The sequence below is a fragment of the Oncorhynchus clarkii genome, chromosome 2 (genome assembly GCF_045791955.1).
Source record: "Oncorhynchus clarkii lewisi isolate Uvic-CL-2024 chromosome 2, UVic_Ocla_1.0, whole genome shotgun sequence".
NCBI classification, from domain to species: Eukaryota; Metazoa; Chordata; class Actinopteri; order Salmoniformes; family Salmonidae; genus Oncorhynchus; species Oncorhynchus clarkii.
The window spans coordinates 44,417,024-44,544,014 of NC_092148.1; the positions used below are offsets into that span (position 1 = coordinate 44,417,024).

Genomic DNA, 126,991 nt, shown 5'->3' on the forward strand with positions numbered 1-126,991 from the left:
TATATACAGTGCCTTGCGAAAGTATTCGGCCCCCTTGAACTTTGCGACCTTTTGACACATTTCAGGCTTCAAACATAAAGATATAAAACTGTATTTTTTTGTGAAGAATCAACAACAAGTGGGACACAATCATGAAGTGGAACGACATTTATTGGATATTTCAAACTTTTTTAACAAATCAAAAACTGAAAAATTGGGCGTGCAAAATTATTCAGCCCCTTTACTTTCAGTGCAGCAAACTCTCTCCAGAAGTTCAGTGAGGATCTCTGAATGATCCAATGTTGACCTAAATGACTAATGATGATAAATACAATCCACCTGTGTGTAATCAAGTCTCCGTATAAATGCACCTGCACTGTGATAGTCTCAGAGGTCCGTTAAAAGCGCAGAGAGCATCATGAAGAACAAGGAACACACCAGGCAGGTCCGAGATACTGCTGTGAAGAAGTTTAAAGCCGGATTTGGATACAAAAAGATTTCCCAAGCTTTAAACATCCCAAGGAACACTGTGCAAGCGATAATATTGAAATGGAAGGAGTATCAGACCACTGCAAATCTACCAAGACCTGGCCGTCCCTCTAAACTTTCAACTCATACAAGGAGAAGACTGATCAGAGATGCAGCCAAGAGGCCCATGATCACTCTGGATGAACTGCAGAGATCTACAGCTGAGGTGGGAGACTCTGTCCATAGGACAACAATCAGTCGTATATTGCACAAATCTGGCCTTTATGGAAGAGTGGCAAGAAGAAAGCCATTTCTCAAAGATATCCATAAAAAGTGTCGTTTAAAGTTTGCCACAAGCCACCTGGGAGACACACCAAACATGTGGAAGAAGGTGCTCTGGTCAGATGAAACCAAAATTTAACTTTTTGGCAACAATGCAAAACGTTATGTTTGGCGTAAAAGCAACACAGCTCATCACTCTGAACACACCATCCCCACTGTCAAACATGGTGGTGGCAGCATCATGGTTTGGGCCTGCTTTTCTTCAGCAGGGACAGGGAAGATGGTTAAAATTGATGGGAAGATGGATGGAGCCAAATACAGGACCATTCTGGAAGAAAACCTGATGGAGTCTGCAAAAGACCTGAGACTGGGATGGAGATTTGTCTTCCAACAAGACAATGATCCAAAACATAAAGCAAAATCTACAATGGAATGGTTCAAAAATAAACATATCCAGGTGTTAGAATGGCCAAGTCAAAGTCCAGACCTGAATCCAATCGAGAATCTGTGGAAAGAACTGAATACTGCTGTTCACAAATGCTCTCCATCCAACCTCACTGAGCTCAAGCTGTTTTGCAAGGAGGAATGGGAAAAAATGTCAGTCTCTCGATGTGCAAAACTGATAGAGACATACCCCAAGCGACTTACAGCTGTAATCGCAGCAAAAGGTGGCGCTACAAAGTATTAACTTAAGGGGGCTGAATAATTTTGCACGCCCAATTTTTCAGTTTTTGATTTGTTAAAAAAGTTTGAAATATCCAATAAATGTCGTTCCACTTCATGATTGTGTCCCACTTGTTGTTGATTCTTCACAAAAAAATACAGTTTTATATCTTTATGTTTGAAGCCTGAAATGTGTCAAAAGGTCGCAAAGTTCAAGGGGGCCAAATACTTTCGCAAGGCACTGTACGTCACAGAACATAGGGTTATTTGATATATCCAGTCAAACAGCTATGGGGCTTGGTCAAGTACCCACCAGGTAGATTAAAACACCCGAGAAATCTATCAAGGGGTCTAGTCTACTAAGGCCACCAAGAGGGTCCATCCGGATAATGAAGACGCAAAGATTGTGTCATCGCCCAAGAAACCAATGCCTAATTTTACACAAATTCTTCAAATACATCCAGACATGTTGGGGCATGAGTGGAAATGTTCAGATGGTCGTATTGGTGGTGTTTTCATGCCTTCACAACCTATGCTTACATTTTACTCAATGAAATGAAGGCAAGGAATTTTGTAAGACATAAGGTAGATTTTACCTCAAGTGTGTTTTGTGTGTCTCAGTCAAAAGATATTCCTAATAGAATAGACATTTATTGAAGGGTTGAGGCTGTCAGATCAGAGTTAATCCCGTCGGATGTTGAAGATCAATTAGAGTGTGACTGTGGGTGGTAGCACTTACGCCCCTGCATCTATCTACCAGAACAACAGGTTAAAAAGAGGGAAGACAACCAATCGACATGAGTTGCTTCCAGCAATTGAGGAGTATGTCTCAAGATGATCCACAATGTGACCTCCAAGACCGTGGATCCAGTGACTGGTGTTGTGAGGCCTTGGATGACAACGCAGAGACCGGCTATCCTGACTCATACCTTTACCAAAAACATGCAACTCTGGATTATTTTCTGTGAATGAACTACCACTGGCTCGATCAGATTGCTTCAGAAATAGGACCTTTGAATCTAACATACCTACAAAACAATGCGGACAGTTGTCTCACCACCACCTTTGTAAAGATTATCAAGGCAACGTTGGCTCTTATTCTGGAACATAGCAATGCGATCAAGCTAAATAAATCAGGCATAGGGTGTAAGGTGGCCATCCTAGCCAACTAGAAGCTTATTATTTTGAGCGCTACAGTACTTTGAGGACATCGCACAATGACTTTTTACAACAAGACTGAAACACGTCTTGGCCAGGGTTCTGAAAGCTTTTGGTTTTACACCACTGTCCAAGGGGCAGCTGAAACAATTGTGTGTGATCTCAAGGAAGAACCATACATTGTACAAAGGTTAAGAGAAATCGGGGAAAACTCCTTGATCAAAAGAGTGAGCAAACTGTTTTACGCTGTGGATATTGGGTTGGTGAATCTGAATCAAAAGCCACTTATTCAACTTTGTTGGACATTTTTTAGCTTTGGAGATGAAGGCTATGTTTCACAAAGCTATTGGTTTTCGAGTTGGTGATACAGAATTTGTTTCTAATTACCACTATGTGTAACGATGACGCTCGGAGTCAGGAAGGAGGTAGTGAGTTTAATAATAACAAGAGAGCACCTGGACATGAACACACAAACAACACTGCCTGAAGAGTGATGCTAGGGAGTGCTAGATAAAGGGGGAATAATCAGAGTAGTGATGAAGTCCAGATGTGCCTCATGATGGGTTGCCAGGACCGGTGGTTAGTAAACCAGTGACATTGAGCGCCGGAGCGGGACAGTAGCCCCCCATCCCCCTAGCCCCTAACCGTGGCTCCAGCCGCAAGACGACACTGGCCAGGACGACGGCCCCGAGGGCGAGGACGGTCGAAGGTGGAAGGTGGAAGGCGAAGGTGGAAATCTCAGATGATTTTGGGATATACAGTAAATCACAAAAGTGAGTACACCCCTCAGATTTTTGTAAATATTTGAGTATATCTTTTCATGTGACAACACTAAAGAAATGACACTTTGCTCCAATGTAAAGTAGTGAGTACTCACTTTTGTGATATACTGTATGTAGTCCACCAGAACCCAACACCGCTGTTCTGGACCGTACCCCTCCAAGTCCACCAGTTACAGGAACCAGCCCCACAACATCGGGAGTCCAGGAGGGATCTGACAGCATAGACGGGGCATCGTGGGGGACGGCTTCAGCCAGTGGACCAGGAACCACCGGCCTGAGGATGGAAATGAACATGAAAAGTGGGTGAGATCCAGTAGTTGGTGGGGAGCTGTAATCTATGTTACCTGGCTGGGCCCCCACAAACTGGGGGCTTCTTACAGGGTAGGCAGAGTTGGACGTACCTGGAAGAGAGCCAGACGAGATCACCAGGGTGGAACACAGGGGCCTCATTGCGGTGGCGATCCACCTGCTCCTACTGGCAGCAGACAGCGTACTGGAGCCTCACCTGGGCATTGTTCCAATCCTCTTCTGCACGCCTGAACCACTCATCCACCGCAGGAGATTCAGTCTGGCTCAGGGTCCAGGGAGCAAGGGCTGGCTGAAAACCCAAAACACACTAGAAGGGAGTCAGCCCGGTGGAGGAGTGATGGAATTCATTTTGAGCGTACTCCGCCCAGGGAAGGAATCGGGCCCACTCCCCCTGCCGGTCCTGGCCCACTCCCCCTGCAGGAACCTCCGCAGATCCTGGACCATCCTCTCCACCTGCCCGTTAGACTGAGGCTGGTACCGAGAAGTGAGGCTGACCGTGACCCCCAGCTTCCCCATGAAGGCTTTCCATACCCGTGAGGGAATTTGCATGCCACAGTCGGAGACAATGTCTTCCGGGAAGGCCATAGTGCCAGAACACCTGTTGGTGTTACTAAAAAATGGGAAGAATATGGCACCACAACAAACCTGCCAAGAGAGGCCTGCCCACCAAAACGCACGGTCTAGGCAAGGAGGGCATTAGTCAGAGAGGCAAAAAAGACCAAAGATAACCCTGAATGAGCTGCAAAGTTCCACAGCGGAGATAAGATTACCTGTCCATAGTACCACTTTAAGCTGTACACCCCACATAGCTAGGCTTTATGGAAGAGTGGCCAGAAAAAAAGTCATTGATTAAAGAAAAAAATAAGCAAACACGTTTGGTGTTCACCAAAAGGCATGGGGAAGACTCCCCAAACATTGAGGGAAACCTGTTTCAGATTTAAGCCTATTGAGGGAAACCTGTTTCAGTCTTCCAGAGATTTGAGACTGGGACAGAGATTCACCTTCCAGCAGGACAATGACCCTAAGCACACTGTTAAAGCAACAATATAGTGCTTTAAAGGGGAAACATTTAAATGTCTTGGAATGGCCTAGTCAAAGTCAACTGAGAATCTGTGGTATGACTTAAAGATTGCTGTACACTAGCGGAACCCATCCAACTTGAAGGAGCTGGAGCAGTTTTGCCTTGAAGAATGGGCAAAAATCCAGTGGCTAGATGTGCCAAGCTTATAGAGACGTACCTCAAGAGACTTGCAGCTGTAATTGCTGCAAAAGGTGGCTCTACAAAGTATTGACTTTAGTGTGGTGAATAGTTATGCACACTCAAGTTCTGTTTATTTGTCTTATTTCTTGTGGTTGGCATGTTGTGTAAATCAAATGATACAAACTCCCCAAAAATCCATTTTAATTCCAGGTTGCAACAAAATAGGAAAAATGTCAAAGGGGTGAATACTTTCGCAAGCCACTGTATATCTCCTAGATATAGGAGAGACACTTCAAGACCTTATTCCTTATTATTCTTTTTTGACCGTCTTTTTTTCCCATTAGTGACTCGGTTCAGGCAACTAGTCACTAGTTCACATTTGAACCTAACTTTTATTTTTTTATTAAAATATTTTTGGGGGCAGAAATGCCTTCTGGAACATGTGAACTTTCATGTGCCTTAATAACTCATTGTATGCCATCTTTAAATGCGAATACAATTGTTAAATTAAATCAAATCAAATGTATTTATATAGCCCTTCTTACATCAGCTGATATCTCAAAGTGCTGTACAGAAACCCAGCCTAAAACCCCAAACAGCAAGCAATGCAGGTGTAGAAGCACGGTGGCTAGGAAAAACTCCCTAGAAAGGCCAAAACCTAGGAAGAAACCTAGAGAGGACCCAGGCTATGAGGGGTGGCCAGTCCTCTTCTGGCTGTGACGAGTGGAGATTATAACAGAACATGGCCAAGATGTTCAAATGTTCATAAATGACCAGCATGGTCAAATAATAATAATCACAGGCAGAACAGTTAAAACTGGAGCAGCAGCACGCCAGGTGGACTGGGGACAGCAAGGAGTCATCATGCCAGGTAGTCCTGAGGCATGGTCCTAGTGCTCAGGTCCTCCGAGAGAGAGAAAGAAAGAGATAATTAGAGAGAGCATACTTAAATGCACACAGGACACCGGATAAGACAGGAGAAGTACTCCAGATATAACAAACTGACCCTAGCCCCCCGACACATAAACCACTGCAGCATAAATACTAGAGGCTGAGACAGGAGGGGTCAGGAGACACTGTGGCCCCATCCGATGATACCCCCAGACAGGGCCAAACAGGAAGGATATTACCCCACCCACTTTGCCAAAGCACAGCCCCACACCAGGGATATCTTCAACCACCAATTTACCATCCTGAGACAAGGCCGAGTATAGCCCACAAAGATCTCCGCCACGGCACAACCCAAGGGGGGGGGCGCCAACCCAGATTACAAGCCTAGTTGGTTTAGCCACAGAAAAAGACGGCAACTTTCCCACTAGCCATGATTGGCTGAGATAATGAGTGGGCTGGACATGCCGAGAGATGAGTTTGGATTGGTCTGCCATGTAGCGCATTTCTGTCCATAACATGAGCTGGTCAGAGAACACACAGAAGGTTGTTGTATAAAACACCTGTCTCCGCATTAAATCTTAAAACCAAAGGCAACCATGGCATCCTTGACAGAGAGGGAGAAGCCTCCATCAATGTGTATGGGTAAGATAGTCTAGCTAGCTACATTTTCAGATATTACACGTTTCTAATTTCGTCAGAAAGTTGTATTCATTTCAAGGTAAACTGTACATTTAGCTAGCTAGCTAACATTAGCTGGCTGTCTAGATAACGTTACGTGTATGATCTGTGTAGTAATATTATTCGTATCTCAGAGACATTTGCATTGCTAGTTATAGCCTAATGTTAGCTAGCTAGCTAACATTGAACCTGGTTGGTTAGCTACCTACAGATTTATTGGGAACCCTAATCCCTAAATTGGGATTAGGGTTCATTGTTTAGCTAGCTACATGTCTAAACAAAAGACCCCAATATGCAAGTAACTATTTCAATACAATGTTTATGATGTCACTGCGACAACTGTCAATAGACGTAGCTGGTAAATTCGTTCTGGCTATCTACTTTGATTTCAGATCACTCTCATCTGAGTGTGCCAGAGCGCAGAATATCTGACGAATTTATGACCACTCGACACCCATTCAATATGGCCGGTGTCAGTAAACGTTGGCAAAAAAGTGTAATTAAATTGTTGCCAGCAGCACAGTTTCAGTCACCAATGCTCTGGATAACATAAAACAGCCTAATCAGCTCTGCTAGGGCGAGTAAAACTGTCAGAGTGAGATGTTCTCTTATTCGTGTCTTGAAGTAGCTAGCAAGCTAGCCAGTTAGCTTGGGTGCTTGACTGCTGTTGTTAGGTCAGAGCGCTCGGTTCAACCCTACTCCTCGGCCAGAGAGTCCAGTGTGTGCTCTGAGAGTCCAGTGTGTGCTCTGAACGTTCCGAATTTAGAAAAGGACAATCTGACAATGCTCTGAGTTTACGAACGGCCCAGAGAACATTCTGGCACTCTAGATTAAATTTACGAACACACCCGCAGTATAAACCTCACATGTGAATCATCTGTATCAACTGTATAGTTCCCCTAAGGAAAAGCACCTTTAGTAAATCTGCATTCTCTGTGAGAGCTTCCCATGTCTGGAATACACTGCCATCAGACACACATAACTGCACCACATATCACACTTTCACAAAATGCTTGAAGACATGGCTAAAGGTCAATCAGATTTGTGAACATGGTCCCTAGCTGTGTGTTGCCGCTTTCCATGTTGTCTGTTGTCTGTAGCTTGTGAGGTGTGGAAACACTTTGTTGCTTTTATGAATTTTGTCTTGCTGCTTTTTGTTTTATGTTGCTCTGTCTGTATGCTACGTCTTGCTTGTCCTATGTTGCTCTGTCTGTATGCTATGTCTTGCTTGTCCTATGTTGCTATGTCTTGCTTGTTCTATGCTGCTATTGTCTATATTGTACTTGTTTTTAATAACCTGCCCAGGGACTGCGGTTGAAAATTAGCCGGCTGGCTAAAACCGGCACTTTTACTGAAACGTTGATTAATGTGTACTGTCCCTGTAAAAAAAAAAAAAAAAAAAAAAAAAAAAAAAAAAAAAACTAGAATCCTTAAATAGATGAGTGGGGCTAAAGCTTAAGAGGGTGTGAACAATGCTGAATGGGTGTAGACAAAGAAGAGCTGTCCAGTAAGTACCAAAATATTCAAGGGACATTTTCTCAAAAGTGAGATTATATGTTTATCAACTTTCAAAGCATAAATACTTTCCAATTGTTCCTCAACTGTCGTGTATGATATAGCTCTAGCTCTGAGTCTCTACTTTTATCCAATGTAAAAAACCTAATTTCAAATTTTGCTATGTAAGACCGAATCGAGCCGGTCGGTCACATTTATTAATGTGTTATTCAATGCGTTTCTATGGGCTATAGTAGTAAAGGAAAAATTCAATATATTATCAAATCATTTTTAGATATATATATTTGTTTATACCAAAAGGTGTCCTAAAATTCTAAATCAGATAGCTATATGATCCATGGTATGACCATTTTAAAACAATTTCATATATTAGTATTGAGAATAAACCAGATTTTATGCATATATCAAAGTCGATCAACCCTTTTCTGAAACCGTGTGAGTGTGCAATAGTTCTAACCAAGATCAAGACATGTTATCTAACGTGTGGACAACATTTTGTATTCTTACTCTAACAAATGGCCCAAATGGCAGGTAGCCTAGCGATTAGAGAGGCGAGCCATAAACCGGATGGTTGTCAGTTTGAATCTCAGGTCTGACGAGAAACACCTGGCAGAAGTGAGCTGGCAACCGGGGGGTTGCCATTGCCTGCCACTGTGCCCTTGAGCAAGGCACTTACCCCCCCCCCCCCCCAACAATTTTGGTTGGACCTTTGTGCAAATACACCTGTATTTAGAGAGTTGAGTTGAGAGATATGTTTGATCGGGTTCAAGTATGGGCTCTGGCTGGGCCACTCAAGGACATTCAGAGACTTGTCCCGAAGCCACTCCTGAGTTGTCTTGACTGTGTGCTTAGGGTCGTTGTCCTGTTGGAAGGTGAACCTTCAAATCAAAACAAATTGTATTTGTTACATGCGCCGAATACAACAGGTATACTTACAGTGAAATCCTTACTCACAAACCCTAATCAACAATGCAGTTGAAAAAATATATCTATTATGTACAAATTAACTACAAATAATACGAAAAAAAATTATGAAAGAAAAAACAATAATAAAAGTTCAAATTTAAAATAATAAGTAATATAGGTAAACAATTATTAAAGAGCAGCAATAAAATAGCAATAGTGAGACTATATACAGGAGGTACCGGTACAGAGTCAATGTGTGGGAGGCACCAGTTAGTCAAGGTAATATGTACATGTAGTAACAAGATGGTGCCGATAGAGATGGCAGCTTCGCTTCTAGTAAACTATGTACTATTTCGTTTTTTACATTGTTAGCCCAGAAAATCTTAAGTGTTATTACATACAGCCGGGAAGAATGATTAAATATTAGAGTGACGTCAACTTACCAGCACAACCAGCACTATGACCAGGAATTTCCTTTGTCTGCACCTCCCAGGGCATTTGAACTGATTCCAGAGGCCGACCCAAAACAACGCCGCCGGAGGAGATGGTGCCAGAGCGGTCTTCTGGTGAGGCTTCGGATGCGCACACACCACCCACCGCTTCCGAGTACATTACTTGCTAATATCCAGTCCCTAGATAACAAAGTCAACGAAATCAGGGCAAGAGTTGCTTTCCAAAGAGATATCCGGGATTGTAACATACTCTGTTTCACGTAGACATGGCTTGCTGGGGACATACTGTCGGAGTACGTACAGCCAACAAGATTTTCAGTGTATCGGGCCGACAGGAATAAACATCTCTCCGGTTAGAAGAAGGGCGGGGGTTTATGTTTCATGATTAATGACTCCTGGTGTAATTGTAACAACATACAAGAAGTCCTTCTGTCCACCTGATCTAGAATTCCTCACAATCAAATGCAGATGTATTGTCTCCCAAGAGAACTCTTTCCGTTTATCTTCACAGCCGTGTATATCCCCCCGCAAGTGGATACCAAGACGGCCATCGAGGAACTTTACTGGACTTTATGCAAACTGGAAACCATATATCCTGAAGCTGGGAATTTTAACAAAGCAAATTTGAGAACAAGGCTACCTAAATTCTATCAGCATATCGATTGCAGTACACGAGCGAGTAACACACTCGACCATTGCTACTCTAACTTCCGCGATGCATATAAAGCCGCCCTCCTTTTGGCAAATCTGACTATGATTCCATCTTGTTGCTCTCCTCCTATAGGTAGAAACTAAAACAGGAAGCCCCTGTGCTTAGGTCTATCCAACTCTGGTTTGACCAATCGGATTCCACTCTTCAAGATTTCTTTGATCACGTGGACTGGGTCACATGAACTCGGATATGTTCCGGGTAGCCTCAGAGAATAACATATGACGTATACGCTGTATCGGTGAGTGAGTTGATAAGGAAGTGTACAGGAGCTGTTGTACCCACTGTGACTATTAAAACCTTCCCTAACCAGAAACTGTGGATTGATGAAATATTAGCAGAAAACTAAAAGCACCTACCACCGCATTTAACCATGGCAAGGCGACTGGATACATGGCCCAATACAAACAGTGTATTTATTCCCTCTGAATACCCCCCAGAAATGGACAAAAATGAATGGCAACATATTGGCATAGGACAAACCATACACGATGTCCAATACCATCCAATGTGGCGTTGATTCGTGCAAAGTTGATGGCAAATGCCATATGGCAATTGCCAGTTGTAACACTTCAAAAATCCAACAGGGGGCGAGTGCGCTCCACCGGGGATTTTCATAGTGGAAATGCAACCCAAGTCAACATCCAAAAGCAACATTTTGAAAAAATGATTTTTTTGTCAAAAACTTATCACCCTCGTAAAAAAAGTGCTTTCTGGACCGTTTTTCGAAATTGTTTCAATTTTAAGTCAATTAATCATGTGTAAGAACTGTATGAATATACTTTTGTAAAATGTTATTATCATATTTTTTTTTTTTTTACTTGTGCATAAGGAATATGATTTGTCCATTTTCAATATGATTTCATAGGAAGTCAAAAGTCAAAGTCAAAAGTCAATTTTTTTGGGGCCAAAATTGACTGAACTGATGAACTCGGGATGGCCGGGCAGTGATAGTTGTTCATTTCCATCACTCGTTGTGTTGATTTCATCATGTCCATTTGGTGATGTTTTTTTCACCATTGAATCATATTGCAAATGCACGTGCATTTGCAATATGTTTCAATGGGCATTTACCATCACGAATTTGGCATGCTATAAAAATCCTGCAGGAATGTGAAATTGACTGGCCCGATGAACTCGGGATGGCTGGGCAGTGATTCTGGTTCATCTCAATCGCTCGTTAGTGTTGATTTCAGAATGTCCATTTGGTGATGTTTTTTTCACTATAGAATCATATTGCAAATGCACGTGCATTGTTGTGCAACTGGTAACCCAAAAATAAAAATATGGTGATTTCATTATGTCCATTTGTTTATGTTTTCTTACTTTTGCAAAGTCACTGTGCATTTGCAATATGGTTCAATGGGCATGTACCATCACGAATTTGGCATGCTCAAAATTCAAACTATACTTTGCTCAAACTATACTTTTGTCAACTTGTATTATCATAATTTTTTTTGTTTTACTTGTGCATAAGGCATATGTTTTGTCCATTTGCAATATGATTTCATAGGAAGTCAAAAGTCAAAGTCAAAAGTCAATTTTTTGGGGGCCAAAATTGACTGACCTGATGAACACGGGATGGCCGGGCAGTGATAGTTGTTCCTTTCCATCACTTGTTGTGTTGATTTCATCATGTCCATTTGGTGATGTTTTTTCACTATAGAATCATATTGCAAGTGCACATGCATTTGCAATATGTTTCAATGGGCATGTACCATCACGAATTTGGCATGGTCAAAAATCCTGCAGAAATGCAAAATTGACAGTCCTGATGAACACAGGATGGCCGGGCAGTGATTCTGGTTCATCTCAATCGCTCGTTAGGGTTGATTTCAGAATGTCACTTTGGTGATGTTTTTTCACTATAGAATCATATTGCAAATGCACGTGCATTGTTGTGCAACTGGTAACCCAAAAATAAAAATATTGTGATTTCATTATGTCCATTTGTTTATGTTTCCTTACTTTTGCAAAGTCACTGTGCATTTGCAATATGGTTCAATGGGCAGGTACCATCACAAATTGGTCATGCTATAAAAATCCTGCAGGAATGTGAAATTGACTGGCCCGATGAACTCGGGATGGCTGGGCAGTGATTCTGGTTCATCTCAATCGCTCGTTAGGGTAGATTTCAGAATGTCACTTTGGTGATGGTACCTCACTGTTTAAACATATTGCAAATGGACAAGAGTCAAGTGGACAAGAGTCCATCAGTCAATTAGATATCATTCTGACACCAAACTGATACAAACTGACACCAAACCCACTTTTTCCAACTCGTTTAGTAGCCAACTATTACATACTTCAGAGCTGGCCCAAAATTCACAACGCCTTCGGTTCAAACCATTAAAAAAAACATAAAACGCGTAGTTACGTTCTAGCTGCGGGTCCATTTCTTATGTTATGTGTTGGCCTAGCTGAGGCGACCCCGAATCCCAAGTTTCGGCTCGATAGGTCCTTCGGTGCCCGAGCAAAACCCTAATTGGTGCTGAAAATCCACTTTTTTCCATGACTTGCTACGGGGTCCTTGAATGAGCTATCGGACAGAAACGTTGGGGTCCGTCTCTATGGGCCGAGCCGGTTTCAATGCACCTAGCCTTGCGTCTCTGAGACTTTTCTAAATGTCGTCATTTCCGTAATGGTCAAAATTAATTGAAGTCATTGCAAATGTACGAGGCTGTTTCTCAGTCCGAGAACCTTCTAGAGCCACGTAACTCACCACGCACCATCGACCGGAGGTCTAGAACAGGTTTCTAAAGTTTCGGAACTCTAGGTCTGACGGTTCTTTTTTAGCTCGAACAAAGCTAACTATTGCTGCCACTGTCTGTCTCTACGCACCACAATACGTCCCTCCTTCCAAGTTGTGTGTGAGTGATTTAGTTTTCCTTTGAAATTTTATGGGAAAAATGACTGATTTACAGTTCATGGGGGTTGCCTAATCACATATAAGAAGTTTTGGACAGATCTGACTTTTTTAACCCTTCGAAACAGCCCCTGAGACACCAATTATGGCACTTCCGGTTGGCACAGGAAGCTATAAGTCAACACATATCCTCATTGGGGTATGCTTTTACAGAATCCTGAGTTTTAAGTCTTTACGTTAAGAATTGACTGATTTACACAGGGTTGAATGCACTATGTCTATCAAACTGCAGGCAGGGTGTGGATATACACTTTTAGGGTGATTTTAACCACTTCCGGTTGGTCCAGGAAGCTTAGAATCAACACAGGTAGACCTCATAGTGGCCTGATGGACTGTTACCGAAGACAGGTTCATACGACATTCATAACCCATATAGGCTTCAGGTTGAATTTAGGGGTGCAGGCAATGTATTCCTATGGGGAGAGAAGTCAATGCAAACTGTTTGATGTAAACACCTTATTTTTACTGTTAAGGGTTAATGCCACACGGTCAAGGTTAGGCTTGCACACATCGGGAGGACCTTAGGAACATTCCTGTGGTGGAATTTTTCTTCTCACCCTAACGGTTCTCTCACTGTCACCCAAAAGCAAATGACGTTGTGGGGAAGGCTTCATTTTGGGCCTACTTTTCTAATGGTCGCTGCGCCTAGACCGAGCGAGCTACGGTCAAGCGGGATATCTCGTTGAACTCGGCACGGCCTAGGGATTATGGTAATGCCATTGCCTGCTCTCTGTGTCTTTAAGCACCGCACTTTGTCACTCCATCCTTGCTGTGTGTGTGTGTGTGAGAGCTTTTCTTTGACATCTGTTGGGAGAAATGACTGACTTACAGTTTATGGGGTTTGCCTAATCACACATATGAAGTTTTGAAAAGATCTGACCTTTTTAACCCTTGGAAACAGCCACTATGACACCATTTAAGGCACTTCCGGTTGGCACAGGAAGCTATAAATAAACTCATATCCTGATTGGGGTATGCCTTTACATAATCCTGAGTTTTAAGTCTTTATGTTAAGAACTGAGTTATTTACGGAGGGTTTAGTATGTGTGTGTTATTTCAGAAAATCATAGAAAATCACAGAAATCTCGCAGAGCTCCACAGCACACTTTAAAAAGATTCGTATGAACACCCTGCAACTGGATCTGTAACTGTTGGGAAAAAAAACGTCTATTTGTGAACATCACCAATTTGTCATTGTACCATTTCTCTTAAATGACGATAGATAAATGGCTGGCTCTTTTTTTATTGACACCGGAGGCTCCTTGACTTTGACCTGAAGTGGAAAAATAATTTCTCTATTTCCATTTTGGACCTTTAATCCCAGAAAAATGGCCATAACTCAAAAAACGTTGAGGCCAAGACGCCATCTTGTTCGGGGCCAACTGCCCATTATGCCAAACCTACGCTCACCAAGTTTCGGCTTCGAAATATTTTCCGTTTTCGAGATAAGGCCCCGTCGTGATTCGTGATGTTTAGTACAATTGCCATATGATTCCTTATGCCCTCTTGTGGGAATTTCCGGGATAGCGGAAAAATGGACCAAAACTTGTTTATTTTATAAAACGGAAACCGAATGTCCGACAAAGTTCATTTGATGACTACCGCACGGCCTGACGCCGACCGCAAATTTTACAAACGTTTTCGGACGTCTAGTAAGGGACCGTACATTTGCAATATGGACTTTCTCACTAACCATACACAAAATGTCAAAATGTTCCCTTAATTAAAACCTCTTAAGTCTACCCCTTCCTTTTTCGAACATTCTGTTAAAAATCACGCAACTTTTCAGCGTCCTGCTACTCATGCCAGGAATATAGTACATGCATATGATTAGTACGTGTGGATAGAAAACACTCTGAAGTTTCTAAAACTGGTTAAATCACGGCTGTGACTATAACAGATCGTGTGTTTCATTGAAAAACGCAAGAAAAACTGCTCTCTGAAAGCTAAAAATAATTTCCATAAGTCACTTTCATGGGTTGTTAAAAGAGCACAAAATTAATTATGGATCTGCATGCAATTCATACAGATTCCACACGATGTCGCCATTGTCGTCATTTGTAATGGACTTTTTTGTTGGAAAATCCAACTAACAGGATTCCGTTTCTTCTGGTCTCCACCAGGATGGTTTGAATGTGCACATTGGCAGCCATTGATTTGCAGACGAGGAGCTATTGAATATACATCGCCCTGTAATCATTTTGATAGATTATAAACGTTTACTAATACCTAAAGTTGGATTACAAAAGTATTTCGAAGTGTTTTGTGAAAGTTTATCGTCGACTTTTTTAATTTTAAAAAATGACGCAGCGTTTAAAAACGATGTTTTTTTCTGAATGACACAGCTTCCATAGAAAGCTATTTTGGGTATATATGGACCGATTTAAACTAAAAAAAGACCCAATAGTGATGTTTATGGGGCATATAGGAGTGCCAAGAAAGAAGCTTGTCAAAGGTAATGAATGTTTTATATTTTATTTCTGCGTTTTGTGTAGCGCCGGATAAGCAAAGTCTTTGTTTACGTCGCATTCAGGCATTTTGAGGTGTTGCATGCTATCAGATAATAGCTTCTCATGCTTTCGCCGAAAAGCATTTTAAAAATCTGACTTGTTGGCTAGGTTCACAACGAGTGTAGCTTTAATTCAATACCCTGTATGTGAATTTTGATTAAGGTTTGAGTTTTAACGAGTACATTTAGCATTTAGCGTAGCGCATTTGCATTTCCAGGTGCCTAGTTGAGACATCTGCGTCTCAAGTAGGATCAAGAAGTTTGGTATGTAAGGCAATCAAACAAGCAAAATGTCAGTATAGAGACAAAGTGTAGACGTATGTGGCAGGAGACGTATGTGTCAGGGTCTACAAACAACCACGGATTACAAAAAGAAAACCAGCCACACGGACACCGAAGTCTCGCTCCCAGACAAATTAAACAACTTCTTTGCGCGCTTTGAGGACAATACAGTGCCACTGATGTGACCCGCTGCAAAAGACTGTGGGCTCTCCTTCTCCATGGCCAACATGAGTAAAAAAAATAACGTGTTAACCCTCACAAGGCTGCCAGCCAAGATGGCATCCCTAGCCATGTCCTCAGAGCATGCACAGACCAGCTGGCTGGTGTGATTACAGACATAATCAATCAATCAATTCCGACTTCAGGAAACAGCAATGGGTGCACCCCCCTATCCACATCGATGGGACAGCAGTGGAGAAGGTGGAACGTTTTAAGTTCCTCTGTGTACATATCACCGACAAACTGCACACGGACAGTGTGGTGAAGAAGGCGCAATTCCGTAAAGTGAGTGTGGAAGAGGTGAATTTGTTTTTGTTGTCTATCAACAAAGACAAGCCACCGTGGTCTGATCATTTGAATTGAAAATGATTGAGGATAATAGAGGATGATATTGCCACTCCTATTTGCCATATCGCTAATTTAAGGCTACTAGAAAGTGTGCCCTCAGGTCTGGAGGGAAGCAAAAATAATTCCGCTACCTAAGAATAGTAACGCCCCCTTTACTGGCTCAAATAGCCGACCAATCAGCCTGTTACCAACCCATAGTAAACTTTTGGAAAAATTGTGTTTGACCAGATACAATGCTATTTTACAGTAAACAAATTGACAAACTTTCAGCATGCTCATAGAGAAGGACATTCAACAATTGGCTAGGAGAAATTGATAAAAAGATTGTTTGGGCTTTTTTGTTACACTTCAGTGAGGCTTTTGACATTATCGATCATAGTCTGCTGCTGGAAAAATGTGTTATGGCTTTACACCCCCTGCTATGTTGTGGATGAAGAGTTTCATGTCTAACAGAACACAGAGGGTGTTCTTTAATGGAAGTCTCTCCAACATAATCTAGGTAGAGTCACGAATTCCCAGGGCAGCTCTTTAGGCCCCTTACTTTTTAAAATCTTTACTAACGGCATGCCACTTTGAGTAAAGCCAGTGTGTCTATGTATGCGGATGACTTAACACTCTACACTTCAGTTACTAGAGCGACTTAACACTTAACAAAAAGCTGCTGTTAGTTTCAGAATGGGTGGCAAGAAATAAGTTTAGTCCTAAATATTTCAATAACTAAAACCATTGTATTTGGGACAAATCATTCACTAAATCCTAAACCTTAACTAAATCTTGTAATGAATGATGTGGATATTGATCAAGTTGAGGTGTCTAAACTGCTTGGAGTAACCCTGGATTGTAAACTGTCATGGTCAAAACATATTGATACAACAGTAGCTAAGATGGGGAGAAGTCTGTCCATAATAAACCACTGCTCTGCCTTCTTAACAACACTATCAACAAGCCAGGTCCTACAGGCCCTCGTTTTGTCACACCTGAACTACTTTTCAGTTGTCTGGTCAGGTGCCACCAAGAGGGACTTACAAAATTACAATTGGCTCAGAACAGGGCAGCACGCCTGGCCCTTAAATGTACACGGGGAGCTAACATTAGTGATAGGCATGTCAGTCTCTCATGGCTCAAAGTGGAGGAGAGATTGACTTCATCACGACTTGTTTTTTGTAAGAAGTGTTGGAAAGCTGAATGCATTGAGCTGTCTGCTTAAAGTACTGGCACACAGCTTGGACACCCATGCATACCCCACAAGACATGCCACCAGAGCTCTCTTCACAATCCCCATGTCCAGAACAGACTATGGGAGGCGCAAAGTACTACATAGAGCCATGACTCCATGGAACTGATGCAAGTAGTGGAATCCAATTAAGAAAACGGATAAAAATACACCTATTGAACAGCGAGGACTGTGAAGAGACACACACACAGGCACACAAACGCTAGCACACAAACTCTATACACACGTACAGTGTAATATTGTTGTATGGGGGAATTATACATTTTGTTTTGTAGTGGTGTAATAATGTTATATGATGTACTGTTTTACATTTTGTTTTATGTGTAATATATTATATAATATATAATATATATAAATATAATATATTACGTGACTTAATGGGGACAAACAAATACATACACACAAACACTGCCTGGAAATAATAGTTTTTTGCATGGACATAGCCATTGATGACTTCCACCATTTTAAAGTAGTCAACTGGGTGGGACTTCCTATTGGTTTAGGAAGGATCACACAATTACATCCAGGTCATCAGGAGGAATCTGCCAAGGAATTATACTTGTGAGCAAATATTCCATAACTGCAGGTGAAAGTAAATTGGCAGCCTTGGCTTCATACCAGTTCAAACAACACACTCCAAGTGGCAGTGTGTTTAAGTGTGTTTACCAACTCAAGTAAGATAATAAGAAAATTTACTTCTTCTAAATGGAGATGGCCTCAATGGCACTGCCCAATGGGATACAAAGATGTGATGTTTAACTAAGTCCATGTGAGGAACGTTCCATATGGGGTGGCAGGGTAGCCTAGTGGTTAGAGCGATGGATTAGTAACCGGAAGGTTGCAAGTTCAAATCCCCGAGCTGACAAGGTAAAAATCTGTCGTTCTGCCCCTGAACAGGCAGTTAACCCACTCTTCCTAGGCTGTCATTGAAAATAAGATTTTTTTCTTAACTGACTTGCCTAGTTAAATAAAGTTAAAATAAAAAAATAAAAAATAAATATACAGCACAGTCCTCCTACAAAACAACTAGCATGAAAGTGAAGCTGGATATCAACTCCTGCCTCCCACTCTTAGTACAGTATAGCCCTACCCCTCAGACAAGGCTTGATGGCCCCTTGTAGAGCTGAAAACAACTGAATGGGTGTAAGCAATATGGCAAGCAACTCTGTCCAACCCACGAAAGCCTGCCTGCCTAACCCATGACAGTTTCCACCATAGGGAGACAGTCAGAGACACTGACACTTATCATTACAGACACACTGAACTGATTGTCAACATGACATCCATGTTGAATCTATAATGCATTGAAACACTAATGAAATACGTGCAGTGGTTTCTTTCTGTCTGTCTCACGGTGTAACCTGACACCACTGCTCCAGAGAGAGACCCCCTTCACCCTGCGGACCAGTATGCAACCTGGCTATATTTAAACTGCCCTAGTCAATCTCGTAATGAACTTTCAGGACTGTAACGCATGCAAGGATGACCGACTGTCTGTATGACTGACTGTCTGACTGATGAGGTGACTGACTTGAATAGTTATTATAAAAGCTAATAGCTGGACCTCAGCCTCAGAGGAGAGAGAGACAAGAAGAAAGACTCTTCAGCATTCATACCCTGGTAAGACAACACTGTGTCAGATTAGTAAGTACACTGTTCTGAACTCCTGGTTCTGGAGGCTTGCAGTCAAGGTTGAGGTCAATTGCATTTCTATTCAGACAATTCAGGAATTAAACTGAAATTCCAATTCCATTTTTTTTCTCATATACAAGCACAGATGTTTTGAGGGGGGAGTTGGAATTTTTGTTTATTTCCTGAATTGACTGAATTAAATGGAATTGAGGTGGTGACACTACTAAGCGTCGCTCAGTTTGCCACACTGATTTAAGACAATGCTCTAACCCTGGTTGCAGTATGAGCAGGGTTCTGTCCTAGCCCAGCACTAACACATGATATTCAGCTAATCAAGGTCTTGAGGAATTAGTTGATTATTTAAATAAGGTGTGTTAGTGTTGGGTTGGGAAAAATACCTCCACAAGTCGCAGCTCTCTTGGACCACTAGATATACAGATATACTGTAAATTCTGGATTAGAGGTCAATTCTGGATTGGCTCCTAGCCACAGACAGACTAAATATAGACAATTTGTTGGGGCTCAATTCACACTTTTACTGGACCTTTCTGGTCATAGAGAGAATTACTTCTCAGCTACAATAGTCAAAAAACCTATTTGATTGTTGAAGTTATAGTCTAGTTGAAGTTATAGTCTAGTTGACGTTGTAGTCTAGTTGAAGTCATAGTATAGTTTAAGTCGTCGTCTAGTTGAAGTCATAGTATAGTTTAAGTCGTAGTCTAGTTTAAGTCGTAGTCTAGTTGAAGTCGTAGTCTAGTTGAAGTCATAGTCTAGTTGAAGTCGTAGTCTAGTTGAAGTCGTAGTCTAGTTCAAGTCGTAGTCTAGTTGAAGTCGTAGTCTAGTTGAAGTCGTAGTCTAGTTGAAGTCGTAGTCTAGTTGAAGTTGTAGTCTAGTTGAAGTTATAGTCTAGTTTACCTGCTGCTGTTTTCCTTTTCTTTCTCCTTTTTCTCCTGACAGTTCCCTTGTAGACACAATGATAGTTTGGATTGGCTAGTGCATGTTAAAATGAGTTGTTCCCCTCCTCTTTACCCCTCAATATTCCTGAACAACATCTGGGACCTCAGCTGAGAACTACATTATCTATTCTCTGTTTTCTTGGAAAAGGGGGTTTAGAAATATTAGTGTTATGCCATTGGCATTTTTTAAAATGCCCTCCAAAAAATTGCACAAAGTCGTCAACAGTTTCACTTGAATCACAGAGAAAAATGTATTATGATCTCTTCCTTCTGTTTAAATATTCAAGAAAGGTGTTGCTATCTTTTACAGTAAACAATAAAGGATTGTTGGGGGCTAACAGGCTAATATTACAATATTACATTTGTTTGTTGAAAAAGAAAAAGGTAGACAGAATTAGAATTACAGATCATACAGTCTCATTGAAAGTGAGAAATGCAGCATTCCCTCATTAGAGATCTATCTTTTATCCAGTGCATTTGGAAAGTATTCAGACCCCTTAACATTTTCCACATTTTGTTACATTACATTCTTATTCTAAAATTGATTAAATTAAACATTTTCATCATCAATCTACATACAATACCCCATAATGACAAAGCGAAAACAGGTTTGTATACATTTTTGCAAATGTATAAAAAATGTAAAACAGAAATACCTTATTTACATAAGTATTCAGACCCTTTGCTATGAGCCTCCATCATTCTTCAATGAGAGAAGTCTGGAATCACCCAGACTCTTCCTGGAGCTGTCTGCCCGTATTGACTCTCTCTGACAGAGCTCCAGGGCTATGTACTCCCCAAACTGCAGTTAGTTATCCTCTTCCACTTCCGTTTCCACATCTGCCCAATCACACCCTCTCACTCTCATCTGAACTAAAAACATACTCCACATCCTCGGTCTCGCGTCCTCTCTCTTTTCCCTCTGAGGAGACGCTTCAGACCTCTAGGTGCTCCTGTTTTATCTCACACCTTTCGGGCCTGTGGCCTCCCATTTCTTCTTGAGCGGGTGCCGAAAGTGTCCATGAGGCTCTGCTTTTTGGTAAGAGGGAAGTTGTGGTAGATAAAGAGGAGCCAACCCTTCAGGGTGTAGGTATTCAGGCCCTGAACATCTCCACCCAGTTTCCAACTGTTCCTTACTATCCCATTTTTTGCGCAACTGTACTCAGCCTGCATGCCATTGCAGGTCTGAGGGCATCATCTGAGTCAACATTAAAAGGGATACTGCGTTTCTGCTTGACCCCCCATCTCTCCCCCAGTGCTTGTCATTCACCGTTCCAACACTGTATGACTTACTTAAATGACTATACCCACATATTGTACTAGGTACTCCCCTCTCATAGTATAAGCTACATTTATAGTCTGATTGTGTCACTATTGTGGGTGTCTTGTCCATGACATCCTCTGGAACCACATACATGTCTGAATATTCACTTTCCAAGAGCCTCCAGCCATCTATCCATCCTAAGGGAGGTACTAATTATTTTCCCTAAGTTTCCCTCTCTTCTCCTAACGTTTTATAAAACAGGCCACCCAGTTTTCTAATGTGGCTTCTGCCACTGAGCCTGAACTAGGATCTCTGGTCAGTTACAGCCTATCCTGTGGTTTAACCGGGTTCCAGTTGAATTATCCTTCTTTCAATTCTACCATTAGATGAATCCATTTATCACAGTCAATTTTTTCACTCATTAACTTTCCTTTTACTGTTTCTGGTATTTTGTCCCATACTAAGATTGAGAGGCTTCTTGTCACAACAAATTACTTTAAGTTGCTTTTTCGACGATATTTTACTCTGGCTGTCTTTAGACCAGTTACCTCAGGTCAATAAACTCAAAACTTAACTGTTATAGCCTGGACGTCTCTAATTGGATTTAAGGAATTAAGACTCTGTTCCTAGAGTTTTAGTTCTTATACCTCTGGTTTTATTCTTTATTTCTCAGGGCCTTTTTAGTTCTTGTACCTTTTATTCTTTATTTCTCAGGGCCTTTTTAGTTATTGTACCTCTTATTCTTTATTTCTAAGGGCCTTTTCAGTTCTTGTACCTTTTATTCATTATTTCTCAGGGCCTTTTTAGTTCTTGTACCTTTTATTCTTTATTTCTCAGGACCTTTTTAGTTTGGCGCCTCACCTTTATTCTACTAACCAATTACTTTAGGTTACTTTGTAGATTAGATCCATAGATCCACGTTAGGCGCCAAGAATGTCGAGGTGACTAGTATGGATCGTCTCCCTGATGATCCTACTAAATTCACTCACGCATGGGTAGTCCTGTGGATCTTCACTTGACCTCACAGGTTGGGTCAACTCTCACCACACCTTGTAAGCCTGGATTATCCCATGGTATAAGCCTCTTTCCCAGTGAGGGGGCCTCCCTGTCGTGCTAGCCTAAATTGTGTTTAGAGCGTCAAACTAAATTTTAACAACCGGGTTACCCCTCTTGGTCTATCCCTGCTTGCCACAGGGGTTACCTCACTTCTTCCTACTGATTACACTTCACTGGTAGTTCGTGACAAGGTATACTATAAGTCAGTGGGGGCTATTCTAATATATAATGCTATTAAGCGATGCGATATTTAGTTATAGTACACTATGTACTATTTTAATATGTGGCACGGCTCTTACTACACTGCTGTCGCTGTACTCACAGGCTACGTTCCGCAATGGGGTTATACTACTTATTATAAGCGTGGCATAATCACAAACACTCCTACCAGCGGCTGGTCCTCCCTTCCTAACTGACCGGACAACACCCTCCCACGTGATTCACACTCGTTAAGTCCCGTTGTATAGGGTTTAAACTAAATCATCTTTAGCTGAAAGCAGGGGTTCAGGACTTCGTATGGGTAGAGGACTAAAGCTCTATAGGCTAGACTCCCAGTGCTCCTTTTGAGTGTGCCTTTAACACAGTTACCCTCAAGCTCCCCTTTGGTTGCCTGCTTGAGCTCACAATATGGTTTGGCAACGGGCCACCTTGAAGGTGAAGCCCCTTAGCCAACAGTCGTTATAATGTTCCTTTACTTCTTAGCGCGTTCTCAAACCAACACAATAACTGGTTAATGAAAAACAGTAAAACGTCTTATTTGATTCAGTGTTTAATAGTCACATGTACAGGGAGCAGATTCATTTGATATGGTTCACAACTAATGGATTTTATTAATTTTTAAAACATCTTCGGGATGGGTGTCCCATCCACCAGACGGTTGAGCTAACGTAGGCTAATGCGATTAGCATGAGGTTGTAAGTAACAAGAACATTTCCCAAGACATAAACATCAGATATTGGCAGAAAGCTTAAATTCTTGTTAATCTAACTGCACTGTCCAATTTACAGTAGCTATTACAGTGAAAGAACACCATGCTATTGTTTGAGGAAAGTGCACAATTTAAACTTCAACTAGACTAATAAACAAATTAGGCACATTTGGGCAGTCTTGACACAATTTTGAACAGAAATACAATGGTTCATTGGATCAGTCTAACACTTTTCACATACACTGCTGCCATATAGTGGCCAAAATCTAAATTGCACCTGGGCTGGAATAATACATTATGGCCTTTCTCTTGCATTTCAAAGATGATGGTACAAAAAAATACAAAACGGTTTCTTTTTTCTTTGTATTATCTTTTACCAGATCTATTGTGTTATATTCTCCTACATTCCTTTCACATTTCCACAAACGTCAAAGTGTTTCCTTTCAAATGGTACCACAAATATTAATATCCTTGCTTCAGGGCTTGAGCTACAGGCAGTTAGATTTGGGTATGTCATTTTAGATGAAAATTGAAAAAAAAGGGGCAGATCCTTAAGAGTTTTTAGCAAACTCACATAATATACTGTCCCCTTTACACATTATGTTTAAGCAAAGTTACACAACATGGCATCTCCATTACAGTTGATGTCTAGACAAAGTAACACATTGTCTGCTTCACACTTGACGATGTGGTGGCATCTGCTTCAACGCCCACGTGCCATCTGGCAGCTCCACCAGCTCTAACCCAGGGCTTGAGTTCAACGGGGATGTCGCCATATAGAATTTACTTCCGCCCTCAGGCAGAGGAACATCTGTATACATACCATCCACAGCCGCCACTTCCTCCCTGCCTTTAACTGGGCTGTTATGAACCCCTTTGGCCCTGCAGTCTAGGGGGGATGGAAACGAGACCCGTAATATATCTCATGCAAATCATAACAGTGAAAAGGAACAGTGAGAACTAATAACCACAGACAACTTAAATCTACCATTAAACACAATTGATTTATTTTTAAACACACGGTAAAGGGGAGGGGGGGGAGCTGAGCTGGACCCAAGGAAAGAAATAATAAATATCAAAAAACCCCTAAGCTAGTCTTACTTGCTTCAATAACCGCTAGCTACCTAACCAGTTCTAACTATGGCTCTTAGACAATGTTTTCCTAAGGGTAATATATGCCCATGGGCGACTTGGCTTGGTTTCCCCTTTTCCCACCAACAAACAAACACCCATACACCACAACAATACATACTCACAGGATAACAGACAAATGTGACACGTAGGAGCAAAAACAAAAGAGAGATAGCTCAATCCAAAGAGAGAGGGAGAGAGACAGAGAGAGAGAGAGTTTGGGAAAACAACTGAGTGGGTTTTTAAACCAAGGGAAAGGGGATGTGATTAGGTAAGGGGAAAGGAGCAGGTGTGTCTTCTGTCGAGACTGATTAGAGAATGATGATTGCCACCTGTGAGGAGGGGAGAAGGAGAGAGAAGAAATACACGCAGGACACCTGTATCCGTAACATGGGCCATGCTGTTCCTCAGCAGATCCAGGATGATCCTTTTCTTGTCCTTCTTATGCTTCCTGTTTCAGTGTTAACAAAGTCCGGTCGGGGGACTGAAGGAGTCATCAGGTCACAATGACCAGCCTTTTTCACAATACCAGGCAAAAAAACACTCCAAGACAAACCTTCATACCATAATGTCTACACACAACCTACATCATTGTCATCATATTAGATAATGTCAGAGTCAACATAGCTACTAGAACTAACGCATTAGTAAACCCACAATCTAATCCATGTGTAGAATCACGCAGTAGTGTACGGCAAGCAGTTTAGCAGTTAGCAGATTACCTTGAATTGGAAGTGTTAGATAGCCTTAGCCAGCTACCTAACATAAATGTACCTCCTCTCTATTTGAGTCAGGTTGTTGAGTAGGTTAATTAGCTGGATTAGCTAGCGTAAGTGAAACTGAACCTGAAAAAAATTATACAACGAGTTATCTCTCTCTCTGCTGCTTCTCCTTAATTTTTTAAAACTGTTCAACTATTGTTTTTTACTCTCTTTGAGTCAACTACCCGCCACATTGTATGCACTGCAGTGCTAGCTACAGTTCCTTGCGAAAGTATTCGGCCCCCTTGAACTTTGCGACCTTTTGCCACATTTCAGGCTTCAAACATAAAGATATAAAACTGTATTTTTTTGTGAAGAATCAACAACAAGTGGGACACAATCATGAAGTGGAACGACATTTATTGGATATTTCAAACTTTTTTAACAAATCAAAAACTGAAAAATTGGGCGTGCAAAATTATTCAGCCCCTTTACTTTCAGTGCAGCAAACTCTCTCCAGAGGTTCAGTGAGGATCTCTGAATGATCCAATGTTGACCTAAATGACTAATGATGATAAATACAATCCACCTGTGTGTAATCAAGTCTCCGTATGAATGCACCTGCACTGTGATAGTCTCAGAGGTCTGTTAAAAGCGCAGAGAGCATCATGAAGAACAAGGAACACACCAGGCAGGTCCGAGATACTGTCGTGAAGAAGTTTAAAGCCGGATTTGGATACAAAAAGATTTCCCAAGCTTTAAACATCCCAAGGAGCACTGTGCAAGCGATAATATTGAAATGGAAGGAGTATCAGACCACTGAAAATCTACCAAGACCTGGCCGTCCCTCTAAACTTTCAGCTCATACAAGGAGAAGACTGATCAGAGATGCAGCCAAGAGGCCCATGATCACTCTGGATGAACTGCAGAGATCTACAGCTGAGGTGGGAGACTCTGTCCATAGGACAACAATCCGTTGTATATTGCACAAATCTGGCCTTTATGGAAGAGTGGCAAGAAGAAAGCCATTTCTTAAAGATATCCATAAAAAGTGTCGTTTAAAGTTTGCCACAAGCCACCTGGGAGACACACCAAACATGTGGAAGAAGGTGCTCTGGTCAGATGAAACCAAAATTTAACTTTTTGGCAACAATGTAAAACGTTATGTTTGGCGTAAAAGCAACACAGCTGAACACACCATCCCCACTGTCAAACATGGTGGTGGCAGCATCATGGTTTGGGCCTGCTTTTCTTCAGCAGGGACAGGGAAGATGGTTAAAATTGATGGGAAGATGGATGGAGCCAAATACAGGACCATTCTGGAAGAAAACCTGATGGAGTCTGCAAAAGACCTGAGACTGGGATGGAGATTTGTCTTCCAACAAGACAATGATCCAAAACATAAAGCAAAATCTACAATGGAATGGTTCAAAAATAAACATATCCAGGTGTTAGAATGGCCAAGTCAAAGTCCAGACCTGAATCCAATCGAGAATCTGTGGAAAGAACTGAAAACTGCTGTTCACAAATGCTCTCCATCCAACCTCACTGAGCTCGAGCTGTTTTGCAAGGAGGAATGGGAAAAAATGTCAGTCTCTCGATGTGCAAAACTGATAGAGACATACCCCAAGCGACTTACAGCTGTAATCGCAGCAAAAGGTGGTGCTACAAAGTATTAACTTAAGGGGGCTGAATAATGTTGCACACCCAATTTTTCAGTTTTTGATTTGTTAAAAAAGTTTGAAATATCCAATAAATGTCGTTCCACTTCATGATTGTGTCCCACTTGTTGTTGATTCTTCACAAAAAAATACAGTTTTATATCTTTATGTTTGAAGCCTGAAATGTGGCAAAAGGTCGCAAAGTTCAAGGGGGCTGAATACTTTCGCAAGGCACTGTATCTGCAGCTTATGCTTTCAGTGCTAGATTCTTTATCTGATCCTTTGATTGGATGGACAACATGTCAGTTCATGCTGTGATAAGTTGGAGGACATCCTCCAGAAGTTGTCATAACTACTGTAAGTCTATGGAAGGGGGTGAGAACCATCAGCCTCCTAGGTTTTGTATTGAAGTTGATGTACCCAGAGGAGCGGAAAAAAAAGTTGTCCTCTGGCTACATCATGGTGCTACCCTGTTGAGTCCTGTTGAGCCTGCTGTAGACCTTCATTGCAAAACAATGTGTTTTAATAAGTTATTTGGTGACATTTAGTATAGTTTGATCTAAAAAAGGATAACTTTTAAAAGTTTCACTATTAGTATTTTTATGAAATTCACTGATAAGGATAGTCTTCCACTTCCTGTTCTCAGGAGCCTACACTGACTGAGACATCGAGGAGCTGAGGGGATGATACTTGTTATGTATGGTACAATGGGCTGTATGTCGTACTGTACGTTGTTATGGTTTCCGACAGTGTGCTGCTTTACATATGAATGGGTTTTCAGAATTAGTGGCACATGTCGTAAAACTTCAGAGTGATGTAGAATATTAAACTGTGCAGATGTGTGTTCTTCTACAACTAAGCTAGTTACACTGGTTCCTCAATTAAATGTTCCTCAATTAAATATTTGGAGCTTATGCCGCTGTCAAGGCTCAGGAGTAGACTCAGATGCAAACAGTTTCGAAGTAACAAAAGTTTATTACAAAAACAAGGGACAGGTCAAAGGCAGGCAGAGATCAGTAATCCAGAGCAGAGTCCAAAAGATACAGAACGGCAGGAAGCCTCAGGGTCAGGGCAGGCAGAGGTCAATAATCCAGGGTGGTGTGACAAGGTACAGAACAGTACGCAGGCTCAAGATCGGGGCAGGCAGAATGGTCAAAACTGGGAAAAATAGAAAACAGGAACTAGAGAAAGGCAGGAGCACGGGAAAAACGCTGGTAGGCTTGACAAAACAAAATTAACTGGCAAAAGACAAACAGAGAACACAGGTATAAATACACTGGGGATAATGAGGAAGATGGGCGACACCTGGAGGGGGTGGAGACAAGCACAAAGACAGGTAAAACAGATCAGGGTGCAACCGTTTGAGTTCGATGGTGGCACATTGTAGTAAATTGCATGATTCTGTCATTGCACCACACAATCAGAAGGGGAAGTTGCTGATCTATCGGTAGTCTAAACTGTGGCACAAATTGACTATATTTTCGTAAATTCATGGAGGGGTGAATGTTTCAGTCCGGTTTTATGAGTGTAATTTCCCATTGTAATACTTCTGACAGCCAAATGTCTAACTCCACCCATCATTTATTTTACTTTATAACATTCCCAGAAGGCATGGATTATTATAACCTAATGAAAAACAAACCTGGTAATATAATTTAATTTACTGCAGGCCTAAGACATATGGGTTTAACCTTCAGAATGAATGATTATATTGAAGATCGAAGCCGCCTCAATGACTTCCGAGAGCCAATCCGTTACCCAACAAAATAATATACCTAATTGTTTTTATGACCACAAATACTAGGCTATTATTCCTCTTTTCCTGCATTAATGTGTCTGCTTGTCTATTTAACATTTGGATAAAAATAATACATGCCATGAATTGAGAACAGATATATTTTTTTCACAATGCAATTTGTGCTACAGTTTGACAACTCAAATCACTTTAAAAAGCCTTCTAATATTAGACAACAAATAAATATACTAAAACAATAACTTTAAAAATAAGGTCCATTCGTCACTAGATTTCTTCAAATTACTGTGCAGGAAAAGGATGTCATTCAACGTGCCTGGTTGCAGGCTCGCAGCTGGCTTCTCCCTGAAACCACAGATCCATCTGAAGGTGACGCTTTATCCACCGTGCCTGGTCCCAGGCTGACAGCTGGCTTCTCTCTGAAACCACACATCCATCTGAAGGTGACTCTTTATCCACCGTGCCTGGTTGCAGGCTCGCAGCTGGCTTCTCCCTGAAACCACAGATCCATCTGAAGGTGACTCTTTATCCACCGTGCCTGGTCCCAGGCTGACAGCTGGCTTCTCCCTGAAACCACACATCCATCTGAAGGTGACTCTTTATCCACTGTGCCTGGTCCCAGGCTCGCAGCTGGCTTCTCCCTGAAACCACACATCCATCTGAAGGTGACTCTTTATCCACTGTGCCTGGTCCCAGACTCGCAGCTGGCTTCTCCCTGAAACCACAGATCCATCTGAAGGTGACTCTTTATCCACCGTGCCTGGTCCCAGGCTCGCAGCTGGCTTCTCCCTGAAACCACACATCCATCTGAAGGTGACTCTTTATCCACCGTGCCTGGTCCCAGGCTCGCAGCTGGCTTCTCCCTGAAACCACACATCCATCTGAAGGTGACTCTTTATCCACCGTTCCTGGTTCCAAGCTGACAGCTGGCTTCTCTCTGAAACCACACATCCATCTGAAGGTGACTCTTTATTGTTTGGAACCACACAATTACCAGGTGGACAGTAGGCCTCTTGAAGAGATCATGGAAATTCGCAATAGCTGGCCTTATGTTTTCTGCAGTTTTCAGCTGCAGTATCACCTTTTTTCGAAAATCGTCAGTCCACATGTCAAGTGTAATTGCGCCAATGTATTTACCCAAGTTCTCTCATCGTTGAATCACACCTGGACCTCATTACCTCCCCTTTATAAGTCCTTTCCTTCTGTTCATTCCTCAGTTGGTATTGCACCTGTGTTCATGTTGACTCGCTTCTGTTATGCTGTCTTGTTTGTTGTTTTCATTAAACGTTTTACCTGCACCTGCTTCTCGACTCACAGCGTCAACGTTACATGTGGTCAGTCAGAGTTGACTCCTATTGTAAAGAGTAGCCTAATGGCCCAAAATTTGCATCTGATGCTTAAGTACTCTAAAGTTGTACATTTCTAACTCAATATCACAGACCAGATTTGCCCTAAGGAAAAATGCATCCACCCGTAGAAATATATTTATTTATTATAATCCACAAAATAATTCAAATGAAATTAGCTGTAGTGAGAGGAGAGACTGCATGCTAAAGACAATCAGAAAGAATGTGTCTTTAACGGATATTATAATATAACTTATTTTGAACAAACGCCAGGAATTACTGAGCCCTATGCTGTTTCTGCTTCTGTTGCCTATTTGAGTTTTTGTTTAATATCCTACTGATTCTGTGATTACCAAGCCTCATGCAATCGCAAAATGTTGGATCAAGCAATTTCACAAATCCTTTGTTATGCTGTATTAAAGACTTTACAATTTGTTTTCATTAGAACAGACTCGGCGGTATTACTTATACTTTATTTAGTATTGTTTAAACATATCTCTTGTGCTTTTGACAATGATTTTAAATTAGGCCTAATTCACATGACATGCCTAAAATACTTATATCCACTAAGCTAATAAATAATCACATTTTTCCTTTTGATTATGTTATTTTAATTTATTACTTTGGAATACATGCAAAAGCGATTTGGAGTTGTTGAATAAGAGTGACAAAATGTATTATAATTCCATTTGAATTAACTGAATGATAAGGATGAAGAAGAAGAATTTAGAACAAAAACTTTTATTTTGTTTCTACTTTGTCAGAAAAAGCTGTAACTTGTACCTTATTACTTACTATTACTTACTAAACCTTACACTTACACTGTAAGGTTTTTATTCTAAGAGAAACTAAACTGGTCTGTTATATTCCATTATATTCTTAAAATATATGTGTTGACTGAATATAAGCAAATTATGTTTGCTAAATTAACAAGTTGATGTCGAAGCCATAAAGCCTCTGCTACTAAGCACATCTAATCATATCTACAGTATATACAGTATATGCAAATGAGGTAGGATATGAGAGGTAAGGCGATAAATAGGCCATGGTGGCAAAGTAATTACAATAAAGCAATTAAACACTGGAATAGTAGGATGTGCAAGTTGAAATACTTGGGTGCAAAGGAGCAAGATAAGTAAATAAATAAATACAGTATGGGGATGAGGTAGAATGGATGGGCTATTTACAGATGGGCAATGTACAGATGCAGTGATCTGTGAGTTGCTCTGACAGCTGGTGCTTAAAGCTAGTGAGGGAGGTAAGAGTCTCCAGCTTCAGAGACTTTTGCAGTTTGTTCCAGCCATTGGCAGCAGAGAACTGGAAGGAGAGGCGGCTAAAGGAAGAATTGGCTTGGGTGTGACCAGTGAGAAATACGGGTGGGTGCTGCTAAGGTGACGAGTGAGCTGAGATAAGGCGGGGCTTTACCTAGAGAGACTTTTTGATGACCTGGAGCCAGTGGGTTTGGCGACGAGTATGAAGCGAGGGCCAGCCAACAAGATCATACAGGTTGCAGTGGTGGGTAGTATATGGGGCTTTGGTGACAAACGGATGGCACTGTGATAGACTGCATCCAATTTGTTGGTGGCTCTTTTGTAAATGACATCGCCGAAGTCGAGGATCGGTAGTATGGTCAGTTTTACGAGGGTATGTTTGGCATGTTGAGTGAAGGATGCTTTGTGGCGAAAAAGGAAGCCGATTCTATATTTAATTTTGGGTTGGAGATGTTTGATGTGAGTCTGAAAGGAGAGTCTACAGTCTAACCAGACACCTAGGTATTTGTAGTTGTCCACCTATTCTAAGTCAGAACCGTCCAGAGTAGTGATGCTGGACGGGCGGGCAGGTGCGGGCAGCGATCGGTTGAAGAGCATGCATTTAGTTTTACTTGCATTTAAGAGCAGTTGGAGGCCACGGAAGGTACCTTGGCACCTTGGCCTCTGCTCTGGATTATCGACCCCTGCCTGCCTTGACATGTCGTTTGCCTGCCCCTGTGGTTACAATAAACATTTTTACATCACACAGTCTTCACTTGGGTCTTACCTTGATTCATGATAGTAGGTGTTTTATTTATGACATTTACTTGTGAAATGTTACCGACTAGATAACAATAGAAAGACTAATCTGGTGGTATTGGCAGAGAGTCAGGCGGAGAATGGAGTGAAAGTGCACTGTACAGTAAGTACGCAATAACAGTGTGGGATAGGTGTAAATGGTTTAGCAACCATTACAATAAATTGGAATACAAAAGAAGCCATCCACCCTTGATGGGCTATCAGCAGAACAATAGAATCTAATCGAGTTTAGAGATTTTAAATGTATTAATGGGTGTTTGCAAGGCATGTCACTTCACTCATCTCTTTGCACAGCCCACCACATAAACTTTTCTAACCACATCTGGATGGATCCATAAAGAGTTAATGTGGGAATAAATATCACTGAATGACAGAAAAATTGGAATAAAGTAGGCTAATGGCAACAAATTGTTGCTTACTGAAACACCCAAAGTCATCCAATCGTTATAATAGGATTTGAAGCAATCGCCTACCAGCGTGTGGTCAACTATTTCAGCACTGTTTCGCGCTGCTTTGAGACAAGCATGGGGACTGGTCTTGCTTTTTTTCTACCTTTATTTAACTAGGCAAGTCAGTTAAGAACTAATTATTGTTTACAATGATGGCCTACACGTACCAATCCATCAGATTTTTATTTTCACAGAATCTCGGTTTGGGTATGGGTTAGCCTACAATTAGAGTGTGGAAATGTTTGGATTATTTTGCTCTTCACTTGCAGTCGCTTAACAGCCTAGGCCTACTTCTGAATGGTCACGTTGTACAGTTCCTTGAGGGCCATCGTGGTATCGGTGTCACGTTCTGACCTTAGTTCCTTTATTATGTTTTTGTGTTAGTTTGGTCAGGGCGTGAGTTGGGGTGGGTAGTCTATGTTCTTTTTTATATGTTGTGTTTATGTGTTTGGCCTGGTATGGTTCTCAATCAGAGGCAGGTGTCGTTCGTTGTCTCTGATTGAGAATCATACTTAGGTAGCCTGTTTTCCCCATTTTAGTTGTGGGTGATTGTTTCTGTCTCTGTGTCTTTACCAGACAGAACTGTTTCGTTTTTGTTGGTTCTCCTTGTTATTTTGTTTTTGGTGTTAATTGTTAATAAATTATTCAACATGGACACGTACTACGCTGCATATTGGTCCAATCCTTCATACTCCTCATCAGAGGAAGACGAATGTCGTTACAATCGGCTTGAGGGGGATATACACGGCTGTGACAATAACCGACAAAAATTATCTTGGGAGATAATACGTTCGGCGATTGATTGTGAGGAATTCTAGGTCAGGTGAACAAAAGGACTTGAGTTCTTGTATGTTGTTACACTTACAACATGAGTGGTTAATCATGAAACATACACCCCGTCCTTCTTCTTCCCGGAGAGATGTTTATTTCTGTCTGTGAAAAGCACAAAGAATCCTGGTACCGACTCTGACAGCATATCCGGACAGAGCCATGTTTCTATGAAACAGAGTATGTTAAAATTCCTGATGTCTCTCTGGAAAGCAACCATTGCCCTAATTTCATCTACCTTGTTATCTAGAGACTAGACATTAGTGATTAATATACTTGGAAGCGGTGGGTGGTGTGCGCTTCTCCAATTTCTGATCAGAAGGCCGCTTTGTCTACCTCTGCTGCAGTTGTTTGGGGTCAACTTCTGGAATCAGTTCCAATGCCCTGGTTGGTTCGGACAAAGGATCCGCTTTGGGAAAGTCGTATTCCTGATAATAAGTAAGTAAGTTAAGTTGGTAAGTTGACGTCTCTCTGATATCCAATAGTTCTTCCCTTGCTGTATGTAATAACACTTAAGGTTTTCTGGGCTAACAATGTAAGCAATAATACATTTTTTAAAATACTGCAAAGCTTCCTAAAGACTAGAAGCGAGGTGGCCTTCTCTGTCGGCGCCATTTTAGTCAATACAACAATATTGAGAAAAGAGTACATGTAAAAAGTATATATATATATTCTGTACTTACATTGATTAGGGCTGTATTTTATAATGTGGATTACAGGTGGATATCCTTGATCTAGAAAATGATTAAAAAACACTGCCTGAAACAAAACTTTGTAATTGATAGACATTTAATCCTACAACTGGAAGGTTTCAAATACTAATGTTATTTAGATAGATAGCTAGTTATTCTACTCGTCAAGGCCCTTTAAAACAGAAAAGTAAACTCGGCTGTTTACAGCTAGCGCTAGACAACTGTCTCTTTGGTTGCTAACATTGACTAGCTAGGTCAAAGCAATGTAAAATACCAGTCAAAAGTTTGGAAACACCTACTCATTCAAGAGTTTTTCTTTATTTTTACTATTTTCTACATTGTAGAAAAAGAGTGAAACGTCAAAACTATGAAATAACACATAAAATCATGTAGTAACCAAAAAAGTGTTATTAAACAAATCAAAGTGTATTTCATATTTTAGATTATTCGAAGTAGCCACCCTTTGCCTTTGCCAGCTTTACACACTCTTGGCATTATCTCAACTAGGTTCACCTGGAAGGCTTTTCCAACAGTCTTGAAGGAGTTATATGCTGAACACTTGTTGGCTGCTTCTCCTTCACTCTGCGGTCCAACTCATCCCAAACCACCTCAAATGGGTTGAGGTTGGGTGATTGTGGAGGCCAGGTCATATGATGCAGCACTCCATCACTCTCCTTCTTTGTCAAATAGCCCTTATACAGCCTGGAGGTATGTTGGGTCATTGTCCTGTTGAAAAGCAAATGATAGTCCCACTAAACGCAAGCCAGATGTTTTGGCGTATCGCTAGAGAATGCTTTGGTAGCCATGCTGGTTAAGTGTGCCTTGAATTCTATATAAATCACAGACAGTGTCATCAGCAAAGCACCCCCACACCATCACACCTCCTCCTCCATGCTTCACGGTGGGAACTACACATGCAGAGATCATCCATTCACCTACTCTGCATCACAAAGACACGGCAGTTGTAACCAAAACTCTCAAATTTGGACTCATCAGACGAAAGGACAGATTTCCACTTCCACTTATTTTCAATGACTGCCTAGGAACAGTGGGTTAACTGCATTGTTCAGGGGCAGAACAACAGATTTTTACCTTGTCAGCTTGGGGATTTGATCTTGCAAGTCCAATGCTCTAACCACTAGGCTACCTGTCACCCCGTTCTGATGAATAAAGCTGGCCTTTTTCAGACTAGATGAGTATCTGGAGCATCATCATTTGTGGGTTCGATTACAGGCTCAAAATAGTCATTTACAACATTAACAATATCTACACTGTATTTCTGATCAATTTGATGTTATTTTAATGGACAAAAATGTTGCATCTCTTTCAAAAACAAGGACATTTTTAAGTGACCCCAAACTTTTGAACAGTAGTGTAAGTGTTCACACCCCTCTGTCAAAACTTTGTAGAAGCACCTTTGGCAGCGATTGAGTCTTTCTGGGTAAGTCTCTAAGAGCTTTCAACACCTGGATGTGCAACATTTGTCCATTATTAATTTTAGATTTTGAAGTAGATTGACGTCAAAACTGTAACACGGCCACTCAGGAACATTCACTGTCTTCTTGGTAAGCAACTCCAGTGTAGATTTGGCCTTGTGTTTTAGGTTGTTGTCCTGCTGAAAGGTGAATTAATCTCAGTGTCTTGTGGAAAGCAGACTGAACCAAGTCTTCCTCTAGGATATTGCCTGTGATTAGCTCCCTTCTGTTTTTTTTTTATTCTGAAAAACTCCCCAGTCCTTAACAATTACAAGGATACCCATAACATTTGTATTTGTATTTATTATGGATCCACAATATCTAGTGCAACAGCAGCAGCTACTCTACCTGGAGTCTAGCAAAATTAAAGCAGTTATACATTTTAAACACATTACAATACATTCATAACAGATTTCACAACGTAAGTGTGAGCCCTCAGACCCCTACTCTACTACCACATACAGTGGGGCAAAAAAGTATTTAGTCAGCCACCAATTGTGCAAGTTCTCCCACTTAAAAAGATGAGGCCTGTAATTTTCATCCTAGGTACACTTAAACTATGACAGACAAAATGAGGGAAAAAAAATCCAGAAATCACATTGTAGGATTTTTAATGAATTTATTTGCAAATTATTATGGAAAATAAGTATTTGGTCAATAACAAAAGTTTATCTCAATACTTTGTTGTATACCCTTTGTTGGCAATGACAGAGGTCAAACATTTTCTGTAAGTCTTCACAAGGTTTTCACAAACTGTTGCTGGTATTTTGGCCCATTACTCCATGCAGATCACCTCTAGAGCAGTGATGTTTTGGGGCTGTTGCTGGGCAACACGGACTTTCAACTCCCTCCAAAGATTTTCTATGGGGTTGAGATCTGGAGACTGGCTAGCCCACTCCAGGACCTTGAAATGCTTCTTACGAAGCCACTCCTTCATTGCCCGGGCGGTGTGTTTGGGATCATTGTCATGCTGAAAGACCCAGCCACGTTTCATCTTCAATGCCCTTGCTGATGGAAGGTTTTCACTCAAAATCTCACGATACATGGCCCCATTCATTCTTTCCTTTACACGGATCAGTCATTTCTGGTCCCTTTGCAGAAAAACAGCCCCAAAGCATGCTGTTTCCACCCACATGCTTCACAGTAGGTATGGTGTTCTTTGGATGCAACTCAGCATTCTTTGTCCTCCAAACACGACGAGTTGAGTTTTTACCAAAAAGTTATATTTTGGTTTCATCTGACCATACGACATTCTCCCAATCTTCTTCTGGATCATCCAAATGCTCTCTAGCAAACTTCAGACGGGCTTGGACATGTACTGGCTTAAGCAGGGGGACACGTCTGGCGGTGTAGTGTGTTACTGATGGTAGGCTTTGTTACTTTGGTCCCAGCTCTCTGCAGGTCATTCACTAGGTCCCCCCGTGTGGTTCTGGGATTTTTGCTCACCGTTCTTATGATCGTTTTGATCCCACGGGGTGAGACCTTGCGTGGAGCCCCAGATCGAGGGAGATTATCAGTGGTCTTGTATGTCTTCAATTTCCTAATAATTGCTCCCACAGTTGATTTATTCAAACCAAGCTGCTAACCTATTGCAGATTCAGTCTTCCCATTCTGGTGCCGGTCCACAATTTTGTTTCTGGTGTCCTTTGACAGCTCTTTGGTCTTGGCCATAGTGGAGTTTAGAGTGTGACTGTTTGAGGTTGTGGACAGGTGTCTTTTATACTGATAACAAGTTCAAACAGGTGCCATTAATACAGGTAACGAGTGGAGGACAGAGGAGCCTCTTAAAGAAGTAGTTACAGGTCTGTGAGAGCCAGAAATCTTGCTTGTTTGTAGGTGACCAAATGCTTATTTTCCACCATAATTTGCAAATAAGTTCATTAAAAATCCTACAATGTGATTTTCTGGATTTTTTTTTTCTCATTTTGTCTGTCATAGTTGAAGTGTCCCTATGATGAAAATTACAGGCCTCTCTCATCTTTTTAAGTGGGAGAACTTGCACAAATGGTGGCTGACTAAATACTTTTTTGCCCCACTGTATATGCAGTATATCTTGTGTGTGTGTATAGTGTGAACTGTATGTTATTGTGTGTTTGCATGCATGTGTCTATGTTTGTGTTGCTTCACAGTCCCTGCTGTTCCATAAGGTGTACTTTTATCTGTTTTTTAAATCAGATTTTACTGCTTGCATCAGTTACTTGATGTGGAATAGAGTTCCATGTAGTCACGGCTCTATGTAGTACTGTCCGCCTCCCATAGTCTGTTCTGGACTTGGGGACTATGAAGAGACCTCTGGTGGCATGTCTTGTGGGGCATGGATGGGTGTCCGAGCTGTGTGCCAGTAATTCAAACAGACAGCTTGGTGCATTCAACATGTCAATACCTCTCACAAGTACAAATTGTGATGAAGTCAATCTCTCCTCAACTTTGGGGCAGGAGAGATTGACATGCATATTATTAATGTTAGCCCTCTGTGTACAACCAAGGGCTGCGCTGCCCTGTTCTGAGCTAATTGCAATTCTCCTTATTCCCTCTTTGTGGCACCTGACTACATGACTGAACAGTAGTCCAGGTGTGACAAAACTAGGGCCTGTAGGACCTGCCTTGTTGATAGTGCTATTTATAATGCAGACTACTGTTCAGGCTACTGTTGTATCAATATGTTTTGACCATGACCGTTTACAATCCAGGGTTACTCCAAGCAGTTTAGTCTCCTCAACTTGCTCAATTTCCACATCATTCATTACAAGATTTAGTTGAGGTTTAGGGTTTAGTGAATGATTTGTCCCAAATACAAGTATTTTAGTTTTTGAAATATTTAAGATTAACTTATTCCTTGCCACCCATTCTGGAACTAACTGCATCTCTTTGTTAAGGGTTGCCTTCATTTCAGTCACGGTGGTAGCTGACGTGTATAGTGTGTTGAGTCATCTACATACACAGACACATTGGCTTTGCTTTACTTGAAAAAAGTAATGGTCCTAGACAGCTGTCCTGGGGCATTCCAGATTCTACCTGGATTTTGTTGGAGAGGCTTCCGTTATAGATAACACCCTCTGTGTTATTTTTAGACAGGTAACTCTTTTTCCACAATATATCAGGGGGTGTAAAACCATAACACATACGTTTTTTTCCAGCAACAGACTATGATCGATAATTTCTAAAGCCACACTAAAGGCTAACAAAACACCCCCCAGAATCATTTTATAATCAATTTCTCTCAGTCAATCATCAGTTACTTGTGTAAGTGCTGTGCTTGTTGAATGTCCTTCTCTAGAAGTGTGCTGTAAAAAAGCATTTTATCTAGTCAAACACAATTTATTTCCAGAAGTTTACTAAGGGTTGGTTACAGGCTGATTGTTCGGCCATTTGAGCCAGTAAAGGGGGCTTTACTATTCTTAGGTAGGGGAATAACTTTTGCTTCCATCCAGGCCTGAGGACACTCTAGAAAGTAGGCTTAGATTTAAGATAATGCATATAGAAGTGGTAATATCGTCTGATATTATCCTCAGTAATTTTCCATCCAAGTTGTCAGACCCTGGTGGCTTGTCATTGTTGATAGACAACAATAATTTTACTTACTTTACGGAATTCAAAATTACAATGCTTGTCTTTCATAATTTGGTCAGATATACTTGGATGAGTAGTGTCAGCGTTTGTTTCTGGCATGTCATGCCTAAGTTTGCTAATCTTGCTAATGAAAGATTCATTAAAATAGTTGGTAATATCAGTGGGTTTTGTGACGAATGAGCCAGCTGACTTATGATGGAGCTGAGTTTGCCTTTTTCATTTAAGGTGCTCCAAAGATTTGTACTATCATTCTCTATGTCATTTATATTTGTTTCACAGTGTAGTTTCTTCTTTTTATTCAGTTTTGTCACATGATTGCTCCATTTGTAGTACATTTTCCAATCGGTTGAAACCTCTTAAACTCTTAAAACTCTTAAAACCTCTCTAGGGTATGTGGGACGCTAGCGTCCCATCTGGCCAACATCCAGTGAGATTGCAGAGCGCCAAATTCAAATACAGAAATGCTCATTATAAAAATTCAGAAAACAAAACATATTTTACATAGGTTTAAAGATTAACTTCTTGTTAAACCAACCACAGTGTCATATTTATAAAATGCTTTCGGCGAAAGCAATACCTAGCCCAGAACATACCTAGCCCAGAACATAGCCCAGTTGACAAATTATTACAAACAGTAACCAGCCAAGCAGAAGCGTTACAAAACTCAGAAATAGAGATAAAATTAATCCCTTACCTTTAATGATCTTCATATGGTGGCAATCAGAAGACATTCATTTACTCAATAAATGTTCCTTTTGTTCGATGAAGTCTCTTTATATCCAAAAACCTCCGTTTTGTTAGCGCGTTTTCTTCAGTAATCCACAGGCTCAAACGCAGTCAAAACAATCAGACAAAAAAAAAATCAAAATTGTATCCGTAAAGTTTATAGAAACATGTCAAACGATGTTTATATTCAATCCTCAGGTTGTTTTTTAGCCTAAATGATCTATAATATTTCAACCGGACAATAACGTTGTCAATATAAAAGGTAAACAAGAAATGCACATGCGCATGAAAAAGCTCTGCGACACACTCGTTCAGACTGGTCTTACTCCCTCATTTATAAGAATACAAGCCTGAAACGATTTCTAAAGACTGTTGACATCTAGTGGAAGGCATAGGAACGGCAAATGGAGTCCTAAGTCAATGGATACTGTAATGGCATTGAATAGAAAACTACAAAACCAACAAAAAAAATACTTCCTGAATGGATTTTTCTCAGGTTTTCGCCTGCTTAATCAGTTCTGTTAAACTAACAGACACTATTTTAAAAAATTTGGAAACTTTAGAGTGTTTTCTATCCAAATCTACCAGTTATATGCATATCATATCTTCTGGGCCCGAGTAGCAGGCCGTTTTAATTTGGGCATGCTTTTCATCCAAAATTCCGAATGCTGCCCCCTACCCTAGAGAAGTTAAGTACTATACTAGGTTTCCTAGATATGGCTACTATATTGTAATCACTACATCCAATGGATTTTAATACTGCTTTCAAACTAATTTCTGCAGTATTAGTAAAGATATGATCAATACATGTTGATGATTTCATTTATGTGCTGTTTGTAAATACCCTGGTAGTTTGATTGATAACCTGAACCAGGTTGGAGGCACTAGTTACAGTTTGAAGCTTTTTCTTTTTTGAGTGGGCAGCTTGATGAAAGCCAGTCAATATTTAAATCACCCAGAAATTATACGTCTCTATTGATATCACATATATTATCAAGCATTTCACACATGTTATCCAGATACTGACTGTTAGCACCTGGTGATCTATAGCAGCTTCCCACCAGAATGGGCATTACGTGAGGCAGATGAACCTGTAGCCATATTACTTCAACAGCATTTAACATGAGATCCTCTCTAAGCTTTACAGGAATGTGGTTCTGAATATAGACCACAGCACCGCCCCCGTATGGCATTTATATCTTTTCTGTAGATCTTATAACCATGTATTGCTACCACTGTACCATCAAATATATTATCTAAGTGAGTTTCAGAACATGAATGTCATCTGTTACTAGAAATTATTGATTTCATGAACCTCGTTTCTTAAGCAACATATGTTAATGTGGGCTATTTCTAACACTTTTCTGGGATGCTTGATTGTTTTTCTTGCTTTACTGGGAAGATTATCAGAGGTAAACATGCTCAGGTTATTTTTATTTGTGCAGGGTGAGCTGCACACAGTGGACTTCCTGCTAGGACACACCACCTCAGTGTTAACAGTATAATTCTGGTTCATAGGCATATATTACTGCATACAATAGCTGTAGGTTCAGCAGAGACATTCAGGGCAGTAAGAGGGACATAAATTAGGTTACTTACATTGTGTCTATGGGCGGGTGATCAGAAGCGCAGTTTGGCGGGTCATGTTTCGGAGGATGCATGACTCGACCTTTGCCTCTCCCCTGCCCATTGGGGAGTTGCAGCAATGAGACAAGATCGAAATTGGAGAGAAAAGGGAGAAGAATAAACAATATTCTACAACTTGATTGGAGTCCAGCTGTGGTAAATTCAATTGATTGGACATGATTTGGAAAGGCACACACCTCTCTGTATAAGGTCCCATAGTTGACAATGCATGTCAGAGCAAAAACTAAGCCATGAGGTCAAAGGAATTTTCTGTTGAGCTCCAAGACAGGATTTGTGTTGAGGCACAGATCTAGGTAAGGGTACCAAAACATTTTGGTAGCATTGATGGTCCCCAAGAACACATTGGAACTATCAAGACTCTTCCTTGAGCTGGCCGTCCAGCCAAACTGAGCAATCGGGGGAGAAGGGCCTGGTCAGGGAGCTGACCAAGAATCCGATGGTTCTGTGACCAACTAATCCATAGATTAGGACCAAATGAATTTATTTCATTTGAATGATTTCCTCAACTATAAGTCAGTAAAATCTTTGAAATGGTTGCATGTTGCGTTTGTATTTCTGTTCATTGTATTTTAAACATGTTTTTACTTGGTACGTTGATAGAAAGTGAGGGAACAGGAAAGACAAGAGAAAACATGGACTACATTCCGATTCTCTACCTTACCCAGAATAGATAATAGATAAGGGTAGATAATAAGAACACAGACTTTGTGTCAAATAGGTAGTGGGACAGATTCGTCCCAACACCATGGCCAACACCATACACTACCACCCATGATCATGATTCCCATGATAGTCTGATCAGAGGATTGTCTGTGTTATATCTGTCCTGTTATTGTTTGTTGTTATTACCTCTACCTTTAGGGAGGTTGACACAAAACAACTTTATTGTCTAATCATATAAATTATTTGTTTTTCAGGACATTCACCAATTATTTGACACACTGAAGTTCTGTGAATATGGTAAGTTCAAAATTAATTTGAACACAAAATGAATCAAATTTCAATAGCTATTGAAACCAAATAACGACAATCATAAAATGGGAAATCATTAAAACAGAGTTTATGTTTTTCATTGAGAGTAGTTTTGACTCTTTGCCTATGTTCTTTGCCTATGACTATCTCTCTCTTGCTTTGTCCCTCGCTCCCTTCCTCCATCTTTCCCTCTCTCTGTTTTTCTCGCTCTCTCACTCACTCTCATTCCCTCTACCTCCCTCTCAACCTGTGTCTTGCCCTCCCCTAAGGTTCGTCCTTCCCGCCCCAGCGGTCACCGCCACTGTGACAGCTGTTTCAGCCAGTGCTGCAAGGCCCCTGTGGAGATCTCGGTGTCATGTGTGCTCATCCCCTGCCGCCTACAGTGTGGCGCCCTCTTTCACCTGTGCAAAGAGGAGGAGCATGCACTACTCTGCCCCAATGAGAGGGTGCCGTGCTTAAACGCGGGCTTCGGCTGTCCAATCAGCATGCCCCGTTCCTGGCTGGCGACCCATCTGCAGGTCTGTCCAGCCAGCGTGGTGTGCTGCTCCATGGAGTGGAACCGCTGGCCAGCCGAGGACGCCCAGTCACACACACATTCGGCCCTGCAGGATAACCTAGTGAAGGAAGAGGAGGAGGGGGGAGGACACGGTGAGGCGCTGGACCTGGCCATGGCTCTGAGAGATCAGCACCATTTGTTCCACTCCCTGAAGATGAAGAATCTCTTCCCTGAGCTGATTGAGAGGGTGGAAGTGGAGGAGAGGGAGGAGCAGAGGAGAAGGGAGGGGAGGAGGAGGGAGAAGGAAGAGAAGGAGAGGGAGGCCCTGGAGGCACAGGGAGTGGATGGAGGACTGTCTTTCCCTAACAGGGTTGGCTGTGTGTCTCCTGCTAATCGAGGATGGTATGGACCCCTACCTGAGGATATTCAGGAGGCGGTTATGGAGAGGGACAGAGAGAGGGAGGAGGAGAGAGAGCTGACCCAGGAGGAGAGGGAGGAGCTGGCCAGAGGAAGGGTGGTAGGATCAGAGGGCCCGGTGGCCTACGTCTGGGAGCGCATGTTTAACATGGAGAGGGGAGGCTGCATGATAGCTGAGGCTAACCAAGAGGCAGAGGCAAGGGGCAGAGGTCAGGGTCAAGCATCAGGAGTTAGAGGTCAAGAGATGGAATCACATCAATCACAGACCCTGACCACCACAGGGACGCACGCACTTAATGACACACACACACACACAGACAAACGCCCCAACCCCCAGTGTGTGGCCTGTCTGGCCGGCACTAAGAAGAAGCAGATGTATTACTACAGCCAGCTGGAGCCCATGAAAATCAACACAGTGAGGACCTTTAAGATTCCCACCAGCTTCACGGCCAAACACACACGCATCAGGAACCCCGGACACCGGAAGAGGGTGGATACGGCCGTGGACACCAGCGACCTGGGGGTGGAGCCACAGGACATGCCTATCTGGGAGGAGGTGCAGGTGAGAGTTCAAGGTGAACTCTTTGGATATCTCCAGTCAAAGTAGTTGCAGACCAATAGTCTCCCATTATAGTTCATTAGTCTCCTATTAGCATCAATTCATGCCTAACTGAAAATGTGGGCCCACCTCAGAGGAAGTTGCCGCACCTATTTAGAGTAATTCCTTTCCTAGAGCGGAAATTCTCATTTAAGCTAATACATATTCAGGAATTGGGGGTGTGAGCGTTGTGGTGATTTCCATGTGTAGCAGAGAAATAATGACAAATAACATACTGACTGACAGCTGTCAGAGTAACTAGCTAGTATGCTAACCTTAGCTGGCCAATGAAAGTTATGTGAGCACTATTTCATGTAAAGACGGTTGAAAATAATGATTTCTTAAAAAGACTACCAGCCTACCTGTCAAGAAATGAGTCTCAGCTAAACCATGCCTACACAAGCTGTTAACATGTTGACGTTTGTCTGACTCTTCCCATTTGATAATTCCAGTGAAACTGTGTCATATTCCAGATGTCATTAAGCTAGCTATATATCAGTGCATTATCTAAATTGCGGCTGTGATTATGCCATAGAAATAGAAAGAACATAAGCTCTGGTAATATGGATAGCCTAACTATTGAGACAATGGGCGAGTTTGTTTTGCATGTACCGGTGCCCCGGGTGGGTGGAGATTTCTCTTTTGGAATGGTTGAAAATAGGGAGGTGCAAAAACATTAGTTTACACCCCTTATTCTAATTTGCTCCATGGCTCAGGCAGCCAAGTGCAGGCTACAGCAAAAAGAAGGAAGTGGAAGCGAGAGCCCACTTGCTGTTTTTCTCTGGATCAATTAAAGTCAATGAACTAAGTAGACCAGACCCATCTGCTATTGCATTTGAGTCTATGGGAGACCCACCCCATTAACACTAGAACCACTGGGCCTTGAGGGACTGTAGAATTCTAACAGTGTAATTCATATATTTCATATATGCTATTGCTAAAATAACAATTTGGTTGTTTTCATGAAGGTTTTAGGTAGCATTAAAATAAGATTTATTTTCTAATTTCAAATAACAAAATAGCATTTTCAATAGTTTGTTACTGTAGAGTGAGTATACAGTGCCAATAAAAAGTTTGAACACCTACTCATTCAAGGGTTTTTCTTTCTATTTTACTATTTTCTACATTGTAGAATAATAGTGAAGACATCAAAACTATGACATAACAAATATGGAATCATGTAGTAACCAAAAAAAGTGTTCATATTTTATATTTGCGATTCTTCAAAGTACCATTCCTTTGCCTTGTTGACAGCTTTGCAAACTCTTGGCATTCTCTCAACCAGCTTCATGAGGTCATCACCTGGAATGCATTTCAATTAGCAGGTGTGGCTTCTTAAAAGTTCATTTGTGGAATTTCTTTCCTTCTTAATGCATTTGAGCCAATCAGTTGTGTTGAGACAAGATAGTGGTGGTATATAGAAGATAGTCCAATTTGGGAAAAGACAAAGTCCATATTATGGCAAGAACAGCTCAAAGAAGCAAAGAGAAACAACAGTCCATCATTACGTTAAGTCAATACGGAACATTTCAAGGATTTTGAAAGTGCAGTCGCAAAAACCATCATTCGCTATAATGAAACTGGATCTCATCAGGTCCGCCACAGGAAAGAAAGACCCAGAGTTACCTCTGCTGCAGAGGATAAGTTAATTAGAGTTACCAGCCTCAGAAATTGCAGCCCAAACAAATGCTTCACAGAGTTCAAGTAACAGACACATCAGTTTTTTATTTTTATTTTTTTAATTCACCTTTATTTAACCAGGTAGGCTAGTTGAGAACAAGTCTAATTTACAACTGCGACCTGGCCAAGATAAAGCAAAGCAGTGCGAGAAAAACAACAACACAGAGTTACACACGGGATAAACAAACAGTCAATAACACAATTGAAAATCTGTATACAGTGTGTGCAAATGAAGTAAGGAGGTAAGGCAATAAATAGGCTATAGTGGAGAAGTACAATTACAATTTAGCAATTAACACTGGAGTGATAGATGTGCAGATGAGGATGTGCAAGTAGAAATACTGGTGTGCAAAAGAGCAGAAAAAATGATGATGAGGGATGAGGTAGGTAGTTGGTTGGATGGGCTATCTACAGATGGGCTGTATACAGCTGCAGCGATCGGAAGCTGCTCTGACAGACAATGCTTGAAGTTAGTGAGAGAGATATGTCTCCAACTTCAGTGATTTTTAACAATTCGTTCCAGTCATTGCCAGCAGAGAACTGGAAGGAAAGGCGGCCAAAGGAAGTGTTGGTTTTGGGGATGACAAGTGCAATATACCTGCTGGAGCGCGTGCTACAGGTGGGTGTTGCTATGGTGACCAGTGAGCTGAGATAAGGCGGAGCTTTACCTAGCAAAGACCTATAGATGACCTGGAGCCAGTGGGTTTGGCGACGAATATGTAGCGAGGACCAGCCAACGAGAGCATAAAGGTCGCAATGGTGGGTAGTATATGGGGCTTTGGTGACAAAACAGATGACACTGTGATAGACTGCATCCAATTTTCTGAGTAGAGTGTTGGAGGCTATTTTGTAATCGACATCGCCGAAGCCAAGGATCAGCAGGATAGTCCGTTTTACGAGGGTATGTTTGGCAGCATGAGTGAAGGAGGCTTTGTTACAAAATAGGAAGCCGATTCGAGATTTAACTTTGGATTGGAGATGCTTAATGTGAGTCTGGAAGGAGAGTTTACAGTCTAACCAGACACCTAGGTATTTACAGCTGTCCACATATTCTAAGTCATAACCGTCCAGAGTAGTGATGTTATTCGGGCGGGTAGCGATCGGTTGAGGAGCATGCATTTAGTTTTACTTGCATTTACGAGCAGTTGGAAGCCACGGAAGGAGTGTTAAATGGCATTGTTAAATGGCATGGAAGCTCATTTGGAGGTTTGTTAACACATTGTCCAAAGAAGGGCCAGATGTATACAGAATGGTGTCGTCTGAGTAGAGGTAGATCAAATAATCACCAGCAGCAAGAGCAACATCATTGATATATACAGAGAAAAGAGTCTGCCTGAGAATTGAAACCTAGAGACTGCCAGAGGTCCGGACAGCAGGCCCTCCGATTTGATACACTGAACTCTATTTGATAAGTAGCTAATGAACCAGGCGAGGCAGTCATTTGAGAAACCAAGGCTGTTGAGTCCGCCGATTTAGAATGCAGTGATTGACAGAGTCGAAAAAACTTGGTCAGGTTGATGAAGGTGGCTGCACAGTACTGTTTTTATCGATGACATCGTTTAGGACCTTGAGCGTGGCTGAGGTGCACCCGTGACCAGCTCGGAAACTGGATTACATAGTGGAGAAGATACGGTGGGATTTGAGATGGTTGGCGATCTTTGTTCACTTGGCATTCGAAGACTTTAGCAAGGCAGGGCAGTATGGATATAGGTCTGTAACAGTTTGGGTTTAGAGTGTCTCCCCCTTTGAAGAGGTGGATGACCGCGGCCGCTTTTCAATATGACAATTTTAGGAAGAGAGGGGCCAGATTGTCTGGCCCAACTGATTTGTAGGGGTCCTGATTTTGCAGTTCTTTCAGAACATCAGCTGTCTGGATTTGGGTGAAGGAGAAGCGGGGGGGCTTGGGCCAGTTGCTGCGGGGTGTGCAATGCTGTCGATTTTGTGTATTTATATGTGGTGACAGTGTTTCCTAGCCTCAGTGCAATGGGCAGCTGACAGGAGTTGCTCTTATTCTCCATGGACTTTACAATGTCCCAGAACGTTTTGGAACTAGTACTGCAGGATGCAAATTTCTGTTTGAAAAAGCTAGCCTTTTCTTTCCTAACTGACTGTGTATTGGTTCCTGACTTCCCTGAAAAGTTGCATACTGCGGGGACTATTCAAAGCTAGTGCAGTGAGCCACAGGATGTTTTTGTGCTGGTCAAGGGCAGTCAAGTCTGGAGTGAACAAAGGGCTATCTATATATCTTCTTAGTTCAACATTTTTTGAAAGGGGCATGCTTATTTAAGATGGTGAGGAAGGCACTTCTGAAGAACAACCAGGCATCCTCTACTGACAGGATGAGGTCAATATCCTTCCAGGATACCCAGGCCAGGTCGATTAGAAAGGCCTGCTCGCAGAAGTGTTTTATGGAGCGTTGGACAGTGATGAGGGGTGGTCTTTTGACCGAGGACCCATAACGGATGCAGGCAATGAGGCAGTGTATTTAGAGGGCAAGTTGGTCAGGATGATATCTTTGAGGGTGCCCATGTTTACGGATTTGGGGTTGTTACTGGTAGGCTCCTTGATAATTTGTGTGAGATTGAGGGCATATAGCTTAAATTGAAGGATCTAAGCATATCCCAGTTTATGTCACCTAACAGTACGAATTCTGAAGATAGTTGGGGGGGGGGGGCGATCAATTCACATGTGGTGTCCAGGGCACAGCTGGGAGCTGAAGGGGGTCTATAACAAGCGTCAACAGTGAGAGACTAATTTCTGGATAAATTGATTTTTAAAAGTAACATAGACCTGGATAGTATGACAGAACTCTGATATCTTTGCAGTAGTTGCAACTCCACCCCCTTTAGCAGTTCTATCTTGATGGAAAATGTTGTAATTGGGGATGGAAATTTCAGAATTTTTGGTAGCCTTCCTAAGTCAGGATTCAGACACGGCTAGGACATCTGGGTTGGCGTAGTGTGCTAAAGCAGTGAATAAAGAAAATTTAGGGACGGGGCTTCTGATGTTAACATGCATGAACCCAAGGCTTTTGCGGATACAGAAGTCAACAAATGAGAGCGCCTGGGGACACACAGGACCTGGGTTAACCTCAACATCACCAGAGGGACAGAGGAGGAGTAGGATAAGGCTAAAGGCTATAAGAACTGGTTGTCTAGTGCGTTTGGAACAAAGAGTAAAAGGAGCAGACTTCTGGGTGTGGTAAGATAGATTCAGGGCATAATGCACAGACAAGGGCATGGTAGGGTGTGAGTACAGTGGAGGTAAAGTGACAATGAGAGAGGTTGCATCTCTGGAAATACCAGTTAAACTAGGTGCAGTCTCCGTATATGTGGGGTGTGGGGCAAGGGAGCTAACCGAGGCATGTAGAGCGGGACTAGGAGCTCTGCAGTAAAACAAAACAATGACAGCTACCCTAAACAACAGTATACAAGGCATATTGACATTAGAGGGAGGCATAAAGCAATCACAGGTGTTGATTGGGAGGGCTAAGACAACAATGGGTAAACAGCTAAGACAGCAACAACGGGTAAATGGCGATGAATAGGCAGAGAGGGGTCAGTTAGCTCCACACAGGGCCTGAGTTCGAGGCACTCAGAGGAGAGGAGGAGACTGTGTGAATCAGGGCTTAATGGTCGAATTGTTGCAGGAAACCACTACTAAAGGACACCAATAATAAGAAGAAACTTGCTTGGGCCAAGAAACACAAGCAATGGACATTAGACCAGTGGAAATCAGTCCTTTGGTCTGAGTCCAAATTTTAGATATTTGGTTCCAACCTCTGTGTCTGTGTGAGACATTATGTGAACGGATGACCTCCACATGTGTGATTCCCACCATGAAGCATGGAGGAGAAGGTGTGATGGTGTTGAGTTGCTTTGCTGTTGACACTGGCAGTGATTTATTTAGAATTCAAGGCACACTTAACCAGCATGGCTAAATCAAATGTTTTGGGGTCACATACACATGGTTAGCAGACGTTATTGTGTGGGTAGCAAAATGCTTGTGTATCTAGTTCCACAGTAATATCTGACAGAAATCTAACAATTCCACAACAACTACCTAATACACAAAAAGCTAAGCAAAGGGATGGAATAAGAAAATATACATATAAATATATGGATGAGCGATGATCGAGTGGCATAGGCAAGATGCAATAGATGGTATAAAATACAGTATATACATATGAGATGAGTAATGCAAGATATGTAAACATTATTAAAGTTGCATTATTGAAGTGACTAGTGATCCATTTATTAAACTGGACACTGATTTCAAGTCTGTATGTAGGCAGCAGCCTCTCTGTGTTAGTGATGGCTGTTTAACAGTCTGATGGCCTTGAGATAGAAGCTGTTTTTCAGTCTCTCTGTCCCAGCTTTGATGCACCTGGCCACGCAGTCATTTGTGAATAGGGCGTACAGGAGGGGGCTGAGCACGCACCCTTGTGAGGCCCCAGTGTTGAGGATCAGCAGGGGGGAGATTCCTACCTTCACCACCTATTTAATTTTTTAAAATTTCATTTCACCTTTATTTAACCAGGTAGGCTAGTTGAGAACAAGTTCCCATTTGCAACTGCGACCTGGCCAAGATAAAGCATAGCAGTGTGAACAGACAACACAGAGTTACACATGGAGTAAACAATTAACAAGTCAATAACACAGTAGAAAAAAGGGGAGTCTATATACATTGTGTGCAAAAGGCATGAGGAGGTAGGCGAATAATTACAATTTTGCAGATTAACACTGGAGTGATAAATGATCAGATGGTCATGTACAGGTAGAGGCCCGTCTGGAAGTCCAGGACCCAGTTGCACAGACCCAGGGCCCCAATCTTAATGATGAGCTTGGAGGGTACTATGGTGTTGAAGGCTGAGCTGTAGTCAATGAACAGCATTCTTACAAAGGTGTTCCTCTTGTCCAGATTGGATAGTGCAGTGTGATGGCAAATGCATCGTCTGTGGACCTATATGGGCGGTAAGCAAATTGAAGTGGGTCTAGGGTGGCAGGTAAGGTGGAGGTGATATGATCCTTGACTAGCCTCTCAAAGCACTTCATGGTGACAGAAGTGAGTGCTATGAGGCGATATTCATTTACTTCAGTTACCTTTGCTTTATTGGGTACAGGAACAATGGTGGACATCTTGAAACAAGTGGGGACAGTAGACTGGGATAGGGATAGATTGAATATGTCCGTAAACACTCCAGCCAGCTAGTCTGCCCATGCTCTGAGGACGAGGCTAGGGATGCCGTCTGGGCCAGCAGCCTTGCGAGGGTTAACACGTTTAAATGTTTTACTCAAGTCGGCCACGGAGAAGGAGATGGAGGGCCTGCAGTCCTTGGTAGCGGGCCGCATTCACCTGCCATATCAGTTCTGTTATACTCACAGACATTATTTTAACAGTTTTGGAAACTTTAGAGTGTTTTCTATCAAATACTACCATGCATATGCATATCCTAGCTTCTGGGCCTGAGTAACTGGCAGTTTACTTTGGGCATGCTTTTCATCCGGATGTCAAAATACTGCCCCCTGCCCTAGAAAGGTTAAACATCATTATAAGTGCAAAGTGTGCTCGATAAATAGTGAATATCGGCACAAAAGCAATAATGGCATTACAATTAATATAAGTGTCGATATGACAGCAGTCATAAAGAAAACATTATTATCAGCTCATGCTTACATGGCGTGCATTTTTACTCAATGACATCAGTTTGATTTAATTTAGAGCTTATTCCTTGTCCTAACAGTTGACACAAATCTTCCACTTTCATTTGCTTGACACACTTCCCACAAACACATCACTTGCAGGTTACACAAGTGTCTTGGGATCTGTCTTTGTGCATCTGGCCACCTGGCACCGACTCCTCCCCGGGAGCTGTGAGCAATTTTATCTCACGCAAAGGATCCCATGGAATCTGTGCTGCTGCCTTGGCCCTCATAGGTCTCAAACGTAGCCCATATGCCAGACTCATGATGAAGTCTCTCCAAAACATCCACACCAACCTATGGAACACAGTAGAGTAGAAAACATTAGGATTATTTTTCCCATAGGAAAAACATGTGTTCTGTCACTTCAAGCATTGTATAAGTTTATGTATGGCAATAGGTGTAATGTAATGTTGACATACCTTTGTTTGTAGCAGCGATAACGCAGCATGTGCATCCATTCGTCTTGGTCCTCTTGTAAATTCATTAAATCTCTCACTGTATACTCCTAGTAGGCCAGAGTACACTGATAAAACTGCTTGGGTTTGGTGGACTGATATAGGGTACATTCACATTTGGTGATGACATAAATATCCATAATCTGCTTCCCCTTGTTCATCAACTCACCCATTTCCCCCTTTCTCCCCATCATACATTAAGTAAAGTATCAAATATGTTGTTATATGTGTGAAATTAATTGCGGTATAGTTTAGGTTAAGTTTAGAAGCAATTATCGGGGTGATTATCAACTGGGCACTGAACATTCCAATGTTGGGAGAATGAGTGCAGCAGGCCCTACTGTCGGGAAGAGGGGCAACGGGGAAAACCATTCAAATACAACATTCCCTACTAAAGCTGGTTATAACTCCAGTTCTGTTTGTGATATTAAGATAATATCAACATCATGAGATATACGTACTTATGTAGGAAAAGCCAAGGATGGAGGAGGGCATGACTTAAAAAATAGCATAGTAATAAAATAAATTAATGAGCAGTCAAAATTACATAACTGACCATTTTTCCAAAATGGTAAATTATCTTAATTTGCAGTAGCCAAAGATGATCTATTATATTGCTCAGCTCAGATGTGACTCACAAACTTTGCAGGTGTTTCTGATTAATAAACAATTCAATGCTAGTGGGTAGTACCATTCAAATTAAAACAAGTATTGAAACTAAACGTAGGCAAAAAAAATGTTACACATCATTTCATAGGAAAAGACACGTCATTGGCACAAATATGCACGAAGCAGACAGTTCGGTTCTGTCACTTCAAGCACAAATGTATCATACTTTGACTAAAACAATGATTTATTGACTTTCATCATGGGTAAGCTCTGGCCAATGTCTTTCAGCTCAAAAAAGTGGATTTCTACTGGTGTGAGCGTTTAATCTTGTCCAGCAACAGTGTAAAAAGTTAGGATGTGCATATCACTCCCAAACCCTTCCTGCATGTATCCTCCAGGCCAGTCTTCTGTGTTCTCTGGAGAAGGAGCAGAGGGGTCACCTGATCGCTGAGTCACAGTCCAGCGATGCCCTCCTGAGCGACACAGGGACGCAGACCTACGCCTTCCTGTCAGCTCCGTTCGGTCGTGACACTTCATTGGCCAGTCTGACGGAGGACCGCCCCCTCCAGCTCCACCTCCAGCTGCAGGCGAAGGGTGTGACAGCCCGACACAACAAGTCTAGCTCCGCCTTCACCTTTCTCTGTGGACACACCTTCCAACGCAGAGAGTTCCCCAAACACTTCAGGTACTCCTAACACTTCAGGTAGCCCAAACCTTTCACGTACCTGACCCGCTGTCGTGTAGTATATGATATGGCTTGATATCCTTTAGTATGTTTTCTAGACAAATAAAATTAATGTTCCTCATCATTATTATTCAGGAACGTGCACACCGACATACAGATGTGTGCTAGTGGCTGGTTTGAGCAGAGGTGTCCCCTAGCCTACCTGGGCTGCACTTACAGCCAGAGGAGGTTCCAGCCCTCCACACACACTGCCACCGTCACCTACAAGTAAGAAAGCTCCCTCATAGAAACATACAGACAGCCCTTACCATTACCTTGACCCTGACAATAACTTTATCTAACCTGTACCTCCAGCAAAGAGCTTAGTAGCTTCAGCCTGAGACCCACGGTCCCTGCCTCTCTAAATGAGGAACCCCAATACTCCAAGTCCCAGCCTGCTCCAGAACCAGTCTCAAACCTCAGGAGGCGAAGGTCGAGGGGTGGAGGTGGAGGTGCAGGGGACCAGGACTCTCTGAGCACTCTGCCCTACGAGGTGCTGTACCACATGGCCAGCTTCTTGGACAGCCTTTCTCTGTCCCAACTGGCCCTGGTGTCCCACCTCATGAGGGAGGTGTGTTCCTCTCTACTGCACGACAGGGGGATGGTCTCCCTCCTCTGGGAGAAGAAGACCTATAAGACTGGCATGGCCAAGTGGAAGGCCAAGAAGGTGGTGAGTTAGCCGAGATAGAAGTTCCTAAATTTAATTTTTTATGGTGCTTTTCCTTTGTTGATTTCCTCTCCTCTCTTCTCCTTCCTCCTCTCTGCTCTCCTCTTCATTTTGCTTTTTCCTCTTTGTTCTCCTCTTCTCTCTATTCCTTCCTCCTCTCATCTTCTCCTCCCCTCCCCTGTACTCTCCCTCCACTCCTCCCCTCCGCCCAGGTGTGGCAGTTCAGTACTCTGTTCTCTCCAGTAGAAGCATGGTGTTTTGACAACAATGTACCCTCCATGTCAGACCACCTGAAGGTGTGCCCTTACTACGAGATGGAGCCCAGGACCGAGCGTGTGCTCCTGCCTCACATTGTCAACAACAAAATGAACACAGACACACAAAGCAACAGCAAAAGTCTGGTCACCCTGTTCCAGAAGAATATTTGAATAGTGTTTCATAAGATTTAATAGTGGTTCATAAGCTTTCAATAGTAGTTCATAAGGTTTGAATAGTGGTTCATTTGTGCTGCACTTACAGTCCTCTACCCTGAGTGCCAGTCTGTTTGTGCCATCATCCTTGTCACTCATTGTCATGCCAAACATGTATGGCTTGACAATAACAGCAATAGAGTTGGCAAGAGCTTAAACATATCTGGGACCAAGTTAGCGATCTACTTAAAGAGCCACTGAACATGCTGATTGGCATGTGTGTTTTTCTGTTGCTCATTAGAAAAATTTGATTTCAGTCTTGGAAGTGCATTTCCTGACCGATTCTACACTTGGTTAAGGATGTTTGTCCCCCATGACACACTGCGGAAGCCTAATTCAATTCCTCAAAATCCCCAGAATAAATCTGAGATAACTCAAGAAATCTGTAATACATTTTTACATTTTTGCTAAGGATGATTGGCAGAAGCACATCAGTTGGACGCAACAGCGTCACAACACTCCAGCCAAAGGCAAAAGCGAATAGAGCACAAATAATGAACAACAATACAATAACACAGGTTCAAAACAATACCCGGAAAAACCCAGCCTGCCGCGTCACACAATAAATGTAACGAACAATTACACACACAGACATGGGGGGGAACAGAGGATAATATACACGTAGAGTGATGAGGGGATGTAAACCAGGTGTGCGGAAAAACAAGACAAAACAAATGGAAAATGAAAGGTAGAGCGGCGATGGCTAGAAGACCGGTGACGTCGACAGCCGAGCGCCGCCTGAACAAGAAAAGGAGCCGACTTCGGCGGGAGTCGTGACACAAACTCCGTTTTAGAGTACAGCACACATTTTGTTGTAACCCCGGACAAAGACAGTTTTCTGCCCTGCTAGAGCTGCCCCGGTCAACTGTAATTGCTGTTATTGTATTTTACTTAATTTTATATTTTTTTAACTAGGCAAGTGGAAAGTGGAAACGTCTAGGAGCAACAATGGCTCAGCCGCGAAGTGATAGACCACACAAGCTCACAGAAATGGACCACCAAGTGCTGTTCTCTGGATGAATGAATCATCTGGCACCATCTCCAACTGACAAATCTGGGTTTGGTGGATGCCAGAAGAATACTACCTGCCCGAATGCATCGTGCCAACTGTAAAGTTTGGTGGAGGGGTAATAATGGTCTGGGGCTTTTTTTCATGGTTCGGGCTAGGCCCCTTTGTTCCAGTGAAGGGAAATCTTAATGCTACAACATACAATGAAATTCTAGATGATTCTGTGCTTCCAACTTGACTGGCCTGCACAGAACCCTAGCCTCAACCCCATCAAACACCGTTGGAATGAATTGGAAAGCCAACTGCGAGCCAGGCATAATCGCCCAACACCAGTGCCCGACCTCACTAATGCTCTTGTGGCTGAACGGAAGCAAATCTCTGCAGCAATGTTCCAACATCTAGTGGAATGCCTTCCAAGAAGAGTGGAGGCTGTTATAGTAGCAAAGGAGGGACCAACTCCATATTAATGCCCATGATTTTGGATTGACATATTTGACGAGCAGGTGTCCACATACTTTTGGTTGTGTAATGTACGTATACACAATTTCCAGCCTTTCACAATAAAATAATTAGACTGCCCACAATTCATCATCATTACACTATTGTTCTAAATTCAATCATCCTCTTTGCCCTCATCATTCAGATAAATCAAATTCAATCACCTTCTTCACCCTCCTCATTATTCAGTTCATAGAAGTCACATGCACCATTATCAGTTTCTATCTGGTTTCTATCGCCCATTCATCCGTTGATGACAGAATAGCATATTTAAATGGTATATTTATTATGTTACTAGTTTTTGCTTAGTAGCCAGAGCAATGCAGCCTCGTGAGTGTTCATGTGTTTATGCAAGGACAGCATGGATATAGAGCTGCACCTCTTGAATTTAGTTACTTGACAAAGGTTAGTGTCATACAAACTGCAGAATATGCTCTTTTTTTTACTATATAAATTAGAATAGAATAAAACTTTAGTGTCCATCCAGAATGGACATTTTGCTTTGGCATCACATTACTTTCAAAGGATTGCATACGCATATGTTCTCACATCATACACATTTAAACCAGTCAGTCCTTCATATTGCATATACTAAAAATATAGAAGACATTCATACATTTACTCACAACTGACCACTGTCCCAACTGCACTGGATAGATAAGTACACATACCGATACAATTTACATTGCATTTAGTAGTCCAACAGCACAAGGAACGAATGAATGTTTGAACACATTCTTCTTGGCCATAGGTATTCTGAAGTGCAGCCAGAGGGAAGCCTCTCGAACTGAGGGTGTAGAGAGCCGGAAGGGTCGCCAATGACAGACGGTGCCTTCTTTTTGGTTGCCTTCTGGAACAGACCGCTCAACTGAGCCTGTGGTCGACCAATTACTGTGCTGGCTGTGTTTTCTCTTCTTGTTAGTTTGCTTTTGCTCCTCACGCTCAGATTACCGTACCAGACTGTCAATTTTTATTTAATTTTTTTATTTCACCTTTATTTAACCAGGTAGGCAAGTTGAGAACAAGTTCTCATTTACAACTGCGACCTGGCCAAGATAAAGCAAAGCAGTTCGACACATACAAAAACACAGAGTTACACATGGAGTAAACAAACATACAGTCAATAATACAGTAGAAAAACAAGTCTATATACAATGTGTGCAAATGAGGTGAGATAGGGGAGGTAAGGCAACAAATAGGCCATGGTGGCGAAGTAAATACAATATAGCAATTAAACACTGGAATGGTAGATGTGCAGAAGATTAATGTGCAAAGTAGAAATACTAGGGTGCAAAGGAGCAAGATAGGCTATGGGTTATGTACAGGTGCAGTGATCTGTGAGCTGCTCTGACAGTTTGTGCTTAAAGTTAGTGAGGGAGATATGAGTCTCCAGTTTCAGTGATTTTTGTAGTTCGTTCCAGTCATTGGCAGCAGAGAACTGGAAGGAGAGGTGGCCAAAGGAGGAGTTGGCTTTGGGAGTGATCAGTGAGATATACCTGCTGGAGCGCGTACTACTATGGTGACCAGTGAGCTGAGATAAGGCGGGGCTTTACCTAGCAGGGTCTAGTAGATGACCTGAAGCCAGTGTGTTTGGCGACGAGTATGAAGCGAAGGCCTGCCAATGAGAGAGGACAGGTCGAAGTGGTGGGTAGTACATGGGGCTTTGGTGACAAAATGGATGGCGCTGTGATAGACTGCATCCAATTTTTTGAGTAGAGTGTTGGAGGCTATTTTGTAAATGACATCGCTGAAGTCGAGGATCGGTAGGATGGTCAGTGTTACGAGGGTACCTTTTGGCAGCATGAGTAAAGGATGCTTTGTTGCGAAATAGGAAGCCAATTCTAGATTTCATTTTGAATTGGAGATGTTTGATGTGAGTCTGGACGGAGAGTTTACAGTCTAACCAGACACCTAGGTATTTGTAGTTGTTCAGATATTCTAAGTCAGAACAGTCCAGAGTAGTGATGCTGGACGGGGGGGCAGGTGCGGGCAGCGATTGGTTGAAGTGCATGCATGTAGTTTTAATTGTATTTAAGAGCAGTTGGAGGCCACGGACGGAGAGTTGTATGGCATTGAAGCTGGTCTGGAGGGTAGTTAACACAGTGTCCAAAGAAGAGCCAGAAGTATACAGAATGGTGTCATCTGTGTAGAGGTGGATCAGAGACTTACCAGCAGCAAGAGCGACATCATTGTTGTAAACAGAGAAAAGAGTCGGCCCAAGAATTGAACCCTGTGGCACCCTCATAGAGACTGCCAGAGGCCCGGACAACAGGCCCTCCGATATGAACACTGGTGTCGTCTGAACACTGAACTCTATCGGAGAAGTAGGTGGTGAACCAGGCGAGGCAATCATTTGAGAAACCAATGCTGTTGAGTCTGCCGATAAGAATGTGGTGATTGACAGAGTCTAAAGCCTTAGCTAGGTAGATGAAAACGGCTGCACAGTATTGTTTCTTATCAATGGCGGTTATGAAATTGTTTAGGACCTTGAGCGTGGCTGGGGTGCACCCATGACCAACTCTGAAACCAGATTGCATAGCGGAGAAGGTACGGTGGGATTCAAAATGGTCAGTAATCTGTTTGTAAAACTTGGCTTTCGAAGACCTTAGAAAGGCAGGGTAGGATAGATATAGGTCTGTAGCAGTTTGGGTCAAGAGTGCCACCCCCTTTGAAGAGGGGGATGACCGCAGCTGCTCCCAATCTTTGGGAATGTCAGAAGACACGAAAGAGAGGTTGAACAGGCTGGTAAAAGGGGTTGCAACAATTTTGGCAGATCATTTTAGAAGGAAAGGTTCCAGATTGTCTAGCCCGGCTGATTTGTAGTGGTCCAGATTTTGCAGCTCTTTCAGATCATCAGCTATCTGGATTTGGGAGTAGGAGAATGGGGGAGGCTTGGGCGAGTTGCTGTGGGGGGTGCAGGGCTGTTGACCGGAGTAGGGGTAGCCAGGTGGAAAGCATGGCCAGCCGTAGAAAAATGCTTATTGAAATTATCAATTATAGTGGATTTATCGGTGGTGACAGTGTTTCCTAGCCTCAGTACAGTGGGCAGTTGGGAGGAGGTGCTCTTATTCTCCATGGACTTTACAGTGTCCCAGATATTCTTTGTATTTGTGTTTCAGGAAGCAAATTTCTGCTTGAAAAAGCTAGCCTTGGCTTTCCTAACTGCCTGTGTATATTGGTTCCTGACTGAAAAATGCCATATCACGGGGGCTGTTTGATGCTAATGCAGAACGCCACATTATGTTTTGTGCTGGTCAAGGGCAGTCAGGTCTGGAGAGATCCAAGGGCAATATCTGTTCCTGGTTCTAAATCTCTTGAGTGGGGTATGCTTTTTTAACCAGGTGTCCTCTACTGATGGGATGAGGTCAATATCCAGGATACCCGGGCCAAGCTGATTAGAAAGGCCGGCTTGCTGAAGTGTTTCAGGGAGCGTTTGACAGTGATGAGGAGAGGTCGTTTGACCGCGGATCCATTACGGATGCTGGCAATGAGGCAGTGATCGCTGAGATCTTGGTTGAAAACAGCAGAGGTGTATTTAGAGGGCAAGTTGAGGGTGCCCGTGAGGGTGCCCATGTTTACAGCTTTGGGGTTGTACCTGGTAGGTTCATTGATAATTTGTGTGAGATTGAGGGCATCAAGCTTTGATTGTAGGATGGCCGGGGTGTTAAGTATGTCCCCGTTTAGGTCACCTAGCAGCACGAGCTCTGAAGATAGATGGGGGGCAATCAGTTCACATATGTTGTCCAGAGCACAGCTGGGGGCAGAGGGAGGTCTATAGCAAGCGGCAACGGTGAGAGACTTGTTTCTAGAAAAGTGGATTTTTAAAAGTAGAAGTTCAAATTGTTTGGGTACAGACCTGGATAGTAGGACATAACTCTGCAGGCTATCTCTGCAGTAGATTGCAACACTGCCCCCTTAGGCCGTTCTATCTTGTCTGATAATGTTGTAGTTAGGGATAGAGATTTCAGGGTTTTTGGTAATCTTCCTAAGCCAGGATTCAGACATGGCTAGGACATCCAGGTTGGCAGAGTGTGCTAAAGCAGTGAATAAAACAAACTTAGGGAGGAGGCTTCTAATGTTAACATGCATAAAACCAAGGCTTGTACGGTTACAGAAGTCATCAAAAGAGAGTGCCTGGGGAATAGGAGTTGAGCTAGGCACTCCAGGGCCTGGATTCACCTCTACATCGCCAGAGGAACAGAGGAGGAGTAGGATAAGGGTACGGCTAAAAGCTATAAGGGCTGGACGACCTAGGACGTCCGGAACAGAGAGTAAATGGAGCATGTTTCTGGGGGCGATTAAATAGATTCAAGGCATAAAGTACAGACAAAGGTATGGTAGGATGTGAATAGAGTGGAGGTAAACCTAAGCAATGAGTGATGATGAGAGAGATATTGTCTCTAGAAACATCATTGAAACCTGGTGATGTCATCGCATGCGTGGGTGGTGGAACTGAAGGGTTGGATAAGGTATATTGAGCAGGGTTAGAGGCTCTACAGTAAAATAAGACAATAAACACTAACCAATATTGAATTTGAGGATACTCTCCACCAAGCTGCTGTACACCATCTCCAGAACATCCTGGCTGACCCCAAACCGCTTTCATTTCCTAATTAAAAACAGGTGCTGGTTTGCCTAACAATATATTTGATTAGTAATAGAGTTATAGTAAATAAAACAGTCACATAACATCTTATTTTTAGAAAGTAAAACATAAAAGTGCTGCTAAAGGGTGAAGATCCCTCAAATGTTAATAACTATCATCCTATCGCCAAACTCCCTATCCTGGCCAAAGTCTATGAATCCATAGTGAACTCACAGTTTAAAAAAAAGAACATACTGACTGGGGTTCAGTCTGGCTTTATAAATCGGGGCACAGCACCACAACTGCAGCTATAGCCATGGAAAATTACATCATTAATGCACTTGATAAAAAGCAACATTGTGCTGCTTTGTTTGTGGATTTATTATTTGATTCAGTTGACCATGAATTGTTGCTAGCTAGACTCAGAAACATTGGTCTCAGTGAAGGGGCAGTAAATTGGTTAAGGAATTATTTTTCTGACAGAACACAATGTGTATATACTGACAATCACAAATGTAGCTTTCTTGAGATTAATATAGGCGTGCCCCAGGGTTCCATTTTAGCCCCAGTGTTGTTCTAAATTTGTATTAATGATTTGGGAAATGGGATGCAACCGGCAAAATTACATCTATATGCAGATGATACAGTCATATATACATGTGCTCCTTCTCTGGTTCAGGCTTTTGAAAAGCTCCAGACTGCTTTTCAGTCACTGCAGGCCTCCCTTTATGGTCTCAAACTGGTCTTGAATGTACAAAAAACTAAATGTATGACCTTTAACAGTTAGAACTCAAAGAAGGTTAGCATTGTCATATCTGTTGGCTTATCCATTGAAAAAGTGTCCTCCTACAAATATCTAGGTATTTGGTTGGATGACAAGTTATCCTTTAAAGTTCATGTGGATAATCTTGTGACAAAGCTTAAATTGAAATTGAGTTTTTATTTTCGTAATAAGGCTTGCTTCCCGCTTATGGCTAGAAAGAAGCTTGTTCAGGCCACTTTTTCACTCTGTCATTGATTATGGTGATTTGTTGTATATGCATGCAGCCTCCTCTGTCTTACAGAGACTGGACTCTGTTTATCACTCATCAATCATATCACTCAAGTTACTCACCCACCATTACACCTTGTACCAAATGGTACATTGGACCTCACTTTATATGCGTAGAAAGATGCATTTGTATGTGTTCATCTATAAAGCCCTTTTTGGTAAACTCCCTCTTTACCTCTGTAGTCTGCTCTCCTTCACCACCAGCATTTACCATACCCAGTCTGCTAGGTGGTTGCTACTTAAAGTCCCCAGGACATTCACAGTATTAGACAAGACTGCCTCCTCTTCTTGTGCACCAGACACATGGAATAGTCTACAATCCATGCTTCATCGAGATATGTTAGTGCCACTGAATCAATTTAAAATATTGATGGGACACTCTGTTACAGAGGAGTGTAAATGCTTGTTGTAGGCTGGATCATGTTGTATTGTATTGTTGTATGTTTTAATAATGTAATGTATTGATTGTTGCTGCCTTCTTGGCCAGGTCTCCCTTGAAAAAGAGACTCTGTGTCTCAGTGGGCTTTCCTGGTTAAATAAAGGTTAAATAAAGAAAAGAGAATGGTACAAACCCGCAAGGTGTGCAGTGATTAATTTTTTTGCTGCATAACAAACTCATAATTACACTATTGTCTTTCTAAATTATTAATCAACCTCTTCACCCTTCTTATCATTCAGTTAAGCGTAATTTAAATTCAATTGTGAAGTAAGTTGCACAATTATCCCAAATCATTAAATTTGCCAATCATTCAGTGAGGAGAGAGAGAACCATTACAGCCTGGCTGGGTACCAACGGAACGCTGTCTTGGCATGTTAAGTCGGCAATAGGTATGAAAAAAACCTGCGTAACAAGGCTCTAAATACTTTCTGTTTGTGATTTCAAAATTCTGACAAATGAGCAGTGTAAAATACAAACATTCAGGAAAATCAGGGAAGTCGCAGGACATAGCAATCTTTGGGGGAAGATTTGTTGAAATTTACAAAATCAAACATCAGTGGCATTTGGCCTATGGTGGTTCTAGTGTTAAAGGTAGAGTTTGCACAAATTACAAAATTACATATTGGTTTCCTTACCTTGTAAACAGTCTATGAGCGAGATAAGACCGCAATCTATGCTTGGGTTTTGTTTACCTGGTCACTGTCTCCAACTTTTTAGCATGTATAGCACAAAACCATTGGAAGTGAATATCCCTGATATTAGCATTTTTCGCATTTCATTTCCAAATCATCTTAAAGTAACTTTATTGAGCTATACAATAATTGTTTTATACTTTGGGATGATTAGGAAACGGAACATGGAAATGCTTATATTGTGGATTTCCACTTGCATTGGTTTAGTGCTAAAAATGCTAAACAAAATCAAAGCATGGATTGCTATCTTACCTTGTCCATCTACTTGCTAGCATGCTAGCAAATAACCATAGACTTCCAGTCAACACTAGTTATCAATTGCGCTAGCGCTATTTAGCAACTTCCATCAAACCGCCCAAGTTCATCTGACTTTGGGGAAGTAGATAATCCTGGTGTATCCCTTTAACAAGTAATACATTGTTTTTTAAAAAGGTAGGGGTCGAAATGATTAACACAGCTAAATATTCTTATAAATAAAGTAGTAAAATGTTTAGTATCAAACATTGAAAAGACCAAACAGTACCAGTCAAAAGTTTGGACACACCTACTCATTCCAGAGTTTTTCTTTATTTTTACTATTTTCTGCCTTACACCACCTCGCCACTTTGGAGGCCCCCGCTTGTTGTCTTGTGTGACTTAGTTATAAGTCGTGGCGTACAGACAAGAGCCGGGTGCGACTGCAGTATGTGACATCCCGTTTGTACAATCTGTAGGTACTCTTCTGGAAACATGCAGGAAGGAACAGACAACGGTGGCAACGTCAGCTATTCAAGCTAAACACCTTTTATACATTTTTATTCCTCTCCCGTTTGCACACATCTGCTAACTGCCACATAGACAAGGAGGTTGGACTTTTCTATAAAAGTTCAGCGAACTCTGTTCGTTGAGCTTTCTAGTCTGACATACATGAAGGGTAACCTTTTGTCATTTGCTGTATGGTTGATGAGAAACTCCATATTGCAAATGTACGGTCCCTTACTAGACGTCAGCGAATGTTTCTAAAATTCGCCGACGGCGGCGTGTTGTGCACCGGGGACAGATCTTCCGGGAAGTCATCGAACGAAGTCTCTCGGACATTCGATTTCCGTTTTATAAAATGTTCAAATTTTTGTCATTTTTCCGCTGTCCCGGTAAATACCACCAGAGGGCGAATGGAATCATATTGCAAATGTACAAAACATCACCAATCACAACATGGCCAGTGAGAATAGGTTTGGCATAATGGGCAGTTAGCCCCGAACAAGATGGTGTCGAGGCCTCAACGCTTTTTTGGGGATTAAAGGCCATTTTTCTGGGATTAAAGGTCAAAAATTAAAATAGAGAGCTAATTTGACCGCTTCACATCAAAGTACATGAACCTACGGTGTCAGGAAAAAAAGAACCAGACATTTATCTATCGTAATTTAAGAGAAAGTCAAATGTACAATTGGTGATGCTCAAATTAGTCAGAAATGGCATTATAAATATTCACTTATCTTTGATGATCTTCATCAGAATGCACTCCCAAGAATCCCAGTTCCACAATAAATGTTTGATTTGTTTGATAAAGTTCATAATTTATGTCCAAACACCTACTGTTTGTGCGTTTGGTAAACAAATCCAAACTCACGACACGCGTGTAAGTCCAGCGGAAAGGTCGGACGAAAAGTCCAAAAAGTTCTGTTACAGTCCGTAGAAACATGTCAAACTAAGTATTGAATCAATCTTTAGAATGTTTTTATCATAAATCTTCAATAACGTTCCAACCGGAGAATTCCTATGTCTGTAGAAAAGCAATGGAACGCAGGTCGCTCTCATGTGAAATGCGCATGACCAGCGCGTGGCTCTCTGCCAGACACCTGACTCATTCAGCACTCATTCGGCCTCACTTAACAGTAGAAGCCTCAAACCAGTTTCTAAAGACGGTTGACATCTTGTGGAAGCCTTAGGACGTGCAACTTGACCCATATCCCACTGTGTATTTGATAGGGGCTGAGTTGAAAATCGACCAACCTCAGATTTCCCACTTCCTGTTTGGATTTTTTCTCAGGTTGTTGCCTGCCATATGAGTTCTGTTATACTCACAGACATCATTCAAACAGTTTTAGAAACTTCAGAGTGTTTTCTATCCAAATGTGAATAATATGCATATATTAGCAACTGGGACTGAGGAGCAGGCCGTTTACTCTGGGCAATTTATTCATCCAAGCTACTCAATACTGCCCCCAGCCATAAGAAGTTAACTTCTTATGGATCAAATCCCGTTAGCGGGATCGATTTGACAACATCCGGTGAAATGGCACAGCGCCAAATTCAAATGAAATTATTATAAATATTTATACAATTTCATAAAATCACAAGTGCAATACACCAAAATGAAGCTTCACTTCTTGTTAATCCAGCCACCGTGTCAGATTTTTAAAAGGCTTTACGGCTAAAGCAAACCATGCGATTATCAAAACTCAGAAATAACAATATAATTCATGCCTTACCTTTGAATGTCTTCTTATGTTGGCACTCCAATATGTTCCATAAACATCACAAATGGTCCTTTTGTTCGATTAACTCCTTCATTATATCCCCGAAATGTCCATTTATTTTGCACGTTTTATCCAGAAAAACACCAGAAAAACACTGGTTTCAACTCGCCCAACATGACTACAAATGATCTAATAAGTTACCTGTAAACTTGGTCCAAACATTTCAAACAACTTTCCTAATCCAATCTTAGATATCCTAAAACGTAAATAATCGATCAAATTTAAGACAGTCCACTTGGCTCGACACCCAGAAAGGAAAGGGCTACTTCTTCATTTCTCAAAGGAAAAACATCAACCAATTTCTAAAGACTGTTGACATCTAGTGGAAGCCATAGGAACTGCAACCAGGTGCCTCATAAATCTAGTATCCAATAGAAAACATTTGAAAACACAGTCATCTCAATTTTTTTTCCCCCTGGATGGTTTGCCAAATAAATTATGTTATACTCACAGACATGATTTTAACAGTTTTAGAAACTTGAGTGTTTTCTATCTAAACCTACCTATATATAACTATATGCATATCCTAGCTTCCGGGCCTGAGAAACAGGCAGTTTATTTTGGGCACGCTTTTCATCCGGACATGAAAATACCGCCGCCCCCCCTAATTTGTGGAGAAGTTGAAAAACTAGTTTTAATGACTCCAACCTAAGTGTATGTAGAATTCCGACTTCAACTGTATGTCAATTATGTGATGATCCGACCTCATTCTGTCCCCTCTACCATGTATATCTCACTAGGTCGGGGTATTTAAGCCTCCTTATATCCACTAATTCCAATATATCCATGACTTTCATGATTTCCTTAAGTGCCTGAGGGTGAAAGTTTGTAGTGTTATTTCCTTTATGGTCCATAGAGGTGTTTAAATCCGTATTATTATTATTATCTCCCACCATAATAACAGTCTAGTGTTGCTTGTAGAGTTGATCAATTCTTATATATATTTTCAAAGAAGCTTGGACCGTATAGGTTAATAAGCCAAATCTGTTTATGGTCCAATAACATATTTCAAATAATTAATCTAACTTGATGATCTGTTTGGACAATTTGCACATTTGGATCAAAATTACTGTTAATTAATATCAATCACCCCTTTCGAATTTCTTTGCCCATGGGAGAAATTTACACTACTGTTCAAAATTTTGGGGTCACTTAGAAATGTCCTTGTTTTTGAAAGAAAAGCAACAAAAAAAATCCATTAAAACACCAGTCTCAATGTCAACAGTGAAGAGGCGACTCAGCAGAGTTGCAAAGAAAAAGCCAAATCATAGACTGAAAAGATTAAGCTTGGCAAAAGAACACAGACACTGGACAGAGGAACTGACTAGAAGGCCAGCATCCCAGAGTTGCCTCTTCACTTTAGACATTGAAATTTGTGTTTTGCGGGTACTATTTAATGACGATGCCAGTTGAGGACTTGTGAGGTGTCTGTTTCTCAGAGTAGACACAAATGTGCTTGTCCTCTTGCTCAGTTGTGCACCGGGGCCTCCCACTCCTTTTTCTATTCTGGTTAGAGCCAGTTTGCGCTGTTCTGTGAAGGGAGTAGTACACAGCGTTGTACGAGATCTTCAGTTTCTTGGCGATTTCTCGCATGGAATGGGCTTCATTTCTCAGAACAAGAATAGACTGACAAATTTGAGAAGAAATGTATTTGTTTCTGGCCATTTTGAGCCTGTAATCGAACCCACAAATGCTGATGCTCCAGATACTCAACTAGTCTAAAGGCCAGTTTTATTCATTCTTTAACCAGAACAACAGTTTTCAGCTGTACTAACATAATTGCAAAAGGGTTTTCTAATGATCAAATGGCTAATCCAAGTTTATCATTTTAAAAGGCTAACACAATGTGCCATTGAAACACAGGAGTGATGGTTGCTGATAATGGGCCTCTGTACACCTATGTAGATATTCCATTCAAAATCAGCTGTTTGTAATGCGATGCTACTGGCGGCAGAGAAGTCAGGAGCAGGAGTGCGGAAACTGATTTACAACGGTTGTGTTTAATAACCATAAACCACCGTCAACAGAATAATACAATAAATGGGTCAAACAAAACCCGGTAAATACCAGCATACCGTGAACAAGCACTAGAACAAACAATTACGGACAAGGACATGGGGGGGACAGAGGGCTAAATACACAACATGTAACTGATGGAATTGGAACCAGGTGTGATGGAAGACAAAACCAATGGAAAATGAAAAGTGGATCAGCGATGGCTAGAAGGTCGGTGACGTCGACCGCCGAACGAACAAGAAGAGGGACCAACTTCGGCGGAAGTTGTGGCACCGTTTCCTGCTACAATAGACATTTACAACATTAACAATGTCTACACTGTATTGAAGTTATTTTAAATGAACAATTTGTATTTATTTATTTATTAAAAACAAGGACCTTTCTAAGTGACCCCAAACCTTTGAACGGTAGTGTACATATTTGCAATTCCTAAATGCAATTTCTTTCTGTAGAAAAACACAATTTCTACCATATCAACCTCACAGAAACATTGTAATGGTGTTATGGGGTATCCAGTGTACATTCAAGTGTCCGAATGTGGTAATTGTTACGGTAGTTGTTAAATGTGCCTAAAAGTTAGTGTTCACTATAAAAACTGAATATCTACAACACCAACCTATCTCTGACATTGTGGTGGTGTCTGGGGACATACAGGTGTTTTTTCAACCTCTCCAAAGTGCCTGTTTAGCCTAGGCATATCCAATGTATTGGTCCCACATACTTTTATATTGTTTTTGTAAACAGTTATTTTGTAACAGATATACAGTACAGTACCAGTCAAAGGTTTGGACACACCTACTCATTCCAGGGTTTGTCTTTATTTGTACTATTTTCTACATTATAAAATAGTGAAGACATCAAAACTATGAAATAACACATGGAATCATGTAGTAACCAAAAAAAGTGTTCAACAAATCAAAATATATTTTCTATATATAGCAACCCTTTGCCTTTATCACAGCTTTGCACACTCTTGGCACCCTCCACCAGCTTCATGAGGTAACCAGGAATGCAATTCAATTAACAGGTGCGCCTTGTTAAAAGTTACATTTGTGGAATTTCTTTCCTTTTTAATGCGTTTGAGCCAATCAGTTGGGTTGTGACAAGGTAGGGATGGTATACAGATGATAGCCCAATTTGGTAAAAGACCAAGTCCATATTATGGCAAGAACAGCTCAAATAAACAAAGAGAAATGACAGTCTATCATTACTTTAAGACATGAAGATCAGTCAAGAACTTTGAAAGTTTCTTCAAGTGCAGTCGAAGAAAACATCAATCGCTATGATAAAACTGGCTCTCAGGAGGACCGCCACAGGAAAGGAAGACCTAGATTTACCTCTGCTGTAGAGGAAAAGTTACCATCCCAAATAAATGCTTCACAGATTTCAAATAGACACATCTCAACATCAACTGTTCAGAGGCATGAATCAGGTCTTCATGGTCAAATTGCTGCAAATAAACCATTACTAAAGGACACCAATAAGAAGAAGAGATTTACTTGGGCAGGGAAACATGAGCAATGGACATTAGACTGGTGGAAATCTGTCCTTTGGTCTGAGTCCAAATTTGCAATTTTTGGTTCCAACCCTGTGTCTGTGTGAGACACAGAGTAGGTGAACGGATGATCTCTGCATGTGTGGTTCCCACCGTGAAGCATGGAGGAGGAGGAGGTGTGATGGTGCTTTTCTGGTGACACTGTCAGTGATTTATTTAGAATTCAAGGCACACTTAACCAGCATGGCTACCACAGCATTCTGCAGTGATACCACAGCATTCGTCATCTCACACATACTCTAAAATCAGAAATATATTTTGATTTGTTTCAAACTTGTTGGGTTACTACATGACTCCATATGTGTTATTTCATAGTTTTGATGTCTCCAATGTAGAAAATCTGCAATGTAGAAAATCATAATAATAAAGAAAAACCCTTGAATGACTAGGTGTGTCCAAACTTCTGACTGGTAGAGTAAATTAAAAACATATAAAAATGTCTTATCAAACACAAACTTGGTTACACAAGTGTCCATCACTAAAAAGGAACTATTTACAAATGCTGAACTATTTACAAATGGCATTCTTGTGTTCTTGTGTAGCTTGTGCATGTCATGATAGTCTTTGAAGTAGTTCCCTCTTTGTCAGAAACAAAAAGTGATCTGGCATTTCGGACAGAAGATCTGTCATTTCACCCTTTTTTCCCCACTGTGTCTTGTGCAACACTTGCAGTTCTTCCTTTTGTCTTTTGGCATGTGTGTTGGATAGTGGTGCTCACCTTGAGTGGGGGTCTTGTGATGGTTGTGAGGTTGCTTTGGGGCCCCAATTCAGCCATTTACAACACCAGCTGCTCTCGGAAGGCCAACTGGGAGAGAGGGGTTTGACCTTTTGCTTTGGCCATCTACTTGTTGAGAATGAAAGCATTTACTTTAAGTCTTATACCACTTCCTGGTCTTATGGAGGACCTGGTAGTAGCCTATCAGAGCATCAGATAAGTCAACACCCCCCATGCTGGGATTGTAGTCCTTCACAGAAACGGGGACATTCTTCCAATTTTCAGACTCCTTTTTGAGATGATCGTTATTGAATGCCTTATGCTGTGTGGTGAGTATGATTACTTCCCTAGTGTCCTTCCCTTTCACAAAAAGCAGCTTGCTAGTCCTGATCCAAAGTATGGTCCCCCTCTCATCTGTCTTTGTCATGTCGTTTACCTTGGTTTTGGGGAAACTGATTATGTCAGGACGAATGGTGCCACAAGCCCCTATTTTCTTTTCCACGAGGTCTATGAAAAGTGGATGAAGAAGCATCAGACAAGGTTATTGACATAGTGGAGGTTGAAGACCTTGACCGGCGGGGGTGCTTGCTGGGCGGCTCCCAAATGTTATCATCCAAATCCTCTGCATCCTCCACTCTGTAGTGAATAATATAAAGGTATGCTGTTAAGACATTTATAAAACAACATTACTGTAAAGTAAAAACACCATGCCTAAACGGTATCTGTACAGTGACTCACATAGAAGGTGTGAACCACACACACAATACAAACAGTAACAAATTGAAGTCAAAGGCAGAGGTGAGAACCACAAATGTGATTCACCACCTGGATTCGGTCTTATGTAGCAAAATGTGAAATTGTGTTTTTTACATTGGATAAAAGTAGAGACTCAGAGCTACAAAATGGTATATTATACATTGCATTTGAGGAACAATGGGAAAGTAATTCTGCTTTGAAAGTTGACCAACTTGAAACTCACTTTTGAGAAAATCTCCTTTGACTGTTTTGGTATCTAGTGAAGAGCCCCTCTTTGTCCACACCCATTCAGCATTGTTCACACCCTCTTAAGTTTAGTCCTACCCATCTCGTCTCAATTTCATTACGCTTTTTTGCAGATGTTTACCGACACAGGCCATATTCAACGGGTGTTGTACACACATCACGTAACGTCAGCTAACGAGCCAGCCAGCTAACGTTAGCTAGTTAAACAACAAATGAACAAAGTGCCAACACTGTCTAACATTAGAGTCTATCTAGAAAAGCAAACAGCTCTGGGAAACAAATAATAATGTCCGCTAGGGAGACGGCCAGCTAACGTTAGCTAGCTAGCTAACAGTACACTTAGGCTTAAGACATATAGCTAGCTTGCTAGGTAAACAATGAACCTAGCTAGGTAAACAATGTTTAAGACCACACACGTCACGTAACGTTAACTAACGAGCCAGCCAGCTAATGGTAGCTAGTTTAACAACAATGAACAAAGTGGCAACAATGCCACAGTGCTGGGAGCTAACCAACCACGTCCAATGTCAGCTAGCTAACATTAGGCTCTAACTAGAAATGCAAACGGCTCTGGGAAACAAATAATAACGTCAGGTACGGAGCCAGCCAGCTAACGTCAGCTAGCTAGCTAACAGTACACCTTAACTATAAATGAAACCATAAATGTGTAATATGTGAAAATGTAGCTAGCAAACGCTAGACTATCAACAAGTGCCTCTCTGTCCGGAATGCCATAACACGATTGCCCTTAATTTGAAGATGTAATCCGGAGATAGATAGGTCTCTCTGTTTAGCTATCATACTCTAATTCCACTGATTTCAAAACTTGATCCTCCAGAAAATGGAGAGCAACATTTATGCAGCTCCACTAGACAATACATATTTTAAAAAGCCGTGTTCAACAGGATTACTAACACAGATTGACAAACTCAAATAGATAGCAGCCTTCAATATGGCAGACCAACCCCGACTCCTCTCTTGGTATTTCCAGCCCAGTCATTATCCCATCCAATCATGGCTAGTGGGAAGGTTGCTAACTTTTTCCGTGGCTTAACCAACAAGGTTCGTAATTTAACAATTTTATTTGTATTTACAGATGGCATACAAGTTTGCTATTAAGGCACATGAAAGTTCACATGTTCCAGAAGACATTCCTGACAAAAACCACATATTGTTTTAAAAAGCTTATGCTCAAGTGTCTCTCTTGTGAAGTTGTGACGCTTGACATATGCTTAGTTTCCTGAACCAAGTCACATTTGGCATAGCCAGATCAGGATCGAACATAGAGTGTGAAGGATCTGCACCAGAAGGAGCAGAGGTCCTGGCTGGTATTCCCAGTGTTACACAGTCAAAATCAAATCAAATTTATTTGTCACATACACATGGTTAGCAAATGTTAATGCGAGTGTAGCGAAATGCTTGTGCTTCTTGTTCCGACAATGCAGTAATAACCAACGAGTAATCTAACCTAACAATTTCAAAACTACTACCTTATACACACACAAGTGTAAAGGGATAAAGAATATGTACATAAAGATATATGGATGAGTGATGGTACAGAACGGTATAGGCAAGATGCAGTAGATGGTATCGAGTACAGTATATACATATGAGATAAGTAATGTAGGGTATGTAAACAAAGTGGCATAGTTTAAAGTGGCTAGTGATACATGTATTACATAAAGATACAGTAGATGATATAGAGTACAGTATATACATATGAGATGAGTAATGTAGGGTGTGTAAACATTGTATTAAGTAGCATTGTTTGAAGTAGCTAGTGATATATTTTACATCAATTTCCATCAATTCCCATTATAAAGTGTCTGGAGTTGAGTCAGTGTGTTGGCAGCAGCCACTCAATGTTAGTGGTGGCTGTTTAACAGTCTGATGGCCTTGAGATATAAGCTGTTTTTCAGTCTCTCGGTCCCTGCTTTGATGCACCTGTACTGACCTCGCCTTCTGGATGATATCGGGGTGAACAGGCAGTGGCTCGGGTGGTTGTTGTCCTTGATGATCGTTATGGCCTTCCTGTGACATCGGGTGTTGTAGGTGTCCTGGAGGCAGGTAGTTTGCCCCCGGTGATGCGTTGTGCACACCTCACTACCCTCTGGAGAGCCTTATGGTTGTGGGCGGAGCAGTTGCCGTACCAGGCGGTGATACAGCTCGACAGGATGCTCTCGATTGTGCATCTGTAGAAGTTTGTGAGTGCTTGCTTTTTGTGAGCCAAATTTCTTCAGCCTCCTTTCCCGTCGATGTGGATAGGGGGGTGCTCCCTCTGCTGTTTCCTGAAGTCCACAATCATCTCCTTTGTTTTGTTGACGTTGAGTGTGAGGTTATTTTCCTGACACCACACTCGGAGGGCCCTCGCCTCCTCCCTGTAGGCCGTCTCGTCGTTGTTGGTAATCAAGCCTACCACTGTAGTGTCGTCCGCAAACTTGATGATTGAGTTGGAGGCATGCATGGCCACGCAGTCGTGGGTGAACAGGGAGTACAGGAGAGGGCTCAAAACGCACCCTTGTGGGGCCCCAGTGTTGAGGATCAGCGGGGTGGAGATGCTGTTACCTACCCTCACCACCTGGGGGCAGCCCTTGCTGTACCTTGCTTAATAAAAGTTAAGGGTCTCATCTATGGCTTAAATCTAAAGTACCCTAAAGAACTGAAATATACCTTTGCGGTATTCCAAAAAGTATTTTTGGAACTTGATGATCTCAGGACCTCTCCACGGGTCCAAGCTCTAAAGATGAAGTTACTTGTTTTCAGAGATACACTCAGAAGCTGTGGTCTAAACCCTACTCAGTAAGCTGAAAAGCTAGTTGCTAGGTGGTATAGGAGCTAAAGTTTACATGATGCTCTTTGTCAGATGAAGTCATAAGAGACATTGTCAATTCCCGTTTAAAAATCAGCTTTGTTTTAAAACTTACTCCATATGCACTAGTGGATATCTTTCAGGATTATTTGGCAGGTGCAAGCTATCTGAATGTAACTTTACCTAAGGAGGCAAGGTGTAGTTATACCCAGAATGCTTACAGATTACAAAATAATAAGCTCTCCACAAATGCCCAAAGCGTAGGGTTTAAGGGGCAATTTGAGATTGAAGTTTGAAGAAATGTTAACATTTTATTCAAAATAAAGGTGTTGAAGTTTGAAATTGAACACTGTTTCTTTTTGCATATTCCCTTGTAGAGAAATAATAATTTTTGTTATTTATCCCAATAATAATGAGGAAACTATTTGCATCGGCTTTTTAAGTATAGTTGTGATTATATATTTGAGAAGTAGGAACCCAATTTAAATACATTTTACTAACCTGAGTAACATAAGTAACTAAGTAAAAAACATTTGTTGCTAAAACACAGAATATTAATTATGATACTGAGTAAATTCAGCAAATTATACTTACAATATTAGTTCTGTAACTGATTACATTAAGTACAGTTGAAGTCAAAGTTTACAAACAGTTAGGTTGGAGTCATTAAAACTCAAAACTCATACCTGTGAATGTATTTCAAGGACTACCTTCCAACGCAATGCCTCTTTGCTTGACATCATGGGAAAATCAAAAGAAATCAGCCAAAACCTCAGAAAAAATGTATTGAAGACCTCCACTAGTCTGGTTCATCCAACGCCCGAAGGTTCCACGTTCATCTGTACAAACAATAGTAAGCAAGTATAAACATCATGGGACCACGCAGCCGTCATACCCTCAGGAAGGAGACACATTCTGTCTCCTAGAGATGAACGTAATTTGGTGCGAAAAGTGCAAATCAATCCCAGAACAACAGCAAAGGACCTTGTGAGGCAAAAAAGTATTTAGTCCGCCACCAATTGTACAAGTTCTCCTACGTAAAAAGATGAGAGAGGCCTGTCATTTTCATCATAGGTACACTTCAACTATGATAGACAAAATGAGGGGGAAAAATCCAGAAAATCACATTGTAGGATTTTTTATGAATTTATTTGCAAATTATGGTGGAAAATAAGTATTTGGTCACCTACAAACAAGCAAGATTTCTGGCTCTCACGGACCTGTAACTTCTTCTTTAAGAGGCTCCTCTGTCCTCCACTCGTTACCTGTATTAATGGCACCTGTTTGAACTTGTTATCAGTATAAAAGGCACCTGTCCACAATCTCAAACAGTCACACTCTAAACTCCACTATGGCCAAAACCAAAGAGCTGTCAAAGGACACCAGAATCAAAATTGTAGACCTGCACCAGGCTGGGAAGACTGAATCTGCAATAGGTAAGCGCTTGGTTTGAAGATATCAACTGTGGGAGCAATTATTAGGAAATTGAAGACATACAAGACCACTGATAATCTCCCTCGATCTGGGGCTCCACGCAAGATCTCACCCCGTGGGGTCAAAATTATCACAAGAACGGTGAGCAAAAATCCCAGAACCACACAGGGGGACCTAGTGAATGACCTGCAGAGAGCTGGGACCAAAGTAACAAAGCCTACCATCAGTAACACACTACGCCGCCAGGGACTCAAATCCTGCAGTGCCAGACGTGTCCCCTTGCTTAAGCCAGTACATGTCCAGGCCCGTCTGAAGTTTGCTAGAGAGCATTTGGATGATCCAGAAGAAGATTGGGAGAATGTCATATGGTCAGATGAAACCAAAATATAACTTTTTGGTAAAAACTCAACTCGTCATGTTTGGAGGACAAAGAATGCTGAGTTGTATCCAAAGAACACCATACCCACTGTGAAGCATGGGGGTGGAAACATCATGCTTTGGGTCTGTTTTTCTGCAAAGGGACCAAGACGACTGATCCGTGTAAAGGAAAGAATGAATGGGGCCATGTATCGTGAGATTGAGTGAAAACCTCCTTCCATCAGCAAGGGCATTGAAGATGAAACGTGGCTGGGTCTTTCAGCATGACAATGATCCTAAACACACCGCCTGGGGAACGAAGGAGTGGCTTCGTAAGAAGCATTTCAAGGTCCTGGAGTGGCCTAGCCAGTCTCCAGATCTCAACCCCATAGAAAGTATTTGGAGGGAGTTGAAAGTCCGTGTTGCCCAGCATCAGCCCCAAAACATCACTGCTCTAGAGGAGATCTGCATGGAGGAATGGGCCAAAATACCAGCAACAGTGTGTGAAACCCTTGTGAAGACTTACAGAAAACGTTTGACCTCTGTCATTGCCAATAAAGGGTATATAACAAAGTATTGAGATAAACTTTTGTTATTGACCAAATACTTATTTTCCCATCATAATTTGCAAATAAATTCATTAAAAATCCCACAATGTGATTTTCTGGATTTTTTTTCTCATTTTGTCTGTCATAGTTGAATTGTACCTATGATGAAAATTACAGGCCTCTCATCTTTTTAAGTGGGAGAACTTGCACAATTGGTGGCTGACTAAATACTTTTTTGCCCCACTGTATATCCACAGTAAAACGAGTCCTATATTGACATAAACTGAAAGGCCACTTAGCAAGGAAGAAGCCACAGCTCCAAATCTGCCATTGAAAAAGCCAGACTACAGTTTTGCAACTGCACATGGGGACAAAGATTGTACTTTTTGGAGAAATATCCTCTGGTCTGATGAAACAAAAATAGAACCGTTTGGCCATAATGACCATCGTTATGTTTGGAGGAAAAAGGGGGAGGCTTGCAAGTCGAAGAACACATCCCAACCATGATGCACGGAGGTGGCAGCATCATGTTGTGGGGGTGCTTTGCTGCAGAAGGGACTGGTGCACTTCACAAAATAGATGGCATAATGAGGATGGACAATTATGTGGATATATTGAAGCAATATCTCAAGACATCAGTCAGGAAGTTAAAGCTTGGTCGCAAATGGGTCTTCCAAATGGACAATGACCCCGAGCATACTTCCAAAGTTGTGGCAAAATGGCTTAAGGACAACAAAGTCAAGGTATTGGAGTGGCCATCACAAAGCCCTGACCTCAATCCTATAGAACATTTGTGGGCAGAACTGAAAAAGCGTGTGCGAGCAAGGAGGCCTACAAACCTGACTCAGTTACACCAGCTCTGTCAGGAGGAACGGGCCAAAATTCACCCAACTTATTGTGGAAGGCTACCCTAAATGTTTAACACAAGTTAAACAATTTAAAGGCAATGCTACCAAATACTAATTGAGTGTATGTAAACTTATGACCCACTGGGAATGTGATGAAAGAAATAAAATCTGAAATAAATCACTCTACTATTATTCTGACATTTCAAATTCTTAAAATAAAGTGGTGATCCGAACTGACCTAAAATCAGAGATGTTTAACTCTGATTAAATGTCAGGAATTGTGAAACACTGAGTTTAAATGTATTTGGCTAAGGTATATGTACATTTCCGACTTCAACTGTAAGTATGTATGTATGTATGTATGTATGTATGTATGTATGTATGTATGTATGTATGTATATATATATATATATATATATATATATATATATATATATATATATATATATATATATATATAGTGGATTGGAAGTGATGCAGACAATTACATTGATGGAAGCTACAATCTATCTGCAATATTAAAGGTGATCTACCCACTAATTTGTAATATTTTTTTTAAAAATAAAACAAAAACACCATCTCACAGTAAATCCTCAGCCGCCATAAACGATCACATGCAACACATTTTGCCATCCTACTGTGCATTTTGTGTATAGGCATATGGTCTTAAAAGGGATGTTGGGAAACTGCACAGTTTCCCAGACCAATGCATAAGTCACCCCAGCATGAGAGCTCATTCTTCACATGCAAGTCCAGTTCGGGTGTCATATGGGCTGGACAGCCATGGGAGGTAGCAAAATATGTACATAAGAAGGCAATGCACATCAGCACTTTCCAGATGGCTTTTATTTTGGCTGTTGGATGGACACATGACATGTGACAGTCCAGTTCTATGGTGTCTCTGCCTGTTGTAACTGCAAGTGGGGCTTATGGTGGAGTGGACCTATTGAGGACAGTTCTGGGAGATTCAGGATGTTTTTTTGTTTTTTTATTTAACCTTTATTTAACTAGGCAAGTCAGTTAATAACAAATTCGTATTTACAATGATGGCCTACCCCTGCCAAACCCTAACCCGGACGACACTGGGCCAATTGTGCGCCGCCCTATGGGACTCCCAATCACTGCCGGTTGTGATACAGCCTGGAATTGAACCAGGGTCTGTAGTGACGCCTCTAGCACTGAGATACAGTGCCTTAGAGCACTGCACCACTCGGAAGCCCATTGCCATTGGAGAAGTGCAATTCCTATTACATGTGAAGGCCCACTAAGTTTATGGCATTTCTCTTCAATGAGTGTCAGGTTGTGTTGGTTCACATGCCTTATGTGCTAGTCATGTGTGTTTGCATCCTCCCCATACACCATGATGTCACAAAGTCAATATACATGACCAAAAATATGTGGACACCAGCCCTTCGAACATCTGATTCCAAAATCATAGGCATTGACATGGAGTTAGTGAGGTCGGACACTGATGTTGGGCGATTAGACCTGGATGGCAGTCAGCGTTTCAATTCATCCCAAAAGGTGTTCGACAGGGTTGAGCTCAGGACTCTGTGCGGGCCAATCAAGTTCTTCTACACCGATCTCGACAAATAATTTCTGTATGGCCCTCTGTGGGCATGAGGGCATTGTTATCCTGAAACAGGAAAGGGCCTTCCCCATACTGTTGCCACAAAGTTGGAAGCACAGAACCGTCTAGAATGTAATTGTATGCTGTAGCGTAAAGATTTCCCTTCACTGGAACTAAGGAGACAAAAAAAAAAAAAACAGCCCCAGACCATTATTCCTCCTCCACCAAACTTTATAGTTGGCACTATTTGGGCAGGTAGCGAACTTTATAGTTGGCACTATTTGGCTGTTTCCACTGCTCCAGAGTTCAATGGCAGTGAGCTTTACACCAATCCAGCCAACGCTTAGCATTACGCATGGTGATCTTAGGCTTGTGTGCGGCTGCTCGGCCATGGAAACCCATTTCATGGAGCTCCCAATGAACAGTTCTTGAGCTGAGGTTGCTTCCAGAGGCCGTTTGGAACTCGGGAGTGAGCGTTGAAACCGAGGACAGACAAATTTTACAAGCTTCAGCACCTGGTGGTCCGGTTCTGTGAGCTTGTGTGGCCTACCACTTTACGGCTGAGATGTTGTTGCTCCTAGACGTTTCCACTTCACAATAACAGCACTCACAGTTGACCAGTTGACCTCTATCAAGGCAGAAATTTGATGAACTGACTTGTTGGAAAGGTGGCATCCTATGACGATGCCATTTAAAAGTCACTGAGCTCTTCAGTAAGGCCATTCTACTGCCAATGTTTGTCTATGGAGATTTCATGGCTGTGTGCTCGATTGTATACACCTGTCAGCAACGGGTCTGGCTGAAATAGCAGAATCCACTAATTTGAAGGGGTGTTCACATATTTTTGTGTATATAGTGTATAAGGCAACTCCAGGGCAGAGAGCCAGGATGGTGGACATGATTGTCTGGAAGAAGCAATGTGCCAGCTCAACCCAAACAGGACAAAAATGCACAGGAACATCCCAATGTGCATCACAATAGAGTGAACCAGCAGAAGGTCATGTTGGATTCAGGCAGATGTATTGGACTAGCAATGAATCAAAGCTCACTTCTAAATGATAAGGAGGTGACTTAACATACCAATCCTGGAGGCGCAAGTTATACCACAGTGGGGGCAAGTTGTTGAGCAAGGGAGAGGGTGTCAGAGTCCAGGATTCTCTTTTCTTTAATTGGAGCATCCCTGTTGTCTTAAAGATCCTCAAAGAGGCTGGTGACTTGGAATGCTTGGTGTTGCCATGGCAAGCAGTCTGTTGCCTTTTTATACATCCAGACAAAGGTATTTGAGTGTATATGATGGGCATATTAGATTTGTTGAAGTACACAAAAATAGTGTTGAGTACAGGTCATAAGTGCGGTACACAAATCTGGAAAAAGTATCTAATTTAAAACGTGTACTTCTACAGGTGATTAAAACACCATTTAATGGTATTGTGGAAGCCATTTGGATTTTGGACACCAAATTGGATTTGGAGTCAAGTCTAGGAGTAATTGCAAGTGTAGGGGCTGAACATATAGAATCCACAGAGGAACAGTTAACTGGAAAACATGACAGTTTTCAGAGTCTGAGATCACTTGCCTTAGAGCCGATTCCGGTAGCCACAACATCATAAAACGTGTAACTTTATGCATTTTGTCAGGCAGGCCATACAGCACTGAATTAGAGCACATTTGACTTGGAAAGTTGTCTATTGAACAGTTACCAAAGAGTTAACTTCATCATACATATTCAAAGTTGATATAAATATGCCTATTGTATCTGTGTGTTTACAGGTTTATATTTCCAAAATGCTTTAAGATATTCTAATGCTGTTTTTTTTCATGTATGTGGGGCAGACAATTTACTATTTGTATTTCACATTTTTGCAATATCAAAGCTTGCAATATTGGGTTACATGAGTTTACGTGGCCCCCTCTCACAACAAATTATTTCCCATTTGTAATTGGCAATGAAACAAATTTTCACAACAAAAACATATTTTCATTATGGCCATTGGCCGCAACCAACATGATGATAAAACATTGATTTTGTAACGATGATTTGAATGAATGAGCAACCCAAAGGTTTACGCAAGTTGTGCATTCTCACTCATTCATTGTGAACGTTAGTGCCTCGTCAGCCTTTCTCTATGCTGCTGTTGTGTCACACAGAAAGGCTTGCTCTTCTCTTCAACAATAACGACTAACGACAAAACTCTAAGCAAAATCAAACATTACCGGATCTACATCCAGTTATTCACTTTAGATTGTTAAAATACAGTTATTTTTTAGTGCAATATTTTCAGTGCTCCTCAACTTTTCCTGCACTTTTACCGACCTGTCAAATCATCGAGGGGCCGAGGGATGAGGGTTGGAGCAGCTTTGGTTGCGGAGGAAACGGACTATTGTCCCATCGCGATAGGTGCTTTCAGCTAATGCAAAGACTGCCTCCGGACACTTTTATAAAACAAACTTGAATTCTTATCACATGTTCGTTGAGGACTATTGAGGAACGTCTGTAATTACTGTAGAATCAACGGGATGTCTGGAAGGCCACGTGAGTACCGTTTTTTTGTGTTAAAAAAAGGATTTAGTAATGGTTGAATGAGTAGGCTAGACTGGTGCGTAAAAGTCCGCACACGACTCACCTGTCAAATCATCCAGCACATTGTAAAGGCTCTCTCTCATGCGTTGCGTAATTCTCCTGTGATGTTGCAGACAGGTGGATTGTCCATTCTGCTCTACTGTAAATTGTAATCTCGCTGTGTTATACACCATGTTCATGTGTTTTAGAAACTATGAGAGAATTACATACTTACTCACACACCTACAACATCCTTGGGTACATTTTTAAATAAGTTAACCACTTTTTTATAGAAAATAAGATGTTTGTACAAGCACACCTGATACGTTTTCTTCTTGAATATTCTTTCATGAGCAGTTTATGGAGAGGACAGTGTTGACAATAAACCCAGATGTCTTTTGTCCTCTTATGTGAGTCACCCTTCACACACACACAGAGAATGGGTCAACAACTTCTAACACTCCTGTGTGTGTGTGTGTGTGTGTGTAATCACAGATTGTAGCGAGTTGCTGGACGTCGACCCAGACGAAGAGCTGACAGAGGTGGTGTGTCTGGAGTCAGAACTAAAGGACGGACAGTAAGAAAGAGAGGGGAGAGAGAGGGGGGGGGGGAGAGGAGATATATAATTGCTCCTGTAAGTCGCTCTGGAAAAAGAGCTTCTGATAAAATGACACAAAACAAATGTCACACACAATGCATGTGCACGGGTTCTGTTCACAGGTTCTGTTCACAGGTTCTGTTCACAGCGTGGTAGCCAGGCTGTGAGTTGTTGCGGAAATTGACCTACTATGCTGTTTACCATCTACATCATATCGATGAATTACCTTTACACAACTTTCCCCAGGCCTTTATAGCCTATCGCCTAGTTAGGCTATAACACAAAAAAATTATATGTTTTGTGATTCAAATGTTTGGGTATTTTCTTAAATTTAAGGATCCAAGTTTCATCACACCCTATTCAGTTAGAGAGAGGGAAGAGAGGATGGAGATAGAGAAAACATGGGTCAGAAAGCACAGAGAGACAGATCAGTACACGTTGTACACACATTCGTTTGTGTGTGTGTAGGATGATGGAGGTGGAGGTGGGACATCACAATGTTCTGTTGGTACGGAGTGAAGGCATATACAGCGCCATCGGCAACCAGTGTACACACTACGGAGCTCCCTTGAGCAAAGGTGAGGAAGTACAGTCAGTGTGTGTGTGTGTCCCCCTGTGAGTGCATGTTCTCCAAGTCATGTACTGTACACAATGTATTGGCTGTTATAATAGTGTATTGTGTGTGCATGTGTGTGTGCGCGTGTGCAGGGGTTCTATCAGGGCACAGGGTGCGATGCCCGTGGCACGGTGCCTGCTTCAACATCCAGACAGGAGACCTGGAGGAATACCCTGGCATGGACTGTCTACCCTGTCACACGGTAGGGAGGGAGAAGTGGCAGGGAGGGAGAGGGAGGTAGGAGAGGGGAAGGGAGAAATATAGAAACAGAAACCTTGAGGAATACCCTGGCATGGACTGTCTACCCTGTCACACGGTAGGGAGGGAGAGGGGAAGGGAGAAATATAGAAAGAGAAACCTTGAGGAATACCCTGGCATGGACTGTCTGCCACAAGGTGGGTCTAACGGACAGACAGACAGGCAGGCAAGAAGACAGGCTTTGATGGACTTTGTTTGATATATTTTTCAGGTGAAAGTCGAAAACAACAAAGTGTATGTGTCCGTAAACAAAAAGGTAAGCATCACTTTTAAATATCGCATTGCTTTTATTAAATGGCAGAATATTACAACATGCTGCATTTGCTGTCAAGCTGAAGCTCTCAATTTGGTTTTGATTTACTGTTACTATTGCCTTAACCATGTTATACAGAAACAGTAAGAGCCGAAAAACTATTTGAGTTAGTTATAGATGGATCATAAAGCAGTTATGAATTCTTTATGTCACTCTATGTCATGTGTTTGTGTGTAGGCAGCGAGACAGACCAAACGAATAAAGAGTATGGGATCCAGAGTAGAAGGTGTCATCCACACCATCCTACTGCTCGGGGGAGGTGAGGACGGGATACTGGGGCTCAGGGTGCATGTGTGCACAAGTGCCTTGTGTGTATGTGGTTGCTTACGTGAGTGTGCGTGATGGTGTGCTCTCTCTCTGTAAGCGCAGGGTCTGCGTCGTTAGTGTGTGCGGAAACTCTGAGACAGGAGAACTTCGGAGGCAGAATCATCATGGTAACCAGGGACAACCTTCTGCCCTATGACAAAACACGACTCAGCAAGGTAAATTACCCAAATTCTGTATTTCCAAATTCTGTATCTTCTGCAAAATTCCCAGGTTTTTCCAGAAATCCTGTTTGTAGGATTCCAGATTTCCTGCTCATTCCCTTCTTATTCTGGGCTCCCGAGTAGCACTGCGGTCTAAGGCACTGCATCTCAGTGCAAGAGGCGTCACTGTAGTCTCTGGTTTGAATCCAGGCTGCCTCACATCTGGCTGTGATTGGGAGTCCCATAGGGCGGTGCACAATTGGCCCAGCATCGTCTGGGGTAGGCAGTCATTGTAAATAAGAATTTGTTCTTAACTGACATGCCTAGTTAAATAAAACCTTCTGGGCATCAACCCACCAGGATTTCTGAATAACCTGGGAGCATAACCAGAACTCTACAACCCTAGAGCTTACCCTCCCAAATCCTTACCTTATGTTTCTATTCTGGTAGGGGCAAAGGTCATGGGGTCAGAGGGGAGGTCAAGCCCTATAGATCTATAAAAAAAAATAGAATAGATGGGTAACTCATTCTGGAGTTTTAAAATGTAAAAAAAATAGTCCTAAAATATGTTATTCTTTCTAACCGTCACCTAGTTCGAGTAACACATCATTGTACCCCCCCCCCCAGGTAATGAATGTGGAGGATGACAGCATTTTGCTGAGGAGGATGGAGTTCTTCCATAAACACGACATCGAGGTGTGGCTCCGCAAAGAGGTGGATACAATATAGCTTTATTTATATATTATTACATTAAACATATTATATACATTATACAATATTATACATAGTCCTCATTCTCCTGGCCTTTACTTTCTGTTGCGTTAATTTAGGAAGGATGAGTTTCTTGAACAAATTATTCTCAAGATTCTATTGGAATTCTACTGTTCGAACATATGACCTCAAATGGTTAATTTAGATAACATGGCTCTCTCTCACTATGTTTTCTCTTTTGTGCTCATTAACCTGTAGTATATCTGCCTGTATTTACAGCATATGAGTGCACTATATTTATGGCCATTGCTTGGTTGTTTGCAAGCTCTCAGAAGCCTTCTCAAGCTCTGTGTTATTGTCATGGCAGGCCATGTCGTTGGACACAGAGAAGAAGAAAGTAACATTTGATGACGGTTCAGTCCAGAGCTACGACCAGCTCCTCATATCCACAGGCTGCAGGTGTGTACATACTCACACACACACACACACACTAACACGCATGCATGCAGAGAACAGTAACCCCAAAATGGTCACCATTCCACCCACCCCAGAACACAGCAGTAGTTAGAGAATGGGAATAGGAATGTCCATTCTACTTATTCTAATTCTGTGTTCTGATCCATTCTTATTCTGTTGTGTAGAGCGAAGGGTCTGGAGTGTCCAGGTAAAGACCTGGAGAATGTAAAGATGCTGGAGACACCAGAGGATGCAAGGCAGATACATGTTGCCTGTATAGGCTGTCATATCGTGATCGTGGGGACATCCTTCGTTGGTACATTGTCTCATTCAGTCTCAAAATTGACACTTTATGCCCCAACAATAGTAGTGCACTACTTTTGTCCAGACCTCTGTCTTTGTGTGACTCTGGCCAAAAGTAGTGCACTACACTACGAATAGCCCTGATCTGTGTATTTCCCTGGCTGTGTGTTGTGTTTAGGCATGGAGGTGGCATCCTATATGACAGACAAGGCCTCCAGCATCACAGTGATTGGCAGCAGTGAGCTACCCTACCAGAAGACCTTGGGCCGTGAGATTGGCAAGGTCACCATGATGGTGAGAGACAGGAGAGGGCGCTCCGAACCCTCCTTTTATTTAAGCTTCCAATGTATAACTAAGCTGCATTTAAAACTGCTTAGAAGTCATCTTCCTTTCTGCCTCCTCACCCCTCTCACCTCTCATCCCCTCCTTATGTTGTGTTGACAGATGCTTGCAGAGAAGGATGTGGCGTTTTATATGAATGACAATGTGTCAGAGGTCCGCGGAGAGAACGGAAAGGTACAGTGGAGAGACCTAGCTGTGTCCGTGTCCTGGCAACATGAAGACAATCCCATTATAGTTGTATAGCTGTGTTGGGTTATTCAATGAGAATATAATGTGTTTGTCTCTGTGCAGGTAAAAGAGGTTGTGCTGAAGAGTGGGACAGTCATTCCTGCTGATGTTTTAATAGTTGGCATAGGTATGTACAACACAGAACAATTATTACACTTTAAATTCAGTATACTACACAACCTCATAAAGACCTACTGCTGTATGGCAAATCTGAACTATAAAGACTTTATTTTCTTTGTACATCTCATACTTTCCTCTCTCCATCTCCTTTCTCTCTCTTTCCTGTATCTCCCTCCCTCCAGGTGTGATCCCTAACTCAGAGTTCCTGCAGGGTACTCCCATAGCGATGGACTCTAAGAACTCAGTCATAGTGGACAAGGTGAGCTCCAATTGGATGGCTGAATAAAGCATGTTGTTGTCCTACTGAATCAAACCAAGGGTTGCTTTGTTTGTTAATAGTAAGAATGTTGACATCTAATTTGTGGCATTTGTTGTAGCTTTATTTGTGGGGGGTTAGGAGTAAATAAAGCTTTACTCTTTTGATGGTATGTAGGTTCTATGTTAGCCTAAAGGCCTGGCTGATAGCAATATTGAGGGAAGGTATGTAGCCGGCTATACACTCGTATCTCCCGTGAACCAGTTCGTACAAAAAAAAAAATTCTCCATTCAGGCTGTAAAGGCGTCTGTTTCCTCCTGAACTACATTTAATGGCGAGGGAAAATATGCATACTTTCTTTATGAAGCACCATTTTCCACCACCATTCTAGAGTGGCTAATACTAGTCCCAAATGTTTGTCACGGCTGTTGATTGAAGAGGACCAAGGTGCAGTGTGGTGAGCGTACATATTGTCTTTATTAGAACAGACACCCAACAAAACAATAAACACTACCAAACAAACTGTGAAGCTAAAGGCTATGTGCCATAAACAAAGTCAACTTCCCACAAAGAAAGGAGGGAAAAAGGGCTACCTAAGTATGGTTCCCAATTAGAGACAAGATAAACAGCTGTCCCCGATTGAGAACCATACCTGGCCAAAACATAGAAATACAAAACCATAGATAAACAAAACATAGAATGCCCACCCCAAATCACACCCTGACCAAACCAAAGACATTAAAAGGCTCTCTAAGGTCAGGGCGTGACAATGTTGCATAGCGTGTTCAGCCAATCAGGTTGCAGCAGTCTATTTTTTTCCTCCTCTGGTCTGATAGTCCGTGACTAGCATTAGCCTGGTGCTTCATAAAGAAAGTATGCATATTTTCCCCGTTTTTAAAATGAATTAAATTGAGTTAAGGAGGAAACCGACGCCTTTGCAGCCTTAATATAGAAACCGGTCCACAGGAATACGAGTGTATAGCCAGCTTAACACATTCCCTAAGAAAGGTAAGATGAAACAACTCAACATCACCATCTGCCGACCTTTGGGCTAGCTCTATGTAGGCTATATGACAGTGTTTATAGGGAGAATCTCAATTTCATACTCCTCGCGTCCTCTTTCCTTGCCTCCTTCTCAAAACCAGTTGGGGGGGACCTCTGGCTTTGAGGTGGTGTGGAGAGAGATTGTGAGGAATATGCAATTGAGATTCTCCCCCAGAGTTTCTTTATAGAGTGCAACTATCAGTGATGTAGTGGAGAAAAACGCTGATCACCATTCACCAGTGTTGGGGAAGCTACTCTGAAAATATAGTTTACTAAACTACACACTGGAACAAGGTAAGCTACACTAAAGCTACCCTCAAGAAGAATATAGTTTACTAAACTACCAATTACTTCACACTGGAACAAGGTAGGCTACACTAAAGCTACCCTCAAAAAGAATATAGGTTTACTTAACTAAGGTTAGTTAGAAAAAGTAGTTCACTACATCCGAACTACTAAATTATCATATCTAAATCTAATGTCATAGACTACAAATTGCAAGAACAGATCACTTTGGAATCAGATGTTAACAGAATGTGTACTTTCGCCTATGAAACATAAAAGTTTCAAATGAGATTAGGGCAGGTCTGATGCTGAAAAATAAATAAATACTTCACCCATATGTCAAAAAGTTATGAATTACTGAGATTTGAATTTAGTTCAGCTACCACCAAGCTACTACAAAATGTAATTAAATTACTAGTTGAACTATAAGTAGTTCACGACTCCCCAACATGGCCATTCGGGGTTAGTAAAGTAACGCTCTAGAAGAAAAAGAAACACACACCTATTAAGACGAGGTGCTGGCTAGCGGAGTAGAAAACGTTAAAATAAAAGATAGCCGCGATTACAGACACCTGTGTCTTTTGACACTATATAAACGAGTCCTCCCGCAGTGTTTGTGATTATAGCCTGATGAAGACAGCTTGGCTGTCGAAACGTTAGTAATTACATTTTTGCATCTGAGCTCCTAGAGTGTGCGGCTCTCTTTTATTTTCTAGTAAAGTAACACTCCCTATACTTTCAATGCATTGTTCTGCAAAAGGTGTTGACATGCGCTTACCCTCCACTACACAACTTGTTACTATACTAAGTGTGTGTGGTTCCTCTCCTCTCCTGCAGTGCATGAGGACCAATGTTCTTGAAGTGTTCTGTGCAGGAGACCTGGCTACCTTCCCCCTGAAAATGGCCAAAGACCAGAGGGTCAATATAGGACACTGGCAGATGGCACAGGCACACGGTAACTCACCCAGGCCAATTTAAACACATGCATAAGGCTTTTACCTTTATTTGTTATTTCTTTATTTAACTAGGCAAGTCAGTTAGGAACAAATTCTTATTTACAATGACGGCCTACCCCGGCCAAACCCAGACGACGCTGGGACAATTGTGCGCCGCCCTATAGGACTCCCAATCACGGCCGGATGTGATTCAGTCTGGACCTTTGCTGTTATATGGCCTCAATAATCTTTCAGATCAAAACATCTAAAAAGCAAACCTTGTTTGTGCAAAGGTCTCTAGGGTTTGACTAATGTGGGTTTTACTGGGCTTTTACTTAAAGTACCAGTCAAAAAAGTTTGGACACACCTACTCATTTAAGGGTTTTTCTTTATTTGTACTATTTTCTACATTGTAGAATAATAGTGGAGACTTCAAAACTATGAAATAACACATATGGAATCATGTAGTAACAAATTTACTACATGATTCCATATTTAAACAAATGTTATATTTGAGATTCTTCAAAGTAGCCACCTGTTGCCTTGATCACAGCTTTGCACAATCTTGGCATTCTCTCAACCAGCTTCATGAGGTAGTCATCTGGAATGCATTTCAATGATTAGGTGTGCCTCTTTAAAAGTACATTTGTGCGTTTGAGCCAATCAGTTGTGTTGTGACAAGGTAAGGTTGGTTTACACAAGATAGCCCAATTTGATAAAATACCAAGTCCATATTATGGCAAGAACAGCTCAAATAAGCAAAGTCAAACGACAGTCCATCATTACTTTAAGACGTGAAGGTCAGTCAATCTGGAAAATTTCCAGAACTTTGAAAGTTTCTTCAAGTGCAGTCACAAAAACCATTAAGCGCTATGATGAAACTGGCTCTCATGAGGACCACTACAGGAAAGGAAGTCCCAGAGTTACCTCTGCTGCAGAAGATAAGATCATTAGAGTTGCCAGCCTCAGATATTGCATCCCAAATAAATGCTTCACAGAGTTCAAGTAACAGACACATCTCAACGTCAACTGGTCAGGGGAGACTGCGTGATGATCGAATTGCTGCAAAGAAACCACTACTAAAGGACACAATAAGAAGAAGAGACTTGCTTGGGCCAAGAAACACGAGAAATGGACATTAGACCGGTGGAAATCTGTCCTTTGGTCTGATGAGTCCAAATTAGAAATGTTTGGTTCCAACCGCCGTGTATTTGTGATCTCCACGTTTGATTCCTACCGTGAAGCATGGAGGAGGAGGTGTGATGGTGCGGCGGTGCTTTGCTGGTGACACTGTCAGTGATTTCTTTTTAATTCAAGGCACACTTAACCAGCATGGCTACCACATCATTCTGCCTGGATGCACCATCCCATCTGTTTCGCATTTAGTCAGACTATCACTTGTTTTTCAATAGGTCAATGACCAAACACACCTTCAGGCTGTGTGAGGGCAATTTGACCAAAATGAAGAGCTTTATCAGATGACCTGGCCTCTACAATCAACCAACCTCAACCCAACTGAGATGGTTTCGGACAAGTTGGACCGCGGAGTGAATGAAAAGCGGCAAACAAGTGCTCAGTATATGTGGGAACTCCTTCAAGACTTTTGGAAAAGCATTCCAGGTGAAGCTGGTTGAGAGAATACCAAGAATGTGCAAAGCTGTCATCAAGACAAAGGGAATCTAAAATATATATTTTGATTTGTTTAGCACTTTTTTTTGGTTACTACATGATTCCATATGTGTTATTTCATAGTTTTGATTTCTTCACTATTATTCTACAATGTAGAAAATAGTAAAAATAAAGAAAAATCCTTGAATGAGTAGGTGTGTCCAAACTTTTGACTGGTACTGTATATAGTTGCTATTGATTTTGATGTTGTTGCTGTGTGTGTGGTGTTGTTGTAGGGAGAGTAGCAGCCCTGAACATGCTGAATATACCCACTGAACTCAACTCTGTCCCTTACTACTGGACCGTCCTACTGGGGAAGAACATCAGATACACAGGTAAGCCCATCTACTACACACACCTGAACACACCTGAACACACACTAATCATTTGTGTATATGTGTCCTTTGCAGGCTATGGGGAAGGATACACTGACATCGTGGTAAAAGGGAAAGTGGAGGAACAAAAGTTCCTGGCCTTTTATATCAAGTGAGTCAACAAAAAACGGCATTGTTCAAATGGACGTGTGTGTGAGAATGTGATGTCTGTATGCGTGTCTGTGGCTGTGTGTGTTTGTATGGGTGTGTATACTTTAGCACAAGATGTGTGTGTGTGTGCATGAATGCATGGCAGGGTTTCCATTAGCCTGTAATTGGTGGCCTTTGGCCTATGCTACTGTTGATTGCAAAGACGGAGGCTGTTTAGATTGAAGTAGAACAACAGTTAGAGAGCCTATAGTGGAAAGCCTACAAGGCAGAGCTCCAGACTGCAACCATTTAGTCACATTTTGCGACCTTTTGACTTGGCTGTGCGAGTAAAAGAATTGGTCGCATCGGTGCGAGCTGCACATTCCTTCACATCACTCAAAACATACTATTTTTTAGGATGCTAAAACCATGATTTGGTCAAACAGTAAAGTACATTATCCTCACTATTCCTGTAATGAAAGTGTCTGCCTGCCGGTAAGATTAATACATGGCTCATAGCTGTGGGTATTATCTGTAGAGATAGTGATCTAGTAGTTGGGTTTTGTTTCTACATTAAATGTCATGTTAGATTAATACATGGCTCCTAGCTGTGGGTATTATCTGTAGTGTTACTGAGCTAATGTGTTTTGAGTTTCCACTTACTCAGGTGCTGAATTATTAGTTTAAATTAGCCTATGATATTAGAGCATGTAAAGATGCAGGCAAATTCATCTCTGTTGAACAAGAAAATGCAGGCCACTGTGCAACTCACTATTCAGGTAGGATGCCATTTCAGAACTTCAATGTATTATTATTTTCGTATTTAGAATAATTTGTTTAATCATTATTATTATTATTATTATTATTATTATTATTATTATTATTATTATTATTATTATATATAATTGTTATTATTGTAGGCCTATTTATTAATCTAAACCAGTTAATCTAAACCAGTTATTTAAAAATGTTAAACGTATTTTGTTTCAGTCTGAATTAAATTAAGTTTGATCTGTCTTTTTAATTGTGTACTCTTTCATTTAAGATAGGTTATAAGTAGGCATGTTGTGAAATAAATATCATTAGCCTATTGCTGTTATTTTTAGGGTGCGGTAGGCACAAGTGTTTCTTGGTAATTGCTGCAAATTAGCCTGTTAAACTTTTGTTAAGGTTTAAACCAGTTCGGTTGAGCTATTTTCCTTGGCCAAATTAATGTTTGTGTTTGCCGCAATATAATATCCTTCTCGTATTTGTCCTATAAACAACGGCTTGACTTACTTTTGATATTAATACATTTTAGAAACTTTTGCAAAGTTTTGGTGTGGTGCGGCATTTAGCCTAGAGTCGTGGCCAAAAGTTTTGAGAATGACAAATATAAATTTTCACAGTCTGCTGCCTCAGTTTGTATGATGGCAATTTGCATATACTCCAGAATGTTGTGAAGAGTGATCAGATGAATTGCAAAGTCCCTCTTTGCCATGCAAATGAACTGAATCCCCCAAAAACATTTCCACTGCATTTCAGCCCTTCCACAAAAGGACCAGCTGACATCAGGTTAGTGATTCTCTCGTTAACACAGGTGTGAGTGTTGACGAGGACAATGCTGGAGATCACTCTGTCATGCTGATTGAGTTCGAATAACAGACTGGAAGCTTCAGAAGGAGGGTGGTGCTTGGAATCATTGTTCTTCCTCTGTCAACCATGGTTACCTGCAAGGAAACACATGCCGTCATCATTGCTTTGCACAAAAAAAGGCTTTACAGGCAAGGATATTGCTGCCAGTAAGATTGCACCTAAATCAACAATTTATCTGATCATCAAGAACTTCAAGGAGAGCGGTTCAATTGTTGTGAAGAAGGCTTCAGGGCGCCCAAGAAAGTCCTGCAAGCGCCAGGACCGTCTCCTAAAGTTGATTCAGCTGCGGGATTGGGGCGCCACCAGTACAGAGCTTGCTCAGGAATGGTAGCAGGCAGGTGTGAGTGCATCTACACGCATAGTGAGGCAAAGACTTTTGGAGGATGGCCTGGTGTCAAGAAGGGCAGCAAAGAAGCCACTACAGAGATTGGACTGCTGAAGACATTTTCTCTGTTGAATCCCCTTTCCGATTGTTCTGAGAGCAACTCTTCCAACCATCCAGGAACAGTTTGGTGACGAACAATGCCTTTTCCAGCATGATGGAGCACCTTGCTATAAGGCAAAACATCAATATTTTTTCTCAATTCCCATTGAGAACTTGTAGTCAATCCTCAAGAGGCAAACAAAACCCCACAAATTCTGACAAACTCCAAGCATTGATTATGCAAGAATGGGCTGCCATCAGTCAGGATGTGGCCCAGAAGTTAATTGACAGCATGCCAGGGCAGATTACAGAGGTCTTGAAAAAGAAGGGTCAACACTGCAAATATTGCCTCTTTGCATCAACTTCATGTAATTGTCAATAAAAGCCTTTGACACTTATGAAATGCTTGTAATTATACTTTAGTATTCCATAGTAACATCTGACAAAAATATCTAAAGACACTGAGGCAGAAGACTTTGTGAAATTTAATATTTGTGTCATTCTCAAAACGTTTGGCCATGACTGTACTATACTGCAGGCCTATGACATGAAGGTAGTGCGCTCTGACACAGCAACTGGCTCCGCTCCGTCAATTGAACTTGAGGTGAGGAAGAATGTTTTAGGCCTACCAGAGTTACTCAAACAAACTAACAATATAATGCTTATCTTTATAAAAAAATATTCTGATTACAATTTTGGGAATTAGCTTCCTTCTGTATACTTATATCTGTATAGTAAACGCAGTAGCCTGACAAGTATAAATAAATTAACTTCTTGCTCCTACTTGAGACGCAGATGTCTCAAGTAGAGACCTGGAAATGCAAATGCGCTACGCTAAATGCTAAATGTACTCGTTAAAACTCAAACCTTAATCAAAATTCACATGCAGGGTATTGAATTAAAGCTACACTCGTTGTGAACCTAGCCAACAAGTCAGATTTTTAAAATGCTTTTCGGCGAAAGCATGAGAAGCTATTATCTGATAGCATGCAACACCTCAAAATGCCTGAATGCGACGTAAACAAAGACTTTGCTTATCCGGCGCTACACAAAACGCAGAAATAAAATATAAAACATTCATTACCTTTGACGAGCTTCTTTCTTGGCACTCCTATATGCCCCATAAACATCACTATTGGGTCTTTTTTTCGATTAAATCGGTCCATATATACCCAAAATAGCTTTCTATGGAAGCTGTGTCATTCAGAAAAAAACATCGTTTTTAAACGCTGCGTCATTTTTTAAAATTAAAAAAGTCGACGATAAACTTTCACAAAACACTTCGAAATACTTTTGTAATCCAACTTTAGGTATTAGTAAACGTTTATAATCTATCAAAATGATCACGGGGCGATGTGTATTCAATAGCTCCTCGTCTTCAAATCAATGGCCGAAAATGTGCACTTCAAAACATCCTGGCGGAGACCGGAAGAAATGGAATCCAGTTAGTTGGATTTACCAACAAAAAACTCCCCGGATAATGACGACAATGGGGACATCGTGTGGAATCTGTAGGAATTGCATGCAGGTCCATAATTAATTTTGTGCCCTTTTAACAATCCATGAAAGTGACGCATGGATATTATTTTTAGCTTTCAGTGAGCAGTTTTTCTTGCGCTTTTCGATGAAACACACGATCTGTTATAGTCACAGCCGTGATTTAACCAGTTTTAGAAACTTCAGAGTGTTTTCTATCCACACATACTAATCATATGCATATACTATATTCCTGGCATGAGTAGCAGGACGCTGAAAAGTTGCGCGATTTTTAACAGAATGTTCGAAAAAGGAGGGGGTAGGCTTAAGATTAATTAAGAACAAATTCTTATTTATAATGACAGCCTACCCCAGCCAAACCCAGATATTGCTGGGCCAATTGTGCACTGCCCTATGGGACTACCAAGGACTGCCAGGTGTGATACACCCTGGAGTCGAACCAGGGACGCCTCTTGCACTGAGATGCAGTGCCTTAGACCGCTACGCCACTCGGGAGCCCCAAATGCATATGCTACACATCGAAACACAAGGAATAGTGTTTTTGTAATATATTATATAGTCTGTGAGGACATGTAAATGTGGCTCATTTATCCATTAATGGCACTGGCTGCGTGGCCTAATATGTTAAGCACCCACTGCATATGGATGATCTGGTACATTTCTCTATTGTCCGATAAATTAAAATCTTCCCCTGGTCACTTGTCTGGCGCAAAATTTTCCAGAAAACCTGGTGCATGTATGTATTGTGGCAAACCTCTTCAAGGTTATGAGCGTTTGTCACAAATTAAGTGGGAATCTGTCACAAAATCACCCCAGAATGAGAGTTCTTTCGAACAGGACAGTACCTGTGTGTTTGTTTCTCCGTCCTGGTCCAAGCCGTAGGCAAGGTCAAGGATAGCAGGGTTCGGTACACGAATCGGGTTCTCGGTAGGTCCAGGACCAAACGTCAACAGGTAAGTCCAAAACAGTCCAGCTCATACACGGTAAATCCAGCCAATCTCTATTGTCTCTTTCTCTATGGTTCATAGATCCTTCCAGCCCTCTCTCTCTATTCCTGGTTTTTCTTGACCGTTTATCTGTAGGTCGGCTCCACCTTCTGAGGGTTCCCCTTGCTTCTGGGACTTGTAGTTTTGGCAGTCAGCCATTTTGTGATATGTAGTTCTGATCGGGATGGCCATTTTAGTGATCGGACAGAGCCCGTTTATTAGTTCTGCTCTCAAATATCTGCCATTTATCACTCGACCCCCTTCTTTGCCACAGTATGAATACTATTCTTCTCCCCACTATTTTTCTCCCCGCAGGGATGATGAGGTAATAGCAGCAGCCAGTCTGAACTATGACCCAGCTGTTTCTGCTGTGGCCGAGAGGTTCGCTACAGGAAACACCATCACTAAGAAAGAGGCTGAGTACGTGGCTACCCACATCCCTCTCTCTCACTGTAAACTCATTATTTTATTTTCTCCAGGCAGACAGACAGACACAAGCACACACGGACACACACTGTAATACAGTGCCTTCAGAAAGTATTCACACCCCTTGACTTTTTCCACGTTTTGTTGTGTTACAGCCTGAATTTTAAATGGTTTACATTGACAGTTTGTATCACACAATACCCCATAATGTCATAGTGGAATTATGTTTTTAGAAATCAAATAAAAAATGTGTTTAAAAAGTCACATAAATTGCATGGACTCACTCTGTGTGCAATATTAGTGTTTAACATGATTCTTGAATGACTACCTCATCTCTGTACCCCACACATACAATTATCTGTAAGGTCCCTCAGTCAAGCAGTGAATTTCAAACACAGATTCAACCACAAAGGCCAGGGAGGTTTTCCAATGTTGAATATCCTTTTGAACATGTGAAGTTATTCATTACACTTTGGATGGTGTATCAATACACCCAGTCACTACAAAGACACAGGCGTCCTTCCTAACCCAGTTGCCGGAGAGGAATGGCTGTGAAAGGAGCAAACTCAGGAAGGACCAACAACATTGGAGTTACTCCACAATACTAACCTAATTGACAGAGTGAAAAGAAGGAGGCCTGTACAGAATACAAATCTCCCAAAAAATGCATCCTGTTTGCAAAAAGGCACAAAAGTAAAGTAAAACTGCAAAAAATGAAATTAACTTTATGTCCTGAATACAAAGCATTATGTTATGGGCAAATCCAACACAACCCATCATTGAGTACCACTCTTCATATTTTCAAGCATAGTAATGGCTGCATCATGTTATAGTTATGCTTGTCATCCACAAGGACTAGAGAGTTTATTTCTATTTTTTATAAATAACTCAGGCAAAATCCTATTGGAAAACCTGTTTCAGTCTGCTTTCCAAGAGACATTGGGAAACATCTTTCAGCAGGACACTAACCTAAAACACAAGGCCAAATATACACTGGACTTGCTTACCAAGATGAAAAGGAATGTTCCTGAGGGGCTTAGTTACAGTTTTGACTTAAATCAGCTAGAAAATCTATGGCAAGACTTGAAAATGGCTGTCTAGCAATGATCAACAACCAACGTGACAGAGCTTGAATATTTATTTTTATAATAAATGTGCAAAAATTGTACAATCCAGATGTACAACGCTTTTTGAGACTCACCCAGAAAGACTCACAGCTGTAATCACTGGCAAAGGTTATTCTAGCATGTCTCAGGGGGTTGAATACGTACTGTATCTAAGTAAGAGTTTTTTTAAATAAATGTTTTACAAATGTTTTTTTTTTAATCCACTTTGACATTACAGAGTATTTTGTATAGATTATTGAGAAAAAATTGACAATTATATACATTTTAATCCCAACTTGTAACACAAAATGTGGAAAAAGTCAAGGGATGTGAATACTTTTTGAAGGCAATGTATCTCTTTCCCTTCTCTTCCTCACAGATCAGATGACCTGAGGTGGCTGAAGCTGAAACTGTCCTGATCATCCCTCCTTCCACTCATCCGTCTCAACATCACTTCATCTCCGACACACAAACACAGAATGTCCCCCCTCTGTCCATCTCTCCCTCCCTCCTCCTCCTCAGGCATCCCTCCTCATCCCCTCTCTCTTCCCCTTCTTCTGAAGAACAAGTCGTCTGCCTGGAGGCTCAACAGACACAGAAGAGACCTATCAGAAGAGGACGACGTGACATTTCTGAGTTATAACCAGTAGTGTAGTGGAGGGTAATCGCATGTCAACGCCATATTTGCACTTTTTTTCATTTTGTGCGAGCGTTTTCTCACCTTTTGCAGAAAAATGCATAGAAAGTGCACGGGGCGTTACTTTACCCACTGATAACGGCGATCAGCACCCATTTTACCACGACATCACTTGTTATGACATCAGCCACATAGCAGGACAACACTCAACAGTTTGTCTGTTCTGTTCTTAGCCAGTTTGTTTAGAGGTGGGGGGAGACAGAAAAAACAGTGATACCTCAGATAAACAGATTTTGTGGGTTTCATTTTTCATTTACAAGGATGAGTTTTATATGTTCTCCGTTTTGGGGAAACTACATGGTCATGGTGTCGCCAATGCCCACCTGTTGATGTAGACATTTCTTACTTCACATTCTGAAAATGGAGAAGAAGAGATGACAGAAAGGTAGCCGTGTGTGTTCTACTGTAGATATGGTAGTCATGGTAGCTACCCACTGGGCACACACTAGTTGAATCAATGCTGGTCAAAATGAGATGAAAGTAGTCCTGGTTGATGATTTTTTTCAAATCCAATGTATTTTCCACGTTGATTCCACGTCACAATACGTTGACCAATTACGTTGAAACAATGTTGATTCAACCAGTGTGTGCTCAGTGGGTAGTGTTCTACTGTTGACACGATAGCAACATGATGACATGCCAGGTTGGAAGTCATGGTAGCTGGTGTTCTACTGTCAACATGTCAACCAGTGGTGGTGGCATAGTCTGAGTTTACGCTTACTTTGGGTTCCATGGAAGGGGTTGCTAGGTAGGACGTTGCCGGTGTCACGGGCAGTGGAAAAACACAGGTGACCTTAATGGCCGCTGTGGCTATGTGGATGGACCAATCAGAACGCTGTTTGGGGGATTAGAGGGACAGAAGGCCAGGGCCGAGGTCTTTGAGGCAGGGATGCTGAATTAGGCAACCTGAACAAAACAGGCTGCAGAGAGAATAATAGACATGGACAAACACAACACAAAAAGATAACACCAAAATGCTTTCAAAAGAACTGCTGTGCTTCTCTCTCACCCATCTCTCTTTCTATCTCTTACAAACTCCCTCTCACCCCACTGAGCACACTAGGTCGTTTCAACGTTGATAATTGGGTAATATTTGGTTGAGATGTTGATCAATGAGTTTACAATCTATATTTGTTGAATTTCCAATGTGTTATCACTATGCTTTCAACCATCTAAAAGCACAACCTAATTCCAAGTTTTTGTTTATTTATAAAACAGATGAATGAATGTGTTATCATTGTTCTTCATCTAATATCTGAACCACATGACATGGGCCTGGTTTCCCGATAGCAATGGAATTTAGGCGTATGAGTGTTTTAATGATGCATTGTTCCAACAACGTCCCGAACATGCGTTTCCCAAAATACCACGCAGAGGGAGCATTCGCTAAGTGCGTTGTTGAAGCACAGGCCTACAGTCGAAACTAATAGGATCGAAAGAAAGTTAGCTCTTGGATCAGCTTTCTCCATTCAAATCTTACTTTAACATTCAAATTTTTGATGGGTCAGCTCCTAGAAAGATATTATCACCTATGACTGCAACTATTAGCCTACCCCAGTGGTCGCCAACCGGTCAATTCAAATCAAATCCAATCAAATTTATTGGTCACATACACATGGTTAGCAGATGGTATTGCGGGTGTAGCGAAATGCTTGTGCTTCTAGTTCTGACAGTGCAGCAATGTCTAACATGTAATCTAACAACTCCTCAACAACTACCTAATACACAAAAATCTAAGTAAAGGAAGGAATAAGACTATATAAATATATGGATGAGCGATGACAGAGCGGCATAGGCAAAATGCAATAGATGGTATAAAATACAGTATATACATATGAGATGAGTAATATAAGATATGTAAACATTATTAAAGTGGCATTATTAAAGTGACTTGTGATCCATTTATTAAAGTGGCCAATAATTTCAAGTCTGTATGTAGGCAGCAGCCTCTCTGTGTTAGTGATGGCTGTTTAACAGTCTGATGGCCTTGAGATAGAAGCTGTTTTTCAGTCTCTCGGGCCCAGCTTTGATGCCCCTGTACTGACATAGCCTTCTGAATGGTAGCGGGGTGGACAGGCAGTGGCTCAGTTTTCCTCCGGTGACGTATTGGGCAGACCGCACCACCCTCTGGAGAGACCTGCGGTTGTAGGCAGTGCAGTTGCCGAACAAAGCAGTGATACAGCCCAACAGGATGCTCTTGATTCTAAAAACTGTAAAAGTTTGTGAGGGTTTTAGGTGACAAGACAAATTTCTTCAGCCTCCTGAGGTTGAAGAGGCGCTGTTGCACCTTCTTCACCACACTGTCTGTGTGGGTGGACCATTTCACTTTGTCTTATACTACATAAGAAAAAATGGATAGTTACAGTAACCTCAAAACATTTAATGGATATGTATCTAGTGCTTGGATAGTTTCATCTGACCACTGGCTTAATCCCATTCTTTAACTATTATATTTGGTTGAGTTGGAGACATGACTCCAACATATCATTTGTTAACTTGTCAACAAGTTAATATGCTATTTATTGTATTTCGAAAGTGATTTTGAATTGTGTTTGGTTGTCAATGCAACCAAATATCAACATTTAAAGGAAATGTATCTTCCACTTGGATAGGTCCATCAATGGCACTGATTAGTCTGGCTTTAATTCTAGTTTGTCTTCAAATTAATAATTGATATGTTGGATTCACGTCAATTGCTGTTAATGACTTTTGCAAATGCTATAGGCCAAAATAGCATCATTGATGATATACAGTGCATTCGGAAAGTATTCAGACCCCTTCACTTTTTCCACATTTGTTATGCTACAGCTTTATTCTAAAATGTATTAAATAGTTTTTTTCCCTCATCAGTCTGAACACAATACTCTATAATGATAAAGCAAAAACAGTTTTTTAGAAATGTTTCCAAATGTATAAAAAATAAATAACTGAAATATTCCATTGACATAAGTATTCAGACCCTTTACTCAGTACTTTGTTGAAGCACCTTTGGCAGCGATTACAGCCTAGAGTCTTCTTGGGTATGACGCTACAAGCTTAGCACACCTGTATTTGGGGAGTTTCTCCCATTCTTCTCTGAAGAATCTCTCAAGCTCTGTCTGGTTGGAGGGGGAGCGTTGCTGCACAACTATTTTCAGGTCTCTCCAGAGATGTTTAATGGGGTTTAATTCCGGGCTCTGGCTGGGCCACTCAAGGACATTCAGAGACGTGTCCTGAAGCCACTCCTGCATTGTCTTGGCTGTACGCTTAGGGATGTTGTCCTGTTGGAAGGTGAACCTTCGCCCCAGTCTGAGGTCCTGAGCGCTCTGGAGCAGGTTTTCATCAAGGATCTCTCTGCACTTTGCTCTGTTCAGCTTTTCCTCGATCCTGACTAGTCTACGAGTCCCTGCACGTTGAAAAACATCCCACAGTACTGTACTTTGCTCTGTTCATCTTTCCCTCACATGTTGTGTTACCCGATCAGGAATGCTGTTAAATATAATAGATTTTAAGTTTTATTTGAAGCACATTTGTATTATTTAATTTATGCATAAGTCTTCATTTTACACATTCTGTCCTTGAGGTGAGGACCATATTGTGTTGGTTCTACTTGAGGATTCATTCAAACGCTGCATAGAATTTATTCACTACAGTACATAAATATTTAGCAGGACTCCTTCAGCTGTCAAAAAAATGCATAACAAAGCATAACCATAATTGTGTCTTGGGAAAAAGACACTGAAATAATAGACAAACACCTCTTGTAAGAACCAACTCTTTTCAATGCAAATGGACTAGGGGCTCTATTTTCAGCTGGTATTAAGCCAGAACAATTGCCAAACACACATTTGTTTGAAATTTCTGTCTGTTAAAGCCTGCGTTCTTCTGTTTTCAAACCTTAGTGCCTGGATTGGTAATTTACTTATTTACTATTTTGCTCTTTTGCACCAGTATTTCTATTTGCACATCTTTCACGCCAGTGTTACTTTGCTAAATTGTAATTACTTTACTACTATGGCCGATTTATTGCCTTACTACCTCACGCTATTTGCACACACTGTATATAGACTTTTCTATTATGTTGACTGTACATTTGTTTATCCCATGTGTAACTTTGTCACACTGCTTTGCTTTATCTTGGCCAGGTCGCAGTGGTAAATGAGAACTTATTCTCAACTGGCCTACCTGATTAAATAAAATAGGCCTACTGATGGTCAATATTGATATTTAACATATAAATAGGAGACAGAAAGTCGGAAGACCAATTTCAAGTAGCTAGGCATACAGTACCAGTCGCAAGTTTGGACACTTACTCATTCAAGGGTTGATCTTTTTTCACAATTTTCTACACTGTAGAATAAACGTGACAATATCCACTATGAAGTAACACATTTTAAATCATGTAGTAACCAACAAAAGGTTAAACAAATCTAAATATACACTGCTCAAAAAAATAAAGGGAACACTTAAAAAACACAATGTAACTCCAAGTCAATCACACTTCTGTGAAATCAAACTGTCCACTTAGGAAGCAACACTGATTGACAATACATTTCACATGCTGTTGTGCAAATGGGATAGACATCAGTTGGAAATTATAGGCAATTAGCAAGACACCCCCAATAAAGGAGTGGTTCTGAAGGTGATAACCACATACCACTTCTCAGTTCCTATGCTTCCTGGCTGATGTTTTGGTCACTTTTGAATGCTGGCGGAGATTTCACTCTAGTGGTAGCACGAGACGGAGTGTACAACCCACACAAGTGGCTCAGGTAGTGCAGCTCATCCAGGATGGCACATCAATACGAGCTGTGGCAAGAAGGTTTGTTGTGTCTGTCAGCGTAGTGTCCAGAGCATGGAGGCGCTACCAGGAGACATGCCAGTACATCAGGAGACGTGGAGGAGGCAGTAGGAGGGCAACAACCCAGCAGCAGGACCGCTACCTCCACCTTTGTGCAAGGAGGAGCAGGAGGAGCACTGCCAGAGCCCTGGTAAATGACCTCCAGCAGGCCACAAATGTGCATGTGTCTGCTCAAACGGTCAGAAACAGACTCCATGAGGGTGGTATGAGGGCCCAACGTCCACAGGTGGGGGTTGTGCTTACAGCCCAACACCGTGCAGGACGTTTGGCATTTGCCAGAGAACACCAAGATTGGCAAATTCGCCACTGGCGCCCTGTGCTCTTCACAGATCAAAGCAGGTTCACAATGAGCACATGTGACAGTCTGAGACGCCGTGGAGAACGTTCTGCTGCCTGCAACATCCTCCAGCATGACCGGTTTGGCGGTGGGTCAGTCATGGTGTGGGGTGACATTTCTTTGGGGGGCCGCACAGCCCTCCATGTGCTCGACAGAGGTAGCCTGACTGCCATTAGGCACCGAGATGAGATCCTCAGACCCCTTGTGAAACCATATGCTGGTGCGGTTGGCCCTGGGTTCCTCCTAATGCAAGACAATGCTAGACCTCATGTGGCTGGAGTGTGTCAGCAGTTCCTGCAAGAGGAAGGCATTGATGTTATGGACTGGCCCGCCCGTTCCCCAGACCTGAATCCAATTGAGCACATCTGGGATATCATGTCTCGCTCCATCCACCAACGCCACGATGCACCACAGACTGTCCAGGAGTTGGCGGATGCTTTAGTCCAGGTCTGGGAGGAGATCCCTCAGGAGACCATCCGCCACCTCATCAGGAGCATGCCCAGAAGTTGTAGGGAGGTCATACAGGCACGTGGAGGCCACACACACTACTGAGCCTCATTTTGACTTGTTTTAAGGACATTACATCAGTTGGATCAGCCTGTAGTGTGGTTTTCCACTTTAATTTTGAGTGTGACTCCAAATCCAGACTTCCATGGGTTGATAAATTTGATTTCCATTGATATTTTTTGTGTGATTTTGTTGTCAGCACATTCAACTATGTAAAGAAAGTATTTAATATGAATATTTCCTTCATTCAGATCTAGGATGTGTTATTTTAGTGTTCCCTTTTTTTTTGAGCAGTGTATTTCAGATTCTTCAAAATAGGCATCCTTTGCCTTGACAGCTTTGCGCAATCAAACCCAGATTAGTCCGTCAGACTGCATGATGGTGAAACGTGATTCATCACTCCAGAAAATGCATTTCCACTGAGTCCAATGGCTGTGAGCTTTACACTACTCCAGCTGACGCTTGGTATTGCGCTTGGTGATCTTAGGCTTGTGTGCGGCTGCTCGACCATGGAAACCCATTTCATGAAGCTCCCAATGAACAGTTCTTGTGTTGACATTTCTTCCAGGGACAGTTTAGAATTCGGTAGTTAGTGTCACAAACGAGGACAGATTTTTATACCTTTCAGCACTCTGTGGTCCCGTTTGGTGAGCTTGTGTGGCCTACCACTTTGTGGCTGAGCCGTTGTTGCTCCTAGACGTTTCCAGTTCACAATAACAGCCCTTAGTTGATCCGGGCAGTTCTAGCAGGGCAGAAATTTGATGAACTGACTTGTTGGAAAGGTTGCATCCTATGACGGTGCCATGTTGAAAGTCACTGAGCTCTTCAGTAAGGCCATTCTACTGCCAATGTTTGTCTATGGAGATTGCTTGGCTGTGCTCAATTTTATACACCGTCAGCAACGGGTGTGGCTGAAATAGCCGAATCAACTAATTTGAAGGGGTGTCCCCATACTTTGGCAACGTAGTGTTTAATATGGTGGTGGTCAGAATACAGCGTATCTGTGGCAACGGCTTCATTTAGTCCAGCTCCACCCAAAATGAATAGCATGCTGAATGTGCATAAAGGGAAGTACATTCCATTTACATGTGCATAACTCAGGTCGGAATCACAGCCATGGTGCAGACAAACTGTCCAAATCCTCTGTTAAACATTTAAACAAACCATCAATGCTAGGCAGGGTAACTGTAGCAGGCATGTTGGTCTGAAATCAATTTGTGGGGGATTTAGAGGCCTCATGTGAGTGTATTGAGTTGACAGACTGGTCAACCATTTCCTGCCCAGGGTGAGTTAAAGGAAATTAGACAGGCAGGAAGCCAGTGCTATGGTAACGCTGTTGTATGCCAACAGTGCTGTAGTCCTATTGCATCCTCTGAAGGATATTTTAGGGACTTCAGTGAACCATGTAGTCTTCTACATTGACCAACTCAAAATTACTTTTTTAAACAAATGTTTAAACTAATTTCGTAACCAGAAGTTGATATTAAACACTTTTTAAAATCCTGTTTAAGGCACACTGAGATGAAAAGCATAAATGTACTTCAAATTCACATTTATGTAATTCATGAGTAAAAATCTTATGGCTATAAATTAGTGGTTCCTCATTCTCTAGCACTGAAGTTCAGCCATCACACTGCTAATTGATGATTCCCTGAGTATTAACTCTGTCCAAAGTATGCAAAACCAATCACAATGTTGATCACAAAATAAAAGCCTGCAGACGAGCGACGCTATTGGTGTTGCTGGGGTAAAGCAAGACCACTAGCATCGGCCCACAGCCTCTCTATCCTCTATACAGTATTCCCACTGCTCTCAGGATGGTGGCCTGAGCCCCTGCTGCCATCACCACCTGTCTGTGGAACAGGTAGCGCTCGCGTCCATTAGCCTGGTACACCTCCAGCCTCTCCTCTGCCTGGTGGTCCTACAGAACACCATCCCACCTCAGGCTCTCCTTGGCCTGAGCACTGAGCTCTGACAACCCCCTCAGAGGATGGAGCTTGAACTCCTCTGGTGCCAATGGAGGCACTCTTCTCTGACACAGACATTTTTGTCATGTCTGTGCATTCCGCTCCTCCTGCTGTCCCTCTGCCCTTGGTCAGCTGGTCTTCTGACTCCTGAGGGGGCAGCGTTGGTGTGATGGTGGTGCAGTCTGGGGTTTCTCTGTGGGACAATGGTAAAGCGGATAAGATGATTACTGGCCCCAACTCAATAGGCTATTGCAGTGTGACAAAGCACACTGCATCCAGCCATCAATTGCTTCCCAAATGGCACTACGTTTGACCAGAGCCCTATGGGAATGTGGCCAGTTGGGATAGACTTGTATGTGGTAGGAGGGGAAAGAGGCTTGCGCTAATGGATTAGGTGACACTAATGGGGCCTAATGACACTGGGGCTTTCATCTCTACAGGGACACCTGATCCCAAAATACTTATGTTCAGCTCATCAGCAGAGTTAAAATCAGGACTAGGGTAGGGAGACCTGTACCTAATGATAGATCGGGAGATAAATAGTCCTGTGTGGATCATTTGGTAAAAGCAACGTCAAGGTTGAGTGTTTACTCCACGCAGGGATCACATACTAAACACTTATTCACTCAATGAATACAATGTAGACTTATCTTTTAATATGCAATAAGGTGTCAAAATGAACCCAAATCATTGTACAGTGTTAAAATAATCACAAACCTGTCTTCTGAATTCAGGGGAGTGTCAGGACATTCCAGCACATCTGTTTTTCTTTGCTGGTGTCCTTCTCTTTGGTCTCCATGTTTGCGGGCAGCTGTGGAGTTCACACTTTATTCCCCCGCATCCCCCCCGATACAAAATGGACTCAGGTGGACGTAACATTTATCATACTATTTGGAGTGTTAGGTTTCATATGCTATATATTGTGTGGATGTCCATCCATTTTGTGTGTATACAGTCAAGTCGGACATTTACATTCACTTAGGTTGGCGTGAATAAAACTTGTTTTTCAACCACTTCTCAAATTTCTTGTTCACAAATTATAGTTTTGTCATGTCGGTTAGGACAACTACTTTGTGCATGAGAAGTAATTTTTCCAACAATTGTTTACAGATTATTTCACTTATAATTCACTATCACAATTCCAGTGGGTCAGAAGTTTACGTACACTAAGTTGACTGTGCCTTTTAAACAGTTGGAAAATTCCAGAAAATTGTCATGGCTTTAGAAGCTTCTGATAGGCTAATTGACATTTGAGTCAATAGGAGGTGTGGCTGTATTTCAAAGCCTACCTTCAAACTCAATGCTTCTTTGCTTGACATCATGGGAACATCAAAAGACATCAGCAAAGACCTCAGGGGAAAAAAAATTGTAGACCTCCACAAGTCTGGTTCATCCTTGGGCGCAATTTACAAATGCCTGAAGGTACCACGTTCATCTGTGCAAACAATAGTATGCAAGTATAAACACCATGGGACCACGCAGCCATCATACCGCTCAGGAAGGAGATGTGTTCGGTCTCCTAGAGATTAACATATTTTGGTGCGAAAAGTGCAAATCAATCTCAGAACAACAGCAAAGGAACTTGTGAAGATGCTGGAGGAAACAGGTACAAAAGTATCTACATCCACAGTTAAACAAGTCCTATATCGACAGGCTGCTCGGGATGAAGAAGCCACTGCTCCAAAACCACCATTAAAAAAAGCCAGACGCTGGTTTGCAACTGTACATGGGTACAAAGATTGTACTTTTTGGAGAAATGTCCTCTGGTCTGAAACAAAAATAGAACTGTTTGCCCATAATGACAATTGTTATGTTTGGAGGAAAAAGCAGGAGGCTTGCAAACTGAAGAACATCCCAACTGTGAAGCACGAGTGGTGGCAGGATAATGTTGTGGGGGTGCTTTGCTGCAGGAGGGACTGGTGCACTTCACAAAATGGATGGCATCATGAGGTAGTCAAATTATGTGGATATGTAGACGCAAGACCTCAGTCAGGAAGTTAAAGCTTGGTCTGCCAAATGGACAATGACCCCAAGATGGCTTAAAGACAAAGTCAAGGTATTGGAGTAGCCATCAAAGCCCTGACCTCAATCCCATAAATTTGTGGGCAGAACTGAAAAAGCATGTGTGACACAAGGAGGCCTACAAACCTGACTCAGTTACACCAGCTCTGTCAGGAGGAATGGCCCAAAATTCATCCAACTTATTGTGGAATGCTACCCTAAATGTTTGACCCAAGTTAAACAATTTAAAGGCAATGCTACTGAATACTAATCGAGTGTATGTAAACTTCTAACCCACTGGGAATGTGAAAGAAATGAAAGCTGAAATAAATAATTATGTATTCTGACCTTTTCACATTCTTAAAATAAAGTGATGATCCTAACTGACCTTTTAGATTGGGAATTTTTACTAGGCTTAAATGTCAGGAACTGTGACACAAAGTTTAAATGTATTTGGCTAAGGTGTATGTACACTATACAGTTGACGTTTGTGAACACCCCTTCAAATTAGTGGATTTGGCTATTTCAGCCACCTGTTGCTGACGGGTGTATAAAATCGACCACAAAGCCATGCAATCGCCATAGACAAACATTGGCAGTAGTTGGCCTTACTGAAGAGCTCAGTGACTGACCGGGACACTGTCATAGGATGTGAAATTTCCAACAGGTCAGTTCAGCAAATTTCTTCCCTGCTAGAGCTACCCCGGTCAACTGTACAGTTGATCCTTAAAGTTGCGGTACACCCTGCGTGCTGCTACATTTTGTGGCACATCATTTAATTCTCAGCCACTTCTGTTATTGCTAGTTTAACCACCAGAGGGCAACTTTGAGAAGTATTTTGTAGTCGCAGGTAATTACTAACTTTTTTTCTAATAACTAGTATATTGGATTGATTTTATTTAATATTGTTTCCATTCAGACCATTTCGCTCTCGGTGCGTACACTGGACGTTCTAGTCTTTAAAAACCACAGTTACAACCCCAGTCAATCACCCAAGCTAATGTTGGCTAGCTACTTCCAGCCACAAATGAAACCACTCTGGTTCATTGGGCTCAGTGCTAGTAAATTATGCTCAACCTAAGGGAGGTTTATGAGTCAAAGGTGAAGGTGATTAGCTCACTAAAGAACTCTGAAGCCAAAGGTGTTTGGGCTGGACTCTACCTTTCTTAACTACAAAGAGTCACTCATTGGCCCCATTACTAAGGTCACCAACACATCTATTGGTCTCGGGGTGTTTCCAAGGGTATGGAAGTCGGCCATAATAACGGCCATCTTTAAATCGGTCGACCCTGCTGACGTGAGTAACTACAGGCCCATTAGTATACTACTACCTGTGGTGTCAAAGGTTGTTGAAAAGTGTGTAGCAGAACAACTGATTGCCCACCTCAACAACAGCCCCTTCACATTACACTCCATGCAGTTTGGCTTCAGAGTGAAACACTCCACAGAAAAGGCCAACTGCTTTCTTCTGGAAAATGAAGTCCAATATGGACAAAGGGGGCGTTGTTGGGGCTGTGTTTCTGGACCTAAGGAAGGCTTTTGATACTGTTAACCATGAGATTCTCATCACAATTGTCCAAGTTCAACTTTTCCCCTGATGCCTTGAAATGGATGAAATTATACCTTGACGGCAGAACTGTGTCAGAGTGAGCAATGAGCTGTCGCCCACTCTTAGCTACGATGTGGGCGTGCCCCAAGGGTCAATACTGGGGCCCCTCCTGTTCAGCCTGTACATTAATGATCTGCCTTCTGTCTGTACTGGGTTTGAAGTTCAAATGTATGCAGATGATACAGTGATTATATATGTGCATGCAAACAACAAGTTGCACAAGAACTCACTACTGTAATGGTCCAGGTTACAAAGTGACTCGTGTTTGCATCTCAATATGAAACTGTTTGCATGTTCTTCAGAGGGAAACAGATGCCTATGTGTCAGGGGAGAAGCTCCAGATGGTATCTGATTTTAAGTACCTTGGCTATATACTTGATTCCAACCTCTCTTTTAAAAAGCATGTGAAAAAGGTAATTCAAATAACAATTCAACCTAGCTTATTTCCGATTTACACAAAGTTGTTTGACTACAGAGGAAGCAAAACTGTACTTCAAATCTGATTCTCCCTCACTTAACATACTACTTGACTAGTTGGGCCCAAGCTTGCTGTACAACATTAAGACCTATTCAGTCTGTCTACAAACAGGCTTTCAAAGTGCTTGATAGGAAGCCCAATAGCCATAATCAGTGTTACATCCTCAGAAAGCATGAGCTTCCTGAGTTAGGATAATCTTTTGCAATACACTGACGCATGTCTTGTATTCAAGATCCTAAATGGCCTGGCTCCCCTTCCACTCAGTATTTTTGTTAAATAGAAAACCAAAACATATGGCAGCGGATCCACAAGGTCTGCCATGAGAGGTGACTGTATAGTTCCCTTAAGGAAAAGCACCTTCAGTAAATTTGTCTTCTCTGTGAGAGCTTCCCATGTCTGGAATACACTGCCATCAGACACACAACTGCACCACATATCACACTTTCACAAAATGCTTGAAGACATGGCTAAAGGTAAATCAGATTTGTGAACATGGTCCCTAGCTGTGTGTTGCCACTTTCCATGGCTGTCTGTAGATTGTGAGGTGTGGAAACACTTTGTTGCTTTTATGAATTTTGTCTTGCTGCTTTTTGTTCTATGTTGCTAGTCCTATGTTGCCATTGTCTATATTGTAATTGTTTTTAATAACCTGCCCAGGGACTGCGGTTAAAATAGCTGGCTGGCTAAAACCGGCACTTTTACTGAAACGTTGATTAATGTGCACTGTCTCTGATAAAATAAACAACTCAGCTCTGACCATTTTACTCGCCCTAGCAGAGCTGGTAAGGCAGTTTTAGTGTTAACCAGCGCATTGGTGACTAATGGGTCAAAATACATTTTGAAATCTGTTATTCAATTAGTTTACCCACACTGCTCGTGCGCGCCAACGAGCTTCTGCGTTGCCAAGGGCTAGAATAGAACTCCTATTTCTGATGCAGATCGCGCTGCAAGAAGCTAAAACAAGAAGCTCAAGTCTGTTCAACACTGGTCCGACCAATCTGATTCCACGCTTCAAGACTGCTTCGATCACGTGGATTGGGATATGTTCCACATCGCGTCCAACAACATTGACGAATACGCTGATTCGGTGAGCGAGTTCATTAGAAAGTGCATTGACGATGTCGTACCCATAGCAACGATTAAAACATTCCCAAACCAGAACCATGGATTGATGGTAGCATTCGCGTGAAACTGAAAGCACGAACCACTGCTTTTAACCAGGGCAAGGTGACCAGAAACATGACCGAATACAAACAGTGTAGCTATTCCCTCCAAGGCAATCAAACAAGCTAAGCGTCCGTGTAGAGTCACAATTCAACGGCTCCGATGAGGTATGTGGCGGGGTCTACAGTCAATCATGGATTACAAAAAGAAAACCAGCCCCGTCGCGGACCAGGATGTCTTGTTGCCAGACAGACTAAATAACTTTTTTTCCCACTTTGAGGACAATACAGTGCCACTGACACGGCCCGCAACCAAAACCTGTGGACTCTCCTTCACTGCAGCAGATGTGAGTAAAACATTTTAAAAGTGTTAACTCTCGCAAGGCTGCAGGCCCGGACGGCATCCCAGGCCGTGTCCTCAGAGCATGCGCAGACCAGCTGGCTGGTGTGTTTACGGATATGTTCAATCAATCCTTATCCCAGTCTGCTGTTCCCACATGCATCAAGAGGGCCACCATTGTTCCTGTTCCCAAGAAAGCTAACTGAGCTAAATGACTACCGCCTCATAGCACTCACTTCCATCATCATGAAGTGCTTTGAGAGACTAGTCAAGGACCACATCACCTCCACCCTACCTGACACCCTAGACCCACTCCAATTTGCTTACCGCCCAAATAGGTCCACAGACTACGCAACCACACTGCACACTACCCTAACCCATCTGGACAAGAGGAATACCTATGTGAGAATGCTGTTCATTGAATACAGCTCAGCATTTAACACCATAGTACCCTCCAAACTCGTCATCAAGCTCGAGACCCTGGGTCTCGACCCCGCCCTGTACAACTAGGTAGTGGACTTCCTGACGGGCTGCTCTCAGGTGGTGAGGGTAGGTAACATCTCCACCCCGCTGATCCTCAACACTAGGGCCCCACAAGGGTGCGTTCTGAGCCCTCTCCTGTACTCCCTGTTCACCCACGACTGCGTGGCCATGCACACCTCCAACTCAATCATCAAGTTTGCGGACGACACTACAGTGGTAGGCTTGATTACCAACAACGACGAGACGACCTACAGGGAGGAGGTGAGGGCCCTCCGAGTGTGGTGTCAGGAAAATAACCTCACACTCAACGTCAACAAAACAAAGGAGATGATTGTGGACTTCAGGAAACAGCAGAGGGAGCACCCCCCTATCCACATCGACGGGACAGTAGTGGAGAGGGTAGTAAGTTAAGTTCCTCGGCGTACACATCACGGACAAACTGAATTGGTCCACCCACAGAGAAAGAGTCGTGAAGAAGGCGCAGCAGCGCCTCTTCAACCTCAGGAGGCTGAAGAAATTCAGCTTGTCACCAAAAGCATTCACAAACTTCTACAGATGCACAATCGAGAGCATCCTGACGGGCTGTATCACCGCCTGGTACGGCAACTGCTCCGCCCACAATCGTAAGGCTCTCCAGAGGGTAGTGAGGTCTGCACAACGCATCACCGGGGGCAAACTACCTGCCCTCCAGGACACCTACACCACCCGATGTCACAGGAAGGCCATAAAGATCATCAAGGACAACAACCATCCAAGCCACTGCCTGTTCACCCCGCTATCATCCAGAAGGCGAGGTCGGTACAGGTGCATCAAAGCAGGGACCGAGAGACTGAAAAACAGCTTCTATCTCAAGGCCATCAGACTGTTAAACAGCCACCAATAACATTGAGTGGCTGCTGCCAACACACTGACTCAACTCAAATCAAATTTTATTTGTCACATACACATGGTAAGCAGATGTTAATGCGAGTGTAGCGAAATGCTTGTGCTTCTAGTTCCGACAATGCAGTAATAACAAGTAATCTAACTAACAATTCCAAAACTACTGTATTGTACACAGTGTAAGGGGATAAAGAATATGTACATAAGGATACATGAATGAGTGATGGTACAGAGCAGCATAGGCAAGATACAGTAGATGGTATCGAGTACAGTATGTACAAATGAGATGAGTATGTAAACAAAGTGGCATAGTTTAAAGTGGCTAGTGATACATGTATTACATAAGGATACAGTCGATGATATAGAGTACAGTATATACGTATGCATATGAGATGAATAATGTAGGGTAAGTAACATTATATAAGGTAGCATTGTTTAAAGTGGCTAGTGATATATTTACATCATTTCCCATCAATTCCTATTATTAAAGTGGCTGGAGTTGAGTCAGTGTCAGTGTGTTGGCAGCAGCCACTCAGTGTTAGTGGTGGCTGTTTAACAGTCTGATGGCCTTGAGATAGAAGCTGTTTTTCAGTCTCTCGGTCCCAGCTTTGATGCACCTGTACTGACCTCGCCTTCTGGATGATAGCGGGGTGAACAGGCAGTGGCTCGGGTGGTTGATGTCCTTGATGATCTTTATGGCCTTCCTGTGACATCGGGTGGTGTAGGTGTCCTGGAGGGCAGGTAGTTTGCCCCCGGTGATGCGTTGTGCAGACCTCACTACCCTCTGGAGAGCCTTACGGTTGAGGGCGGTGCAGTTGCCATACCAGGCGGTGATACAGCCTGCCAGGATGCTCTCGATTGTGCATCTGTAGAAGTTTGTGAGTGCTTTTGGTGACAAGCCAAATTTCTTCAGCCTCCTGAGGTTGAAGAGGCGCTGCTGCGCCTTCTTCACGATGCTGTCTGTGTGAGTGGACCAATTCAGTTTGCCTGTGATGTGTATGCCGAGGAACTTAAAACTTTCTACCCTCTCCACTACTGTTCCATCGATGTGGATAGGGGGGTGTTCCCTCTGCTGTTTCCTGAAGTCCACAATCATCTCCTTAGTTTTGTTGACGTTGAGTGTGAGGTTATTTTCCTGACACCACACTCGGAGGGCCCTCACCTCCTCCCTGTAGGCCGTCTCGTCGTTGTTGGTAATCAAGCCTACCACTGTTGTGTCGTCCGCAAACTTGATGATTGAGTTGGAGGCGTGCGTGGCCACGCAGTCGTGGGTGAACAGGGAGTACAGGAGAGGGCTCAGAACGCACCCTTGTGGGGCCCCAGTGTTGAGGATCAGCGGGGAGGAGATGTTGTTGCCTACCCTCACCACCTGGGGGCGGCCCGTCAGGAAGTCCAGTACCCAGTTGCACAGGGCGGGGTCGAGACCCAGGGTCTCGAGCTTGATGACGAGCTTGGATGGTACTATGGTGTTGAATGCCGAGCTGTAGTCGATGAACAGCATTCTCACATAGGTATTCCTCTTGTCCAGATGGGTTAGGGCAGTGTGCAGTGTGGTTGAGATTGCATCGTCTGTGGACCTATTTGGGCGGTGAGCAAATTGGAGTGGGTCTAGGGTGTCAGGTAGGGTGGAGGTGATATGGTCCTTGACTAGTCTCTCAAAGCACTTCATGATGACGGATGTGAGTGCTACGGGGCGGTAGTCGTTTAGCTCAGTTACCTTAGCTTTCTTGGGAACAGGAACAATGGTGGCCCTCTTGAAGCATGTGGGAACAGCAGACTGGTATAGGGATTGATTGAATATGTCCGTAAACACACCGGCCAGCTGGTCTGCGCATGCTCTGAGGGCGCGGCTGGGGATGCCGTCTGGGCCTGCAGCCTTGCGAGGGTTAACACGTTTAAATGTCTTACTCACCTCGGCTGCAGTGAAGGAGAGACCGCATGTTTTCGTTGCAGGCCGTGTCAGTGACACTGTATTGTCCTCAAAGCGGGCAAAAAAGTTATTTAGTCTGCCTGGGAGCAAGACATCCTGGTCCGTGACTGGGCTGGATTTCTTCCTGTAGTCCGTGATTGACTGTAGACCCTGCCACATGCCTCTTGTGTCTGAGCCGTTGAATTGAGATTCTACTTTGTCTCTGTACTGGCGCTTAGCTTGTTTAATAGCCTTGCGGACGGAATAGCTGCACTGTTTGTATTCGGTCATGTTACCAGACACCTTGCCCTGATTAAAAGCAGTGGTTCGCGCTTTCAGTTTCACACGAATGCTGCCATCAATCCACGGTTTCTGGTTAGGGAATGTTTTAATCGTTGCTATGGGAACGACATCTTCAACGCACGTTCTAATGAACTCGCACACCGAATCAGCGTATTCGTCAATGTTGTTATCTGACGCAATACGAAACATCTCCCAGTCCACGTGATGGAAGCAGTCTTGGAGTGTGGAGTCAGCTTGTTCGGACCAGCGTTGGACAGACCTCAGCGTGGGAGCCTCTTGTTTTAGTTTCTGTCTGTAGGCAGGGATCAACAAAATGGAGTCGTGGTCAGCTTTTCCGAAAGGGGGGCGGGGCAGGGCCTTATATGCGTCGCGGAAGTTAGAGTAACAATTATCCAAGGTCTTTCCACCCCTGGTTGCGCAATCGATATGCTGATAAAATTTAGGGAGTCTTGTTTTCAGATTAGCCTTGTTAAAATCCCCAGCTACAATGAATGCAGCCTCCGGATAAATCGTTTCCAGTTTGCAGAGAGTTAAATAAAGTTTGTTCAGAGCCATCGATGTGTCTGCTTGGGGGGGGGATATATACGGCTGTGATTATAATCGAAGAGAATTCTCTTGGTAGATAATGCGGCCTACATTTGATTGTGAGGAATTCTAAATCAGGTGAACAGAAGGATTTGAGTTCCTGTATGTTTCTTTCATCACACCATGTCACGTTGGCCATGAGGCATACGCCCCCGCCCCTCTTCTTACCAGAAAGATGTTTGTTTCTGTCAGCGCGATGCGTGGAGAAACCCGTTGGCTGCACCGCTTCGGATAGAGTCTCTCCAGTGAGCCATGTTTCAGTGAAGCAAAGGACGTTACAGTCTCTGATGTCCCTCTGGAATGCTACCCTTGCTCAGATTTCATCAACCTTGTTGTCAAGAGACTGGACATTGGCAAGAAGAATGCTAGGGAGTGGTGCACGGTGTGCCCGTCTCCGGAGTCTGACCAGAAGACCGCCTCGTTTCCCTCTCTTTCGGAGTCGTTTTTTTGGGTCGCTGCATAGGATCCACTCCGTTGTCCTGTTTGTAAGGCAGAACACAGGATCCGCGTCGCGAAAAACATATTCTTGGTCGTACTGATGGTGAGTTGACGCTGATCTTATATTCAGTAGTTCTTCTCGACTGTATGTAATGAAACCTAAGATGACCTGGGGTACTAATGTAAGAAATAACACGTAAAAAAACAAAAAACTGCATAGTTTCCTAGGAACGCGAAGCCACTTTATAATGGGAATTGATGGAAAAATACCTCACAGAGCTCGAGCTGTTTTGCAAGGAGGAATGGGAAAAGAATTCAGTCTCTCGATGTGCAAAACTGATAGAGACATACCCCAAGCGACTTACAGCTGTAATCGCAGCAAAAGGTGGCGCTACAAAGTATTAACTTAAGGGGGCTGAATAATTTTGCACGCCCAGTTTTTCAGTTTTTGATTTGTTAAAAAAGTTTGAAATATCCAATAAATGTCGTTCCACTTCATGATTGTGTCCCACTTGTTGTTGATTCTTCACAAAAAAATACAGTTTTATATCTTTATGTTTGAAGCCTGAAATGTGGCAAAAGGTCGCAAAGTTCAAGGGGGCCGAATACTTTCGCAAGGCAATGTACATACAAACACCCCCACCCACAATGTATAGCCGGCATTAGCATGAGAAGAACTTACCACTCCAAACGATGTCCTCTCTGTAATACCTACATGGTTCAAGCAGACCACCATAGCCCCTGTGCCCAAATATTCCTCCATTTTGTAATCAAAGCTTAGCTAGCTAAATGAATCGTCCAACAATTTCTGTCTCACTTTCCCGATCAATTTATTCTAAAATTGTGTGTACATCTGTATATCTAGACTTAGATTTAGCTTTCCCTGACTTAGTCGCCATAGTGATTGACATATAAACAGCTGAAGATGCGCTTTACCAAATAGTGCTGTGCGTAACATGCGCTCCTTCCAGTATGAATCTTCAATGGCGAATGACCCTCTTTACGCCGGAGTTTACTTCTTGGGTTGGTCTTCCAACACAACCATTACATATTGCCGTTTACCTCAGCTCATTGGCTATCTACCCAGCTAGATTTCAAGATGATCAGTGGTCATTGGGTTAAAATACTGTCAATCAATGAAACAGCGGGCAAATCATTGGTGCACAATGTCATTACTTGTTGTCTTTCTTTCAGTCAATACGTCCCGCGAAATGACCCATCCTTTTTGGTTGTGTTACAAACAAACCAGTTGATTGCAATAAAACCAAACATGACTGGAAAAGTCACGTTTAGTGTGTTTTTACATCGAATGTGTCGTCAAATTGAATGAGACGGAATTCACGACAAGCGGTTCACAAAATGTTTTGTGTTAGGCTATAAAAATGTATTTTATCAAACAAAAGACCATTCATTGTGTAACAATGAGCATTGGGATTGCAAACAGTGGAAGATCGTCAAAGGTAAACGCTTTATTTTATTGCAGTTTGATTTTGTTACACCTGTGCTGGTTGAAATAGTTTTTTATGGGGCTCTATCCTAAAATAATCGCATCGTATTTCGCAGTAAATCCTTTTTTAAATCTGACAACGCAGTTGGATTAGCAAGATTCTAGGCTTTCGAATCATGTGAGACACTTGTATTTTCATGAATGTTTAATATGACTATGTAGCGATCACCGTATGTAGTCAAATGTAATCCCGCTAACGGGTTCAGTGCGCAGAGGTTAATGTAATTCTAAGCGTCACTCCAGTCAAAACAGGCTCTGCGAACGTTCAATTCCATTAATTTGCTATGGGCTCACGCTATTGTTCCAGTGCAGCCAATGTTAAGCTGTTTTTCAGCCTTGGGTGACTCGTTCTATTTTCCAGCCTGTTGATAGCCAGAGCGAGTTTACGAAACCACCCAAATGTTCATTGAGAAAGCACAACGACTATACCATTTAGCTAACCTAAGAATGACGAGAATAATCAAGTCAATAAACGTTGGGTAGTTTGATAGCCTATAGTTAATATACTGGCAAGTTTGATGTATAACTACTAACGTTACCGGTACATACTGCTGTAATGATATGCTATGTGGTTCGTAAGGACAGAGTAGCTAACATTGTCAGCCAAATAAGGTAACTTATTTGAAAAGTCATTACTTTATTACATAGAGTAGCAAGCTAACCCTTGGTCGTTAGGGCAAATCTGGTCTAATAGGTGTGAGAAAAAAAACTAATGTTAGCACGGCTATTAGACTATTCTTTAGTAAAGGTTGAATAGTCTATTGTTCAGCTGTTCCCATCTCATTATTTTCCCTTTTCCACACATCATTCTGCTCCTGAGTGGCTCACTTGTGGGCGTGCTGGCAGGATATGGCAGCATCTTCAGTTGTCAAGAATTCTGCATACAGTAGCACATTTGTATGAAGGTGTGGTTATTTACAAGTAAATTGTTATATGCTATGGAGATACATTTGTGTATTTGTCACAAGCAACTTTTTTTTATTTCCAATCAAAAATGATTGTTCTGAAACCAACTTTTTTCCAACCCAAAGGAATTCAAATCGGACACATACGAAGATGGCATCTCAGGTAAGCAGCACTGGGCTGTATTGATGTATCCTGAAAATGACTTCTGCTGCTTCACATTTACTTTTGCGTACGGGCATATCTTGGTTATCTTCATATCTATAAAAAAAAGCTGTTCTCTTTCAGAGAGCGAGCTGATCAAGGGGTCAAATGTAGATATTGCCAGATGTTCACTGTCCAAGGAACAGGCCGTGGAAGCTTTATTACTGGCAAGTGTCCATAACAGGAGTAATTAAACTGTTCTGTTTTTCTCCATCTCCATCATTCATTAAAAAAAACTTAATGTCAGCTGCTAATTTTCAGACTTGCACCACACAAACACAGTCCAGTCCAGTGAAAATGGCTATAAGTTATGACTTCCCTGCGGGTTAGCCTTGCAATAACTGTTAGATCCTGTGTTTTACATTATAGCCATTACCATATATATGATTGTATATTATCTGCTGTTGGCTTGTGTGGATGTATGTATGTGTTATGCAACATAGCTGACGTGAAACATTGTTAAAAGTGTCAGGGCCATGGGCCTTTCTCATGATGGAAAAATACAGAGTAGCATGAAGACTAACTGTTCAATGAGTTGGAGGGGGCACATTCAGAGCGTGGGGTTGCAGAACAAGCGGTCTTTTGTTAGATAACAGGAGCCAGGTGCGAGATAACGGTATGGAGCATGAGCGCATGGATGTTCTTCACAGTGTATGTACTATATACATATACTATCAACAGAAGCACCAAGAGGCGGGGACCTGCCTGAGCGCCTGCAATAGGCTGAGCAAGTTTAAACCACGCCCAGCCTCTACTGTGATAGGCCAACATACGGGTTGGAACTGTCTATCACAGTATAAAGAATACTATTTACATACATCTTGTCAGTTCCCTGTTCTGCCCTGCGTGGTATTACAGTGAGCCTGTATATACGAAAGTTGCATTTGCCATTTATTACTTAGCTAATAAAAAATACATAGTATAAAATCTGTGACTCATTGTTATATTTATCCTGATACCAGATTCGAATTGACGTAACCCTAACAATTGGTGGCCCCGACGTGATCTGGTGAAGGACTTCGCTGGACATTGGTGTGCCAGCTGATTGGCCAGTACTTTCGTCGGACGGTGTGTCTCACAAATCCTGATTGGTCAACTAAAAAAGGTAAGTAGACACCTGTTGTGAAAAACTAAAGTTCTGCACATTGGAGTTATCCAAATTTAGTTTTGTGAGACACCTGTTTGATGTAAGTTACTAAATTTAAACTATTATGATGTGTGAGATTGGAAAATAGTTGAGAAAGTAATATCTCCATTGGCAACTGCAATTTTATTATTGATCAACAATACTTAATGGTGCATTGTGTATGGGATGTACTAGTATGCCTGGCTGGTAGGTGGTAACAGAGAACACTTACTACATGTATGAATGGTGGATAACGGGTGACCACCAAAGTGTGAATGGATAGTCTGGGACTACATGTATGATTCATTCTAGTTGATTATAAAAGTGTGACTGGATAGTCTGGGACTACATGTACGAGTGGTGGGTAACGAGTGACCACCAAAGTGCGAATGGAAAGCCATATGATGCGAATGTGATGTACTAGGCAGGGCCAAGTGTGAATGACGGATAATTAAATTGACTAATTGGACTTGAGACCGATTTAGCCCTATGGAGAGGGTCTCTCTAAGGTCCTAACAAAGCATAGGTGTGTGTGAAGTACATCGGGTAGTAAAGTCGGCGCACTGACTACCAAGTTTGAGTGAGGCATTAAGTTGTTCTAGAAACGTGATCCGGTCGACATGTTAGTCATGTGGAGTGATTGTATTTTTTATTTTGTACATTTGGTACAGAAGTAAATGTGATAATCAGGGGGACACTAGACTACTTAATACCCCAGGGGACCCACAGTGCATAATTGAGTTCTTACTTTAGACCTAATTGGGGGCCGATTTAGCCGTATGGAAAGGGTACCACTTGGGTTTGAGTAAAGGCATAGGTTGTTGACAGTATTGTTGTGTACATAAAATGTCGTTGGAAATAGAAAAGGTGTTGAAAACGCTGAAGTCCACTTTAGAAGTGAATGGAGGAAAAGAAAGTAAAGAGTGGAAGAGACGGGGTGAGAAGCTATACAGAGAATGGATAGAAGATGGTGCCATTGCGTCTCCTACTGGTCTGCTTACTGCGGTGAATGAAGATTTGTGTGTGTATGGTGTAAGTTGAAGCTTACTGGCGTGAATTAAGATTTGTGAGACTCAAATCGTGTGCATGAAATACGCTTGATATTCAGTCTAATATCGGTATGAATGAGGTCGGGGACCAAGCGAGTGTGGTACATTAGGTATTACAGTTGGAGCTGGTACCGGGGAGAATGTTTAAAAAGTCGCGGACTTACACATGAGGCGTTTGCACAGAGTTATATCATTGAATATTGAGGGGGTGTGCATGACTGTTGGAAAAAGTGTTCAACTCTATTAACGTAAAATTCTGTGTGTAGATTCATATCATGAGGTTTGAACTATACTAATATTGTAGAATTACATAATCAACATCTGAACATACTTACGTTAAACATTAATTGAGCCACTGAGTAATAGATAAGATGTACGGGAGACGGGGCGAAGGGTGTGGTCGACGTAAGACGGGAGTGGTGTTCTAACCAAGTGCTGAGAAATAAGGTAAGGTAGATTTATTTTGTTCTTTTAATTAATTTATACAAGTACTTCCCGGTTATTGATTTTGGTTTGATTGTTCAGATAACACCATTGAAATTAATCGGGAGGTTAAGGTATACTAACATTAGAATCTGTTTTCATTATGGGGAACAATGAATGGCCCGCAGAGTGGATTGCAGGCTGATTTTATTTTATGTTAAAGGGACAGTGTACGTTTATCACAGTTGTGTGTGTGTGTCTAATGGCAGGGTATTTAAGAAGTATTTTGGGGAGACAATTTGGAGAAACAGGAATGTAAGACATGAAACATTGAGACAAATTGTTTGAGGGGATTATTATTAGGTTTTGTTTTTGTAGTAAAAGTTTGGGTTAAGGGGATTTCCATGTTCCCAGAGACATGATATCTTAAAGGGGTACACTCACATATGGAATATTAGGAGTTTTTATTTTCTGAGTCTTAATTAAATAGGTGAAATCTTTTGATAAAGGAATGTTGTTTAATATAGTAAGAAACACTTCTTTGGAGGGGTGGTATGACTTATGACCTCCATTGTAACTTTCCTTTGTGGTCTGATCAGCCTCATTGGAAAGCCATTTGGATGGAGAATCTAGGGTCATTTGTAATACTGATATTAAGGTAATTTAATTCAAAAAGGCAGTGAAATTTACATTATAGTGTCATTATATTTTCTCTGATGAACGTGGTGTGAAAATTAGCTAGGATAAGTTTTAATTATGGTAGACTCATGTTAAGTATTTGGGACATATTTTGAGCCAACAGGGCAGGGAAGAAATTGAGATATTTGTGTTTGGTTTAAACACCTGTGTACAGGAGTGCCAGTGTGCCTGTGTAATGGGGGAGGGTGTCCGTATGGGGATTACATGATAACCAGCTTGGGACAGTTCTGGGATTGGAGAAGAGCATAGGGGATCCCACAAAGGTGGATAGGTTTTCCATGATATGGGGGAAACCTGGGAGCACTGTTGAACTTTGTAAAGGTGATGAAATCCTATTAACCATCAAAACTATTAAGCTCTCTGATGCAGGCACTTACACCATCGGACTACAAAGGACCAGGACAGACACGATGGGTGTGTTTTCTATTAAGGTGCTGCCAAAACCAGAGGTCCCAGATGAACCAGAGCCAGACACACTCCTCTACCACCCCTGGACCGAACCTGCCACCTACCACCACTGTGTCAAATCTCATTCAGGTAATTAACGTTAGAGACTATTCAGCTATTGATCAATTAGGCACTGAGACTGGTTTTGATGGTAGGGACAATTTGTGGCTGTCTTATATGAGGTATACAGCTAAGACCCTGAAAAGAAAGGACTGCATGAGTTACATGAAACATTGGTCATGCTAGACCTGTTCTGGCTACACACCCATTTGCTATAGGAGAAGGAGAGGGGTGGTTGTGTATTCTGAGAGGTTTTTACCAGGTTCAGCCCAATTCAACTCTCTGTTCCTCTTTGAGCCTTGTGTTTCCTACAGTACCTCCTCATCGGGCCCCTTGGGGCATATGGGGGCAATTACAGTTGCATCACGGGTACAGGTAATGGCATTGATTATGGGAGATTGCCTGAAGCTGATTGCAGTAGTAACATAACCATTAATTCCACTTGGCCAGTTACAGGCCTAAACCAAACTAGTGGTCTGGCTGATGTGTGGTGGATCTCTGGACCCAAAAGAGTGCTGAGACCCATTCTTAGAGGAGACTGGCAAGGTACGTGTGCTCTGACCAGTTTGATAATTCCACTGACCATTGTTGATGTTACTGCTGAACAGCTGTTGGGTTCTGTATCCAGGGGACCTGAAAACATTCCATCCCATGGGAGACATAGACGTAGTGCTCCATGGACAGAGGATGTAGTTGACATACACACTAACCTGTTGGGAGTGCCAGTGGGGGTTCCTCATGATTTTCAGGCCTTGGGTAGGAATGATGGACTCTGGCACTTACTACCTATTATAGGTCCAGCCATAGTGGATGCAAGGCAGACTGCATGGATTAATTACATCTACTATAATCAACAGCGTTTTGTGAATTACTCCCGTGATGCACTCACTGGTATGTCTGAACAGTTTGAGGCCACATCTAGGGTTGCCAGACAGAATAGACTTGCTTTGGATATGCTTCTTGCCAGTCAGGGGGGTGTCTGCAAGATGTTCGGTGAACAATGTTGCACTTATATTCCTAATAACACCAGTCCAGATGGTAGTATATCTAAGGCCCTTAGTGGGCTTGATGCACTATCTGCTGAGATGAGGACCATGGCGGGGGTGGAGGAGTCTGGACTGTTCTCTTGGTTGGGAGCCTGGTTTGGTAAGTACACTGGTATGGTGGTTACTGGATTTCTGACCCTAATTATTGTATTTTTGTTATTGCTTATGTGTTGTGCTGCTTGCATCATACCGTGTTTTAAGAAGTCTGTTACAGATGTGGTGAAGGCTTCAGGCATGATGCCTTTGCTTGATGCTCCAGTTGGAGATGCTGATACTGAATCATGCATTCAGGGGAGGATGGGACTGACTGAGGATGACCCATGGTATGCTGTGGGTGAGGTAGTAGAATAAATATTACACCACCACAGTTCCTTCTTTTACATTTTTGTTTTATGGTAAGTTTTCTTTCCAGTATGTTTGTTCTCCCTGTTGTGAAGGTTTGGCGTCCCTGGGTGGCATGGTGCCCACCTGGTGCAGGATAGGAGTAGCTGAGAGGACCAGATGGTTTATAATAATGCTTTGCTCTGCTTTACTCTGTTTTCCATGACCAAAGTTTTATCCTACATCTTACATGTCAATAAACAATAAAGTCTTATCCTGTTTTTGTCAAAAGGGGGAGACAAAAGCATATATCACTTGTTGATTTTTATTTTTTCTTGGATGATTTTCTTTTCTGTTTTTCTGTTAAAAAAAAAATAATAATAATAATAATAATAATGTTTTATTAATAATAAACGTTTTATTATTTTCATGAAATGCTATTAACATATTACTATGTTGGGACCGCTGAAATAAAGGATAATGAGTGACACCCTAGCGGGTGTCAAAAGGGGGACTTAAATTTGACACCATTTTCTTTTATTCTGTTTTTAAATGAGCTGTTCTCTTTTGACATGAGGGTTTTAAGTTCCTAGGTGGCTGGTAGCCAATCTAGTACATAGTGGGATCGAATGGAGGACATGAAGGTATTTTAAACTTTGTAACTGTTATATGATTCATTGCTGAATTTTTGTTCACACCCTTGGAGGTGTGAAAAAGGGGGATTGTTGGATCCTGTGTTTTACATTATAGCTATTACCATATATATGATTGAATATTATCTGCTGTTGGCTTGTGTGTGTGTATGTATGTATGTATGTATGTATGTATGTATGTATGTGTTATGCAACATAGCTGACTTGAAACATTGTTAAAAGTGTCAGGGCCATGGGCCTTTCTCATGATGGAAAAATACAGAGTAGCATGAAGACAAACTGTTCAATGAGTTCGGGGGGGGGGGGCACATTCAGAGCGTGGGGTTGCAGAACAAGCGGTCTTTTGTTAGATAACAGGAGCCAGGTGCGAGATAACGGTATGGAGCATGAGCGCATGGATGTTCTTCACAGCAACAGTTACATCTATCAACAGAAGCACCAAGAGGCGGGGACCCGCCTGAGCGCCTGCAATAGGCTGAGCAAGTTTAAACCACACCCAGCCTCTACTGTGATAGGTCAACAGACGGGTTGGAACTGTCTATCACAGTATAAAGAATACTGTTTACATACATCTTGTCAGTTCCCTGTTCTGCCCTGCGTGGTATTACAGTGAGCCCGTATATACGAAAGTTGCATTTGCCATTTATTACTTAGCTAATAAAAAATACATAGTATAAAATCGGTGACTCATTGTTATATTTATCCTGATACCAGATTCGAATTTCATAATTCGTAATTTCGTAATTCATTAAACATATGCTGTCTGCCGCTGTTCTTACCTCTCCCCACCGCGTCTTCCTCGGTTTATAACGCACACCATATGTGCATTTAAGTACAGATTGAACTTGCAAAATAATTGTATTATTATAAATACATGTATTTAGTGTCACCTGGATAATGACCTTTCAATAAAGTGTTTCACATTCTCCACTGGTTGAAATTAAGTGTCCTCAGATTAATGCAGATGAACGGAGTTAGATATGAATTACAAATCAAACTATGCATATATACAGAAAACGATCATGTTTCTAGTCTATTGTATAGTTACAATATGTAATCATTGTCCCAGGAGCAGCAAACACTGAAGTGTATAATTGTAATGCAGACACAGTATCATTCAAATAATGGAATTTGATATGACTGAAAAAAATTCTCAGATTCATACCTGAACCGCACTTTTATTTGCCAAGGAAGAGTACACGAGCAGTGAATATATTCAATGTACAGGCTACGATGTGGGAATCTCATGCGTGGTAATAACTACAGTACATGTATATAGGACTTGCATCCTTGGCACAAAGTTATTATATTATACTCTAGGCCTATCCATAGGCTTCAATGCCATTCAGACTTGAAGTTGATACAACTATGATAGCTGAGGTTTAGGTTCTGAACTAATAGTCATACCAATCTAACGTTTTTACAGTCCATACACAGATCAGCTACATACTGTAGCTAGCTACACATCCATAGGCAGTTATTTTTATCCTCCACTACACAATAAGCAAGTAAATAGTTGGCTACCTTACTTCAGCTGCATTGCAAGGCAAGCTTATAAATTGTACATTCAATGCTTTAGCTAGATAGATTCTTTACATCTACTGTTTCACAAGACAGCCTGGTTTGCTGGTTTTTGTGTCCCTAAAACTAACACGAATTACAAATGAATTCTAACACTAGCTAGTCAGGTAACTTGCTAAATGGAGGTTTTCATGAACTATGACAATATGCACAAACGTCTCTACATTAAACATTCCTCTCAATTGTACTTTTTTTGCTTGACTCGACTTCATAAAAATGTACATTTAGTTCCCCCGTAATGTTTTGTCAGCCGTCTTTGAACACCGCAAGGGTGGCTCGCATCAAAATTTGTCATTGGAACCACTGTTCATAAAAAACCTTAACACTTGTGCATTTGGGTCCCAACTCCCCCTTGTGGTCGTCTGGAGCAATGAAGCTGGGTACCTCAAGTCCCGCGGTGCATGCTCGCAACTTTTAAAGAAGGATCACTAAGTGCTGTTAATGTGAAGTGGAAACGTCTAGGCGTAACAATGGCTCAGCTGCGAAGTGATAGGCCACACAAGCTCACAGAACGGGAGTGCTGAAGCGCATAAAAATCATCTGTCCTCTGTTGCAACATTCACTACCTAGTTCCAAACTGCCTCTGGACGCAACATCAGCACAATAACTGTTCTTCGGGAGCCGAGCAGCCGCACAAGCCTAAGATCACCATGCGCAATGCCAAGTGTTGGCTGGAGTGGTGTTAAGCTCGTAGCCATTGGACTCTGGAGCAGTGCAAACGGGTTTGGCAGATGCCAGGAGAATGCTACCTACCCGAATGCATAGTGCCAACTCTATAGTTTGGTGGAGGAAAAATGGTCTGGGGCTGTTTTTCATGGTTCGGGCTAGGCCCCTTAGTTCCAGTGAAGGGAAACCTTAACACTACAGCATACGCAATTTTGTGCTTCCAACTTTGTGGCAACAATTTGAGGAAGACCCTTTCCTGTTTCAGCATGACAATGCCCCTGTGCATAAAGCGAGGTCCATACAAAAATGTGTAGAGAGAGGTGTAGAAGAACTTGATTGGCCTGTACAAAGCCCTGACAACTCCATTGACGCAAAGGGGGACCAACTCCATATAAATGCCCATGATTTTGGAATGAGGTGTTCAACGAGCAGGTGTCCACATACTCTTAGTCATGTAGCGTAGCTAGACACACACACCTCTCCAGCAAAACCAGAATACTGGACACCAGAATGTGTCAGTCTGTGTACACGTACGAACAATGCTACAGCATACAATGACATTCTAGACATTTCTGTGCTCCCAATTTTGTGGCAACAGTTTGGGAAAGGCCCTTTCCTGTTTCAGCATGACAATGCCCCTGTGCACAAAGCAATGTCCATACAGAAAGGGTTTGTTGAGATTGGTGTGGAAGAACTGGCCTGCACAGAGCCCTGACCTCAACCCCATCGAACACCTTTGGGATGAATTAGAACTCCGACTTCGAGCCAGGCCTAATCGCCCAACCTCATTAATGCTCTTGTGCCTGAATGGAAGCAAGTCCCCGCAGCAATGTTCCAACATCCTAGTGGAAGGCCTTCCCAGAAGAGTGGAGGCTGTTATTACAGCAAAGGGGAACCAACTCCATAATAATGCCCATGATTTTGAAATGTGATGTTTGATGAGCAGGTGTCCATATACATTTTGTCATGTAGTGTATGTTATGAATTGAAATTCATATAATATGTTACGAGTTCGCAAAACTTATTTGACTAATTCCAATTTGTTTTGGCTAACGTTAGCTAGGTATAGTCTAAAACCAGAATGCCCGACGGGGATTGTGCAAAGGTAATTCTCTTTGCGCACCCAACAGCATCCAGGTCTCCACCGAATATGGATGGGAGCCACAGCTGTTGACTGAGGTAAACAATGCAGTTGTATAAACAATTATTGCATATACTGTAGTCTTTCAAATTTGTGATTGACTTGGAGTTGTTTGTCTTACTATTTTAGTATAACGTACTTTCAGATCACTGAAACCCCACCTGATGTGGGAGTTGTCGAACTACACTACCAGTCAAAAGTTTGGACACCTACTAATTCCAGGGTTTTTCTTTAATTTGACTATTTTCTACATTGTAGAATAATAGTGAGACTTCAAAACAATGAAATAACACACATTGACACATGTAGTAACCAAAAAAGTAAAAGTGTTAGCCAAAAGCAGTGGTGGAAAAGGTACAAAAATCTCATACTTGAGTAAAAAATACTGTCATAGAAAATGAGTCAAGTGAAAGTCACCCAGTAAAATAGTACTTCAGTAAAAGTCTAAAAGTAGTTTGTTTTAAATATGCTTGAATATTAAAAGTAAATGGAGCTGCTGAAATATACTTAAGTATGAATAATAAAATTTCCATTAATGCAAACAAGACTTTTTCTTGTTTTTTTTTCTTGTATTTACGGAGAGCCAGGGTCATACCCCAACACTCAGACAGAATTTAAAAACAAAGCATTTGTGTTTCGTGAGTCCGCCAGATCAGATGTAGTAGGGATGACCAGGGATGTTCTCTTGATACGTGTACGAATTGGACTATTTTCTGTCCTGCTAAGCATTCAAAATGTAACAAGTACTTTTGGGTGTCAGGGAAAATGTATGGAGTAAAAAGTACATCATTTTCTTTAGGAATGTAGTGAAGTAAAAGTAGTGAAATATAAATAGTAAAGTACAGATACCACAAACTACTTAAGTAGTACTTTAAAATACTTTACACCACTGGCCAAAAGGCCTGGTTCCACCCTCTTCAAAAATATCACTCACACTGGACCAAACGTATCTATCATAACCATGTCCTTAAACCAAATACCCGACTCGATATTAAACTTCTCCAAGCCAAAATATCATTTAGCCCCCTCCAGGGACATGCTAAACCCAGTAGTCCTTCCACCTCAAACACTCATTAGTTCAACACTCTAAGAC

The 126,991-nt window shown here is 41.9% G+C and overlaps 2 protein-coding genes across 2 annotated transcripts; both read left to right on the forward strand.

Annotated features, from left to right (window-relative positions):
• The first annotated feature begins 18,953 nt into the window (after window positions 1-18,953).
• LOC139381238 (F-box only protein 40-like) lies at window positions 18,954-61,905 on the forward strand. The gene is made up of 7 exons (XM_071124706.1): window positions 18,954-19,131; window positions 42,313-42,355; window positions 42,637-43,842; window positions 52,726-53,012; window positions 53,148-53,279; window positions 53,367-53,721; window positions 53,931-61,905. The coding sequence occupies exons 2-7, from the start codon at window positions 42,353-42,355 to the stop codon at window positions 54,144-54,146; spliced, it is 2,199 nt and encodes a 732-aa protein (XP_070980807.1). The 5' UTR covers window positions 18,954-19,131; window positions 42,313-42,352; the 3' UTR covers window positions 54,147-61,905.
• A 19,012-nt stretch (window positions 61,906-80,917) lies between these two features.
• LOC139381241 (apoptosis-inducing factor 3-like) lies at window positions 80,918-96,613 on the forward strand. Its single transcript, XM_071124719.1, has 18 exons — window positions 80,918-80,972; window positions 81,462-81,571; window positions 81,702-81,811; window positions 82,079-82,123; window positions 82,358-82,439; window positions 82,550-82,662; window positions 83,275-83,361; window positions 83,726-83,817; window positions 84,000-84,130; window positions 84,296-84,411; window positions 84,562-84,633; window positions 84,751-84,814; window positions 84,990-85,066; window positions 87,230-87,347; window positions 89,232-89,330; window positions 89,406-89,481; window positions 94,317-94,421; window positions 95,913-96,613. Exons 2-18 carry the CDS (start codon window positions 81,463-81,465, stop codon window positions 95,950-95,952), a joined length of 1,536 nt encoding a protein of 511 aa, XP_070980820.1. The 5' UTR covers window positions 80,918-80,972; window position 81,462; the 3' UTR covers window positions 95,953-96,613.
• The last annotated feature ends 30,378 nt before the right edge of the window (window positions 96,614-126,991 follow it).

Bases quoted from the DNA above. Each gene is read 5' to 3' on its own strand.
- LOC139381238 (XM_071124706.1), top strand. The intron at 53,013-53,147 runs GTACTCCTAACA...ATTATTATTCAG, and splicing joins GAGTTCCCCAAACACTTCAG to GAACGTGCACACCGACATAC. The intron at 53,722-53,930 runs GTGAGTTAGCCG...CCCTCCGCCCAG, and splicing joins AGTGGAAGGCCAAGAAGGTG to GTGTGGCAGTTCAGTACTCT.
- LOC139381241 (XM_071124719.1), top strand. From the start codon at position 81,463: ATGATGGAGGTGGAGGTGGGACATCACAATGTTCTGTTGGTACGGAGT. The intron at 89,331-89,405 runs GTAAGCCCATCT...TGTCCTTTGCAG, and splicing joins GAAGAACATCAGATACACAG to GCTATGGGGAAGGATACACT. The intron at 94,422-95,912 runs GTACGTGGCTAC...TCTTCCTCACAG, and splicing joins ATCACTAAGAAAGAGGCTGA to ATCAGATGACCTGAGGTGGC.